Source organism: Spermophilus citellus (genome assembly GCF_964194105.1).
Source record: "Spermophilus citellus genome assembly, chromosome: 11".
Taxonomy (NCBI): domain Eukaryota; kingdom Metazoa; phylum Chordata; class Mammalia; order Rodentia; family Sciuridae; genus Spermophilus; species Spermophilus citellus.
This window is the reverse complement of record NC_138192.1, coordinates 86,909,975-87,054,153: the sequence shown is the minus strand read 5'-3', so window position 1 is coordinate 87,054,153 and position 144,179 is coordinate 86,909,975.

The following is a 144,179-nucleotide window of genomic DNA, read 5'->3' as shown; positions in this document are numbered from 1 at the left end:
TATTTTTAAGATCAGCTGCTGATCAACCTTAATATCAACTATAACTATAATTCTCCTTTTCCATATACCTAACATTATCACAAATTTCAGGCATTAGGAAACAGAAGTCTTTGGGGGACTTTATTGTGCCAATAATAATAGAATAATGCTTAAATCCCAAAGGACTCATTCAGATTAATTCAATGTATCCTTTGATCAACTATTTACTAGTTGGTCTAGTAGTTAAATGATAGATGTTAAAACATCTTATTCGTTTGATGACCTTTCTATTTAGTGTGTTTCACATGGTAGAAGAAGTTAAGAGAGTGCTGATCCTACATAATTTGTGGACAAAATAAATAATTTTTTTCAAAATGCTTATATAAAAAAATCCATAGCACATATATAAACAATTTTTATTTATTTTTTATTTGTTATACAGGACAGTAGAATGCATTTATGCACTTTGATATATCATACATAGATGGAATATAATTTCTCATTTTTTTGAGTGTACATGTTGTAGAATCATATTGGTCATGCAATCACACATATACATAAAGTAATAATGTCTGTTTCATTCTACCACCTTTCTTATCCCTATGTCCCCTCCACTCCCCTCTCTTCATTTCTCTCTTCTTAAACTAAGGTAATACTATTCTTCTCTAGTGCCCCCCTCCTTATTGTGAATTAGCATCTGCATATTAAACATAGGGCTTTTGGTCTTTGGTTATTGGCTTATTTTGCTTAACATGATATTCTCCAACTCCATTCATTTACTGGCAAATGCCATAATTTCTCTCTTTTTTAAAGCTAAATAATACTCCATTGAGTATATATATCACATTTTCTTTATCCATTCATCTAGGGAAGGATACCTAGGTTGGTTCCTAGTTAGTTTAGCTATTGTTATTGAGCTGCTATAAACATCGATGTGGCTGCATTACTGTAAGTCCTTTGGGTATAAACCAAGGAGTGGGATAGCTGGGTCAAATGGTGGTTCCATTCCCAATTTTCTGAGGAATCTCCATACTGCTTTCCATAGTGGTTGCACCAATTTGCATTCCCACCAGCAATGTATGAGTGTACCTTTTTCACCACATCCTCGCAAACATTTATTGTTGCCTGTATTCTTTTTTTTTCTGTTTCTTTTTTTTAATTGGTTGTTCACAACATTACAAAGCTCTTGACATATCATATTTCATACATTAGAATCAAGTGGGTTATGAACTCCCATTTTTACCCCAAATACAGATTGCAGAATCACATCGGTTACACATCACATTTTTACATACTGCCATATTAGTGACTGTTGTATTCTGCTACCTTTCCTATCAGCTACTATCCCCCCTCCCCTCCCCTCCCATCTTCTCTCTCTACCCCATCTACTGTAATTCATTTCCCTCCATGTTTGTTATCCCATTCCCCTCATAACCTCTTATATGTAATTTTGTATAACAATGAGGGTCTCCCTCCATTTCCATGTGATTTCCCTTTTTTTCTCCCTTTCCCTCCCACCTCATGTCTCTGTTTAATGTTAATCTTTTCTGCCTGCTCTTCCTCCCTGTTCTGTTCTTAGTTGCTCTCATTATATCAAAGAAGACATTTGGTATTTGTTTTTTAGGGATTGGCTAGCTTCACTAAGCATAATCTACTCTAGTGCCATCCATTTCCCTGCAAATTCCGTGATTTTGTCATTTTTTAGTGCTGCATAATACTCCATGGTGTATAAATGCCACATTTTTTTATCCATTCATCTATTGAAGCGCATCTGGGTTGATTCCACAGTCTAGCAATTGTGAATTGTGCTGCTATGAACATCGATGTGGCAGTATCCCTGTAGTGTGCTCTTTTAAGGTCTTCAGGAAATAGTCCGAGAAGGGCAATAGCTGGGTCAAATGGTGGTTCCATTCCCAGCTTTCCCAGGAATCTCCATACTGATTTGCAAATTGGCCGCACCTGTTTGCAGTCCCACCAGCAGTGTACAAGAGTACCCTTTTCCCCACATCCTCACCAGCACTCATTGTTGTTTGACTTCATCATGGCTGCCAGTCTTACTGGGGTGAGGTGGTATCTTAGGGTGGTTTTGATTTACATTTCCTTGATTGCTAGAGATGGTGAGCATTTTTCATGTACTTGTTGATTGATTGTATGTCCTCCTCTGTGAGGTGTTTGGTCATGTCCTTGGCCCATTTGTTGATTGGGTTATTTGTTTTCTTATTGTCTAATTTTTTGAGTTCTTTGTATACTCTGGATATTAGGGCTCTATCTGAAGTGTGAGGAGTAAAAATTTGTTCCCATGATGTAGGCTCCCTATTTACCTCTCTTATTGTTTCTCTTGCTGAGAAAAAACTTTTCAGTTTAAGAAAGTCCCATTTGTTGATTCTTGTTATTAACTCTTGTGCTATGGGTGCCCTATTAAGGAATTTTGAGCCCGACCCCACAATATGTAGATCGGAGCCAACTTTTTCTTCTATCAGACGGAGAGTCTCTGATTTGATATCTAGCTCCTTGATCCACTTTGAGTTGACTTTTGTGCATGGCGAGAGAAAGGGATTCAGTTTCATTTTGTTGCATATGGATTTCCAGTTTTCCCAACACCATTTGTTGAAGATGCTATCCTTTCTCCATTGCATGTTTTTAGCTCCTTTATCAAATATAAGATAGTTGTAGCTTTGTGGATTAGTCTCTGTGTCCTCTATTCTGTACCATTGGTCTACCCGCCTGTTCTGGTACCAGTACCATGCTGTTTTTATTACTATTGCTCTGTAATATAGTTTGAAATCTGGTATCGCTATACCACCTGATTCACACTTCCTGCTTAGAATTGTTTTTGCTATTCTGGGTCTTTTATTTTTCCATATGAATTTCACGATTGCTTTATCTATTTCTACAAGAAATGCCATTGGGATTTTGATTGGCATTGCATTAAACCTATAGGGAACTTTTGGTAATATCGCCATTTTGATGATGTTAGTTCTGCCTATCCATGAACAAGGTATATTTTTCCATCTTCTAAGATCCTCTTCTATTTCTCTCTTTAGGGTTCTGTAGTTTTCATTGTATAGGTCTTTCACCTCTTTTGTTAGGTTGATTCCCAAGTATTTTTTTTTTTGAGGATATTGTGAATGGAGTGTTTTTCCTCATTTCCGTTTCAGAAGTTTTGTCGCTGATATACAGAAATGCCTTTGATTTATGTGTGTTGATTTTATATCCTGCCACTTTGCTGAATTCATTTATTAGTTCTGGTAGTTTTTTTGTTGACCCTTTTGGGTCTTCTAGGTATAGAATCATGTCATCTGCAAATAGTGATAATTTAAGTTCTTCTTTTCCTATTTTTATGCCTTTAATTTCTTTCGTCTGTCTAATTGCTCTGGCCAGTGTTTCGAGAACTATATTGAATAGAAGTGGTGATAGGGGACATCCCTGTCTTGTGCCAGATTTTAGAGGGAATGCCTTCAATTTTTCTCCATTCAGAATGATGCTAGCCTGAGGCTTAGCATAGATAGCTTTTACAATGTCGAGGTAAGTTCCTGTTATCCCTAGTTTTTTTCTAATGTTTTGAACATAAAGGGATGCTGTACTTTGTCAAATGCTTTTTCTGCATCTATCAGGATGATCATATGGTTCTTATCTTTAAGTCTATTGATGTGGTGAATAACATTTATTGATTTCCGTATATTGAACCTTCCTTGCATCCCAGGGATGAATCCTACTTGATCATGGTGCACAATTTTTTTGATGTGCCTTTGTATCCGATTCGCCAGAATTTTATTGAGGATTTTTGCATCTAGGTTCATCAGAGATATTGGTCTGTAGTTTTCTTTCTTTGAGGTGTCTTTGTCTGGTTTCGGAATCAGGGTGATGTTGGCCTCATAGAATGAATTTGGAAGAGCTCCCTCTTTTTCTATTTCCTGAAATAACTTGAAAAGTATTGGTATTAATTCTTCTTTAAAGGTTTTGTAAAACTCTGCTGTATACCCATCCGGTCCTGGGCTTTTCTTGGTTGGAAGTCTTTTGATTGCTTTTTCTATTTCATCTATTGATATTGGTCTGTTTAAGTTGTGAGTATCCTCCTGACTTAGTCTGGGCAAATCATATGACTTAAGGAATTTATCGATGTCTTCACTATCTTCTATTTTATTGGAATATAGGTTTTCAAAATAATTTCTAATTGTCTTCTGTATTTCTGAAGCGTCTGTTGTAATATTGCCTTTTTCATCCCGTATGTTAGTAATTTGAGTTATCTCTCTTCTTCTCTTTGTTAGTATTGTTGCCTGTATTCTTGATGATTGCCATTCCAACAGGAGTGAGATGAAATCTTAGAGTAGTTTTGATTTGCATTTCTCTAATTGATGGAGCAGTTGTACACTTTTTAACATATTTGTGCATTAATTGTATTTCTTCTTCTCTGAAGTGTCTGTTCAGTTCATTAGCCAATTTTTTGATTGGATTCTTATTTTTTTAGTGTTAAGTTTTTGAGTTTTTTATATATTCTAGAGATTAATGCTTTATCAGAGATGCATGTGGTAAAGATTTTCTCCCAACCTGTAGGCTCTCTCCTCACATTATTGATTGTTTCCTTTGCTGATAAGAATCTTTTTAATTTTAATCCATTCCATTTATTGATTCTTGATTTTACTTCTTGCGTTTTAGGAGTCTTGTTAAGAAAGTCAGTTCTTAGGCATACATGGTGAAGATTTGGGTCTTGTTTTTCTTCTATTAGGTGAAGGGTCACTCTTCTAGTGCCTAAGTCTTTGCCACTTTGAGTTGATTCTTGTGCAGAGTGAGAGAGGTTTAATTTAATTTTGCTACATATGGATTTCCGGTTTTGCCAGCACAATTTGTTGAACAGGCTATCTTTTCTCCAGTGAATTATTTTGGCACCTTTATCATTTTTCTTTGAAAGATCTGTCCAGTAGCGAGAGAAGTGTGTTAAAGTCACCCAGTATTATTGTATTGTGATCTATTTGACTCTTGAAATTGAGAAGGATTTGTTTGATACACACAGATGTCCCATTGTTTTGGGCATAAATATTTATAACTGTTATGTCCTACTTATATATACTTCCTTTAAGAAGTACAAAATGTCCTTCTTTGTCTCTTCTGATTAACTGTGGTTTGAAGTCTATTTTATTTGAGATGAGAACTGAAACCCCTGCTTGGTTATGCAATTCATATGAGAGATATGGTTTTCCCCATCCTTTCACCTTTAGCCTGTGGTTGTCTTTGCCCATAAACTAATTCTCTTACAGAGAACATATTGTTGGGTCTTGATTTTTAATCCAATCTGCCAATCTATGTCTTTTGATTGAGCAGTTTAGGCCATTAACACTTAAAGTTATTATTGAGATATGATGTGTATTCCCTGTGATTTTGATTTGTTTCTGGATATTGATTTGTCTTAGTTTCCCACTTGGTTGAATGTTACTTTAGTGTAGATCCTCCCTTTGCTAATTTTCAGTTTTATTTTTCACTGCATCCTCATGAAATATTTTGTTAAGATTGCTATGTGGTGTAGACTTTCTAGTTGTGAATTCTTCTAATTTTTGTTATCATGGAAGGTTTTAATTTCATCTTAAAATATGAAACTTAGTTTTGCTGGATATAAAATTCTTTGTTGGCATTCATTTTCTTTTAGAGCTTGAAATATTATTCCAGGAACTCCTAGCTTTAAGGGTCGGGTTGAGAAATCAGTTGAGATCCAAATTGGTTTCTCCCTATATATAATTTGATTTTTTTCTCTCACAGCCTTTAAGATTTCATTGTATTCTCTGTTAGTAATTCTCATTATAATGTGTCTTGGTGTGAGTCTGCTGTAATTTTGTACATTTGGGTCCTGGAAGCCTCTTGTATTTGATTTTCCATTCCATTCTTTAGGTTTTGGAAATTTTCTGCTATTATATCATTGAAAAGATTGTGCATCCCAGGCTGGGGATGTGGCTTAAGCGGTAGCATGCTCGCCTGGCATGCGTGTGGCCTGGGTTCGATCCTCAGCACCACATACAAACAAAGATGTTGTGTCCGCCGATAACTAAAAATAAATATTGAAATTCTCTCTCTCTCTCTCTCTCTCTCTCTCTCTCTCTCTCTCTAAAAAAAAAAAAAAAAAAAAAAAAAAAAGATTGGTTTGTTTTGTATCTCTACTCCTTCATCTATCCTAGTTATTCTTAAGTTTGGTCTTTTTATGTTATCCCATAATTCTTGGATGTTCTGTTCATGATTTCTTTTCTTCTCTGCATGGTCAACTCTACTGTCAACATTATATATTTTGTTATCATTGTCTGAGGTTCTGTCTTCCAAGTGGTCTAGTTTGTTGGTGATGCTTTCTATTGAATTTATAATTTGGCTTACTGATTCCTTTATCTCAAGGATTTCTACTTGTTTTTTTTTCACAATTTCTAACTCTTTATTGAAGTGATCTTTCACTTCCTATAATTTTCTTTGATTTCACTCCTTATACTATCCTTTACTTTACATGTATCTGTGTACAACCTGAACTTCTTCTTGGACATTTCTTCTACTGTGTTATTAGTGGTTTCTGTTGTTGAAGCATCTTGGTTTGTCTTGGGCACCTTATTCCCTTGCTTTTTTTATGTAGTTAGTGTATTTTCCCATCTAGAAGTATGGATCTAAGGTAGCATAAATTCTACACTGTAGATCTATAGTGTCCCTGAAGGTTTCCAGCACCTCATCTTTGATGATGAGAACAATACCAGCAGTACCCAGGGTATACAATATATAGCCTTAAACCTAATAGTTCCCACTAAAGCATCTACTGTTTTCTTGTATTAAACCAAAATGATGAGTTGAATAACTATCTATAGTATAAACAGAAAATTTGTTAAAATGGCTTACAATTTCAGATGGTGAATTAGAGAAGAGAGGTAGGGTAGGATGCAATATTCTTGAGGGAGGAGGAGAGAAGCAAGAAGTAAAAAATTACAGAAACCGTGGAAGATGAGCTGACAGCGATTGCCTGTTGGTTGGGGAAAAGTTGAAAGAAAATCCAAGAAAATAGACAATAAAGAGGAAGAATATGAACAAAGAGAAAAAAATTAAAGACAGAAGAATATAACAAAAATGCAAAACACCCTTCATATTTCATTGCCCTCCACACACTGATGCATAAAACACATCTTGTTCCAAATATGGTAGAGAGATTAGCAAATGGAAAAATAAAAGAAAAGAAAAGAAATCTTGATGGAAAGTCAAAAATGTCTCTGTCAGTGTTCAACAGTTTCTCAGCCCTGTCTCTGATGTCTCTGGGGATCACCAAACGCAGATCAGCCCTTACAAATCCAGTCACTATCCCACCAATTCATCTGGGCTTCAGATACCTCAGGCTAGGCCTCGCTATAGACACAATATCTCAATGCTGCTCCTACTTGCAGAGAGACCACAAGGGATGCACTCATATAGAGGAGTAACTTTGAGATGCAGCAGCAAGACAAGGGCCACCAACACTCTTAAAAGGAAGACCCCAGGCACCTGCACACTGGACCTGTAGGTCCCAGCTAGAGTCCCCAGACAGAGTGTTTTATGTTGGTAAGCCTGCTGGCGCCTGGATCCCAGGCCCTGGCTGGTGTCCCAAAATGGGTTCACCTATGTGCAACCAAACCTGGAGTGTCCCCCACAGCAGTCCTCTAGGTCCTGGTAGCCCTGGTAGTAGCAGTAGTTGTTGGCCTCAGGCAGCTGGTCAACAGCAGTGGCAAATGTAGCTATAAGGGCAGCATCACCAGGTACCCTCCGGGGGTCAGTAGCAGCGTCAGCTTCAGTTGCATTTGGGGCAGCAGTATTTTCTGTGGCAGCAGCAGGCAGTTGCAGCTGCAAGGGCAGCAGCACCCAGAAAGAAGACCTTCAGTGGACCTCAGGCTGGCAGCAGCAGAATCAGAGGCAGCAGTGATGGTGGTAGTGGTAATAAACAATTTTGAAGATTTTTGAAAACACTTCAACATTCTTTGTTTCATTTAGTCTTTGTAAAATATGTAAAATGGACAAACAAAAGAAGTATTACTACTTTAATACTGTAGATAAAAAGCAAAAGTTCACAGAGTTTCAAAAACTGCAAGTATAATAAAAAATAATTAATCTTTCTAGACATTCCATGAAACTTATTCTATTAAAAGCTTGTCTTGGCTTGCTTTATAGTTAATTTAATCTCTTAGCAGCTAGAGAGAATGATGAGAGGGATTTTTATTTTGTACTAAATTCTAACCAACAAAAAGTAACTGACTGGCAGGGAAATTGAAATGACAAAATCTGGAAGAAATTCAGTTTGAACTCTTGGAGTTTATTATTGTCAAGGTTGTCTATTTGGGCCTAGACAAATATACACCTTTCATAAGGACAGGCTTTACTAATGATAACAGATAAACAAGAATAAAAATGTTTACGGAAATTTTGTGCATTTATCGGGTAGTTCAGGATTCCTTAATAGGAAGTTTTAGTAATAATAATAGGCTGCTTTCAGAAACAAATTTCTGAATATGCAACAACAAAAAAGTATATAAAAGATAGAAGAAAGCATAAAATTCAAGGTAATTTTAACAAATGGACCTGGAGCTATAAACAGAAATTTTCAAAGGAAAACGAGATGAAATGTTCCTTCTAAAAACGTTAAAATGTTGATGACACTTAAAATTATATTTGCTATAAGCCAAAATGCTTGTAACAAACCCCAGTTTACTTTAAACTAATGTTTTATTATAGCGCATATGCATGACATTCTGATGTGGTGAAAGTCTACCCATACCATAAAAACTAGATTCAAGATTGGTAAAGTGTATTGAAGCCAAGGATAGAGAAATTTTTTTTTAAATATATTTTTAGTTGTCAATGGATATTTTATTTGTTTGTTTATTTATTTATGGTGCTAAGGATTGAACCCGGGCCTCACACATGCCAGGCAAGGAATTTACCACTGAGCCACAACTCCAGGCCCCTAGAGAAAAATTGGGGGACAGATATTTTTAGAGAAAACTTTGTTGCTCTATAAAAATGTTAATCTCTTGGCCAAGATGACATCCATTCACGAATACTAAGAAAGAAGTTGAAAATGAAAATTCTGAATAGCTGTCAGTTTTCTTAGAAATATTAGAAAGAATAGAAAGGTGGAGAGATAGAATAAAATGATGTCATAATTTTATGTGAAAATAAGATACTATTTTCTAAATTTTAGAATGTGATTTATTAAAATAAAGCACTAAAATATTTATTATTCAGTTTTGATTTTATCACTTAGAATCACTTTTTGAAGGTCTAGTTGAGATAAAAAGTTGGACATATTTAATGTATGCAATCTATTGTCTTGGAAATTATGCATACACCTGTGAAACCATGAACCATGTCAAGATAATGGGAATCCATAACCTACAAAATCTCATTGTGGCTCCCCACTCTATTTGGGGTAAGACTATGTAATGTGAAACATATCCTTTTAAATTTTTAGTTGAACAATATGGTATTGCTAAATGTATGAACTACTTTGTGGAACAGATGTTTAGAAATTACTCATCTTGCATAAATGAAACATCATACCCATTGAATATAATTCATTTTCTCCTCTCCCTAACCAAGGGTAACTACCATTCCATTCTCTTTCTGTAAATTTGCTTGTTTTTGATACTTTATATAAGTGGAATCTAGCAATATTTGTCCTTCTGTGTCTATGAGTCTGGGAACCATTAAAAAAGACAAAATGTTAATAATTGTACCTTTTTTTTTTTGATACTAAGAATTTTACCTGGGGGTATTCAAGCACAGCACAGCTCCAGCACTTTTTTTTTTTTTTTTTTTTTTTTTTTGCTTTTTGCTTTGACAAAGGGCCTTTTAAACTTGTACAAGTCCTCACTAAATTGCTGACACTGACTTTGAACTTGAGATCCTCCTGCCTCAGCTTCCCAAGCAGCTGGGATTACAGGTTGTATACCACCCCACTAGGCTAACAATTGTAACATTCTAAGTAATATTAGTTTATTATAAAAAACAAAATGCTAACAATTGTTACTTTATAAGTGATATTAGTTTATGATAAAAATGTGTTGCTTACTGATAACACATAATGGGAGTGTTTAAAAGTTTAATGTAATGATTAATAGGAGATGTACATGCTAACCACTACCTTTTCTTTTACATAGAGCCAATACATGCAAAATCTTGCCTGGCTTAGTGAATATCAGAAGTGATAGACCTCACCGTACCCAAACTCAGGAAGCAATCTGATGAAATTACTCTCACAGTTGTTGGATACAGCATTGTATAATAAAAATGGAATTCCAAGTACAATCCAAGCAAATATATTTATGAATAACCAACATACAAGTGCAAAGACTTAGCATTAGAATAAGTAAATAATTTTAGTGTTTTTATAGGAAAACCAAAAAAAAAAAAAAGGAAGAATACAATGAAGTGTGGGGAAAAGTTATAATTAGGCATGTTGAAAGAGCCAGAATGACTTCAAATATGAGATGGTCTACTTTATTAGTAATCAGAGAAATATAAAGTAAAAGAGGACTATCTTATTATTTATATGTAAAAGAAAAAGGTTGGCAGTTTTTAAGGATAGGAAAGGATTTGGGGGAAAAAGAGGAATTTCATTAATAAATGGTGAGAGAAAATTATTGTAATCACTCTTGAGAGATATAAAACACCTAGTAAACTAATAAGTGTAAGTACTGTGCAATGATTCCATTACTGTGAACCTGCTCCAAAGAGTCTTTTATTCCAGTGAACATGAATGAATAATTTTACATTATGATATACTTATAATTTACTATATTATAATAACTATCAACATACAAATATTGAAAAATATAATGATAAGATATAAAAACAAGTTATACTTGACTCTATGGAAACACAAACACAAAAATATACAAAATTATGAATATAAAGTTATGTAGGACAAGTATAAACCCTTGAAAGGAATTAAGGATTATGTACTAATAGGTAAGGTTTTATTATGAAACAGAAAAAAGGAAAATAATTAATAAAAGTATAAATCCAAACAAAGTAAAATATTCAAAGATTTGATTGCATAAATAAAACCTAATGCTGGAATTGAAAAGACCAGTAACATTTGGTGAGTCCAGTTGTAAGCAGAAAAAATGTCAAAAAAAGATTGTTAATATTAGGAATAAGGAGACTGATGAAAAGTTTATTTAAGCTCACAGCTTCAGAGATCTCATTCCTGGCCATTTGGACCTGTAAAGTTGGCCTTTTGCAAGACAGAACATCATGGCATGGAGCAAGAGATGAAGCAGAATTGCTCACCTCATGGTGGTCAGGAAGCAAATAGACATGAGGAGCCAGCATTCCAATATCTCCTTCAAGTTTTTGCCCCCAGTGGCCTAACTTCCTTCCACAGGTCCTATCTCCTAAAGGTTCTATTACCTTCCAATAGCACCATCATCTGGGCACCAATCCTTCAATACATGAGTAATAGGAGGATATTTAAGACCCAAACCATAAAAATGATGTTCACTAATATATTTAGACTGTATAGACAGCCTGTGCATTCTTCATGTGAATAGAAATCTTCTGTGAAAACAGAAATAGTTATATATCTCAGGAGCAAATGAAAGATTAAAGAACCAAAGGATAATCTTGTATGATGGAAGAGAATTTACTTTTGAGTCAATATAATGGTATATGGAGGATTCTTTATGGATAAAGGTTATCTATACAATCTGAACATCTGAATAGAGGAGTCCTTTGATTGTATTTGATACCTAAGAGAAATTATTCCTATCAGGGTCTCATCTTCTTTCACATACCACCTCCCTGATCTCATGTTTGCATAAATAGGATTGTTTTTATAATTTGGAGTATGGATCTTATTCCTAAAGATTTGTTTGTATGAGACACAGGACTGTGATGTCAAATAGAAGGAGAATAAAGGGAACTTCTGGTTTTACAATCAAGAGGAAGTTTATATTCTAATGAGATCAGTATTCATATTACTGGTTAATCTTTACACCAGGTTATTTTATATACTGTTATATTGCCCATAAAAGACTCACTCTTTTTGAGAAGTTAAACTTATAAACATAAATAACTCTGTAATAAGTAAATTTAAAAATATAGACAAGGAACTGTAGAGCTTTTATACCAGAACATCAAATACTAATTTCTTGTTATTTAGGAAAATTTTAATCATGCTTGATTTTTCTTTTGTCTTTTGTCCCTCATCCACATGACCACCATTTACTTCCATTTTGGTAAGTACTAAGTGTACTTACTATTTGTCTTTTCATTTGCACACCAATCATACGATCACTTCTTACCTATAAATACAGTGCCTTCTTAAGTAGGATTATTGTACTTTCAATTTGGCTTCAACATAGTTGAATCATCCTGGGAGATTTCAAACTGATCTTTACAAAATAAGTCTGAATATATTGAATGCCTAATTAAAACCTTTCAGTAGTTTATCATATGATTCTGAGTAAGTATCCAAACACACAAAGTTCTTTATCACCCCATCTTGCTTCATATCATCATGGAAATACAAGCAGTATAACATTTTTAAATTATTTTAATTTCTGTAAATTTTTGTCTTTTCCAGCTTATCTAGTTGGCTGTGGTTTAGTGCTAGCTTATTGACTTATAGCAATGCCTAGCAGGTAACAGTGCATTATTATTGGAGAACTGAATATTTGAGTATTTAAAATACTGAAGGAATGTTTTTTTTTTCTACATGGCATAATAAATAATATAGATTGTTTAAATTATTTTTATGAAATAATAAACTTAATTTAATAAATATTTGAAAGTCAAATATTGTATAAATTTATCTTTTCATACAATATTTCACAGTCTGTATACCTTAATACAATTTTGTGTTACAAATATATGGTGGATGAGATGGCCATCATGAGATGGACATCATTACCCTAAGTACATGTATGATGACATAAACACTGTGAATATACTTTGTATACAACCAGAGATATGACACATTGTGCTCTATATGTGTAATATGATCTGTAATGCATTCTGCTATCATATATAAAAAATTAGAATAAAAAAATGTTAAATAAATACCTCATTACTCTTCATCTAATCTTTTAGGAGAAAAAAAATGGGGGTAACATCCCTTTTAAACAATCTTATTCCTTGAACATGGCTTTAAAAGTCACACATTTTTACCAGATTCTAGCCTGCAGATTAATTTACCTCATGGCTCCTGAAGGACTATAGCATAGGACTAAGTCCCTAGACAGAATTTTGGAATTGCAATAGAATTTTGATATAAGGAAAAGACACTTCCTAAGCTTCTTCTATCCACAGTAGTACAACTTCTATATAAGGGAAGAATAAAGCAGCTCTGAGCTATGTAGTCTCATGTTACATGCTCTCCATCTTCTAAAGTCACAGTGTTCTTTCAGAATTCTAAAATGATATTTTGAAAGGTGAAAGGTCACACTTAGTTCTGTATGCTTCTTCTACCTTCATTATGTAAATACCTAAATCCCCTTCACTTTGTTACATCCTGACCTAAATAAACTTAGAAAAATGAAAGATGTAAATGATTTTTACAGATTTTTCATGAAAATATGAGCATTTCTGTATCATAGCACATGCAAATTCTTTTAATTTCTATACATTTTTTGTCTTTCCTAACTTATCTAGTTAACTGTCTTTTAGTCCCATCTGCTTATAAAGTAATGCCTTGCAGGTAATTTTACTTAAACAACTTTATTGGTTCTCTTGACTTTTCCAGTATTCACAAGATGAATACCTCATGGTGGGACTTGGTATTTTTACAGGAATATGTGTGATTTCTGGGTACAACAATCCATAGTATTTATTGAATTTCTTCTGACTTTATTAAGGGTTTAAGGAATAAGATCATAATAGGGATAATTACAAGAAATTAACATTAATTTTAAAAATATAAGGTGGCCACCATTATGGGAAAATATTGTGGTTCTCCCCCCCCCAAAATTAAAAACGAACTTGTCTTCTGAATCAGGAATGCAATTTCTGAGCATATTTCTAAAATAATTGAAAGCATAATTTGAAGAGATATTTGCATACTTATGTTCATAGCAACATTACTTGTAATAGACAAGAAATGACTGCAAACTAAATGTTAAAATGCAACATATACATACAGTGGGAGAGTACTCATTTTCAAAATGTTAAAAATGTAGAAAAATTATATTGCTTCTTACCATATGGATACAACTTGAAAACGTTATGCTAAGTTAAATGAACCAATCATGAAAAGGAAAAATATGGTATGAGGTAATTATAATAAGCATCTGAATTAGTAGAATTCAAACAAAGAAAACAGATTGATGGTTGCCAGACACAGGCAAGAGGCAAAATGGGAAACTATTCATTAATGGGTATAGAGTTTCACTTCATTTATATTAAAATGCTTTGGAGGGAGATATGTTAGTCAATAATGTGATTATATTATACGACATGACATTTAAAAATGGCTAAGATTGTAAATTTGATGTTCTTTATTTTTCTATAGTTAAACATTAAAATATACATGATGTAAATATAAATGTATGGAACATATAGAAGTACTCCAAAATTGTAAAATGTAAGAGTTGAATAGGGCAAGTTTATTCTTCTATGTGACAAACTAACAAGGAGAAGGTGATATGCTTTGCAGAAGAGCATGTAGTTTTTTATCAGATAAATTAAATCCAAATGCAAATCTCTTCATTTGGTCCAAATATCTCTATACCTTACTAAGATGGCAATTCTTTCTTTTCAACACTTTTTAAAACATTTAACCTGAATAAGAAGCTTTATATTTTCAATAGGTTTTTCCCCTGATATATTGAATAAATTTAATTTCACTTAATTTTAATATTTTTAAGTGAAAAATATCTGTAAAATATCTTTATTTTTCCATCATTCTGGTAAAATATGAAAATAAATATTTTTGCTATTGCGATTTTGCAGAACTCCTCATCACAGTTTGGATGTGTTTTCTCTTCGTTAATTATTTCTATTCCTTTGGCATAATTCATATGAAAGTGAGTTTCACAATGTCAGGTGTTTGCCTACAGAAATTCATTTCTCTCACTCCTCCCTAACAGTAGCAGAGATTATTCAACATGAACAATTTCAAATTTGTACTGAAGGGAAAGAAAAAGGACATATCACCATTTTTGAAACAGATATCATAACAAATTTTAAAAAGAAAGAATGCTGAGTCCTACAGGATTTAGTTGGATTTAAGATTGTAATAAGTACTGTTGTTAACAATAGCAGCAACAAGAAATCTTTGATCTCAGGCTAATCAGGAGATCAAGTGAAATATATCCTAAAATTTTATAACAGATTTCTAATATATGATACACAAAACATGTATGTTATATATATATATATATTAACATATGTATTTCAGTATTATTATACACTTTTATTATTAACTTCATGCAATCTCTCCTTTGAATTTTTTAATTAATATTCTCTTTCACTCTATCACAATAAGCTAGAAAATTGTAAACTGAAAATTGTGGACTCCAGGAAGTAGGAGATATGTTAAATGGAGATCAAATGTAAATAATACTACAGATTGCCGTTTACTTTACCTTAAATTTTAAAGCTGTTTCAAACTACATTTCCCAATCACATATATATAAATTTATGTATATGTTATATGTGATATAATATTTGCATAACATATAAATTCATGTATATATTATGCATATATTACATCAGATATAAGATATAGATTTATGCATTCAATAAAAATACTCAATAACTATATATATAAATTTGTATACATATGTATATATGTACATATTTTTATGTATAGAAATGTTTATATATATTATATTAGTTTATATATATATATATATATATATATATATATATATATATATATTAGGCATTTTCTGTTCACAAGAATTGTATCTTTTCTTCCTTCCTTTCTTCCATCTTTGCTTCTTTCCCTTTATTAAGAGAATAATAGAAATTTAAAAAGGAAAGTGTATAAGTATGAAGACAGAAGATGTGTTCCTGAAAAACTTGGACAAGATTCCTGCAGATGGACTTGGATCAGACTTGGATGATGTAGTGAAATTGCATTTGGGCTGCTCTTAAGGAGCCGATTACAGTAGGACCCTTTATTAGAATTAAGCATGGCCTTTAACAAGTTAATATTAAAAGCAGAGTGTCTTTCTTAGGAAAGAGCTATACTTTTTATTGAATAAAATTGGAATTTAACTGGGATTTATGAAAAAACACTTGTAGATTGCAGTGTTGATTGCACGTTTTAATAAGAAACTTGATTTGTATTTTCATAAACCAGAGAAAATCTGCAAAAGATATAACTTTTTGAAACATCCACGCAGGGGCTAAAAAAGGGCAGGACTGTAGCGGATGAATCCAGATAGAAATAAGTTCTAGAGCAGAAAACGTAGAGAAAATTAGCACAAGGTAATACAAAAGTACATTTTTTTTCAGTGAGTGTCTCCAAATTATTTGTCACTCTTTAAAAAATTGTTACATAAAAATATCTCAAAATCTGTGTCCACTGCTTCCTCTTAAGACCATTGATATTTGCTGTATTTATTCCCAAAAGCTCAGCTCTCAAATTTATTATAATTTACAAATATGAGACTCTGTGGTTCTCAGTCTTTATTAGCAGTACCATTCACAGAAATTTCCTACTGCACGTCTTTCTTTAGAAATCAATCTTCCACCATGGTGTATGTGGTTTTTTTTTTTTTTTTTTTTTTTTTTTTTTTTTTTTTTTACATAGAAGCAAACATGTTTCTTTATCCTCTCTGAAGTTCAGAGTCCTATACCTTCATCCATCTTCCACTATTAATAGAATTACTATTTTCACAATATAATGATTTTTGTAGATTTAATGCTACCTTCAATAATGAAAATTTATTTCATTATTGAACACATTAACTCTAAGATTGGAAAACATCTAAGCATGTATATTTGGCTTATTTTGCAAATATGGAACCTATCAAAGATTAGTAATTAGTTCTCAGCCTACACTCATAAAAATAAGTTCATGGATATATATAATGGTCCCTTTTGTCAGGGTCAATTCAGGTTTTCACTAAATGTATAAAAATTTATACTTACACACAAAACTCTCCTTGGATGTAATTATACTTGCTGCAGTCTGGCTGGGCACAAAATCACGAGCCACCACACACCTTTTAGATTCAAACAGCAACTCTTTATTCCCGAACTCACACTGAACTCACACCGGCACTCTACACACGTTCTGGGGAAAACCACATTCTCCACCAGGCTCTGAATTCCAAAATACTCTCTGAATCCCAAGAGAACTCAACGGGAACTCAAGGCGCCTAAGGCAGCAGGATACGCCCTATTCCCAGCAGGGTACACCTTAAACCTGGAACCACCCTAAACCTAAAGGGATACTCCCTAATCCCATCAGGATACACCCTAAACCTGGATCCGCCCTGGTCCTTGAGCAAGGTCACTTTACATGCAATGTCACTGCAAATGACCTGAGTCTAAAACAAGCCCATTTCCACAATGGAGAGTCCTTCCTCTAAGCAACATGAGGTAGGCTGACAAGAAAATTTTGATGCATCATTCCTACTTGGCAATGGCTCTCAGCAATACTGTCCCTGAAAAATAGGGTGAATTATTTTACATAATATTCTGAAGAGGTAAGCATAGTTAAAGAAGAAGAGGAAAGAGAAGGAGAAGAAAAAAAATAGGAAGACAAAAGGCTGAAAGAAGAATAATATATGCTATAATCATTCATAAAACACAATCTGTAAATCTATAGGTACTGTGGTGAATCAGTTAATATCCACTGAAAACAAATGAAAAAAATTAATAAAAAAGCATCATAAAAATTTTAGACTTTGGGAAATATCACATATGTTCAAAATTTATGTGCTTATGTCTAGTTAAAAATTGGTAATATGACCTTAAGTTTTCTTTTTTTTCAGTTTCATTTGAAGAGATTCAATTTGCTTCTGTTTTGTTTCAAAACCTTTGTCAAATATTTTGCAAATGCAGGAGGGAGACAGTCTTGGGTGTACCGCACTCGATTTAGTCAATCTGGCAAGGATATCGTCCTTAGTCTCTCTCAGGAAAGTCTGGATAAGACCTGCAGCTTCCAGTTCTGAGATTAGGAGCAGGAGAAGTAAGGACAGAAACAGAGGTAGCAGGGCTCTGGATTTAGAACATCCCGGGAGATGTTCAGACACTCTCTGGTGCAGAGGTTCTTTCCTTTTAGTTCCATTTGCTTTGAATTTCACTGAACTCATTTCCCCTTGGTATAGCTCCTACTTTCTGGATGTCTCTTTCTACTGTCTATCTTCTTCCTGTTTAGTACCTTATTTTTGCTTGTCTTTCACACCAGATAAGGACATGTGTTACATGGTTATGTGTACTTTCACACCATGCAATTTGCAAGGTGTTTGAATCGCTGCAGTAATGTGTCTCCAATTCAAATGTAAACTCTTGGAGGTCTTATGCTTGCTTTATCTTCAATTATATCCTTCACATTTGCATATAAAATTCCCTAACATATAAGATATTTAGTCAATACTTGTTAAAAGCATAAATAAAATTGCTTGAGTAGTTTGGGCATTTAGAGTGAAATACTGAAGATTTGAGATTTAAAAGATAGTTGGAGAAACAGAAATCCACAAAGCACAAGAAATGGAATGATTTTCTATTATTTAATCTCTGGATTGAGAATGCATCTTAATTTCAAGAAAGTGACAACTTCAAGAGAATGGTATATAAATTCAGTTTCTATTTTATAAGAAAAGTGATCATAAAAGGCAATTTAAATGTGGTTATAAAAGATCCAAAGCTAATAGCTAATCATTCAAAAATTTGGTAATTTGGGGGAAAATAAATATTGAAATTGTAAGAAAATTTTCTCTATAAAGTCTTAATTTTACCTTAAATTTTGGCAAGATAAGAGGAACTAATACTAGTATTTCTTGAAGAAAAACATGTAAAACTAATTACTAACATAATTTTTTAAAGTAACAAACTCAGCAGTTTAATACTGTGATAGCATTTTTTAAATTTTTGACTTCCCATTTTCCTTCTTCAGATGATGAATATATGTATTTTAAAAATAAAATATTTTGACTCAGTGAAATCCAGGTGATCATAAAATTAGTGAATAGATGGGTTATATTCCAAGTATAAATTCAACTTAATTTATAAGTCAAAATAAGAAAATTAAAAAAGAATAATGACTTTAAGAAAAAGCATGGGTATTGTTGAGATTAAACAATGCAGAAAGTATTTTTTTAGTATGTTTATCCAATAAAACTAAATAGAAATATATGTAAATAATATCAGTTCTGTAATTCAAAACTGCTTTTGTTCAATGCAATTTTACAAAACTGAGGATAAAATTTAATTTTTTAAAGTTTTGTACCTGTTTTTACAAACATCCTCATGAAAGGCATACTCCATCAGGAAATGTGAACAGTTGGGGATTTTCCTCTTTTTCTTCGTAACCTTGTTCACACCAGAATTTTTTCCAAGGGCAGTGAGGTCAGTTATTATCACAAACTATTTCATGAAAAAGAAATCAATCAATATAGTTTTTCTCATTTGTTCCAAAGGTATTCACAGGTATGTACCCAGGACCCGAAACTGAGAATGCAGACACGAAAGAACAGGATCTAAAGACAAATGAGAATATAATGATATGAGTTAAAATAAAATGGTTGCAAACCCATACACTATAGAGTTGTGTGTGCATGTGTGTGCATATGTGTGTGTTTATGTATCTAGACTTGCATCTACCCAGATATCTATGACTCTCTGTATCTCTATGTCTGTAGCACTTACTTTAATGAAAGATGGGAAATGTGGAACTGTTTCTGGTCTACAATGGATCAAGTAAGAAGAACTCTACTTGAATAATAGGTGGAATAGTGAAATTGGAAATAGTCAAAGGAACCCCTGAATTAATCTATAAATTAATATACACATTTAAAAATTCCCTAAAGGAAGAATTCACTCTGAAAGGAGGTCATGATTGCTAAAATTTTTAACCACCTACTAGAAACACTGATACTACCGAATCTGTTCTTTGTCAAGAGCTACAACAAATAGCTGTGGGGAACTTCTGGAATTTATTGCTTAGGGAATGAGTATAGTAGAAGTGCACAACAGGAGGAGATAAATCACAAGATCATCTTGTACTCTACTTCTCTGGAGAACTTTGATTCATACAACATGAGTAAGAACCTTAGGCATGGATGCAAGGGCCTTTGGTGTCAGAAATCAGGCCATCTGCACCAACATCCTTGTTAGTGACCTAACTTCTGTGTTGGCCATGGCAGTTCTAAGAAGCATTTGCAGCAAGCAGAAAATAAGTGGAGAAGAATCACAGAGGATCAGAAACTATGAAGAGGTCTAACTGAGGGAATGAATGGAAGCCTTTTTTGTATACTCTAAACATGTCTTAGGAATTATTTAAGGTGGAGTATATCAGTTGTTCACACTCAGTGAGAAAGTGCTGAGCCACAGAAATAATGTTTTCAAAAATTTATGATTTGTATAATTTTTTCTCTGAGATAGTTTTGAACTGAGTGAGGCCAGAAATGTAGATGTATCTACAGGGAGAAGGAAATAAATCTCTAAGCAATGGAGGGTTCTGCCTTATAAATGGAGAAGAGAATAGAAGAGTGAAATAAAACACCAGTAATGGCATTTGGTAAGGAAACAGACTTGTTTTCAAAGAAGCATTTTTATTTTAAAAATGTATTCTGGTTTGGGTCAGCCAAGATAAAACATTTCAGGTTCACTAATGAGTATGATCCCACATTGGTTGTCAAATATTTGGAACATAAGAATACATGAAGTTCATATACATTTATGAAAATAATAAAGCTATAAATAAGGATAATCAATGAAAGTTAAAATAAGAAATTAAATAAATCAGAAAACATTAACTATTAGGAGAAAAATGCAGTTATAGCAGAAGTCAATATATATTCAAGAAAAGAGTGACAAAGTGATTAAAAAGCTTATGATGATAAAACTGGAAGTAATGAATAAGTTCTATGAGAAACTCATTCATGATCTTTGGAAAGGTAAAATAAAATAGTTCCTAATATATTAACTCTCAGAATTCATCTTAGACTATGTATTATTGTTCACTGATTCTATCAAACAAGATAAGCTTATAGAAGATTCTCTAAATAGTAGCCTGAAACCTGGAATCTTCACGCACATTCATTGGGTGTAAGAGATATATAACTTTAAATGTTCTCTCAACCAGTGTGTATTAAGCTTTTTTGTTACAGTAAGTTATTGTATCTATTCTCTGTTTTTATTGTATCTAATCTATTATTCAAATCTATTCTAAGAAAAAGCACCAAGTACAAAAGACCTAACCATATTAATAAGATATGTTGTAAGATATTTTTAAATGCATAGCTGATCTGGTAAATTAAATATATGAGTAAACTGAAGACTAAGTCAGCAACTTCCTTGTGATATCTATGGATGTCTAACAACCCAGTCCTTTGCTTCTTAGGAAACACATTATGACAGAAATCATGTCATGCCAGGCCAGAATTCAGACACAAAAATAAGATCCTATTAAGGAGTAAAGTACAAAAGATTTTTTAAAAAATGTTCCAAAAGAGACATTTGTTTTATCACTCTTACTTGGTGTTCTAGATATATGAAATAAAAACAAAATTTTAACTATATACATGTATGTCATATAGAAGCACTCAGTACTGGTAAGACATAAGCAAACTCAAATTGAAAAATAATTAAGTTAATCATGTTAGTTTCTTGTTGATATTACATTCATATACATGAAAAAAAAGAGATACAACTTCTCTCTGAGGAATACATGTTAAATCTAGGCTTGAAAAAGTTCCTGCAGTTAAATTTCCAATGACCACAAGTTTACAGTAAGGAATGAAAGCATAAAAGGAAAAACACTTCCAGAGGAAGAGTTTAAAAAAAAAGCATCATGCCACCAAATATCATAAATATTCTGCATCTCAGACACATAATATAAAATATTTATACTTAACTAATTTAATATATGTTATATATAATATCATATATAGTATATTTGAGAAAAAACTCTAACCATGCATATCTATAAAGAACCCAATAGAACTTCCATTACTGAAAACTATAACAATTGAAATTAGACATTCTGTGGATTGAGTAAAAAGCAAGTTAGAAATATCTAAAACTCCAGGATTGATGAAATTATCCAAAATGCAAAAGAGGGAGACAAAGAGATGGACCCTGTGGAAGAGAGGTTATGACATATGAATGACAGGGTGACATATGTAAAATAATTTTAAGTGAAATTCAGAAGAAATTAGAGACATTAGAGAAGGAATGAAATTTAAAATAATTGCTGAAACTTTTTTTCAGAATTAATGAAAGATACATTTGGAAACAGTATCTTTGGGAAATCACTTCTAAATTTAGGGAGTAAAATACAAAGCTGCATCTGGACTAACTGAATGAAACTAGGCAGTCCCAAACACAAATAAAGATCTAAAACAATTGTATGAAAATGATAAACTATTTAAAGGAATGTTCTATAATATTAAATATTAAAAAGATGGCTAACTTCTCTACATTAATAGCCTGAACCAGAAAAGAATGAGACAAATATATTAAATATGCTAAGACACAATAATTATCAACTTAGAAATTTTAATCCTGCTCCACATTAACATACAGTAGTGACTATGACATAAATATCTATTTCAATAAAAAGGTAACTTCTTACCCACAGTTGTAAAGAGTTACTTTGGAAAGAAAGAAGACATACTGCACAAGAAAAAAAAATGATGAACTATACAAATAATAAACAGTGTTGAACATATAAACATAAAGACTGCATAAGAAAGTATTTAATTTGTGTTTTTAAAAGATTTATTTAAGGTACCTGACAATAATGTAGCATAAATCAGAGAGGGCAATTGGATTTAGAGGATGTGGAAAATGTTCAGATCTTGTATTGTTAAATGTATGTATTCACATTCCCTGAGTAACCATCAAATAATGCAGACACAATGTATAACTTAAAAAAAAAAAAACAAGAAAGTAAAACTGAACACCACCAACACAATGAACATGAGGTCAGAGAACAAAAAAAAAAAAAAAAAAAAGAAAAGAAAAATAAAAAGAAAATAGTCTAGATAAATGCAAATACTCAAGTAATGTAATTTATTTTAATAAGTTAAATTTTTTAAAAGACAAAGAATGGAAACCATTCATGCATCTGCTATTCATAAGAGACATATTTAAAGTATTAATAAAAAAGTATCTAAAATTATAGATTACATATACAATGCTAATATAAATTTTTAAACACCTTATAACTATATCAATATTAGACAACTTAAACTTTGGGGAAAACTAAGTTTTATGGTAACATTACTAGAAATGGGTAAATATTTCATAGAAATTAAATGTAAAAGACCAATCAAAACATGAAAATATTTTAGTAATCAAAAAAAATACAAAGTTAAACTACAGTAAAATAAGTGTTCCATAAACCTTTCTCTTGCTAAAATTCCATCAACAACATAATGTGGTCTGAAGGATTATTTCTGAGAATTCAGAGCTTTGGTAATGAAACAGATTGATACCTCTACTTGGAAAACAACTGGGAATTGTCTAATGAAATGGGGAATGAATATACCTAATGGCTTATCAAGTCCAGTCTCTTCATTAAAAGAATTCCATTCACTTGTGTAGTTTGAGATATTTAAAGATCATACTCTTATGGTGTTCAAAATAGCAGCAACTGTTAGGCACCTAAATACACAAATGTGCACAGACAGGAAAATGGATAAACACACTGTGACTTTTTACCATGGGATATTTTGCAGCAATGACAGGTAAGGTATAGACATCACCTTGGCCAGAGGAAGAATTTAAATATTTTTAAGCGAACTGTGAAGAAATACCACATTATTCTAAACATATATGTTAAAATAATAAAAAGTGAGTAGTGTATGTGCGACAAAGTTTTGAATAAAGGAAAGGAATAATAAATACAATTATATTGGTTACTTCAGGAGAAGAGGGAGAAAAGGGAACAACATGGAGAATGGAACATGACAAATATGGTAAACTTACATGTAATATTCATAATTCTTATTTTCAAATGTGGGAAACTAAATATGTTAATTTTCTTAGAGGCTTCTTTGAATCAAATATAAATTTTTGATATGTTCAATATACAGATTGTCCCAGATTGCTTGACTTATTATTATTATTATTTTTTTTACTTTACGATGGTGTCAAAGACATTCAGTAGGAAACATATTTAGAAGTTTAATCTTTTCCTGAGCTAACAATATGTGGTGTGACACTTTTGAGATATTAGGCAGTGGTGATCAGCACCAGTTAGGATCCAGCCATGTGATAACAAGGATAAACAAATGATAATCCACAGTATACTCTAATGTTAAGCTATGTATTCAGGTTAGATGTATTAAGTGCATTTTCAACTTAAAATATTATCAACTTATCCATTTATCAGGAAAAATATCCCATGATAAATCAAGGAGAATCTGTGTTCTACATAAAAATATTTTTAAAGAATTAATGCATACATGTATAAATGCAGACACATTAAAGCAATACAAGATAGATGATTGATGTATTTCAAACTTTGTTCTCAAGAAAGTGAAAATTATGTCTCTTGTTCTCAAAAGAGAATTACTACTATGACACAGAAGTCTTCCTAGTGTTCATCTTCCTGGCCCTATACAATGAGTCTCCAGTACAGATTTCTGCTCTTAATACAACACTAGTAGATTTTGCTCCATCAGAAAGTTGAGGATGCTACTTTTCCTAGAGTCAACTACCGTCTCCATTTTGACTATCATGTTCCCAGTCCTGAAAAGTTTAGCTTAAATCTTATGGATGAAAAACAACATTAACACCAACTAAGTAAGAGAAAATCTAAAGTTAAAACTTTTAAGTGTCTATGACAGAAATAAACATGTTACTAATAGAGAGAAATGTACAACCTTCTTATAAAAACACTATTTTAGACAATTCAAGTAAGCAATTATCTTGCAAAATAAAAATTTTAAATAACATTTAAAGAAGTTCTCCTAATAGAATGTCTCTTCTCTTCTACAAGTGTTTACAGCTTTAGATGGATAGTTTGGCATTTAAAATTGAAGAATAGTTAGTTCATGAAACCAATTACACCAACAGCCATTGTTTTTAATGAACAACCTCACTCTAGTAAGTGATTCAGAGGACATAAAGTGTTTGGAAACAGCAAATACATAAAAAATTCTAATAAAGCAAGATTTCCTGTGGACTTCTATGAGTGTCATAATAGATTCTGATAAAAAAAATGCAGAGATGCAATGAGATGTTTTTCTCTCTTTTTTTCCACACTTAACATATACAGGGCTGATTTTCTAGTCTCTATTACAATTTTTGATTTAATTAATTATACAGATATTAAATAAGTTACTGGATTGACAAACTACATATATATATATATATATATATATATATATATATAAAAATATATTGACTGAGATTTTAAACATGCTTACATTGAAAATAATGCACATGTGTGTGTATTTGCATGTATACATGAATACATATTTGGAAGGTGTTTATTGGCATAATTCTGAACATAGTTGTAGGCAATATGGTAGAAGAGATCAGAAGTGAGACAGGGTGAGGATTTCAAAGTGTTCTCTTGTATTTTTAGGATCTTTGTTGTTGTTGTTGTTGTTGTTCTAATTCAGTGCAAGGGAAAAGAACTGGAGAATTTATAACAGGGTTTTTAATATATACTAAAATTGTAAGTAAAGGAAAAGTGTTTAAATAAATGTTTAAAAAAGATTCAGGACAACTGACATTTTTCCTGTCTTCTAAATTCTCAAGATTATTTTAATGGACATTTCTAAATGTACTACAAATATGTGTACTTACAATCATTTTAACCTAAAATTTTAATAAAACATATTCTTTCTAATGAAGAAAATAAGGTAAGTCCAGAGAGTTTAAAAAATTGGCAATGTTAGGGCTGGGGGTATAGCTCAGTGGTAGAGCACTTGCCTAGCATGTATGAAGCACTGGGTTCGAGCCTTAGCACCACTAAAAAGAAATAAATAAAATAAAGGTATCGTGTCCATTGACAACTAAAAAGATATATATTTTTTTAAAAAATGACAAAGTTGGATGTAAAAACAATTTTTAAAAAAACTGGGAATTGAATCCAGGGGTACTTTATCACTGAGCCATATCCCAGGGCCTTTAAAAAATTATTTATTTTTTTTATTTTGAGACCATGTCTCACTAAGTTGCTTAGGACCTAGCTAGATGGCTTAGACTAGCCTCCTACTTGTGGTCATCCTGCCTTAGCTACTGGAGTCACTGAGATTACAGGTATGATCCAAAGTAACCGTCAAAACCAGATTTCTTGATGGCTCATTTAGTGTGAACAAAGTGTTTTATCCACTTTCTATAGGAGGCATAGATGAATCCACTTATATTTATTGTAGTAAGTCATCACCATTGTCCAAAAAGAGTGCCACATTAAAGGCTTACATAACACAAATATATCTTGGAGTTCTGTAAGTTAGACTCTTAACGTATGCCTCAGTGGGTTTAAATTATGTAAGTGAGTCTGCATTCCTCACTGAAGAATAGGTGGAAGAACCTACTCTCAGGTTCATTCAGGGTTTTTGTAGAATTCAGCTTGGAATTGTTGGCTGGGGCGTGTTCTCAGTTTCTGTGTGTTTTCTATAATATTCTATTCTATAATATATATTATATTATATTGTATTATATTATATTACATTACTTGGCTTATGGTCCCCAAATCCAAACCCAGCAATAGTGGATCAAGTATGTTTCATACCTGGAATCTCTCTGATCTCCCTTTTTGTCTCAGTTCTCTTTTGCTTTCCTTTTCTACAGCATCTCTCTGACTGTGACATTGGTGTTAGTGCTAATTAACAAGAGCTATTAGATAAATGTCCATTATTATTATGACTATAATTTTTTCTTAGAATTATCTCAAAGTAGAAATCAATTCATAATTTAATTCACCCAAATATTTTTATTCTAATATTTTCTTTTAATTTGTTTGTCCTAAATCAAGTAAAGTTCACATCAATTGTTTCATTCCTGTTCAAATTGTAATCATCAAGAATACAAATAGAAAATGCCAGAGAGGATGTGGAGAAAATAGAACATTTATATGCTGTTGGTCAGATTATAATTAACATAATAATTATAATTAATACAACATCTATGGAAATCCTTCTGGAGGTCTCCCCAAAGACTAGCTATGGCACTCCTTAGTGTTCATACAAAAGAACTAAAGTCAGGCTGCTATAGCAATACGTGCATATCCATGTTTATAGCAGTGTAATTCATGATAGCCAAGTTGTGAAACCAGGTTAGGAGACTGTCAACAGATGAATAGACAAAAGAAAATTTGGTATGTCTACAATCTACACAAGAAAGCCTTACTTATAAAGAAGAATAAAATGATGACAGTTGCAGGAAAATAAATGAAACTGGAGAGCATCATGTCAAGTAAAATAAGCTATTCTCAGAAATTCAACATTCGCATGTTTTCATTGGAAGCAGAGAGAAAAATAGGGCTTGAAAGGGGATTTTCATAGCAAGCCTTGGTGGCTCTCCTCTGTAATCCCAGAGATTCAGGTGGCTGAGGCAGTAGGATCACAGGTTTGAGATCAGCCTCAGCAATTTAGGAAGACTATGTCTCAAAAAAAAAAAAAAAAGTCTGGGAATGAAGCTTGTAAAAGAGAGTGGGGGCCAAGGGTGTGAGATTCATGAAAATAAAAGGGAGACCATTAGTATAAAGAATGGTGATTATGTGGAGGGAGGAATACAGGGAAAGCAGAGCCAAAGAAATTAACCAAATTGTGGGCACATGTGAATATATCACAACAAATCCCATTATTTGGAATAATTATAATTCATCAATAAAAAAGGGAAACAAACCCTGTTCTTTAAGAAAGAAATAAAATAATTTTGAAGTGTATAGAAGTATTAAATGAAAAACAAGATCACCTCCTTCTTCATTGTATTTTCTCTACTATTAACAGTTTGTTGAGTGTTTTTGAAAAGGAAGGCAGGTGTACACACACACACACACACACACACACACACACAAATCAGGCATCATATTTATGAGAATGTAGGATTTCATTTTCCAAGTATAAGTAATCTTTATTTTGTTTAAAAAATGATTCCTTATATATTACTGATACTGGAGTATATTATGGTTTTGAAGCTTGGTGCTACTTCTAAAATATATGGGGAAAAGCTTTTATCTTGGCTTTCTATGAAGAGTTTGGAAAAAAATATAAAAGCAAAGATATTATGCTATTGATTTTTATGGAAGTGTCTTTTCACTCTACACAATGTACCTGGAAATCTCACTTGTATCCATGATTTCAACAATCATGTAGGGTCTTCAGAGTTTCACTGTCATGGATTTCTCTTCTGTGTTCAAAATGCAGCAATAAGCTTCCTAAAAACATTACCATTCAAGTGTTCCATGGGCACATGGGTATCTTCTTGCATCCCTGTTTTTATGTACAATGTATAATCTTCCTGATTGCTTAGTAATCCCAAAACTCAGAAGCTTTTGCCTCAAGCCTGCCATTTTCAGTCTGCACCTCTTCTTTTAGTTCATTAAGCCTCAATGTTCCAGATGCAGAACACCTGCAAAAACTTAAATTGAGCCACAACTTCTACACTTAGGGTAATTTTGAAATAAGTATTATGTTTTATTAAAATTATATTCTTTTGATAAAAGTAACAGATGAATAATTAGAGCATTTGAAAATGTGTGTATATAAAATGAACAAACATAAAGAATAAATAAGCTCTAGATTGTGATTTCAATCCTATTTTAATTGACATACATCAATTTCATTGTAATATTGGATGAATTGAAAATTCAAGAGTTAATGAGGTAAGGAACCACAATTCCATGCTCACTATAACTGTGGTAGGCCTGTAAATCGAGTGACCCCACATTGTCATTATGAGGAGAGATGTGATCTAGGGTTATTGAAGGCTATTTCAGATCTAGTGGTTAGTCCAGAATGGGAAAAATGTCCCCATTTCAGCGATATCATAGGATAAAGCATCATAATATTCATGCTAGAGTCACAGCAATAACCTCGTGTTATTACTTGAAAATAAAGCCCAGACTTTGAGAACAGAGCGGAGCATTCCAATAGAGTCATGGTAATGGGTTTCACCTCATCTGAAAGTCAAAGTCAGCCTTTGGAAATGCAAGTAAAATGCACTAGTAAAAGACTCTTATTTCTTGCACTGCCAGAAATTGGGTTTTTTGAACTTATCACTTAAACATCTTTAAAAATACATCCAATTAATCATAAATTCTAAATCTTAAATATCTTCAAATTCTGCACCATTTCTCTGATTGTTTAGCCTTCTTACTCCACTGTTGCTAACACCTTGCACAGCATCCTCTTCAGTGCATACAATACATTATCTGTAGGGTAACAGTGCGTGAGACTCACGAGCCCATAAAATCGAATGCCTATGGGTCAAGCCTTTTGCTTACAGCTCACTCTTGCCATCACTTAAATCATAGTGAAACTGTTAAACTCTTCCCTTTTGCTCTTCATTAATCTGTGCTTTTGCAGGAGTGGCTCATTCTGTTTATGAAGCCCCCATATTAACCTGTATATCCATCTGACGAATAGCTCCCCACCCAAAGAGCTCTGGAGAACACTCCCCTTTTCCCCAGGTACTTGTACATGTACTGCAGCTCTACAGGCTCCCAGTGCACTTTGCATATTCTTCTCATACAGTAATCATTTCTATAGCTGTGTGATGATTGCAAACATGGGTTGAGTTTATTTATCCTTTCTTCTAGCACTTAATGGATATTTAAAAATAAACTGAATAAATTAAACAACTGTATAAAGGCCTAACTGCCTAATAAAATAACTTGCACTGGATTCTAAATGAATCATGAAATTAAAATTGAATGCTTATTTGGATAAAGGGGATTTCTGTGAGATGAAGATAGAAGGCAGATTTGACCTTACAAAATTTAATAAAAAGCAGCTTGTGATAACAGGCAAAATCCCTGGATTCAAAAGAAGAGAAACTGGATTCAAGGTTAAGATTACCAACATTACTCCTCATCTGACCTTGGGCAATCTTTTAATCTTTCTAAGTATTAATTTCCTAAATGGTAAAAAGGAAAAGATTTCTGTCCTACTTACAATAGGATTATTGTGATAGAAAGACATAGATATAGTGAAGACACTGGGCAATCTAAAGAGAATTATACAAATGTAGGATATTAATAAATTATGAAGGTAGAAATTTAATATACTATAAATGTATCAAACAAAGAAATGGCCTGGTTTCTCAGGCTTCTTAGGGAAAAAAAGGTATAAAATATATCAAATGCATGAAGATGGGGAGAATCAATGTATTTTAACTGCATAATGATAAAACAGAAGTTTTCTAAGCATTAAATTTGGAGATACAATGAATGTTTAATATTTGTTTCGTGGAAAATTTACTTGTTGTGAATATTAGAAAAGCATTTCTGGGTATATGTAAAATTTGAATTACTATAAAGACCTATTACAATATTCAGCACTAATCAGTTGACTGGAAATATGGAGATTTTATATTACCATATTGCTTATTTTAAAAATCACTTGGATATTGTGAAATATAATTGTTGCTTCAATTGATAATAGTCTTGCTTAGGAACAAACAACTTTCTATAAATGTTTATTTTTAAACTTTAGTCACTACATACCATATATAAACATATAATAAGCACATTCACTGCAATATATTTGGAATAATTAAGGACCATAGGTAACTACAGAAAAGATAAAAAGGAATCAGGAATATAATAGAATATATTTATGCATTGTCAGTATGAAGTTACAATTTGGCTAGCATACATTACTTTTTACTTATTATTTAGTCTCCACAATCAATAATCATTTTTTGAAGTTAGAAGACATAAATTGATTCTTAAAAATATAATCTGGTTTTCATGATAATATGTGAATCAGTGATGTTTGTCATGGTAGCACAATTTGAATATGACAGTTAATGACAAGCAGAACTTACATGAAAATAATTTTACAATTTTTTTTTTATTTCCATGTTTCCATTTTGAAATCAAAGTGAAAAAGTTATTCTTTGGCAGAGTTAGGAGAAATTGAACAAATTACAATTTAAGCAACAAATAGTTATTAAAAATTCCATATGCCAATATACCATTAATAAATTATATAAACCAAAACACTGATGGACCCTGCTTCAATATCTATCCAGCACCAAAATCACATGTGGGCATCAGAAGCACCTGGGTTTGAGCTAATGCTGAATTAATAGTGTGATTTTGAATAAAATCCTTGGTGTTTCCAAAACTGAAATTCTTCATCCATAATGGAATTAAAACTTATACCTTAAAAGGTCACATTAGAAGAAGTAACACAAACATATGAATAACTGTAAAAGTATTATAGTAATAAATAAAAGATTGTTTCATTTTCATAAATTTTAAAACATTTTCATGTCTTGTTATTTACTTAGATTATAGTGCCATAGTTGGCTCCTTAAGAGATATTGTGCACATGATAGAAATCATCTGGAAAATGAATGGAATTGCCTTAGCAGTTATTTTCTTAACTCTTCTTCCTAATTATGCATCATCAGCTTTTATTTCTATATCCATGATCATCATCCTCCAACTAGGTTTCATTCAACTAGTCATTAATTAGGATATATTGTGTGCTGGGAAATACCCTAGGTCCCAGAGAAGAGCAAAGTGAAGGGGCAAAAAACAGAACACACACACACACACACATACACACACACGCACACACACACAAAAAAAATAATTTCCTGGAATTTATGGGGGCAGTGATGAGATAACCATTCATAAAAACAAACAAACAACAACAACAACAAAACCTCATTAATCATAAAATGCAGTGATAATTAATATATGAATGTAACTATTAAGTGACATCTTGTTTCAAATGAAATCTGACCTGGTTATGAAGATTAGAGAAGTCTTAAAAATAAAATAATTAAAACTGAGATTTTTAAAATATACAGTAACCACATAGGTGAAAAGGAAGGGTGGTAAAAGGAGGAGGAGTGTTCCGGGAACCAATAGCATGCACTATCCTTGAGCTGAGCTGTATTGTGATGAACTGAAGATAACTGTGGCTGGAACAGAAAGAGGAATGGTACAAAGGGAGAATGTTTTACTCTAGTCAATTAATAATAATTGACAAATTATTATTCAACAAAATTTTGAAGCATGCAAAATCCTTTATCCTAATTCTACACCACAATTTCTGCTAGTCACTCATTTTCCATCAGCCACTCAGCATCATTTCTTGGAAAAATAATGTTTCATCTAGGTAACATACGGTCACCCTATAGGACTAGATCCTTTGTGCCTTTCATAATGTTTGGGTCAAGATAAGAAGCAATGGCCTAATCACAGTCTCTTCTCCTCTTTCCTACTTCAATGCCAGTGTATGAAACTCCATTTATTTATTATTTGGCCCAACTCCTGCGAGTGAGAGTATCTTTATGCCTGGCAAAATTCATTTCTTAAATGCAATAAAGCTTTCTTTTTATGTTTTTTTTTTTCAAGGAAGATAGACCTGTCAATCAAAGAAAATAATGAACATTTTTGCCTGTATTTGCTACAGTTCACAAAATGTGTTTTCCTTTTGTGTAGACATAGTCAATACAACTATAGGAAACCTCCCTAAGTCTGATATATTGTTACTTATAGTAAAGTTGATTAGGCCCTTGAAACCAGTAGGTTTCAAGTGAAAACCAATAGGTCCCTGTTTTACTTAGAGGCAGTATTCTCTAAACCATGATGAGAATAAAGAGGGAGATGGATAGTCCTGTACTCTTATATTTATATATTTAGCATCACTTGGAGAAATGTGGAAATAATTCTGAATTCTAGTAGGGTTATGACATCATGCTAGTGGGAAAACAGTAAACTGCATCATCTTTGATGGTTTCTCATCAAAGTCCATTCTCTGGTATTCCTGGTTATGACAATCCATGCCTTACTTCTTACTTGACTTCAAATACACCAGGAATAGCGAGCCAAGTTACATCAATACCTAATTGATTAATAATAATTGAAAAAATATTATTCAACAAAATTTTGAAGCATTCAAAATTCTTCTTTAGTGTCCCTATAAACCAAGATATGCAAAATTTGCATTCTCTCATGAAACTCTCTCCTTTTCTCTGAAACCCCAGTATGGGTGTTGCTCTTTAATAAAACTCATTTCATATGCCTGCTTTTAGAACCCATCATTCTTTCTATACTTATTGATTGAATATCCTCCATTTTAAAAAGCCCTTCTTTTTTTTTTTTAATTGATTATTTATCGCATTACATAGTTCATGATATATCATCTTTCATACATTAGACTCAAATTGTGCTTTGAACTCCCATTTTCACCCCAAATACAGATTGCAGAATCACATCTGTTACATATTCGCATTTTTAATCTCAAAATGAATTAGAATCTCATTGATTCTTATTTTATTCAAGAATCTTATTGATTCTTATTCTATTCAATGAATTAGAATTATTTAATAGCACTATCTCAATGCCCAAATTGTCCCAAGTTTGCCCTATGAGAACCCCTTTAAGTGGTCTTTGCATTCTCTGATATATACTCATTAATCTAGGATACTCTTGTTTCCTTCTGGCACAATAAATATATTACAGGCATAGATTTACTTTTCTTGCCCCACTACTAGAATCACCTGATTCTCATAATAATATTGATACAGGAAACATTATTAATGAGTGCCAAAACTAGTGCTTAAATTTGGGAAAATAATGATATATTTATATAGGCTCTACAAACACCCTGACATAAAATGTTTATTAATTACAATAAGAAAAATTGTGTCCTTACAATGAAGAGAATGATACACTGCCTTAATGAAGTAATCACAACTAGTCAGTGACTATAAATGCATGAACCAACAGGAGGCATCATAAATGTGTGATACTTTTCAAAAACACTTATAGGCACAATCTGATCATTGGAAAAGATCAAATAAGTTATATCTAAAGAATACTTTATAAAATAACTGGCCCTCTTTGAAAATGACAATTTCATGACACTCATAAAAGAAACATGTTTGTTCATTAAGAAAACTGAAAAACACAGCAACTTAATATGAAATTCATAATCTGGAAGTTTCTTTTTTTCTAGTACAAACACTATGGGAGTAATTGTCAACTCTGTTAAGTGCTGAGGATTATAAATTATTCCATCTTTGTTAATTTTATGATTATGATAACTGGATGAGAATTAAGTTAAGTAGTGTCTTGATTTTAGAAAACAAAAAATAGAATATTTAAGATAAATAAGGACCCTGTCAATATTATTTTCAAATGCTTTTTCAAAATTATTCAAGAATATGTTATGTAAAAATATTGACATTTGGAAAACCTAGGTAAAGATCATATTCTTATAATGTTTTGTAACTCTGAAATTGAATATTGTATAACTATAATCATAAAAAATACAAAGAAAAATATTTAAAGTCAATATTTTCTAAATGTTTCATTTGCTACTCAAAATGCATAAACTATGAAGCTGAGCATAACAGACTGCTTTTTAAAAAATTTCCTTTATATAAGTAATAACCCCAAAGATAGCTAATCATGAGTTCATCCAATATTTAAAAAATTCTATCAGTGATGAGCAACTCATTTAAATTGCATGTGGCTTTAATTGCAACAACATTGCAATTTCAGGGGATTTTAAAAAAGATTTTCATAAACTTAAAAATTCAATAATTGGAGCAGGTGCTGAAGAAAAACATGAAGGAAACAGAAATGGTCACTGGCGACTGATTTCAGCATCTTACTGACATTAGCAGACAGAAAGACCTCAGAAGGAAGTTTGCTATTAATTATTTATAATTCAAGGTTTCAAAGTTAAAAAAATGAACCTAAGATCAACTTCAATCAGGTCATATTTCTCATTAGATTCTCTTCCTCCATTAATGATGGGTCATATTTTCTTCCTACTTACCTTCTATCTCTTTATGTGCTGAGTCCTAGTGGACATTGATGTCATTCTCCAGAATAACCTGGTCAAAAAAAAATGCTGAATTTTAACAAACAATTTGAATTTTTTTTAATATATGGAGGAAGATACCTTATTCATTTATGTTTTAAAAATACTTTCTCAATGCATTGCCAATCATGAAGTAAAGATTGTTAAGTCACACACTTTGGTAGTAGGTGCTTGGTTAATAGTTGGAGATATTTCAGCCTACTATTTGTAACAGTAAAATATATGAGAGGGTGTTTGAGTCTGAGGAAATTATGAAGAAAATTAAGAAGTTAGAAAAAAAGAAAATCAGATAATAAGGCAACAAAAGTAATGATTATTATCCTCAAAGTAATTATAATCGCACATTTATTATTGACAATGAATTATACATCTATATATAGATATAATATTTTACATGTATAATATAAACCTATAATGACTCAGAATATATTTTGAAACTTATTTCCTTTGGTGGTTATGAATATAATAAATATTAGTATATATTATGCTTACTATAACCAGTTATGGTTTTTGCCCAGTTTCACCCTGTTAAATATTAATTAACTATTTTAAGACCTTTAAAGGCAAGTAATAATTTTTCCTGAAAGCATATTAACATAAGATTTCTTAAGATTTACATAAATTGAAACAAGTTTCTAACATCTTGGCTCTAATTGTTTAGCTTAATGAGGTTTCTTTTAAGTTTTAAAAGTATACCAATTACTGAATAATTAAAGACACATGGCATCCTTACAGAATTTGGTATTAATATATATTTATCTGTATACATGTTGTATTCCACTCTATAATTTAAGTTGATTTTTTTTTGCATTTTGCTTAAGTTAGTGGTTCATTCCCTGCAAATTTGATTAGATAGAGCAAAACTTTTATCATAAATATAGTAAGGAAATACCCTGTTTTCCCTGTATTTTTTTACATTTTCATAATATTTGGCACATTTATGACTTCATAAGTGTGCCATCCTTCATCCTCATAATCATGTTCTGTTTAGGTGTTGTTTGCTGAGGAATCTTACAGTCATTTGGCATAAGACCTGTTTTCTAACATCAATCAGACAATGTTGGCTTATGATCCAGATCCATATGGTGATTTTTATTTTTATTTTTTTTAAATTCAGGGTAGGAGAAGTAGATGTGACTCTCTGGAAGTATCAGTGAAAGTGAAAAGGGAAAACTTTTCTCTCTTTTTTTTTTCTTTTTTGTTTCATTCGAGAAGAAAAAGGCTAGCTCTAGAAGGCTACTGAAGAATTTTTGCAGAGGATAATGAGAGTTAGTTTAGGTGAGACTACATGGAGATGCTCTGACAGGGTCAAGGATAAAAGTGCTGGTGCTGGAAAAGAGAAGTGGGTAAGTCCAAGAAGCCATGGTGCAGAGGTTTTAGAGAAAAAAGAGAATTGGCATAGAGAACACATGGATTTATAAGAAACTATGGAGTCTAGGTTTAAGTCATATAATATGCTAAATGATAAATAATGACTTTGATCTTGACTGTTGTGAGTTCCAGCAGAAATGGAATCACTTAAGTATCTTTAGAAAACATAGGGCCATGAAAGTATGATCTGGAATGTTTTATTGATAGTGTTTTCTTTGGGGTCTCTGTACTTTGTACTGCATACAGTAATTTGTCAGTGATACTGAGTTTCCTCTAATTTCTTGAGATGGCATTACAAAGATGAGAGGGGCTATGCCCTGAGATGGGACAAGGAGGTTGATGCTTCAGTTTTGTTACAGAAATCCTCACTTGCACTGACTTGTGTCTAACAGGTAGACTAAAGTTCATCTATTGCAATGCAGCATGCCTAAATGGAATTCAACATCATGCTAATAATGGATTCCCAGTGCTACACCCTATTCACTCCTTTTATTGAATCTACATTGTGTAATGCACAAGAGGTTGCTATGCAAAAGTAATTTCTCTCTCTGCCCCCAACCTTCTCTCTCTTTTTCTCTCTCTCCTTACTTACGTATCCAGCTAATGTTGAAAAATAAAACAACAGTCTGTATTACAATATGCTTCTTAACATTGTGAGTGTACATAGCTGAGATATCAAACAGTTTTTGATTTATGAGAGAAAATAAAAATGCCTTGGCCTTCACGCACATAAAATGACCTTTATATGTGTCTTGCTACCATTTATCTAAATGCCGTGAGGGCAACTGACTATTTTATGGTTGGCTCAGCTTCTAACAGTTTTAGAATTTTGTTTTGAAAATGAACACCAGGGAAATCATTTCTTTAAACTACTAAATATTTGAAGATATTACTTTTCATCATGCTGAAATAATAGGTAAAAACATTGCTTGTTGATTAAGCTGCTTCTGGAGCATTCTTATAAATTACTTCTCACATTATGTTGAATTAATACTTGAAATTGCCTTGAAATATACGTGCTATCTTCTTAGTAGGTGCTTTAAATGTGGTCAGATACCACATAATAATTTACTAACAAAATCAAGTAGATGTTTCCACAAGCTGAGGATAAGATTAAGGAGACAAGGAGGATAAGATTAAGGATTCAATAACAGGAAGAAATGCTTACTGTAGCCACCTCCTTTTGATTTTTACATTTCCAAAATGAACAAGTCCCTGGTAGGCACTGGATTGAGAGAAAACTTAATATAATTATGTACCTGTGAAGTTATTACCAGTTTTGACAGAAATGCCCCTGAGAAATTTAACAACTTAATTAATGTCAAGGGATCTTATTTGCCTTTTATAAAGAGAAAAATCCAGAAGAGAAAAATCTGTGCATGTTAATATTTTTGCATTTTAAAATCACTAACACATTGATTTTCCTCCTGAAACTATGATAGAATATGTATTATATAACATAAATATAGGAAGAGAACATGAATAGAGTACAGAGTTTTAAAAGAATTAGTAGAAATTTAAGGAAAATGACCAGTCAAGACACAATGAAATCAAAGCATAATTTCCAATCAAAGCAAAATTGAGACATCTATTTTCTGGGTAAATTTCGTGTAACCCCGAGTTTGTGTGTCAACAATAAAGTTTCAGAAGTGTCAGTTTTTCAGCTTTTTTTAAATGTATTTTCAAAGATGGGCTCAATCATTGCAAGAGGCTGATGTGGATTACTAAAACAATATTTTAAAAGCAACACAAAATACAGACAATAAGAGTTCTAACAGAAAGGGAAAACTATTTTTTGCTTAACTCAGTACAACTATTTAGGAAAGTAGATCAAAATACAAAGAAAAATCACGTAGTTAAATATATAAACATAACTGTATCGTACAATACAGGAAAAATTTCAAAGACCTAACATGTCCCCAGATCTCTTAAAGTAAAACTTAATACCTTTTTTGAACTAAATGTATGTGGAAAACTGGAAGTGTTCATTTAACAAAACTCACATCCTTAGAACACAATTACTACACCCTTACTATACCGTCTTCCTCCCTCTGTACATCTCTCCTTTGCCTTATTTTCTTCCTTCTTTCCTATGTTTCTTTTTCCTTTTCTTTTTATTTTGTTTTGTAAAATCAGACTGTCAAGTATGTTCTTACTTTATTGTAAGTGTTCTTTGCTTCTGCATACCCTTAAGCATATTGCACACCAACAATTAGCTTTTTCCATATATCTTCTTCACAAATAATACTGAGCTATAATTTTATATCTGCTAGGTCTTTATTTATTCTTTTCACATCTAATACCCCAATTCAATAATCTCAGTTAACTGTGTTTTGATCAAAAATTACTTTGGTAACTATTGGTAGTAAAACAAAATATATTTAGTAAATTTGAATCTTACCTTAGGCTCTGATGTAGGTGTGATTGGAAAGCCATTACAGGCTGCCTATCAAGAGAAACATCATCATGCAAATAGTTGCACAGAGGTTTTCTTGTTATTGTGCATAAGTTAAAATAAATTTTATAAGAGATGGTGATATGTAAGTGATAGTGGACCGAATAGTTACAGTTACCATTTTTTCTTCCCTTATTATACCCCTTGTCTCTGTCTCCACTTACTTTGGCCAGAGGAATGTGAAGTGTGTCAGTCCCAAACTGATGCCTTAAAGGGTAGGTCAGACATCTTTTCATTACTTTCTCCAGCTTCTTCCCTAGGAAGGAATTGTATTGGGAAGTGTCTTTGTCAAGTGGAACAAGAGATTCCATAAAGATGTCTTCTCTGACTTCAGTATTCTCACTGAATTAAACTTATCCCAAGATAGTCAAAGATTTGTAAACATAATAACAAATGTTTACTCATTTTAACAATGACAATTTGCCTATTTTTATATCAACTCCATGTTTTTATTGTACACATGGAGAAAATGTAATCTATCATTTGAGTGTTCCTCATGAAAAGATACTTGCATCAAAGTCAGGCATGGCATAGTGCACACCTTTAAGGAAAGAGGATTGTAAGTTCAAAGTCAACCTCAATAACTTAGCAAAACCTTGTCTCAAAATAAAAAATTAAAAGGACTGGGGACGTCACTCAGTGGTTAAATACTCCTGGGTTCAATCCTGGCTGCAGCTACTACTACTACTACTACCACTACTAGTAATTTAAAATTAAGAGTGAATGTGGTTTATATTAAGTATACAATAATTGTTTATAGTTTACCTTTTGACTATTTTAAATATTTTACTTTTTGACATTCTTTCTTTCATACTAGCTATATCAAAATGATAGGTGGTTGATTTAAACAACACTTTAAGCAGTTTTCTTCTGTTTCTTCAATCGGAGATTTGTGGATGTGAGGAATCATTCTATATTAGTTGTAAATACCACAATTGAAATAAGTTCTAAAGTGCTGTCTATATAAAGGCGGATATTAGAAAGAGATTGAATGATATGTGCTGTAGGCAGGGTAAGCAGCTGGGACATAATAAAAAATATAAATCAGAATATTTTTATGGTTCATGATCACTGATTCGAGTGGGTCCTCTATAGCATCCAGAAATTATACCACATTTTGCTAATGCATTCTTTCTACCACTGTTCCAGTGATCACTTTATATATATATTTTTTCTTCTAAACTGCAACACATCCTCATGCTCAGCATATTAGTTTCTTTCTGTCTCAATGAGAACAAAGGCACATTAAAAGTACACAATTTCTGACTTCCACACCAACCTCAGACCTGTGTCTGTGCCTACATTTTGCATAATTTCCAGAATTAGATATTACCTGTCCTTATTCTTAAGACCAAGCCACTGTCTTATTTCACCTTTTCTCCCCAAAACAGACCTTAAAACAGTAGACTTCTTGGCAGTCTGTTTGGAAATGTTCTTAGGAAAAAAAGTAAAGAAACGAGAAAGTAAAGAACAGGGAAAGAGGAATGTTAACAAAAACATTTAGAGGAGCTTGTTACTACTCTGGCCATACGGGGTCAATCCGCTGGCCATTCTTTCAAAAGTCTGTGTGAGGTGTCTCAGAACTGTTTCACAGTAACAATAGAAGATGGAGCATTGACCCATACTCGTCCATCCAAGGTTATCTCCTGATATGTCACTCTTGCACCTTGTTTCATTCCCACTATCTCGACACCTGCAGGTCATGCCTTGTTTTAGCAGAGAATCTTCTACAGCACCAGAAAAGTTTGAGGAAGAACATGTAGGGTTTACTATATCTGTGCACAAACTCAGTAGTTGGAAGATGAGCAGTCAATGCTCTGCTCCAGCATCTGTTTGTATCTTCCTCCTGTTCCTGGCTGGCTACTCAAAAACACTGCTATAGAAACTCCTTAATTTTCAATTTATTTATTCTTCATTGAATCACTTATCAATTTACAATAAGCTAGTAATTCTCCCTCAATTTTTTTTCCTTTCCCTGAGTTTCCTCTATAGTGACTGGACTCTATGCCTGCCCGCACTGTTAAGGAAGACTGCTTGAAGCACTTTCACATATGTGTTGTCTTCAGTTTCTTTCCTCCCAATTTTTTCTAAACAGGAAATCGCTTTACCAAAAATTTAGCAGATGCTTCTGACTTCTGTGTTGAAACTGGATTGCATGGGACCAGAGGCTAAAGCAGGGAAAAACATTGGAAGCTGCTCCAATATTCTCGAGGAGGTAGTCTGGATGGTGGAAAGTTGGTGGCAGTCCAGGTTTTGATAAGTAATCCTATCTTAATATATTATAAATTTAAATGTGACAGAGTCAGCTATAACATAAACAAAAACTAAATTCTGTCACCAGAAATGCTCTAAGTCATTTATCATTGGCCACTTTCAGTATTAGTTCCCTCTGTTCCCTTTATTTGACTCACCAGTGCTTAACATATACCAAGACTCTCATTGACAAAATAATTTCTGTTTCCTTAGATTCCACAATTTTCCAGTTCTTCCTTCTTTCCACGTTCCTTCATCCTTCTCCCCACCCAGATCACATTTTCTGCAAACAGAGTCTCTTTTCCTGAACTCCCTTTATTTTCATTTTTTGTAAATGTGTGTTCATTTTTTAAAATGTATGTAGTTATCTCATTTTAATTAAATAACATCAAATTATTTAATTAAATAACATCAAAATTAAAATGACTCCCAAATATAAATATTCAAACTTCTCCTGTGAACTCCAGACATGGATATTTAAAGCTTATTTGTGAGTGGGCAACATGGAGGATTAGGGTGTGGCAACATTTCTCCTAGTTCCACAACCCCAAATTCAGTAGCAGGAATACTGCATGTGCTCAAGGATTAGAGTGAAAACTCCTAAGTCTGGAGGGGCAATCTCCCCTAGATGAACCAGAGACTATTGGATTCATTAAATAAATCTTTAAAAAAAAAAAGTTCCCTGAGTTTATCAATCATCCCTGGAGAGCCAATGCAAGAACCATCTTGGAACTGCAACACGGTAAAACAAATGGAAACTAGAAACTCAGATCTGTGAATTTGTGGCTAGGTCTGGGTGGGCCTGTCTGAGCCTAGCAAACCCATGGAAAATCAGAAACTGGGAGTATTTCACTTTGAGAACACAGATTAGAGAAGCTGAAGAGAGCTGAGCTCTCCCAAGCCCTGTGAGTCTTGCAGCTGTGGGGGCTGACAGGGCTAGCTAAAGCAGTTTGAGTGGTTGGAAGGGTGGTTGTGAGAGCATTTGTCACTCAGCATGCCCATCCAGCCAGCGACAGTAATCCAGCATATGCCCAGGCCCCTAGACGCTGTTCCCCAAATCCCTAGCTCCTGACCAGGCCTATTGCTCTGCCTACTAGGTCCATAGCCTAGCTTGCCAGGTTGACACTTAACCACCAAGCCTGACTGGCTCAGCACACAGCTTTGCCACCCAACTGCAGGACCCATCACTCAGGCCTGATACACCTGGCTCAGGCCAGCTAGAACCACCAGACATAGCCAGCTGCTTCTCCACTCAGCTTCAGCCCAGCCTGACTGGTCCACAACTCTGGGGCTAGCCCACCACATCCAGCTCACTGATTTGCTGCTTGGCCAGCTGGCCTGGGGCAGCTGGGTACACCTAATAGGCTGCTGCACTCTCTGCTCAACCAGCTGCTTCAAAATAGGAACTATGTACTTAGTCTATTGCTATATATTATTTGCTTAGATTGTTGCAATCATTGGGCTCCCCCCATCTGTGAGGTACTAGTAACATAGAGGGACACTATGAATCATAAGGCAGAAACTATAGTTTCAGATCCATCCAGTTAGATGGGTAGACACACAAACAATGTGAAAAAATCAAGAAACAAGCCATCCCAAACAACACAAAAATAGACAATAATATATCCCATTGACACCACAGTGGAGGAAATATCAGAGATGAAATTCAGAAAGTTCATAGGTAAACTGATATATAAGGTAAAAGATAATATAAGAAAATGAAATCAGAGAGAAAATACAAAAAGTGGAGATCCTGAAGAAGTATCTGCCAGAAATCCTCAAAATAAAGGAATCAATAAACCAAATTAAAAACTCATTGGAAAGCATCACCAGAAGATTAGAGCACTTGGAAGACAGAGTTTCAGGCAATGAATACAAAATATATAATCTTGAAAATAAAGTTAACCACAGAGAAAAGATGTCAAAAGATCATGAATAGAACTTCCATCAAATATGGGTTAACATGAAAAGACCAAATTTAAAGTTTACTGGGATAGATGTTAGCTCAGAGATACAAAACAAAGGAATGCAAATACTTTCATTATCTTTTCAATGAAATAATAACTGAAAATGTCTAAACCTTCAGAATGAAATGGAAAATCAAATACAATAGAGGCTTACAGTACCCCAAACATAAAAAATTACAACAGACCCACATCAAGGCACATTATTACAAAAATGCCTAACTCACAGAATAAGGATAGAAGTTCAAATGCTACCAGAGAAAAATGAAAAGTCACATTAGAGGAAGCCAATCTGGATTTCAGGTGATTTCTTAACCCAGATCCTCAAAGCTAGGAGATCCTGGAATTATATATGCCAAGCTCTGAAATAACATGGAGGCCAATCAAGAATACTATATCCAGAAAAAATTAAGCTTAAGAATTGACAATGAAGTAAAAAATTCCCATGATAAACAAAAGTTAAAAGAATTCACAACTGGAAAGCCTACACTACAAAAGAAGAACTTACATCAATACTCTTCATGATATTTTATGAAGAAAAAATTAAAAATAAAAGTAAAAATCAGCAAAAGGAGAAACTACACTAGAAAAAAATAGTGAATCAAAGGAGAAACTAACTCTAATTAAAAAAAGAAATAAATCAAAATGTCAAGGAATAAAAATCATATCTTAATAATAACATTGAATGTAAATTGCCTAAACTCATCCATCAAAAGGCATAGATTGGCAGATTGGATTAAAAAACAAGACCTAACAATATGCTGTCTCAAGAAAAATCATCTCTTAGGCAAAGACATCAATAGACTGAGGGTGAGAGAATGGGAAAAAACATATCATTCATATGGAACAAATAGACAAGAAAATAGACAAGCAATGTTTTTTATCCTCTTATCTGATAAAGTAGACTTCAAGCTAAAGTTAATCAGAAAGGATCAAAAAGGTCATTTAAATACTGCTTAATGGAATTATATATCAATTAGACATAATAATCATAAATATTTATGCCCCAAACAATGAAGTTATCTATATACATCAAACGAACTCCTCTAAATGTTAATAAAGTAGACCAAAACACAATAATACTGGGTAACATTAATATGCATTTCTCATCACTGGTTAAATCCTCCAAACAAAAACTAAATAAAGAAGCTATAGGGGGAGGGAGCATGGCCGCCGAGGAGTAAGCAGCGACTCTAATGTCTCCGCACTAACGAGATCAAAAAGACCCTTTGGAACAGCGGCAGTCTTCACACTGAGGAACCTCTAGCAGAATTCCATGAAGAGGGGTCCTGCAGGGATCTGGGAGGTCTACTAGAAGTGTCGGTTTGTGGCCGCCGGGACTCGGGGCCTGGGGACTGCGGTACTTGCCGGAGTCAGGCCGTCGCCTCCCCGGCCCCGGGCGCCGCTGGAGCCGAGAGCCATAAAGACACGGACCGGGCCGCGGTGCGGCTAGAAGCCGGGAACGCCGGGGGCGGAGAGAGCGAACAGGGCAGCGCATGCTGTAGGAACCGCGGCGGAGAGAGGCGTGGGAGCTCTAGGCAGAGACGCACCGGACAGAGCGAGCCAGCACCCCGCCATCATCCCGAAATAGCGAGAGGAGAAAGATGGCGGCGGGAAGTGAGTAAGCCCCTCCATGGTCCGTGCCCCGCACCACCGCGTCTGAAAAGCTGAGACAGACAGCTGCGACTCAGCATTAAGCTATCCGGCTGAGGCGGCTGGTCAGCACTTCTCATTCCCCGGAGGTGGATGCCTGCCGGGCCTTCGTGGGTAGTGGCCGCAGGGTCCAGGCGGGGATTGGGTGACAGTGGGGACCCGCCCGTGGCGTTGGTCGCCCGGCAGGGGGAGGCGAACTGTAGCCGTTTGCGGAGAACACCACTGAGGCGGAGGGCTGGCGTGGCAGGACTGCGGCGGAGGAGATAACTTCATTGAAGCCTGCTGCAGCAGGTGTGTGGTCTCCTGGTTCTCCCTCTCCACGCATCAGGGAAACCTTAAGAGCCCCTCCCAGCTCTCCCGAGAATGCTATAGCCAGCCCGAGGGAGTCAGAGGTGATGTGGGACTGCCGCTCCCGCCAGGGCTGGCTGCTGAGGTCTCTTGCACCAGCTACGGGGGTGTGGCTACCGGAGGGCAAGCAAAATTTGCTGAGGATTCTCAGCACCAAGCTCTACAAGCTTAGGGTCTGAGGGAATGGCAATCTGGAGGAGTGAGCCCAGTCGTTCATGAAAACAGGGCTCCCGGGAGCAGCAGACCTGGCCTGTAGTCAGTATTGTAGTGAGAGGGGCCTGGCTAGAGGAAAAGTGGAAGTGTTTGGACACAAGAGGAGGCCCTAGGCACTCAGGATTGGAGACTCGCCCAGTCTGGGAGGAGCTGCTGCACAGTGATTGGTTCCAGCGTACTGACAGGAAAGACTTGACCTGGGGGGCACAGCGCCACATAGTGGAAGAGAAGTTAATCAAACTCTAAGACGGCATTTATTAGTCTTTTTTATTGTTGTTTTTTTTTTTTTTTCTGATTGGGGGTTTTTCTTTCATCTTCATTTTTCTATCTTGTTTTTTCTTTCTTTTCTCTTTTTTTCTTCTTTCTCTTCTAATCTCAATTTTAATTTTTTTAATTATTATTAATATTTTTTTTTAATTTTTGTTCTTTTTTAGTTCCTATTTCTTTCTTCTTTTGTCTTTTCATTTTTCTTATCCCCCCTTCCTTGAATTCTACCTGCCTACTCTCATTCTCCTTAGTGACTTCTTCCCTTCCCTTCTAATACCTTTCCTCCCTAGCATCAAATAAATTTATAGGAATAAACAGTAACCCAGCAGTCAACCAGAACAAGAAGCAACATGAGCAGCTTCAAGAAGCAAGGAAGAAGAGGAGTACAAGCAATGCAGGACAGCCTAAATATTCAGGAGGACCTAGAGTCATCAGAAAAATGGTCATATAAAGACCTCAAGGAACACCTTAGACAGATGGAATGGAACCTCAAAGAGGATACAAGACAGCAAATTCAAGCAGCGAAAGAACACATTGAGAATGAGTTACATAAACAGCTAAAAGAAGAAGTTAAGCATCTTTATAAGGAGATAGAGATTATAAAAAATAATCAAACAATAATTCTAGAAATGAAGGAAACGATAAACCAAATTAAAAACTCAATTGAGAGTATCACTAACAGAGTGGAACAAGTAGAAACCAGAACGTCAGATAATGAAGACAAAATATACCATCTTGAAAAGAGTCTAGCCAACTCAGAAAGGCTGGTAAAAAATCACGAGAAAATCATCCAAGAGTTATGCGATAACATAAAGAAACCAAACTTACGAGTCATCGGGATAGAGGAAGGTACAGAGATTCACACCAAGGGAATGAGAAACCTGCTGAATGAAATAATTACAGAAAACTTTCCAGAAATAAAAAAGGAAACAGATATACAAATTGAAGATGCATACAGGACACCGAGCACACAAAATCACAGTAGACCAACGCCAAGACACATTGTTATGAAGATATCCAATATACAGAACAAAGAGAAAATATTAAAAGCTACAAGAGAAAGGAGACAGATTACATTTAGGGGTAAACCAATACGGTTAACAACGGACTTTTCATCACAGACACTGAAAGCAAGAAGGTCATGGAACAATGTATTTCAAACACTGAAAGACAATGGATGCCAACCAAGAATTCTGTATCCAGCAAAATTAAGCTTCAGGTATGACAACGAAATAAAGATCTTTCATGATAAACAAAAGTTAAAAGAATTTGCAGCCAGAAAACCTGCATTGCAAAGCATTTTGAGCAAAACACTACACGAGGAAGAAATGAAAAACAATAACCAAAACCATCAGTGGGAAGTGCCTCAGTAAAGACAGAGGGCGAGGGGAAAGATAATCACGGAGAAACAAACTAAATATTTAAAAAAAAAAAAAAGGATAAGCATTCAAACATGGATGGAAGTTCAAACCATATATCAATAGTAACTCTGAATGTTAACAGCCTAAACTCTCCAATAAAGCGACATAGGCTGGTATCATGGATTAAAAAGACAAATCCAACAATATGCTGCCTCCAGGAGACACATCTGATTGGAAAAGACATACACAGGCTGAAGGTGAAAGGATGGGAAAAAATATACCACGCACACAATTCTCGTAAGCAAGCAGGAGTGGCCATCCTCATATCGAATAAAATCGACTTCAAGACTAAGTTAATCAAAAGGGATAAAGAAGGTCATTATATACTGTTAAAAGGATCCATTCACCAACAAGACATAACAATTATCAATATTTATGCACCAAACAATGGTGCTGCGACATTCATAAAACAAACTCTCCTCAAGTTCAAGAATCAAATAGACCACAACACAATAATTATGGGTGACTTCAACACTCCTCTTTCACCGTTGGACAGATCCTCCAAACAAAAATTGAATAAAGAAACTATAGAACTCAATATCACAATCAACAACCTAGACTTAACTGACATATATAGAATATATCAACCATCATCAAATGGATATACCTTTTTCTCAGCAGCACATGGATCCTTCTCAAAAATAGACCATATATTATGCCATAGGGCAACCCTCAGTAAATATAAAGGGGTGGAGATAATACCATGCATTTTATCTGATCATAATGGAATGAAACTGGAAATCAATGATAAAAGAAGGAAGGAAAAATCCTACATCACATGGAAAATGAACAATATGTTACTGAATGATCAATGGGTTACAGAAGACATAAAGGAGGAAATTAAAAAATTCTTAGAGATAAATGAAAATACAGACACAACATATCGGAATCTATGGGACACAATGAAAGCAGTTTTAAGAGGAAAATTCATCGCCTGGTGGTCATCCCTCAAAAAAAGAAAAAACCAACAAATAAATGAGCTCACACTTCATCTCAAAGCCCTAGAAAAGGAAGAGCAAAAAAACAGCAAATGTAGCAGAAGACTAGAAATAATTAAAATTAGAGCAGAAATCAATGAAATTGAAACAAAAGAAACTATTGAAAAAATTAACAAAACTAAAAGTTGGTTCTTCGAAAAAATAAATAAGATCGACAGACCTTTAGCCATGCTAACGAAGAGAAGAAGAGAGAGAACTCAAATTACTAACATACGGGATGAAAAAGGCAATATTACAACAGATCCTACAGAAATACAGAAGACAATTAGAAATTATTTTGAAAACCTATATTCCAACAAAATAGAAGATAGTGAAGACATCGATAAATTTCTTAAGTCATATGATTTGCCCAGACTGAGTCAGGAGGATACACACAATTTGAATAGACCAATATCAATGGATGAAATTGAAGAAGCCATCAAAAGACTACCAACCAAGAAAAGCCCAGGACCGGATGGATATACAGCGGAGTTTTACAAAACCTTTAAAGAAGAATTAAAACCAATACTTTTCAAGTTATTTCAGGAAATAGAAAAAGAGGGAGCTCTTCCAAATTCATTCTATGAGGCCAACATCACCCTGATTCCGAAACCAGACAAAGACGCCTCAAAGAAAGAAAACTACAGACCAATATCTCTAATGAACCTAGATGCAAAAATCCTCAATAAAATTCTGGCAAATCGAATACAAAAACACATCAAAAAAATTGTGCACCATGACCAAGTAGGATTCATCCCTGGGATGCAAGGATGGTTCAACATACGGAAATCAATAAATGTAATTCACCACATCAATAGACTTAAAGATAAGAACCATATGATCATCTTGATAGATGCAGAGAGAGCATTTGACAAAGTACAGCATCCCTTTATGTTCAAAACGTTAGAAAAATTAGGGATAACAGGAACCTACCTTGACATTGTAAAAGCTATATATGCTAAGCCTCAGGCTAGCATCATTCTGAATGGACAAAAGTTGAAGGCATTCCCTCTAAAATCCGGAACAAGACAGGGATGCCCTCTATCTCCACGTCTATTCAATATAGTTCTCGAAACACTGGCCAGAGCAATTAGACAGACGAAAGAAATTAAAGGCATAAAAATTGGAAAAGAAGGACTTAAATTATCACTATTTGCAGATGACATGATTCTATACCTAGAAGACCCAAAAGGGTCTACAAAGAAACTACTAGAACTAATAAATGAATTCAGCAAAGTGGCAGGATATAAAATCAACACGCATAAATCAAAGGCATTTCTGTATATCAGCGACAAAACTTCGGAAACGGAAATGAGGAAAAACACTCCATTCACGATATCCTCAAAAAAAATAAAATACTTGGGAATTAACCTAACAAAAGAGGTGAAAGATTTATATAATGAAAACTACAGAACCCTAAAGAGAGAAGTTGATGAAGATCTTAGAAGATGGAAAAACATACCCTGTTCATGGATAGGCAGAACTAACATCATCAAAATGGCGATATTACCAAAAGTTCTCTATAGGTTTAATGCAATGCCAATCAAAATCCCAACGGCATATCTTGTAGAAATTGACAAAGCAATCATGAAATTCATATGGAAAAATAAAAGACCCAGAATAGCAAAAGCAATTCTAAACAGGAAGTGTGAATCAGGCGGTATAGCGATACCAGATTTCAAACTATATTACAAAGCAATAGTGACAAAAACAGCATGGTACTGGTACCAAAACAGGTGGGTGGACCAATGGTATAGAATAGAGGACACAGAGACTAATCCACAAAGTTACAACTATCTTATATTTGATAAAGGGGCTAAAAGCATGCAATGGAGGAAGGATAGCATCTTCAACAAATGGTGTTGGGAAAACTGGAAATCCATATGCAACAAAATGAAACTGAACCCCTTTCTCTCGCCATGCACAAAAGTTAACTCAAAATGGATCAAGGAACTTGATATCAAACCAGAGACTCTGCGTCTGATAGAAGACAAAGTTGGATCCGATCTACAAATTGTGGGGTCGGGCTCCAAATTCCACAATAGGACACCCATAGCACAAGAGTTAACAACAAGAATCAACAAATGGGACTTAATTAAACTTAAAAGTTTTTTCTCAGCAAGAGAAACAATAAGAGAGGTAAACAGGGAGCCTACATCCTGGGAACAAATCTTTACTCCTCACACTTCAGATAGAGCCCAAATATCCAGAGTATACAAAGAACTCAAAAAATTAGACAATAAGATAACAAATAACCCAATCAACAAATGGGCCAAGGACCTGAACAGACACTTCTCAGAGGAGGATATACAATCAATCAATAAGTACATGAAAAAATGCTCACCATCTCTAGCAGTCAGAGAAATGCAAATCAAAACCACCCTAAGATACCATTTCACTCCAGTAAGATTGGCAGCCACTATGAAGTCAAACAACAACAAGTGCTGGAGAGGTTGTGGAGAAAAGGGTACACTTGTACATTGCTGGTGGGACTGCAAATTGGTGCGGCCAATTTGGAAAGCAGTTTGGAGATTCCTGGGAAAGATGGGAATGGAATCACCATTTGACCCTGCTATTGCCCTTCTTGGACTATTCCCTGAAGACCTTAAAAGAGCATGCTACAAGGATACTGCCACATCGATGTTCATAGCAGCACAATTCACAATTGCTAGACTGTGGAACCAACCCAGATGCCCCTCAGTAGATGAATGGATAAAAAAAATGTGGCATCTATACACAATGGAGTACTATGCAGCAATAAAAAATGACAAAATCATAGAATTTGCAGGGAAATGGATGGCACTAGAGCAGATTATGCTTAGTGAAGCTAGCCAATCCCTAAAAAACAAATACCAAATGTCTTCTTTGATATAATGAGAGCAACTATGAACAGAGCAGGGAGGAAGAGTAGGAAGAAAAGATTAACATTAAACAGAGACATGAGATGGGAGGGAAAGGGTGAGAAAAGGGAAATTGCATGGAAATGAAGGGAGACCCTCATTGCTATACAAAATTACATACAAGAGGTTGTGAGGGAATGGGAAAATAAACAAGGAGAGAAATGAATTACAGTAGATGGGGTAGAGAGAGAAGTTGGGAGGGGAGGGGAGGGGGGATAGTAGGGGATAGGAAAGGTAGCAGAATACAACAATGACCAATAGGACATTATGTAAAATTGTGGAAGTGTAACCGATGTGACTCTGCAATCTGCATTTGGGGTAAAATTGGGGGTTCATAACCCACTTCAGTCCAATGTATGAAGTATGTTATGTCAAGAGCTTTGTAATGTTGTGAACAACCAATAAAAAAAATAAATAAATTAAAAAAAAAGAAGCTATAGAAACTAAAAGATACAATTAATAATTTAGAACTAACAGACATATAAAGAATATTTAATCCATCAATGACTGAATACACTTTATTCTCAGCATACATGGATCCTTATCTAAAATAGACCATATCTTAGTTGCTTTGTTTCCTTAGCTTATTCATTAAACTTATTCAATAAAAAATAGAAATTTGGCAAATAAATAACCTAACATCTCAAAGCCCTATAAAAAAGAAAAATAAATCAATACCACAAACAGTAGAATGCAGGAACTAATTAACATAAATGGAAAGGTATCAAACTAAAATCAGGACCAAAATAAAAGAAACTGGAACAAACCAATAAGAAAAAAAAAGTAATTAAAAATAGTCAATCAAATAAAACTTGGTTCTTTGAAAAAATAGATAAAGTTGATAAGCCCTTCTCCAAGCCAATGAAGAGAAAGAGAAAAAGTCAAATCACTAAAATTCATGATGAAAAGAAAATATTACCACAGACACTACAGATTACAAACAATAATCAGAAAATATTTTGAAAACCTATATTCCAATAAAAAAGAAAATCATGAAGATACTGAAAAATTTCTAGAGATATATGACCTACCCAAATTGAATCATAGAAAATTTAAACAAATCAATTTCAAGCAATAAAATTGAAGATACCATCAAAAGCCCACCAACAAAGAAAAGCCCGGGACCAGACAGATTCTCAGCAAAGTTTAACCAGACCTTCAAAGAAGAACTTACATCAATACTCTTCAAATTATTTCATGAAATAGAAGAGGAAGGAGGCTGATTCATAGTGGGATAGAAAACAGGAGCATGGGAGGAATAGAAGAACTCTAGATAAGGCAGAGGGGTTAGAGGGAAGGGAGGGGGCATGGAGTTATTAATGATGGCAGAATGCGATGATCATTATTACCCAAAGTACACGTATGAAGACATGAATTGGTGTGAATATACTGTGTATACAACCAGAGAAATGAAAAATTATGCTCTATATGTGTAATAAAAATCATAATGCATTCTGCTGTTATATATAAATTAAAAATGAAAAATAAATAAATAAAATAAAAGGAAGGAATCATCGGCTGGGAGCAATAGTGCATGCCTGTAATTCTAAGAAGCTCTGGAAGCTGAGACAGAAGGATTGTCAATTCAATGCCATCCTCAGCAACAGCGAGGTGCTAAGCAACTTAGGGAGATCCTGTCTCTAAATAGAAAAGGAGGGAATCCTTCCAAACTCATTCTGTGAAATGAGTATCACCAAAACCAGACAAAGACACATCAGGAAAAGAAAACTTCAGACGAATATCCCTGATGAACATAGATACAAAAGTTCTTAATAAAATACTGACAAATCTCTCTCTCTCTCTCTCTCTCTCTCTCTCTCTCTCTCTCTCTCTCACACACACACACACACACACACACACACATTAAAAAGAGTTAACAGGGCTGGGGATGTGGCTCAAGTGGTAGCGCGCTCGCCTGGCATGCGTGCGGCCCGGGTTCGATCCTCAGCACCACATACCAACAAAGATGTTGTGTCTGCCGAGAACTAAAAAATAAATATTAAAAATTCTCTCTCTCTCCCCTCTCTCACTCTCTCTCTAAAAAAAAAAGAAAAAAGAGTTAACAATGATCAAGTAGGGGAATACAAAGGTGGTTCAACGTAAGGAAATCAATCACTGTAATTCAGCATATCAATAGGCTTAAAGAAAAGAATCACATAATATCTCAATAGATTCTGAAAAAGTATTTGAAAACTTCAGCATTTGAAAAGCTAGAAATAGTAAGAACATACCTCAACATTGGAAGAACTATCTATGTTAAATTCAAGGCCAACAACATTTTAAGAATTCCCTCTAAAAACTGGAAAAAGACAAAGCTGCCCTCTTTCATCCCTTCCATTCAACATAATTTTTAAAACCCTAGCCAGAGGAATTAGACAAAAGAAAAAAATAAGAGAATATGAATAGGAAAAGCAGAGCTCAAAATATTTCTATTTGCTGATGATATATTTCTATATCTAGAAGACTCAAAAAGCTCCACAACAAAGTTTCTAGATCTAATAAATGAATTCAGCAAAGTAGCAGGATATTAAAGTAGCACCCATAAACAATTGCAGTCCTATACACTAATTATGAATCATCTTAAAAATAATTGGGGCAAATTATTCCATTCACAATAGCCTTTTAAAAAAATAAATCTTGGGAATCAATCTACCAAAAGAGAATTAATGTTCCCCAAATGTCCATAATACCAAAGTCTATAGAGATTTAATGCAGTTCCAATTAAAATCCCAAGTATGTTCTTCATAGAACTAGAAAAAGCAGTCATGAAACTCATTTGGAAAAATAAGAGAACCAAAACAGCCAAAAAATACTTAGCAAGAAAATTGAGGCAAAGGAAACACAATACCTAACTTTAAATTATACTATATAGCTATAATAACAGAAATGGTATTGGCACAAAAAATAGAGAAGAAAGCCAATGGAACAGAATAGAAGACACATAGACCAACACACACAAATAGAGTTATTTCATATAGACATAAGCACTATAAACATACATTGGAGAAAATATATTCTCTTCAACAAATGGTGCTAGGTACACTGGAAATCCATACAGAGTAGAATGAAATTTGACACCTATGTCTCACCCTGCACAAAACTCAATTCAAAGTGCATGAAGGAACTATTTTTTCAACCAAAGACCCTGTGCCTACTAGAAGAAAATGTTAACCCAATTCCCCATCATGTCAGCCTAGGAACTGACTTGCTCAGGAAAACTCCTAAAGCACAATAAGTAAAATCATGAATCAATAAATGGAAGTTTATCAAACTAAAAAAAGCTTCTTTACAGCAAAGGTAACAATCAATAATGTAAAGAATAAACATACAGAGTGAGAGAAAACCTTTGCCATCTACACCCAAAATAGTACATTAATATCCAGGATATATAAAGAACTCAAAAACTTAACACCCAAAAACCCTCCAAAACAAATAACCCAATCAATGAATGGGAAAAGGAACTGAACAGGCACAACACAGAAGAAGAAATACAAGAGGTTTTAAAAGTATATGAAAAAAAAAAACATTCAACATCTCTAGAAATTAGATAAATGCAAAATTAAAACTACACTGAGATTCCACTTAATTGCAGTCAGAATAGTAATTATCAAGAATATATGTAAGGGGCTGGGGATGTGGCTCAAGCAGTAGCGCGCTCGCCTGACATGAGTGCAGCCCGGGTTTGATCCTCAGCACCACATACAAAGATATTGTGTCCGCCGAAAAATAAAAATAAATATTAAAAAAGAATTCTCTCTCTCTCTCTCTCTTTAAAAAAAAAAGAATATGTGTGACAATAAATGTTGGTGAGAATGTGGAGAAAAGGTACATTCATACATTGCTAGTGGGACTGCAAATTGATGCATCCTCTCTGGAAAGCAGTATGGAGATTCCTCAGAAAATTGGAAATGGAACCACCATTTGACCCAGTTATCCAATCCTTGGACTCCAAAGGACTTAAAATCAGCATACCACAGTGATGCAACCACATCAGTGTTTATAGCAGCTCAATTCTCAATAGCAAAGCTATGGAACCATCCTATGTGCCCTTCAACAGATGAATGGATAAATAAATGTGGTATATATTTGCAATGGAATATTATTCAGCTATAAAGAAGAATGAAAATATGGCCCTTACCAATAAATAGATGGAACTGTAAACTATCATGCTAAGTAAAATAAGCCAGTTCTAAAAACCAAAGGCCTACTGTTCTCTTTGATATATGGAGGCTAACACACAAGATGGGGTGGCTGGGATAGAAGTTCTTTGGATTAGACAAAGGGTAATGAAGGGAAAAGGAGGGAAAGAAAAGGTAGCAGAATAAATTGGACATAAATTTCCTGTGTTCAAATATGAATACAGGTATTGTGAAACTCCACATCATGTACTACCACAAGATTGGGATCATAATTAGGATAAATCATACACCATGTATGTACAATATCTCAAAATAAACTACTCACATGTATAACTAAAAGGAAGAAAAAAATTTAAAAAAGAAGTAGTCTTACTTGTCCAATTCAGCTGAATGTCTACAAAAAAGGATCTCAAATTTCACCTGCCAAATTTAAATTTGTAAAGCCCCTTTCCCACCCATTCTTTCTCTCTTTCACACACTCTCTCCTTTTTCACATCAATGAATAAAATATCTAGTGTTTAATTGCTCAGATGGAAAAAAAGGCAAATTTGATTATGTTTTCTCAAAAGTCACATCTAAGATGTTGGCAGACTGCATCAAATTTGAATTTACAATATATTAAGATAGGATAACTTAAATTAATATATTTACAGGGCCCTTCCCCCCCCCCGCCCTTTCTTTTTGAGGTCAATACTTAAATATCACTTTTTCAATGAGTCCTTCCTAGTTATTTCAGCTGAAATTCCAGAGTCTCCACCCATTCACCAATACAACCATCATTTTGTACTGTTTTACTCCTTCACACTTACCGCTGTTTACCATGTGTTTTAGTCTGCCTATTCACCACTGTGACCAAAAGACCCGACAAGAACAATTAGAGGAGGAAAAATTTATTAGGCTTACAGATTCAGAGGTCTCAATCCTTAGGGTTGACTCTAGGCTCCAAGTGAAGCAGGATATCATGATATAAGACTGTGGCAGAGAAAAGAAGCTCCAGAGAGAGTCGGGTAGCAGAGAGCACTGCCCATCACAAACAAAATATAAACCCCGGAGGTTCACACCCAGTGACCTATCTCTTCCACCCACACTCTATCTTCCTAAAGTTACTGCCCAGTTAATCCCTATCAACGGATAAATGCACTGTTTAGGTTAAGGCTATAATAACCCAATCATTTCATTTTTGAACCTTCTTGTATTATCTCACACATTAATTTTTTGGTGACACCTCATATGTAAACAATAATATTGTGCAAAAAACAATTTATAAATTTATATATATATATATATATATATATATATATTCATTGTGTTCATTTTCTGTTTCCCATATTCATTTTCTGTTTCCCACTCAGATACATGCACACACACATATATATATACACACACAAACACTCAAAATAAATGAATAAATGCATAAACAAATGGAAATATAATATTAACAATTGAATGAATACATGGATTTTCAAATTCATTATAAAATTGTTCCTGAACTTATTTTTAATCCCCTTGGTGTCTGTAATTATTTTTTTCTGTAACATAGATTGTCAGTAATCTTTTTCTTTTTTCCCCTAGGCTAAACTTAGCAAATATTTTTATTTTATTGACCTTTAATGTTTTTTTTTGTTTATTGCTTTATATATTGGAAACTTCTGAATATTTGTGTTAGTTTGGATACACAGAGAAGTAGACTTGAAAACAAGAGGAGCTCTACAAAAGATTTATTAGGACAGAGTCCATGAGAGGAAATGGAAGGGAGTGAAAGAGTAGTCCAGGAAAGCCATCATACCACCATGGAGATTCAATTGCAAAGGAAGAACAAAATGTAAGGAGGAAGCTTGGGTTCAAGTGTTTTGGATAGATTGCATGGAATTCTAAGGAAGATTCCACAAGGCTGTCACAGAGGAAAGTCAATAAAAAGATTTTAAGTTCTTGGAACCAAAGCCACCCCTCAGGGAAGACCATCTCCCACAGGAACAGACTTAGTATCCAAGTCATACTAGGCCATTAAGAGCAGCCCCTGCAAAGCATGATTTCTGCAGGAATGTGTGGATTTCAAAGAGAAGCAATGGGGCCACTGAACGTTCAACTTCTGGCAAGGCAGCCACAGATCACTGAGGTACATTTCCATGATCACAGCATACTGGTTTCCTATTACATTATATTTTGCTTTCAAAGAAATCAATAAATTTCTCAAAATTCTCTTAAGTTAATTTTGTTGTTGTTTTCATATATACTTGAGTAACATCTTAGAATCAAACATGAAAAGTTGTCACACCACATAAATTTAGGTCCCTGAAAGATTTCCGTTTTGAATAAAAATAAGGGTGGTCAGGTTGTCCTATCACCTACCCTGAACAATTCTCTACCATTTCCCTGCCCTCTGCCCTCCTTCATAGTCTGTCCAGTCTCAAGTAACATTAATAACTGCCTTGTCTACCTTGTGCAGTTGTGGTGATAGTCCTGGCAGTGCAATTCTACAGGCTAACACAGGACCTTACTGCCCAGATAGATGACTCAGCTCCTGTGTTCACTCTTTGACTAGGGAAAATAGGTTATGATGAAAAAGCCATTTCCCATTCAAGTCGTCCTTCTTGGAAAACAGGCATGATGCCTGGATTCAGGAACAGCCATCTCATACCCATGAGGTGAAAAGCATGAAGACAAAGTCTAAACTGCAAGGGAGATGGAAGAGAAAGAATTGATCTACACTGACAACTGTGAATAAGAATTGCAAGCTTCAACCAACAAACTCAGGACTTTTTTTGCTTTCCATTTATAAAGTTGAATGCATTCTTAATTCATACACTAGTGTGCTTCAGTCTGGCTGGGCACAAATCACGAGCCACTGAAGCAGGAACAAACTTTATTTCTGAACTCCACCAGCACACTCCACACACACTTCCCGGGAACTCTCCCAAATGCCACAGGGCTCCTCCAGGAACCAACAACTGGAAATCCCTCTTCCGGAAATCCCTCCTCCCGCACTTCCCCAAACAATGGGAACTCTCCGGGAATCCCCATGAGAACTCCAAAGTAGCAGGCCAAGGTAGACAGTAAAGATCTATTATACAACTGAATCAATCCACCATCATCTTAATGGCTTGCCTCTCAACCAATACTATTGGCAAAATGCCAGGGGCCATTCCGACTCCACTGTGGCTCTCAGCACTAGTGAAGTAATAGATCATATTATTTAGGTCATAATAAAATGAAATTAACATTTACGTGTTTGAGGATTTATATTATGATGTCATTGTATTACATATATACACATGTATATACTCAAATATACATACATATTAGAATTACAATTCTAAATTTTTAAACTCAAATACATATAAAATGATATTATATGTTATGGTAAAATGTGTGGATATATACATAGATAAATAGATAGATCCTTAATTATTATACAGTAGCATATTGTAAAAACATTACATCAGAAAAAACAATCACAGGAAACTATCATGGATTTCCATTCTGAGTGATTCAGTTGAGTCTAGTGTCTGGGCCTGTATTCGCCTTATTATCTTTATGAAAAGTTGTATTTATTGTAGAGTTATACACAGAAAGATTAATCTTCTTTAAATGCAGAGTTTGGTGAGTTTTCACAAATGTACAGAAATTAGTTATGTAACAAAGATCATCACATATGATGTAGACTATATCATCAACCCCAAAGCTTCTGTGTTTCCATTTGCAATCAAAACCACTGTCTTATTTGGGGGTTTCTGAAACGTCATATAAATGGAATTATTTAGTATGTGGTCTTTTTTATCTGATTTATTTCACTAGCATAATTGTTCTGAGATGTTCCTGATCCTTTATGCTCTGATATTTCTTTCATTATCATTGCTGTGTAGCATTCCACTGTAGTCCAAGTTACTTTATGCACTTATGCAGGCATTCCTGTTTTATACTTTTAAAAGTTAATGATGTCTGATTGTTTCTACTTTAGGGCTACTATGAGTGGAACTGCAGTTGAATATTTGCATACAAATTTAACAACAATAAAAATCAAAACCTAAAAGCAAAATTCAGGATCCAGCCATTGGCGCCACCCAGGCAATTGCTAATTATGACATTATGTAATTTAATATGTACTCTTAGTCAGTATCAAATGATGGGGAGAAAAAAATAGGGTAATATTAAGCAACTTTCCTGAATAGTGGCTAAAAAAAAGTATGCAAATTGAATGGTGTTTCTAAAAATCTGAATTTTAAAAAAAATATAGTAAGACATAGTTGAGATACATGCAAATATTTGGTTAGCTTATTTATTATAAATATTGTGTATTTATAGCACAAATTCAGGGCACTGTGCTCTGAATTTTTTGTCACTACCAATCACACAATATGGTATGAATAGGGAAGCTGTTTATATTTTGGCACTTAAACTTAAATCTGGACTTTGAGTGTAATATTAAATATTATTACTCTTTCTAAAAATCTATAAGGATTTAGAGACATGAGTTTTGTCTTAAAGAGGAAATAGTATACATGAAGATAGATTATGCATAAGAGAAGCAAAAATAAAGATGAGGAGAAAATATATACATCCTTTCTGCAAACAGAGAACAGTCCTAGCAGAAAAAGTATGTACATGAGTTTGTAATTTTTTTTAAAGTAACATCTGGCTCCAGGTTTGACAGTTGCATTTCTAACTCACAATATACAAAAGCCATATGATATTTTAGGTAAACTGATAACTTTACTGTGCTTAAAGTATTCACTTAGCTTCATTAACAATGAAATATTAGCTAAACTTGTGTGAAAACACACAAGTGAGCATATATAAAAAATGATGAAGTGCAGGTGTGTCTGAGACACGATCGATCATACCCATTGGAGATGCTCGGACGTCAAGTTCCCATGCTATATGTCTATATTCTAGAAAATGCTTCAAAGTCTATATTTTTTTCTGTTTACTATTTGAAGCTGACTCTTAAACTCTTAGATTTGTGTTCTACTTAGTTTTACCTTTCCAACACATTTTAATATTTCCTTTGCTATTTCCTTTATAACAAAAATCATTACTTAGACATATACATAACAATTTCCAAATGATAATATTTTAAGCAACGAAGCATGCTCTGAATATTTTTGCTTCCAATTTTTATTTTTACTGCACTCTTGTCAGATTATATGGATACTATGATTCCTGTTTTTCAAAAAGTAATACATTATTATGGCATTTATATAGGAAATCTATGTGAACACCATATACAATTTAAAGGAAATGATTGTCTCCAGTGTTGTCCCTTGGACACAATTCAAAATACATGCATGTAGTGAATATGAATCTCAGGCTACAAAATCAAGTGTACAAGAAATGCCACATTATTTAAATTCTTTTTCTGTTGGAATACAGAAAACATATTACTATTTTTGTGACTTTTCTCCCCCACTTGGAAACATAGTCGGGGTGGTATAGAGCTATGGTAGGAAATCCTTTGTTCATTGGTTGTTTATGTCCATAGTGGAGACACCAATGACTTCATTTTAAGACCGAATTCCCTCCTGTTTCATGCCACACAGAGTAGATTATGACACTGAGAACATAAAGTGTACAGAATAACATTTTAGAACATGATGCTGTATTAACCCTACTAGAATCTTCACATTCCTGCAAACAAAGTTGGCCTATTTTCCAAGTGTTTCTAACCTCTAAAATACCTTGCAGATATCTCTGGCATTCTCATACTTCCCATAGATGAGTAAGGCATAAATTAGCATGTTATTCATTTTTATGACCCTCATCATAATCTCCAATGGTCTGGAATTATTTTCTATTGCCTGGAGACTCCCTTATAGCACTGTCCCTTAATCCTAGAAACTTAGTCATGAGTATATCAGAAATTTAATTAAGACAGAATAATCCTAAAATGAGTTATTCTTATATTAGTAAAGAACAGATGTCTGACTTACAGGAAGCTAGATGCAGTGAATTATTGTAGAAAACACAGGGTGATTGTCAATGAATGCCTACGGAGCATCATGGATCTAGAAAATCTTCACTCCTCATTGCTCATTAATTCCAAAGAATCTTCAAACATACCACAATTTGTGCTCTACGATTTGCAGAACATTTCCCAGTGTATTCAGTTCATTATGATATTTTTATTTTTCATAGAGACATGTGCTTTCCAAAATTCCTGGTGGGGAAGAAATGTTTCAATCTGATATTGGGCAATTCAGTTTCCAGTGTTGTTAAGAGATTTTCCATGGGATTCTAATTGAACAAGTTATACTTATTCTATGTATGTATAATATGTTAAAATACACTCTAGTGTCTTTTATATCTAGAAAGAACAAATATAAAAAATGTCTAATAGACAACAAACAAACAGACGATTAACACTTAGTAGAAAACAATTGCTGAAATTGTTGAGCATGTTAGGCCCAATGTCATTAGTCAATTATGGTAAATTGAATGAATTTCCCTGTTTGTTGATTAGTCAATAAATATTACCAATATTGCTAAAAAAAGATTTTTCCAGAGTCAATTTCTTTATATGAACTCAAGAATGGCATATGTTTATTGGTTAGCATATTAATAGAGTTGCTTCATTTTCCCAGCTGGTTTCTAAAGTTCTCAAGAGGTGGGGTGCTCTTTGCCTTTTCCAATGACTACAAGAATTGGTCAGGACATTTAATTCCTGAAACAAATCTCTGTCTTACAACTGGTACTGTTAATAATAACAGATGTAGATCGATTGAATGCCTAGCTCCTCTTATTAATTAACCTAAGAAATCAACCCAATACTATTCCTTTGTTTCCTCCCTTACTGATAAAGGCTGCATATGTTGTACTTGCTTTAGTCAAATTTTAAGTGGAGCTCATAAATGCCAGCTCTGAATAGTTCACATATGTTCATTCTGAGGTTAAAGCTCCTTTGACTGGTGTTGTTACCCTACAGAAAATAATTTATCTCTTTTGGAAGTCATAATAATAGAAAAGAACCTTACAATTCACTTTCTATACCAAAATCTTCATACATATTCTGCCTGAAATGAGAAAAAAAGCATACTATAACAAGTCTGCAGTATTCTTTTTTTTTTCTCATTCTGCAAACTCACACTTCATCATCCAGAAGTTTTAAAATACTTATCAGTACTCATGTACAATTATTCTTATACTAATCCTCAAGCTGCATCAATAGCAGCAGGAACTCCTAGACCCAACCTCATAGAGGATCTTATTACTTTTTTAATATTTTCTCAAGGTAAAAACTAAAATATAATATAAAAGGAGAATTCTGTCTATTCACATTTGATGCAAAATTAACAAATTTAATTTTATTATTATTTTCTTTTTGAAAACTCACCTGTTTTATTTCCTTCTATTTAGCTTATTTGGTCAATGGTAAGTTGATTTCATTTTGCCTTCTCTTCAGATTTTTTTAAATTTGGGATTGATATTCTTTTTCATTCCTACAATGATACATATGTAAAAATGAATACTTGTATTTTTACTGCTCTGTTTGTATTACATACTAGTGAATAGCAGATGAAAATTATTTTAATATCTCTTCAAGGGTCATTTTTACCTCTTCAATTATACATTTTCATTTATACTAACATAATCAAATTCAAAATTATGCATATGTAGCAATAAACTTTAGTTCTCTTCATCTTTATCAGTTTAGTAAAATTTCTTTAAGTCTCTTTCTCAGGGAGACTACATAACAAACTTACTCTTAGAATCTTCATATTTACCCAAATAACTTCATCATCTAGATGGATGAATGATGCTTTAGATGGGCATGAGGTTCTTGCATATATATTTTTTTCCTTTCTAATCTATAGATTTTCTTCCTCATCATCTTATTTTCAATTTTTAGATAAAGAATCAGCAAATCTAAATTCAAGTCAGTTTCAGATGATGCCAAGCTGACTCTTATTTAAGTAACTTGTTATGAACTTCTAAATGGTTATAAATAAGCCTACTCTTTTTTGTTCCAGGAATTAATGAATACATACATCATATTCAGGCATGAGCATGTGTATCTTGCCTGAAAATGTGCTTTCCACAGCATATTTTCTGAATGCAGAAACTTTTTTCTAATATGAACTTATAATATATTTTATTCTTTACTTAACTTTAAAAAATAAGTATTATTTACTCCAATTTACTTTAAAGCTACAATTATCACAATGTTAGTTGTCAGAATTGTTTTAAATGCAGAGATTTTTTCCTTTACACTGTAGTTTGAGTAAATTAATTTTGTCTTCCAAGTTGCTAATTCAAATCCACTGTAACCTACTTCCATATCAACTAAAATACTGATTACAAAAATTTTAAGATTATAAATCATTAGGTTAAAATTCAGAAAATCTTTTTTTTTTTTTTAAAGAGAGAGTGAGAGAGGGGAGAGAGAGAGAGAGAGAATTTTTAATATTTACTTTTCGGTTCTCAGCAGACACAACATCTTTGTTGGTATGTGGTGCTGAGGATCGAACCCGGGCCGCACGCATGCCAGGCGAGCGCGCTACCGCTTGAGCCACATCCCCAGCCCAAATTCAGAAAATCTTGAGCTTGCATGAATGGCTGTGTGTGTGTGTGTGTGTGTGTGTGTGTGTGTGTCTGTGTGTGTGTGTGTGCATGTATCTATGCTTTGTTTCTATCTCTTAAATTCCTATGTTATATACAATCAAGGATTCATTGTTTTGTTTTGTTTTGTTTTCCTAGCAGTTCATGTCATATTAACAACAATTCTCTGTGTGGTCCATTAGATCTTTCCACAGTAGTTACTGAGTACCATAGATGATTTTTACTTTCCTAAATGTTTGCTCACTGGTGATCAGAGTATCTTCTATCTGGGCAGTTTGGTCAACAGTCTCTCTGCCTATGTAGGTCAATAGTGATGCAGAGTGTGAGCTGTGTCCTCACACTATATGTAGGGAGAGGGCTTTGTCTCCAACTTCTTCACTGCAAATGTTTCAAAGGCTATGCATTAGTAAGAAACTGTTTAGTATAGTAACAATCACATGACTTATTTCAAAATAAGTTATTTAAAACAATTTATTCACTGGTGAGAGGAGGCTGAAAGATCCAAAAGACAGTGAAATAATTCAGAGTAACAACTTTGGGTCTGCCATGGGTGGGTTGGCTGAGTCGATAGTTTCTTGCAGCTAATATGGCAGAATTAATGGGTACTGAATCCTTACATGTCTAATGTACTACTAACGTGGAAAGAATCAGAAATGGGGACAGTGTCACTCTCACCTTCTTCAAACATAGTAGTGGATCAGAACTAAAAAGAAGATGGTAAGGGAGTCTACTCTACTGTTTGCCAGTCTCTAGCCTCAACATGTGAAGCACTTTTGAAAGTTAGGTCTGGGACTAAGAAACAATACACTGAAATAAAATGACCATCAAAAACTACAAAGACTGCAGGGATTTTTGTTTGTTTGTTTGTTTGTTTGCTCTAGCTTCCACATATCAGAGAAAACATTTGACCCTTGATTTTCTGAGTATGGCTTATTTCAATGGCTAAAAGGTAAACACTCTTCTACTGTCAGAAGAAAGTGGATACCACAAAACATTTACTTCTTGTAAGTTTCTCAAGAGCAGAAAGACTTGCTAGTTCATCACATTCATTTTAGGCTCTTTTGGAGAACTAGAGAAAGTGGAAGTTCATCTACTACATCAAGATCAATACCCATTTATTCTTTTCCTGCAGAGTCTAATAGCAGGTATCCTATATAAAAATATTTGCATGTTGAAAATACAAGAGATAGAAATATATAAATGTATTGAAATAAATAAGAAATTATGTTTCTATGATCTTTTGATGGAAAATGTCTTATTAATCATCTCAGTTTGAAAGATATATCATTACATATATGCAAATGAATTCAACTATATACAATTTGACAAAATCATACATGCAAGGAATTTGATTTCAATCTCTATCTCCCCTTTTTTTTTCTCTTCCTTGTTGGTTGGTCTTATTATCCCTCTTTTACTCTACTAATCTTCCTTTAACTCCTTTATTTTTTTTTAACTTTTGATTGATACTTATCATACATAAAGATGAAAATATCTTTGGTACCTTTATATGTGTATTTAACATGGTTTTGTCAAATTTATTCCATATATATCCCCCTTTTCCTTCCCTCTTCCTTCACTCTGTTCTCCTTCTTCTACTCCATTGATCTTCCCTATGGTAACCTGTTCCTGCCCCCACTACCTTCTTTCCCTTATTTTGCTCTACCTTCCACATAACAGAGAAAACATTTGACCCTTGATTTTCTGAGTATGGCTTATTTCACTTAGCATGATTTTCTACGTTTTCATCTATTGACTTGCAAATGCCATTATTTCATTCTATCTACTGGGTGAGTAAAACTTCATTCAGTATATATACAACATTTTCTTGATCCATTCATCTATTGACTGGCATTTGGTTGGTTTCCATAATTTCGCTATAGTAAATTGTGTTGCTATAAACATTAAAATAGCTGTATCCCCATAGTATGCTGATATTAGATCTGATGGGTAAATACAATGGAATGGGATAGCTGAATTATATGATTATTTCATTCCTAGTTTACTTAATAGACCAAAATATGCTTTAAAATATATCCTAAACACTAAACTGAAAATGGTTTTATATAATTATTGAACTAAATATTCAAAGAAATACTTTTGAAATAGTGTTGGCTTTTCATCACAGTGGCTTCATACATTTAATTGACAGCTTTTGTGTTAATTTGTATACTTAAAGATATCAGTCCTCAGATGCTGCTCACATTCCCCACTTTGTCCTATGAAAAACTGAGGAAATAAATAGGTTGTTTTTGATGTCTTAGGAAATATGAAGAACGGTGATAAATCTTTTTCAAATATGCATATTTGCAACTCCTTTGTAAAAAAAATGCTATACCTGAGTTTATAAAAAAAAATATTAACGTGGTGACCATTTGGGCCTATGTCAATTTACTGATCACTTGTACATCATTTTATTTCTTCTATAGTTCAGCAATAGTTTCAGTGTTATATATTTTAATCAATTTTTGCCCAAATTGTCAGTAAAAACCTTTATCTAATATTCCTCAGGGTAAATGGATGAATGAGTAGAAAGGGAAAAAAAGATATAAAAACACATGATGAAATAAATTAAGTGCATTTTGAAGAAACTAAAATTTCATTCTTGGGTTACTTAATTAGTAAAGATTTTCTTTGGATTTTCCAACTACTTTAACAATACTCTGTTAAACATAATTTTACTATAATTCTGTTAAAATATTATAAAAATTAAGTAGAAGCTATTGATTAAAAATAATCATATTAATTATTTTTATTATTTAAATATGACATGATAATTGATGTTGTCTATTTCATATATTTATACTATGTGCTTATTTATGATGAATAAACTCATGACATACACATTAGTTAAAGGTTCTTTTTGATTATTCCTTAATTTACTAGGGTTCTCTTTGTGTGCTTGATAAGGGATACACATTCTTTCCTCATTTTTGTGGTGCTAGGGATTGTACCCAGGGCCTTATGAATGCTAGGTATGCACTCTACAACAGAATGACTCTATCACTGAGCTATACTCTAATGTTACACAGAACACCATTGTGTGCATTAAATAAGTATTCCCATATTTAGATAATTAGCTTATACGTTTTAGCAGTATTGTATTCAACATTGTGATGAAAAATGTACACATACAATATTCAGTTCTTATTCAATTAAAAAATTAGAATAATTTCTTTAAATGGAATTAGCAAATCAAAATGTGTACATTTAAAGCATATGTATATTTAGTGATAGTATGTTATTTAACTGTATTACCAAAGAAATTTATGAGTTCAGTCCTCAAAAAGGGTGTATAGTGTGCCAATTTTACTCTACCCTCATCGATATTCTTTTTAGCTAATTCTTAAGACCAGTATTTCTTAATTTTAATACTACCAATGTTTGGACCAGAAATTTTTTTTTGTAATTTTGAAATAAAAAAATATAATACAAACATTTTAAACTTTTGTGTGGTAACTTTTATCATTTTTTTCCTTTTTCTCATTTTATTTTGAACATACACATAATAAGTTCAAAATTATAAAATTAGAACCTATATTTAATGTTTTTATTTATTTCATAACATTGATTTTTTTTTCTTTTTTGTAAGAACACAATTAGTGTCTTGGTATTTTATAAGTAACAACAAGTAACTACTCAGTTTTATCATCACCAATGATTAAAAGGTATTATTCTCACACATGATTAGAAATGGCAACATAATCATACTCTATATATTTCAGGCTATTTTTTAACTATATACTCTATTCATTAAATTGTCTACTTATTCTGAAGAAACTCTGTAACATTTTAACTACTAAAAACTCATTTTTGTAATTTGATTACTATGAGATATTGCTTACTGAAAACTGATATGTTCTAATAAGATTGTATTGGCTTTATCCTCATTGCTATAAAGGAAAGAGAATTAGTTGTGTTTCCATGACTGTGGGTATGCAAGTTTTATCATGTTGTATTTTGATGTTGGAAAAAACTTCTTTTTTCTTAAGGAAAAAATATCTGTCACATTTCAAGAATAACATTTTAAATTTAGAAGTGAGGTAATCCCATCTGTATGTTAATTTCCATGAATAATAAAAATATATATTTGAAGTTAAAATTTGAAAGAAGTATGGTATGTTATTCATAAATAATAAATGAATTTTTTCAACCAGAGAGGCATATAATTCAGTATTCCCACATTTCAAAAGCACTTATTTTCCAGGCCTATTTCTTCTTCAGGTAAATGTATACACCTTAAACTATAATTTCAAAATTTACTTGTTCTTGGGGCTATGTTGGTGGCTTAATGGTGGAGCCCATGCCTAGTATGTGTGAGGCACTGGTTTTGATTCTCAGCCCTACATATAAATAAATAAAGGTCCATTGACAACTAAAAAATATATACAAAAAAATTTTACTTCTTCTTGATGAAGCTCTTCATGCAAGTGAATTATCATGCATTTTATATTCAAAGAAATTTGGAAATATATGTGTCTGTATCCACAGTGTTTACACATAAATTGACACATACATATTTAGATAATGCGAAAAATGTTTCTCAATATTGGATTTAGGTCTGTGTATCTCTTTTCAAGAGTTTCTATTTATCTTTGGTTTTCTGCAGTTTAAATATTATATGCCTTGGATTGTTTATGTGATGGTGAATTTTAATTTTTAAACTGCTTCATGTTCTCTGATGTTCTGAAATCTGTTAATATTTGTGACTAATTATGGAAACCTTGAGACATTATTATGTTTTTTTCTTCTGCCCCATTTAATCTTTCCTGTCCTGTTGGTTTTCTAATTACACTTGTTAGACATTTGGAGGCCGTCTCACATTTCTTGGATATCATGTACTGCTTTCAATTTTTCAGTCTCCACATTTCAATTACTATCTATAATACAAACAATAGGTTTGCAAAAGGGTCTACAGTTTCTGATAGTGGACAAAGAGAGAACTGAGAGTGGGGTATATGATGAAATGTTGAAGAGGTAAGAGGTGAGAGTATAGCATTATTAGATCTTAGGAAGATGAAAGAGGAATCAAAAGATGTTGGCTGGTAGCCACAGGAAAGAGAAAAAGAGACTTTGCGGAGACAGGTAAGTGAGAAGAAAATTAATAGAGAGAGAGAGAGCACAAAAATATATATATAAATTATTAAGAAAAATAAAATAATGTAAAAATAAAAGATACAAGAATATGCAACACAACTGTAATATACTATTCAGACATCCCAGACCTCAGTAGCCTAATGCACAAAACATACTTGGTTTTACAAATGTTGGGGATGTAAGGGCAAAAAAGAGAGAGAGAGGAAAGAATTTTTAAAAGAGAGAGAGAAAAAAATCTCAAAGGAAAATTAAAAGATTGTTTCTTCGCAGTTCAGTATTTTTCCTGCTTCCCTTCTCATCATGTAGATGAGGTTGTCTGTTTGTTGTTATCTCCACCCTCAGTATGGTGAAGGTTATTAGGGTGGGAGGGTTTGTCCTAGAGGTGGAACTCCTGGAGGTGAGGTATAGCACTTGCTGGTCCCACTTGGTAGATGGCACACCAAGGATCTTATTTAGGGCCCGCTCATGTGATGTGGGTACCTGGTCTTATTCCCTTATTATGCCTGTAGGTCCCATAATTCCTGGTTTCTAATTTAGTCTCTAAACTGTATCTCACTTACTCCCTCCTTTTCTACTTCCCAATCAAAAACCCCTCTCTATGGAAGTCCTGTGCACTGTACCCTGGGGCCTCTGCACCTGTTGCAGAGAGCTGTTTTGTATTGGGTAGATCAGGACCTGGCTATGCAAGCTAAGGGATGGCTACATAGCTGCAAGTGCTGTGGTGGGTTAGTGACTGTGTGTGTGTGTGTATGTTAGGAGGTTGGAGTTGGGGGACTTAGATACCCTGATTTTGCTTGTAGGCCCCAGCTGGTGTCTCAGGAGGAGAGAGTTGTCCCAGTTGATAGGAGTGACAAGGAATGCAGTGTTCCTCTAGTCCACCATCTTGGATCGCCCTTCTACTTTATTTAGTGTTCTATTTTTCTTTCGACTTTTGACTTTGGACTATGGACTACCCTGAAAGAGATTTTGTACCTTCCAGCTCTATTATCTGTATTCTACTGCTATTATATCACAGCACTGTTGTACTCATTACTTCTCAAACTTTTAGTGAGCATGTATGAGAGGGCTGCTATCTTCACAAGTGTTTTTCCCTTTAATTTCCATTCTCCTTTTCCTGACAACAGAATTACTAATACAATTCTTTAAAAGTTGGCACCTGCTGATGGTACTCTATCTACTATGTAAAACAGAAAGGAGACTGATGGCCTGGGAGGAATTCTTATAAGGGGCCATTATTTAGTTATGACAAAGTCATATTCTCCAGAATGTATGCTTTCTTTATGTAGAAAGTTTTGGGGCATGTATCACTTTAATTACTCTTTCTCTCTCTCTGTCACAGCTGAAAGAGAATTATTCTCAGTTCCTAACAACAAGAATTTGGTGAAATTGAAAAGAGAAAAACTAATGAAAGAATGTCAGGGTCCCACTATGATTTTAGCCTCTTGGAGATTTTCTCTCACCCACAAAACACTATTCAGCCCCCCCAAATTCATCAAAATTATTCTTTAATAAATGCTCCTACCAATTTATATCCCCAGTGGCATTTGTTCCAGGTAAGCAGATCTTAGCCGTAGCTGGATTTTCTTCTCTCTCTCTAGATTTCAAGTTGTAGGCAATTTGACCTACGCCTTATTTCTCTGATGAGTCTAAGATAAATAATTGATTCATAACTTTTTCCTGTTATTAAAATGGACGTCATAAAACCCAAGCTCTTTATGTATCAGAGTGAAACTAATGACCTTTTTTTGGAAACTTTTGACATTTTTGATAATTTGATAAACGGAAGGAATCTTTGCTCATGGGAAAAATATATGTACACAATATTTTAAACAAAGTTTTGAGATGTATAAGAAATTTTTATACATGAAATTTTTATAATGACTTGGTCAGAGGAATGTAAAATATTCAATAGACTACTACTAAAAATAATCGCTGGTATATAGTCAGAAATTAAAATGTAAGGAAGAATCATAGTAATGTAGTAGAAGTAGAACCAGAGACAGATCAAAGAATAAAAAAGGTGAATCAGGATGCTTAAAAGAGAAAAACATGTTGAGTTACTGTGTAACTTTTTACTATAGACACTCTAAGTCATACTTATTTCTATAAACAAAAAAGTTTTCATTTTCTGTTAAAAATGTTTTTCCTAACACTGAAAGATAAGTATTGTTTGCCTTCATACATTTAATTATATTTCAAGGAACTTATCTCTGTAGTTGAGATGAAAACACATTTGAATCTTACATCTTGAATACAAATATACACCCATGAAGTGAAACATTTGTTATTCTAATATAAACTGTTTAAATATATTTTGGGTATTTGCATGTAAATGTTTGAGTGATGAGTCAGCATGGTTACACTGTCTACAAATATTATTTAATGATGTCATGTGAAATAAATTACATCTTAGAAAGATACAGAAAGACATTTGGTATGCTTTCTCCCATATGGAGTAATAAAATGGGTTATGTATTTGTAAAACACAGTTTCATTTGTTTAAAAATAAACTTAATGTTTGTAGAAAGTCAAACATAGCTGCTTATAATGGTTCTAAATATCTTTAATTGTATGTATAATAAATCTGAACATTTTTAGCATGACTAAGTATAACATTAGTGATTTTTAATGATTTAAAACAGAAGCTCAAAAACTAAGAGCATGCACTGTACATATTTATGTCATATTTGTCTTAAAGCAAGTACATCAACATCTAAATAAAATACATGTAAAGTATAAAAAAGCTTATAAAAGATACCAAAATGTAATACTATAGATTTCTACAAGGAGGAATGATGAAATCGAAAAGATTGGTATGATAAAATAATTTTTATAGGATATGGAATTATGATATTTATTGAAGTGCATCTTAATACAATCTTCAGATTATCAATTTCAGAATTTTTATTGAAAAGTCAAGATTTTATATTTTGTGATTTTTAGTACTTATATCTTCTCAAAATTTTCCTGAGGAGGTAAGTTCATATCTTTCAAAATTACTTGACTAAAATTCAATTTGGATTAAAATGTATAATAAATAAAATTTAAAACAACTTACTTAAATATTTATTAAATAAAGTATAGTCAAGTGTATTTTCAGAAAAATACTCTTTGAATATTAAAAAAAGATTATCTAGAATTAAATTCACTCAGTAAAATAAGTCTGTCAACACTGTTACATGACAGGAAAACAATTTCTAAAAACTCTAAATAGCATAAGATATTTGTGTCAATTAAGACACACACTCGTGGAGATATTTTGTCTTGTATAGGTTATTAACAATTTTTCTCTTGCTGGTGAATTTCAGGTGATTTTTTCTTATCTTTATATCTGAAAGCATTATTAATATACAGCTCACAGAATATAAAATTTACTCATGTAAAGTGTATAACAGTGATTTTTAATCTAGTTGTAGAGTTATAAAACTATTTCTTATATTTTCATCATTTCAAAATTAAAAAAAAAACTTATACACCTTAGAAATCATTCCTCACTCCTCTGTATCCAAATGCTTGGCAACCATTAATCTACTGTTCATCTATATGAGAATTCTCTACTTTCTGATAAATGTTTCTGTAAATCTAAAACTGCTCTAAAAATAAAATCTATTATTCTGAATAAATGAAATTGCTCATAGGCACATTACTTCCATATAAACAAAGTACAGTTCATTGGCAAATGAAATATTATATACAATGTATAGATTAATATAAATATAAGACACTTTTAAATATTGTATGAAGGCAAAAAAGAAATGAACATTAAAATTTAGAATAATTATTCTCCATTGTATAAACATTCTCATTGTATAAACTCATATTCTTAACTCCAGCAATTGACCCCTAATTTTAATTTATTTACTTTTCTTTAATTGGCTTCAAGTCATTCACTGCTTATTCCCTAATTTTGAGCAAAGCAGTACCTATTAAATAGCTAATGAATGCTACTTAAGTACCTGATTGTTAGTATGACAATATAATTAAATGGGGTGGGGGAGACAAAATCTTTATGATTACACATCTTCAGGGACTCTATCACCTATGTGATTGTTCAGCAATACATTAGTTAACAGTAAACTAATAAGCTGTACAAGAGGTTTAAAATTCAGCATACTTGTAAAATCAAATAAAAACAACCTGTATCTTGGAGTGTTTTTATTGTGAATATATGACTAATATTGCATTATTAGAAAAAGATACAAGCTTAATTAAGATATGGAGAATTCAGGCTTACTAACTTTATCTAATATTAATAAATTAGATGATATTGACCAATTCAGTGAGGACTTTCTTTTGTGTTGGATACTAGCAGAAGAAGTTATTTTTTCCAATAAATACTAACTTTTAGTTGAATCTGAAATAAAGCAGAGGCTAAATTTAGTTGAAAAACTAAATTTTCTCAAGGAAAAATAAGAGATTATATATAAATTCAATTATAAGTACTGAATTGATACTGGAAATAATAAAAAAGCCTCATAACTAGAATAAAAGGCTATGTTTCATAAACCATTATATCATTAAGTGAATATATATGTACATTATATGCATATGTATATACAAACATATATGTATATGTATGTGTATATATATATACATATATATATATATATGTGTATATATATATATATATATATATTTTTTTTTAGGAAATATCCCCTCAAATCACCATATCATTTATTATTTTTTTCAAATATGAACAAAATTAAACATGTACCTCTTTTTTACATCAAAGAGCCTATATATTGTATAGTTGTGTCTTCAAGCATATGAATTAATGAGATAGGTGGTATTATACTGGACAATTTAAATAGTCAACCATGTGCAAACAAAGATTAACTATTAGCTTTCAAACAAAAATTTTGAATAGTTAAGAAGTTACATGTTTTACAGAATGAATTTGTAATAAAGGTGTGTTCAGAAAAGGCAGTGAAAGGATCATAAAGAAGTTCATGATAGAGCTGGCAAAAGAATCCTTGAAGAGAAAAGGAAACATTATCAAGTTTTGAGATCATGCTTATAGAATTAAGATGGATGTAACAACATAAAATTACATATAAAAAGAAAGATTAGTATATTATATAAATAAAAAGAGAAAATTTAAGACCTAATTTTATCTACTAGTTTTGAACAGAAAGGAACAAGAGATATTTAGGATATAGAAAAGACTGTAGGTGGAAATGAATATGGCTATGCAAGAGAAATTATCATTGAGTTTGACTTTCAAGTTTCTAATTTGAGAAACAAGGATTGTGGAGTCACTCACCACGATGGGATATGTAGAAGAATAAGCAAGTAGAATTGATAGTGACTGAGACTGAGGTGGGCAATAGGAAATAGATGACAGGACATGAAGAAGGATACAAGACAGATACAATTTTTAATTTTCAGTCTTGTTAGGTTTTGAAGCACTCTGGTTATTTTTGAGAAGCTGTGTCCAATAAACCATTGTATGTAAGACACCTGAAGCTACAGATTTGAGAATCATTAGCATATCGATTGTAGTTTAAGACAGCAAAATATTTACATGTGAAGAAAGGATAAATGAGAACAAAAAATCATAGAAACCGCATTGGTGAACATTGAAAGAAAAATGTACAGTGATAGCTCTAGTCTCTCAGAGAAATAGGGGAATCAAGGTGGAAATGTTTTACCAATTCTGAGAAATAAGAAAGCTTCAAAAAAGTAGTCAAGAACATCCAAATACCTTATAGTCTAGTGAGATAAAAACAATATGAGGAATAAAAGAAGGTTTTTTCTTGTTAACACAAAAGTCATGAAGGTCTTTATTTGTCTATCATCATAGGCCAGTAAGACTGTCATGGCACTGACCCAGCCTTTTTCAACTCTCAAAAATGTGTACATACATTTGTGCACACAGACAAGCCACAATTATGGAAAAAGTATTACAACTACCAGAGTTTTGTTGGTGTAGTGAGGAAACCATACTACAATTCTGATGAAATGATAAAAGGTGAATTTTATTAAATGATAAAATTATATCAAAATGATAATTTTGATGTAATTATAAACATTGAATTTTCAACAAATTTGAAAGTTATTATAAAGACTATGTGGAGTTTAAGAGAGAGAATCAAAATATAAAGGATATCAATTATTCAATTATATTTGCATAACTTGGTTAGTTTATGAAAGAAATAGTATGCATACTTCAATATTCATATTATATATGAAAATGTATACTTAGTGATTTAAATAATGCTATTTTTAAACCTCTTACAGAGAAATTATGTAAAAAATATGAGTGAATTCTCTTAAAATTTCTAGATGCAAAGGACTTTTCCATAAATATATATGGGCACACAAGAAGTTATGAAAATTCATTATAATACTTCATACATTCCCAATATTAACATTATTAATTACATTTTTGTTCATCCACTGAGTTAAGCTCATAAAACACTAAACTTTTAAAGTAAGAAACTAATTAATTTGAACCCGGTACAGTAAGACATGCCTATAACCCCAGCAGTTAAGGAGGTTGAGGAAGGAGGATTTAAGTTTGAGACCAGCCATAGCATCTTGGCAAGGTCCTAAGCAACTTAGCAAAACTCTGTCGCCAACTAAAAAATTAAAAGTACTGGGGATGTAACTCAGTGGTAAAGCACACCTGGGTTCAATTCCCAGTACCACAAAAAGAAAAAATAATAATCAACTAGTTAAGTAGTCAAAGAAAATATTAAATGAATAAACATGCTACATATACAATTTTATAAAGTGATTTAAAATTTATCATTTCATCCAATTGATATGATTCATGGAAATGACAAGGAAAGTCTGAAATTCATAAGGTTCAGTGTAGCATCAAGAATACCTTACTTCAGCTTATTAACAAAATGGGTATGTATTGAAGATCTAAAAGAGAATAAAAACTGGAATGAGTGCATACACAATATGTACAAATATATCTGCTGCAAAAATTACACAAGTCTCAAAATGTCATACTATAAAGGAAAAAACAAATACATTTAATAACATGAAAAATAAAAAAGTCTGCTTTATATTAAAGCATACAAAGTGAAAAGAAAAGCCAGAGAGAGAAAAGGGGGGATATTCAATCCTTAAAAAGATGAAGTAAGTATTTGGCTATTAAATGACTTCTATGAAGCAAAAGAGAAAAATCAAATAATTTATAAGATCTAGGCAAGGGGCTAGGGTTGTGGTTCAGTGATAAAGCGCTCACCTTGCACGTGCAAGGTGCTGGATTGGATACTCAGCCCCACATAAAAATGAATAAATAAAATAAAGGTATAAAAAGTAAAAAAAGAACCAGGCAAATGATATGAACAATCAATTTATGGAAAATATATTTAAAACTAGTAAACATGAAAATGTACTCAATGTCACTAGAAATTAGAGAAATATATTTAAAATAAAAAAGATCTGTCTTCTCACCAATTACCTTAGCAAAATTAAAATTTACACAATAGTATCGTATCAGTGGTTGAAGGTTTGGAAAATAATTATTTATATATGTTTTGGAGAATGTAATTTGATATACAAATTTGTAGAAAGTTTGGCCACAACTAGTAAATTTGAAGCTGTTTATACTCTATGACACATAAAATAACTCTTTTGGAATTATTTTTAATTGAAAATAAAATAAATAAATTCTTGATTATTATTTCCTATGAACAACTAAACTATGGTTTATTCACATCTTTGAGAACTATTACCAATCATTTAAAATCACTGAAATCGTGGCGAATGTGAAGCCATAAATAAATATCAAAATATTTGGGTGAAAAATGAACTGAAAAATGACACATTTACTGTTATGGTATCTATGAAATTGTAAAGCCTAAAGTGATATTTTCATATGTCTATACATGCATATACATATAAGAATGTTTTATAAATATATGGAAGAAATTTATATTTACCTCAAGTAAGAACTTAGATACAGAAAAGAAAGTTTTTTGGGGGGCTTGGAGAAGTACCAGGGATTGAACTCAGGGACTCAACCACTGAGCCACACAACCAGCTCTATTTTGTATTTGTTTAGAGACAGGGTCTCACTGAGTTGCTTAGAGTCTCACTCTTTTTTTTTTTTTTTTTTTTTAAAGAGAGAGGAAAGGGGGGGGAGAGAGAGAGAGAGAGAGAGAGAGAGAGAGAGAGAGAGAGAGAGAGAGAGAGAATTTATTTATTTATTTATTTTAGTTCTCGGCGGACACAACATCTTTGTTGGTATGTGGTGCTGAGGATCGCACCAGGGCTGCACGCATGCCAGGCGAGGGCGCTACCGCTTGAGCCACATCCCCAGAACAGAATCTCACTCTTGCTGAGGCTGGCTTTAAATGCATGACCCTCCTGTCTCAGCCTCCCAAGCTGCTGGGATTATAGGCATGCCCCACCAAGCCAAGCCAGAAAGAATTGAGAAATTATAGTTACATTTGTATTCTTCAGTACCAAAAAAAAAAAAAAAAATTGAAACATATGTAGTAAAATATACAGGACATTTAATTTCCATACTTCTTTATGTGATCTATTCCTATATGGTGTGTTATAATTACATAATATTTGCTAATGGTATCTCTTATTTCCATTTGATATAAAGCTATATCATAATTATTAGTACATGCATGATATAAACAATGATTCATATTCCAAGTTCTTTTTATCCTTGCACTTACAGACTACTGAACACATTTTACTCTTTTATAATAAGCAGACACAGTAATAATAATAAAGTGTGATACATAAACCCCATGACAGCTGGCCTGAATTCCCAGTATTTTCTATTGCACTCAGAACAGTGTATGGTATACAATGAGAGTAAAAAAATAAATTAATTAATATTTCCTGTGTTCTCAGAGGTGGTATAAATCATGTAGTTTGTCAGAAATATTCCTTACCTAAAAGTAGTTGCTTTATAAAGAAAAATTTCAGAACTCAATAAAATAGTTAACATGACATATTACAGAGTAAAAAGGGGCAACTGTAGATTGTGATGGAGAGGAACCATGTGGGGAGTAATCGAACTTATTGTCTGCTTTATCACGTCTGATGATATAAAAATGGCATAAAATAAGGAGAGATGACTGTATAAATAGATAATAGAAGTACTTAGGGATGACAAGTATATTTCATGTTTTGAAATGTTAAATTTCATAAGATGTTCCATTTCATGGGGAAAAAGATGGAGTGGACATACTTTCCAAACTGAGGTGTGGGCACATCACCTCCCTGTAATATGCTTGACTGTACATGGATGCCATCGTACCCTGATCTGTGTGCAGCACTTGATACCTACATGACTCACGGTACAAATGGTTTTAACCTTTCCTTATTATAAGAAATGGTTATTTTGGGTTGCATATATTACCTCTTCATCTTTTTTGGGACACAGTAACATAGAAAAGGAGACAGTGACTTATGTGCTTTAAAAATAAGAGCACAAAAGAATGGATAGAGAGACTGAATCAGAACATTCTGAGATTTAACAGAGCGAATTGCAGGTGCATATTTTTAAACTGGAACATCACCTCAGATTAACTTGCCTGACCATTTCCTAGCATTCATGTCTCTTAAAGAAAGAGTATATTGATGAATTCTCTTTGTCTGTTTATATTTTATTTTAAATTTGGTTAATGATGATTTGTCAAAAAAAAAAAAAAAAACCAGAGCAAAGCTCATGATGTTTGAATCATGCCTGGAAATAAAGATAGCTCTTGGAACATTGGACTTTAAAGCTATTCAGGACAAAATTGATGACTTGGCCTTTGACCTAACCTTCTATATTATTAGTAACTTTCATTAACACTGTTCTTCAAATGTATATTTGTGTGCAACTGGAGTCTGTGAGTGTCTCTCTGTGTTTGGGTACAGCAGGGAAGGGGAGAATTTCACTTTGACAAGAAAGAAACAGCAGCTACATCTGCTAAGTTTCTGTTTCTATAAAAAGAATACCTGCTAGCCTGCTGACATGAGGCAGACTAAACTGCAATGTTGGAAGATTAAGGCCAGCTGGTGTTTTTCCAGTTGATTTGCATTTTTGGGAGCTCAAGGTGATCCCCTTTTAATTTTGATGGCTCTCCATGATTCAGAAAGTTGGCATCTTAGGAAGTTAGTAAAGTTATGTCTGTTTTTTAAAGATATAAGAAATCAAGTCTGAAATAACACAAATAGAAATGATTAACATCAAAGTAGTTAATTTGCAGTAATTGCTACATAAATGTTTACCTTGTTGATTAAGTCTAACTATTTATAAATGGCCTAAATATAGTCCATATCCTAAATATGTGTGGGAATGATATAAGAATATACATGAAGACATTATATCCCTACTTAGAAGGAAGGAAACTTTCCAAATCAATGAAAAAGAAATTTGCAATAAAAATTGGACTGGATTCAAGAAAAACAAGTTCCATAAGCCCATTAGGCAAAATATCACTTTCTTAATTTCTCATACAAATGATTACAGCCCATTTCCTTCATATTTGTCCTCCCTCCTTCTGAAAATACCTACCATCACCACTATCACCACCAGTTTTAGGCCTTAACTCTCCCCTTATGTTACTTGTATTCTGAGAAAAAGGTATGATTTCTCAACATTTCAAATGTTTATAGAGGCTATTTGTTGTGTGGTTGACCTGTGCTCATCACATTTTTTTACTATATATTTATCTGTAATTGCTGACATACATAAATAATTTATTTAAGTAAACATTATGGAAACTTATTTGTGTTTAGTTTTCTCAAGATTAGTCTTATATGCACATCACATAAACTTATAAGACATCAAAATAATTTTCATTATAAAGTATGAATTATAAAACCTAACAATTATATTGATAAAGACTATCAATATACACATAAAAATATATACTATTGTTTAAAAGTATTTTAAAAGAATAGTCATTCCTACCAATGGCTCAAACAATCCTATACTAAATGTCAAAAGTTAGACTTGGAGGTCTTATTTTATAAATTTATTTGTATTAATTTTATTGAAGTAATTTATATTTTTAAAGGACATGGTAGTATGGTTTGGAAGTGAGGTGCACCCTCAAAGCCCGCATGTGAGACAGTGCAAGAAAAAGTTCAGAAAAGAAATGATTGGTTTACAAGAGCTTTAAGAAAATTAAAGAATCAGTCACCTCATGGGATTAATTGTTGGGTGACTGAAGGCTGGTGGGGAGTGGCTGGAGGAGATGGGGCATTGGGGTGTGGCTTTGGGATATACATTTGTATCTGGCAAGTGGGGTATCTCTGCTTTCTGATCATCATGTGAGACACTTCCCTCTGCCACACTATTCTGCCATGATGTTCTGCCTCACCTTGAGGGCCCAGGAATGGAGCCAGCCTTCTATGGATTAAGACCTCTCAAACCGTGAGCTCTAACTTTTCCTTCTCTACAGTTGTTCTGATCAGGTGTTTTAGTCAGGGCAGCGAAAAAGCTGACTAAAATACATGGCTAAATTTGCTTCCCTGCTGTTCTGGTATCACTACTTAGGAAGTCACAGAATATACTTTCCATTTACTATGAACATTTTTAATTACTAAAATATGGGACAATACTTTAGAGGTTGTATTCCTGTAGAAACCAGGTAAACCAAGAAGTGAAACAGATTTTATTTCTTCTTACTGTACTTTCAGTAATTGATCTTATCAAGTAAAGCTCTTTGTTTAGTATTATAAGTATTTAGTTACAAAGTAGTTTGCTCATCTGAGACTTGGTCTTTAGTCGCCATATTTTAAACTATCATATACTACTTGCACAGAAAAATATGAATTACTTTGGCTTGCATTTCGGGAATTTAACCCTTATTTTAGGCAGTTGTCATAACTATATACGGAGTGATTTGACTCCATGAAAAGTCTTCTGAAGTCAATCAAAGCTATATTTATGAGATCCTTCTTATTTAATCATGTCTTGAAATAAGAATAGTTCTTTGCATACAATTCAGTTAATTCTTGTACTGTGGAACAAAGTTTATATGTTGATAGGTAATATCTATATACTTGTTCCAAGAAATGAAAGAAAAATATGAAAAAACAAGCTTATTGATTCTAGTAATTATTTCATTATAAAGAATGTTCATTTCATACTAATATGTGTTAAATAGTTACTTAGAAAAAATAAGTTGGAATTAATTTAATATAATTTAATTTATAATAGAACTGAAGATAACAGATAAATTTAGTCAAGACCTATTGTAGGTTTTAGACTTTGATGTCAATAATCAAGATTTTTGTAGGTTAAGATTAATTATATATGAAATATTAATAAGATACTTGAGGTCTTTTTAAAGTGGTCTTGTGATAACCTCTAAATAGAATTATTTGAAAATCTGGGACTATTTACTTTGAAGGAAAGCAATTTAAACTGCAACATTGAGTCTAGTGTTCCTAAGTTGTAACTTGAAAGTCATTATACACTCAATAAAACTATGACTTCCTGCAATACAAAATCTCACCAAATAATTATATAAGTATTTTATGTACTAATGAACTCTTTAAAATTGAATACATGTAAATGTGTATTAAGGGATACATAAAAGTGAAGAAGAGTGCTGAGAAAATAGACTTTAATGGTTATTAAGGAACCATTTTTGTTTATTAGGTAAATAGAGATATTAAAAATACCATTAATATATACTGCTGAAAAGATGAAAAGGGGAATATTTTGTAGCACTCTAGTGTAATGGAAACATGGACAAGGTTGTCTCACTAAATTAGCTTTCAACAGCAGTTCCTCAAATTACCTACCTCATAAGCTGAGCAAAGTTAAAACAGTCTGAGTCATAATTCTGTCATTTATAAAATAGCACCTTATCATAAAATTTTGAGAATAAAGTTAGATAAAGTTAAAAGTGTTACAATAGTGTTAGTAAAATAGTCAAAGCTTAATAAATATTTATTTCTTAACAATTTAATGTTAGATAGCAACTTAGTTTTAATGTTGAATGTTTATTAGAGTAAACTAGGTGTTATACTAAACTAGGTGAATTTTTATGATTGCTAAACTAAGAACTAGAGAGGAAGATAGGCAGTCAAAACAATGAAAACACAAAATTCAAGATATTAATACTTTAGGTTAAGAGGCAGATATGTAGCATTAGTAATGTTCCACTTTATATCATATTATTTTGTAAATTATATGTTGTTATAATATTCCATCATAACTCTTTAAAAAATTAAAAACAATATTTTTAAATTAATGAATTTTAAGATCTTACAAAATCTATGGGACACTACTAAAGCACAGCTTAGAGGGAAATTTGTAGCTTTAAATATTTGTAGGATAAGAAGAAAGATCTCTATATTAAAATTAAAGTTCCTATGTTGAAAGAAAAAAATGAGTGAAAAAAAACAAAGACATGAAGCACACAGAAGAAATTATTGAAGCAATTATCAATGAAATTTATAATAAAAAATAAAAAATCCATCAAATTAAAAGGTAATTTATTGAAAAAAGAAAAAGCTTAAGTTAAGACAAAAATAACCAATGCTAGGAATGAAAGTGAAAATATCACAACTGAGCACAGAAAATTGTGAGTGTAAGCAGAAACTACTGTAAAAAGCTCTTGACCACCAAGTTTACAATTCAATATAAGTGAACCAAAAATTTCTTGAAAGGCAGTATCAAAATTCACTATATTGAATATATTCAGTCTGATATTTACTAAAGAAATTAGATTTCTAATAAAATATTTTTCAAAAAAGAAGAATACTCATATTCACATATTTTCACTGAAAAAATCTATAAAATGTTATGAAATCCCTAGGAAATTCTATTAAATATCAATGACAGCACATAATGAGCAAATGGAGTTCATTTCAAGAATGAAAGAGTTTGCTCAGCATTAAGAAATTGATCAATATCTTTTTTTGTTGTTTTTTTTTAATTTTCTCACTCTTTTTACATCATTCCTACTTTTTTCATTTATTAATTTTTAAAAATTATTTATAACTTTTTTATATCACTCTATATTTTCCCTTTCTCTTTGCTTGATGACGATATTGTTGTGGTTGTTGTTTTTATTTGGTTTCTGCCTTTATTATTATTATTTTTCTCTCATGTTTCTTTACGTATGAAAAGGAGAGAGCCTTTCTCTCTGAGAAGGGTCACTAAATTCTCTGCTACTAAACTACAATCTTGGCTGAGAGGAATTGAATCTTGCTCTAGTTATGACCTAGTCCCACTCAAACCCTTGCAAATATATCAATTTGAAAAAATTGAGAGGATAAAAACTCCCAGCCAATGACATGACCCATCACAGACATGGAAAAAGGGGATTCTGAAATTCTGCCCTTGGATACTCACCTCCCTAGCAACAGCACAGAGAAATAAAACAATTGTTGGAGGTCCCACACCCAGGAGGGCCTTCAGCATTAGGTGTTCCCATACCTATCAGATCGTAATCTGATGGCAAGAGTGCAAGTGAGAGTCAGAGAATGAAAGCTGTCAACCTGATTCCTGCCTCTTTCTGTGAATCTGGGACTGTACCAGTGTCTAAATAGAGGATAAAAGAAGATAAAAACAGAACCAACATCACAATTAGAAAATCCCGTAGAAAATCCTGTATATGCCCCAATCCCAATGTAGGAGTAAGCACAGAGGGTGCACACTCCTACATGCACTGTTGTCTACATCACATCAGCCTTAACTGCCAGAGGGACTCCACTCTTTTGAAACCTGCAGAGAAAATGAGTCCCTCATGCTGCAACACAGTATGCTCTATGTAAAAAGTCACTAATCACAGCCAGAGCCACAGGGATGCTGTACTATGAAATCCACCTAGTATTACAGGATACAATGTCAAGAGAAAGCTATTTAGTAGCAAGACCCTATGTAATCGTGGAAGAGATATCCATCCCAACAAATGTGAAAACTTCAATTTAGAGACAAGGGAAATATCAAAGAGTAAGGCAACACAACTGCCAAAGCTGGTAACAGTGCAGGAGGATGTCAAAGGTAAGGAGGGATGGAAAATTTCCATAGAATCCAGAGAATGCCAACAATAGCTAAATAAATAAAGGAAGACAAAACAAGATATAAATGAACACTTCTGTAAGAGAGAGAGATTTCAAATAAGAAACAAATTGAAATCCTAGAAACAAAAAAAAATGAGTAATTCAGATGAAAATCTCAATTGAAAGCCTCAAAAACAGATACAATGAAGCAGAAGAAAGAGTATTGAAGCTAGGATACAATTCAGCCAAAATAGTACCTTCCCACAGGAATAAAGGAAAAACAATGAAAGGAAATTTAAAAAGAGAAAGAGAGAGAATGAAGAGAATATGCAGATCTCTGGGACATATTTAAGAGTTCAAACACTCAAATAATCAGCATATCAGAGGGAAAATAGCTATATGCTGAGGGCATAGAAAACCTACTCAGTGAAATAATAGCATAACATGTCACATATCTTCAGGTGTGACAATTCAGGTGCAGGAGGCATTTAGAAAGCCAACAGACAGACCCTGAAAAGAACCTCTCCAGGACACAAAGCTAAAGTGCCAAAATACAGAACAAACAAAGAATGTTAAAAGGGTCTAGAGAGAAGTGCCAAGTTGTATTTAAAGGTAAAAGCATTCAAAATAATATCATGCTTCTCAACAGGAAAATCTAACAGCCAAGAGGCTGTAGAATGATGTATTTCAAGTGTGGAAAGAAAATAACTGCCTATCCATATTACTATACTCCAACAAAAGTTTTTCAGAATCAAAAGGTGAATAAAGGCTTTCCAGATATTCATGAACTAAGGGAATTTATGTCTACCAAAGAAGTACAGAAGATGCTAAAGAAAATTCTACACTCAGAGTAGGAATAAAAATTAACCTAATCACAAGAACTTGGAAAAGAATAAACCCCACTGGAAGAATAGGAACACACATGAGAAAGAGAAAAGAACTTTATCAATAAGGTAAACCATCAAATATCACAGATAAATAGGAAAGGAAGAAATGAGCACAGAATATTAAACAACCTGAAGAAAATTAACAAAACAACAGGAAGAAATGGATAATTACAATAATGACTCTAAATGTAAGCAGTTGAATCTTCAATTTATAGATGCAGACTAGGTGGCTGTATTGAAAGAAACAAGATTCAAGAATATGCTGTCTGCAAGAAACTTGCCTCACTGGCAAAGACATAAACAGATGGAAAGTGAAAGGATGCAATATTTCAAGCAAAGGGAATCTGAAATCAAGCAGGAATACTGGTGCTTATAAACCCCCCTGCAAAAAAAAAAAAAAAATATATATATATATAAGCAAATATTAGAAGAGACACAAAGAGGGTAATAATATAAAGATCAAGAAAAAGTTCTGCAAGAAGATAGACTGATTACGTGTGTGTATGTGTGTGTGTGTGTGTGTGTGTGTATGAAATATGTTTAACAGTTAATAAACACTACCAGATATATTACAAGAGATAGATGCCAAACAATAACATTGGGTGACAAAATATCACTCTCAACAATATGTGTATCATCCAGACCAAAAATCCTATAATGAAACATCAGATTTAAATTTCATTATATATCAAATGGACTTAACAGACATCTAGAGAATATTCCATATGACAGCTTTAGAATATACAAATAGATCATATGTGAGGACATAACGCATGCTGAAAAATCTTGAAATAATTTCTTGCAGAGTAATTCTAGAAATCAAAGGATAATTAGGCACTATTTAGGTAAAAAATAAAAAGTATATGTCAATAAATTTGGAGACCTTGAAAAAATGGAAAAATTTCTGAATTCATGGCATTTCCAAATTGAATCAAGAATATATAAAAAGTCTAAATAGATAAGTAACCACTCAAGATACTGAGGCAGCCATACAATTAATCCAAACAAGTAAAATGAAATAGATTCACTGCTCAATTTTACCAGACTTTTAAAGAACTAATACAAGACTTCCTCAAAATGCCCCATAAAATGAAAAGTGAAAAAACCTTCTGAACTCATTCTGTAAATCCAGTATTGCCCTGCTTACAAAACCTAATAAGAACAATCTATGGATGAGTATCCCTACTGAACATGTATAAAAATTGTATAAAAATTGCAAATTGAATTCAACAGCCCATTTAAAAGATTATACACCATGATTAAGTAGGTTTCATTCCAGGAATGCAAGGTTGATTCTATGCATACAAATAAATAAATTTAATACAGCCAATAAATATAATTTAGGATAAAATCAAATAAATATTTCAATAGATTCAGAAAAGTCTTTGAAAAAATTCAACATCCTTTTTTGATAAAAACCATTCACAAATTAGGCATGGAAGAATCATAATAAAGCTCCATATATTAAAACCTATAGCTAACATTACATTGAATGAGCTAAATGGGATGACTGAAAGCGTATCCTCTTAGAACAGGTATAAGACTAGGCTGTCCACTCTCACTATTCTTTGTCCATATAGTACTAGAAAATTTAGGCACAAAAATTTGGCAACAAAAAGAAGTAAAAGAGACTCTAATTGTAAAGAAGGAAGTCAAATTAACCTTGTTTTCTGATGACATATTATACTTATAAAACCCTAAAGCTCCACCTAAAGACTTTTAAGAAGAGATAAAAAAAAATTTCAGCAAAGCAGCCTCCCCTCAACCCAATGTCCAGCCACCCCACTTCCTGGCTGCCATTAGGAGGCGGCTTCCCTCCTCCAGGCCCCTCCCTATGATGTTCTGTCTGATCTTGATCCCAGAGCAATGGAGTTGGCCATCTATGGACTGAGACCTCTAAAACTGTAAGCCCCATGCAGAATTGCCTACATGAATTGCCTATTCTACATTGCTTTTGCCAGATATTTTCATCACAGAGATGCAAAGCTGCCTAAAACAAGGACTTAGAAATAAACTCATGCATTTATAGTCAATGGATTTTCAACAAAGCTGCCAGAATTATATTGGAGCAAAACAGCCTTTGCAACATATGGTTCTGGGAAAACCAGGTATCAAAATGAAGAAGATTGAAATTAGACCCACATCTCTCACCCTGGGCAATATTCTACCCAAACCACCTCAAAAACCTTGATCTAAGACCTGAAACACAGAAACTACTATAAGAAAATGTAGGGGATACACCCCTAATACTATTGGCAGGGATGATGATTTCCTGAACAGGATTGCAATAGTTCAGGGAATAAAAAACAGAACTGACAAATGTAATTTCATCAAATTAAAAAGGTTCTGTGCAGTAAAGGAAGCAGAGTGAAGAGATAACCTGCAGAATGGGGTGAAATCTGCCAGTTACTCTTTGTACAGAAGAACACTGTCCACAATGTATAAAGAACCCCAAAATCTCAACAATATAAGAACAAGAAATCCAATCAAAATGGGCAAGTGATCTGCAAGTACACTTTTCAAAAAAGCAGCACACTCAGCAGCTCAGGAGGCTGATGCAGGAGTATTGTGAGTTTGAAGCCAGCCTCAGAAACTTAGAGAGGCCCTATGCAACTTACTGAGACCCTGTCTCAAAATTAAAAAAAAAAAGTCAAAAAGAAAAAGCATAAATGGTCAATAAATATATGAAAAATACTCAACATTTTTAACTATCAGGAAAATGCAAATCAAAACTACATTGAGATTCCATCTCACCCAGTCAGATTAGCTATACTGTAAAACAATAAAACAAAAAAATAACAAACGCTGGTGAGCAAGTACAGAGAAAGTGACCATTATACACTGCTGGTGGTAAGGTACATTAGTACATTCACTATGGAAAACAATGGAGGTTTTTTAAAAACTAAAACTAGACCTACTTTAGGATCCCACTATCACATTCCTGTGTGTACATCTGAAGCAAATGGGTTCAAAAGAGATACTGTGTACAAATGATTCCTGTCCACAACACCTAAGATATGGAATCCAACTAAGTACCTGTCAACAGATGAATGGATAAAGAAAATATGGTTTATACACAATGAAGTAATATTCAGATATAAAGAAAAATGAAATAATATCATTTTCAGGAAAAATGGATTGAACTGAAGGACTTCATTTTAAATGAACTAAGCCAGACTGAGATAAACAGGTAGCTCATGTTTTTTCTCATGAGTGGCATGTGAAAAAATAAAATAAAAGACAACTCAAAAGTGGAAGAGAGGCTTCTTTAAGAGAAGGGGAAAGAAAAGAAGGGTAAAAGGTAGGAAGGGTATTGTAGGAAGGAGGAGAGGGTAGTGCAAGAGCCAACAGAAGCTGGGGTATACATGACCAAGACATGATGTATGTGAAACCCATTAATTTCTACTATTAATATGTGTTAAAATTTATAATTAAAAATATGCATTATGAAAATTCCCCCCAAAATGTACTATATTAACACACAAGAGACAAATGCTCTGAGGTTATTTCAATACATTGTATAAAACCTTTGTCAAAATTAACAACACTTCATGATTTAAAATTGAAAATATAAGAATAGAAATGAAGGAAAAATAATCTGTCAGCTAACTAGAAGTGTCTTAACAAAGAACAAAATGAAATTAAAAATAACAACTACAGCTTTCATTGTGTTTAATGCTGACTTTCTTTTATATTTTTTATGAACCTAAATTTTATGAAAGACATAAAAAAGATGAACAGAATAAGTTATAGACTAAAAATAATTTGTAAATTGTGAGATTTAAAATTATATGTAGAATTATTGTGTTTTATGCTCAAATCAAAGACATTAATGCTGGATTTCTGAATGCTTTTCTTCTTAATTGGGAATAATGAAGTGAAATGATATCGACTCTTACCACCCATATTCAACATTGTACTAGAAATTTAGCTGGTTTGATAACATTTTAAAAAAAAGACATACAGTTGGAACAGGAAAAATACAACTGTTTTTCTGTGTATGTGACAGAATTCTCTACTGATAAAATTCTTAAGAAATCTACATAAAAGTTAAGTGATCTGATAAGTGAGTCTAGCATATAAGGTAAATATACACAGCAATCATATGCCTACACACTAGCAATAAACAACCTAGATTTGAAATTCTAAAAATAATATCATCCATAACAGTACTAAAAAATAAAAGATTCCTAGAAAGAAACCTACTTTGGTAAACTACAAAATGCTATAAAACAAAGAATTACTAAACATCTGGAATCATACATTTTGATCAATTTAGAACATTCAATATTTCTATAATGTCAATTCTCCATAGTCTTATATTTAAATTCAGTTTAATCCTAATGAAAATTCTTTAGATATCAACAGGAAGATTTTTAAAATCTATAAGATATAGCAAAGAAACAAAAATACCCCAAAAATTCTGATGAAAAAGAACACATGAAAGATTCTGAATACCCCATTTTAAATATTAGAAGAAACTATAGCAATCAAAACAGTGTTGCTTCAACCTAAATATGGCCACATAAGTCAATATACCAGAGAAGAGAGTTCAGAAATAGAAACTCACTTATAAAAACAAAATTGATTTTAACAAGATGAAAAGGCAGTTCAGTAAAGATAAGGTGATGCTTTAAGTATTGATGAAATAATTGGGCATCGATATAAAAAGGTGATGTCAGTGATGATTAATATTTATTGAAGAACTTCCCCAAATGAATGATATACCTAAATGTACAAAGTGCTGGCAAGCATATGAAGCATCTGGATTACCCTTGCACCACTGGGGGAATGTAAACTATTACAATCACTTTAGAAAACAGTTTGGCTGTGTTAAGCATACATATATCATTTAAAGAAACAATTCACTTCTAAGAATTCACCCAAGAGAAATAATTTTCCATAAAAATACTTGTTCATTAATTTTCATAGAAATTTTACATTTAAAAGTCAATAACTAGAAATTATATTGAAAAAAATGTGCCAATATGTGAACACACTGCAACACAGCTACACCATGGAATACTACTTACCAATAAAAAGGAATGAGTTATCAGTATGTGCCACAATATTTATGAATTTCAACACACTTTTGTTGACAAAAAGCAAAACAAAACAAAATACATACATTTCCCTTTATATAAAATTTAGAACATACAAACTCTTTTATAAGGATAGAGAGTATATCAATGATTGCCAGTGATGTGCAGAAATGTACAATGTGTGTGGCAGGGGGAGGGGGGAACATAAAGGCCCCCAGGAAACATTTGAGAGTGGTGAATATACAGTAACTAGTATCTAATTGTTTAAATGGGTGTACACATAGGGCTTATCATATTTTCGAATTAAACTTACAGCATCATATATATTATATTTCAATGAACTTTAAAAATATAAACATCACAAACTATTAGATGACAAGGTAGCAATAACAAAATATTTGACAAGAAAATTGGCATACAGTTCTCAAGAAATGAACTAAATGAAATGGCTCTGAAGCATGCAAAAAGAATTTTGTCTTACTAAGTTAATGGAATTCATTATGTCGTGTGATTTGCATGTTAATAAAAAAATTTGAAGTACAGAATACATGAAAAAGTAAATAATTTTTAACTGTGATTTTCATGGAAACAACCCTACGTAACTTTACTCAATTGAGACAGAACATTATCAGCCTCCTAAAAGGCCCCAAATTAACCCCTTCAGTTTTCTCTCCTCTGACAGTGTAATACATTTTTTTTCTTGTTTTGAATATTATAGGAATTAAATGGAATGAGAGAAGCATTCTTCCACGTTTGGTTTATTTAACTCATAACTATATTTATAAGACAATGTTGATAAAAAGAGTATGATGAGACTTATAAAATTTCAAAATGCATAAAATCTCCAGATCAACAATTGTGCTATAATAAATCTGCCTTACAGATGTTCATGCACATGGGTTAAGTGACATTTGTTAAAATAAATATTAAACAAAGCCTGAAAAAAATAACAACAAAAATAACACATCAAGAAATAACCAATGCAAAGTTTAATGGTATTGACATAGAATGGACTCTTAAGGAGTTTTTGAAAGAGTAAACCAGTAACTTTAAATGGCACATTTAAAATTCACACGTGTTAATATAGGTATAAATTATTTCTGAAATAATTACAAAACTTGTTTGTAGGTTAAAAGGCAGAATTTCTTCTTATCAATTTATCTTTGGTTAGTTTTGTCTTAAGTGAAGCAAAAAAGCTAAAAATTACTTTTAAAACATCAAGTTATTAAACATAGATATCCTAAAGTATATTGTTTAAAATAAAAGATCATTAAATTATTTGCAATCTAGAAAATACTTATAAATATATATTAGGATAATTATTTATAACATCTAATAAAATATAGTTTATTTCACAATAATATATATTGCTTAAGCTATATTATTCTTCTTAATACCTGTTATTAACCTTTTCCCTCGTTAACCTATGCCAAAATATAATAATGAGTAAAATTAAAAATGACAATATTTTTAAGTTACTCATCAAACACTGATTGACGCTTTACCAACTAGGATAAATTAAACACTACATGTCTGAATCTGGAAATTCAGGTAATGTTGAACTCCATATTCGATTCACTTTCTTCAGTCTGTTTTGAGTATGCAGTACATTCTAGAACCAATTTTTAGAGTTTCTAACCTTTCATGCTCCACAGAATTTTAAGAAATATCAAGGAAATACTGTGACAGAAAATGTTACAGAAGCAAACTGAGGGCTATTTTTTCCCAATTACTTCACTGAATTATTATTTATTTGAATCTTATTTCTAATAGGTTACATTAAATAAGAGGCAAAATTTTACAGCCCTTAGAATCTTAAGTAGAGGAGAGAAGTTGGAATCAAAGTATTTTCTTCTTGAGAAACCGATGTCCACTGAAGTACATATGTCTGGCCATATGGACAGTTCTTTAATGGCATCAATAATCTCCCTTTCTGAATCATAGTTAATACTTATGAAGTGCTAAATGAAAATATCTGATGGTGTACACTTTGCCTGTCAAGACCTGTCTCTATCAGAAGAGCCCTTCCTACTTTTTCTTTGTAGTGAGTTTTACTTTTACAGAGTACCACAGCTGTACCATTCTTTGATATGTTTAAATTTTATCCTCCCAGAAGGAAACAACTCAGTGCATTATTACCATTAATGATCTAATAACTTATATACAAACACATTATCCCTTTTATTTTCACTTTTCTTTGTAACCATGGATGACAATTTGCAATTCCATAAGTTGTTGTCAACAGTGGAATCTGAGCAGAGCTGCTATGACATGCACTGTGTTAGTTCCGCATCCTCTTTACTTGTCTACTGTTGAAAAGAGATAATAAAGAGAACCCAAGGACTGGTAAAACCACAAGCTGAGACGTCCTTGTCTATATTAACAACCACAGGGCTTCCCACCAACCATAACAAGTATATTGGTCCATTTCTCTAATGAGAAAATGCATCTAATGTTTCAAGCCACTGAAATGGTGGCAGCAGCTGTATCCTCACTGTATCATTAGTCAATCAATGTATAGATGTATTAAAATAGACATGATCACTCGGCTGATAGCAGCATTAGGAGGAACTTTTATTGAATGTGAAAAGGAAGTCTAAATCACTTTCACAATTTAAGGAAGTTTGATTAAATCAAAATAAAACTATTTACTTCTGGTGTGTGACCTGAATAGAGTTGTTAATTCATATGCAATCAAATTATGAAAAGAGCAAGCAGGTTATAAACAACTTAATGCAGATGTTCAACTGAGAATATACCAAGTATTTAAGCATCAATGTCTCAAAATATAACTCATATTTAAAATTTTAGATAACAGCCTAATTTTGTGATGATAACTTAGACTTCCAAATTATATGATAAAATATGTATAGTGTTTGTCTCAGTATCTTCCTTTAGATTTTTATTGAAATAGCCAAGGGAAAATAGAAATTCTAGAAAATTGTATAAGTCTTAGAAAATAGAGAATTGTACCAGAAAAATCAATAATGCTCAACATAATTATAGAATATGTATTGTCATTAATCCAGAAGAAGTTAGGGAAGTCTGACTCATAACTTTTACTTCTCTGTGAAACCTGTGATCAGTAAAAAGGTTAGCGAATCTGAGCTGACCCTTCAGCCCTGAAGATGGAGGTGGAAGAAGCCATTAAGGACACAACTTTTGTTTCTTTGTTTGTTTGTTTGCATCTTCTACAAGTATAGTTTTAAAGCAGTGGTATGTGTATATGAAGGGGATATTATAGTAGCTAAACAAGCATATGTATGCTAAGTGTAAAAGGTTTGTCTTTTTAAAAAATATTTCTTAGTTGTAGTTGGACACAATATCTTCATTTATTTTTATGTGGTGCTGAGGATCAAACCCAGTACCTCACATGTGCGAGGCGGGTGCTCTACCATTGAGCTACAGGCCCAGCCCTAAAAGGTTTGTCTTTGATAGGAAGTAAGTGTAAAATATTTGCAGAAATTAACCTGGTCCTTTCAAAAGAAAGGATAGGTTTGAAACATTGACAATAATCGATGTCAATAGAACAGCCCAAGAGAAAAATTTTGGATAAAACAACAAAATACAAAAAAAGACAACTTATTTATTGTTATGGTTTAGATGTGTGGTGTCCCTCACAAGCTCCTTGGTGAGACAATGCAAGACAATGCAAGACATTTAGAAGAAAAATGATTTGATTTAAGAGAGCCTTAACCTAATCAATGTATTAATACACTGATAGGGATTAATTTGGTGATAACTATAGGCAGGTAGGGTGTGGCTGGAGGAAGTGGATCCCTAGGGGTGTGGCATGTCTTTGGGGTATACATTTTTTCCATGTTGATCAGAGTTCTCTCTCTGCTTTCTGGTGCCTCTCCCCAGCTTCTTTCCTTTGCCACACATTTCCACCAGAATGTTCTGCCTCATCTCAGGCCCTGAGGAATGGAGCCAGCCATCTATGGACTGAGACCTCTGATCCATGAAGTCATGAGTCCCAAATAAACATTTCCTCCCCTATTTGTTATTGTTAGGTCTTTTAGTTACAACAGTGAAAAAGCTAACTAAATTATTATAGGAAAATACAGTCAAGAAACCCTAGATAATACTCATTACCCTCACAACATATTTTACCACGGCTGGTGAACAGCATTTATACATATTAGGATTTATGATGCTCCAGGATGAAGTCAGTGGCTAAAATAATAATAATAAAAAAAACAATTGAAGAGGACAGCAGCATCAAAAAAGACCAGTACCTGCTGTAATATTTACGTGGAAACTGACCAAAAGTAAATCAAATTAGAAAGTTGGCCACTGACAGGCCAACTATACCAATGATCCACAAGGAACAGCACAGTAAGAACATTCATAAGCAAGGATTGCCACAGATATGGAATTCTTCATAATTGCTGGACTAGAAGTAGACATTTTTCATAAAATGAGCTCTAGCTTAAGTTATCTGAATAGAAACAGAAAAATAAAACGTTGGTTAGTGAGGAAAAGAAGCAAGGAGAATTTATACAGTTTTGAGAAAGCAATCAGTTCTCCATCAAATATGAATAAGTAAACATGTACACACATAAGGACAAACACACATCTATGTGTATGTGTGTGTGCTTATATATATATGTGTGTGTGTGTGTGTGTTTGTGTACATATATATATGATGTACCTGTACAAAATTGCAGCAGAAGGGAAAGATCATACATAATACAGGAGAAAATGTGTATGTATTAATAAAAGCAGAATAGCATTACAGAAATGGTCTCTTTTCTATTTTATAAAAATTCAATAAAACCAATGGAAAGCACTTTGAAAAAGAGAGAAAAACTTAGATTAAAATAGAAAATTGAAATAAAACAGAATGCTGAATACAACATAGGCTACAAGGCCAAAGTGATTTTGCTTTTAAATAAATAAAAGGCTAAATAACCACTCCTAAAAATATTAATAGTAATGGAGAAGGAAAAGGTGTAATTTCATTTATAATGAAGTGAAAAGAGTCAGAAATTAGATGTTACACTACTAAACAAATCAATAGCTAGTGAATAAAATATTTTATGTTTTCAAATAAAAAACAAAAGAATATAATGATGGTATAATTGTTTCATTTTCATTTTCGTTTGTAATATGATATAGATCATTTGCCTATTATTAGCAAATTTCTTCTAAACTACAAAAATATTTCATATTAATTTCAATGACCAATACTAGGATGAAATACAAAATGCTGCTTTCACATTTTTATCATGATTTCACCCATAAAACCCTATATGTCACATGTGTGATGAAATAGATATGTAGAGATGACATTTCTTTTTCTACAATTTATAAAAATTAATCAAACTATACACATAGTTAATTTGCAACATGCTTTTTGATTAACATACTAAAGACATTTTCCAGGTCAAAACTTTTTCCATAGGTTCTGTTCACAAAAACTTGGTAGCAAGTTGGATATACATGAGAGATTTTCCAAATTTATATGTCCTAATAGACCCAGGTAAATTAAGTTGGAATCTTGATGGTAATACAGAAGTTACCACTGAAAGTATTTTTCCAAGTGAGTCTTGTACATAGACAATGTTAAAAAAAAAACAACTTGATATAGAGCAAATACATTTAATTTTAAAAGTAGTAAAGTATACATGCACTCACTATGATTTAGTCATTAATGAATAGATTACCTCTCAATTAGTCAGCAACTTGACAGACCTTACTCTTTTTACCAGTTTCAGTTCAGGGTTAGTAATAATTTAGTTTTTAAAATAATGTTCCCATATTCCCAGCTATATGAATATGTGCTACTTGAATGATTATATTTTAGGTGTGTGCCATCTGTTTCCTGTAGGGACCTTGAAGCAGATGTTATGGATGATTTTTGCCTTATTTCCTATATAAAGCTGATCTGCTTGTGCATCGCTTCCCGCTTCCCCTCCCTTCTTTCCTTCTTAAGAATGTTGATCCAATAATTGTCCCCACTATCCCTTGGGTCATATTTTTTTGTCTTTCATTTTATATTTATTGCAGCTATGGGAACATTTATATATAAATTGACAATAATCAGTCCTTTCTTAAGAAAATATTTCCTTTCATACCCAATTATCTTTAACTATCCCTTTATTCCTTTACTTCTTTCACAACAGGGGCTCTTCTCCCCTCCTAACCTGACCCCCATCTCCCTCCCCAGCCAAAAACAAGAGAACAGCAATCTCTAGTGCTCTTGCTCTTGTACACTTCCACATCTCCTCCCCCAATAAGGCTCTTATTCTCACATTACTTTCACATAGCTCTTAGGAAAGGAACTAACAACTTCCAAATTATCAAATTTCGTATTCCTTTTGCAGACTTTATTCTGTAATTTTTTTTTTTTTTTTTTTTGTGGGGGTGGGAAGTACCTGGGATTCAACTCAGAGGCACTCAACTGCTGGGCCACATCCCCAGCCCTAGTTTGTAGACACAGGGTCTCACTGAGTTGCTTCCAGCCTCACTTTTGCAGAGGCTGGCTTTGAACTAGAGATTCTTCTGCCTCAGGCTCCAGAGCAGCTGGGATTACAGGCGTGGGCCACAGTGCTGGTCCAGGACCTTATTCTATTAAGTCATCAAAGTAATTGGAAACATTTCAACTGTTTCCTCCCTGAAGCACTTTTCTTGCTTGGTATCTTGGGATGGCTGTGTCTTTTGACATTTATCTCACATTATTCTCACTGTATCTACCTTAGTCTCTTTTGATAGTGTCTTCACTGACTTCTAAAAGTTGTAGTGTCCCAGATCTCAGTGTTCTTTTCCATAGTCACAATTTCTGGGTCTTAAAATAATTCCAAACAGGATTCAGGTGGACCATGCATGTAATCCTGGCGGCTCTGGAGGCTGAGGTAGAAGGATTGCCAGTCCAAAGGTACCTCATCAATTTAACGAGATCCTGTCTCAAAATAAAATATAAATAAAGGGCTGGGGATGCGGCTCAGTGGTTGAGCATGACTAGGTTTAATCCCTGGTACCCTTTACCACCACCACCCCCAACAATTTTATGTCCTTAAATGATAACTGTATGTTGCCTCTGTTCAGAAACTCTCCAATCTTTTTGTGTCAGTAAAACTGAGGGCCAGAGGTTTAAAATGGCTTACAATGATTTCCATTCCCCATGTTCATTCTCTTCCTGCTACAATGTACAATTATGATCACACCTTGAGGCTTTTGCACACTGTTAGTCAGATTTTATCATAGTGACAAAACACATGAGATAATAAACTTATCAGCAGGAGAGACTTCTGTTAGCTCAGTTTGAGATATTTCAGTCCACAGTTGGTTGCTTTGTTACCTTTGGGCCTTTGGCAAGGCAGCACTACATGGAATTAGGGAGCTTCTGATAGATCAATATGCTCACTTCATTGCATGTGGGAAACAAAGGGAGAAAATAAGGGCCTGAAGTCCAAATATCCCTCTTAAGAGCATGACCCCAATGACCTAACTCTATCCCACTAGACTCCACCTCTTAAAAGTTCTACTACCCTCCAATAGTGCTACATAATAGACTATTAAGTATTTACCTGACTTTTTGTTGAATTTTTTTCTTATTAGTTTTACATGACAGTAGAAAGTGCTTCAAATCATTGTATACAAATGGAGCAGAATTTTTCACTTCTCTGGTTATATATGAAGTAGAGTTGTACCATTTGTACATTCATACGTGTGATTTTTAATAATAAAGTTTACCATAAATTTATGGGGAAGAAAAAATGTATTAGTTTTTATTATATGTTATGTATAATATATGTGTATATATGTGTGTGTGTGTGTGTGTGTGTATCTTAATTTGAACTTTTCATTTAGGTTTGTAGGTTTCCAAAATATTGAAATTTCAGAGAACATGTTCATGTGCATATTTACTGATTAGCATATAAGGCTAACATTTAATAACAATATTAACTTTAATATATAATGTAATTTAAATATTTTATTTCTCATTTAAAAAAATTCTAAGAGATTAAATGATTTTTCAGGGCATTTTGAATGTCATACAGTCTAGTTCTCTCCTAGATTTTATTCATAACTTCCTTACAAAATTGTATACACTGAAAATTATTCTGGTGTCTTCTTCCAAATTCTTGTATGATTGCTACCAAAACATGCAATTTAACAGGTTCTAGAAGATATTTTTGTTTGTTTCATAACTGCAGTTCCTGACATATTTTTGTTAACACTCAAATAAAGGTTTACTCTCTTTCATGATCTGGTGTTTTTCCCTACTAGGCAATAAGGATCAAAGGTTGGATCATTATTATTTTTTATTCTATTTGTCTAAAAGAAGCTCAAATACAAATTTGCAGAGCTGGGGTTGGAATTGTGATAGTAATCCTATTTATGAATGCTTAGGTTTAATAATTACAATCATTCAAATATATATATATATATATTTAAATGTATCATTTTGAAGTTGCAGTCCTATTTATAATAGTTAGGTATTAATTTTGCTAACACATGAGATGATAAAGCATGGCTTTCTAATAACATACAATTAGATATTATGTTTTTCTTTTCATTTAAATTGACAAATCATAATTATTATTTCATAAACTATATCCTGTGTGTATTATATGTGTGTGTTTTTAAGCCTTTGTTAGTGTCACACATCTGCTATTAGAATTTTCATAATTCTGCCATGGTATATCAATATTTGTATAGTTTATTAGTTTTTCCAAGAAATATTTCTAATTTTTAAATATTCAGCTTTCACTTAGAAAAACTATTAAATATTGGACTATTTATATCTGATAGATATATTAAGTTTTTTAGAATAAAGGTAAATACCATTAGCACAAATAAAATATGCATAAAGAAAAAAGATATCAAAGTTGAAAGCATATTGAGGAAAATGGTAGGTCACTAGCAGAAACTTCTTGTGATGATTCACTTAAGACTTAATGGTTAGAAATAAAAACTCTTTGCCTGAAGACACTTCTCATTAAGGAAAAAACCTACTGAATTTTAATTTCCTGCAACAATCTTCTCAGAGCACTAATTAAAATAAAATCTCCAATTAATTTAATTTTAAATAATTCCTCTTGAAGCCTTGAATTTCCCAGCTACAATTGACGTGCCAAACTTACAAGAATATATTTTCCCAAAATACAAATTTTCTATATTACTGGAAAGATTTTGATAGCATAATCTCATAAGTCTAAGTCTGGTAAATTGGAAAGTTATATCACCTATGCTTATATTAAAGTTAAAATACATAGAAATGAATTTAGTTATGCTAGGAAGAACGGACATTATCTGTGGCTAATTAATTGCTTGTGGCCATGCCAGCAAGATTGAATAACAAGGTCAGTATTCTGAACTTTGTAAATTTTAAAACAATGGAAACTGATAGATTTATTGATTTATTCAGGTCAAAAATTTCTATGCAAATTAAAATGTGCAATCCAAAAATGAAAATGTTTCACACATGTTTTCTAAAATCTTCTTTCTAAAATCTGTTTGGTTTGCTTCATTATACTGTGGCCTATTTGCTTATGACATACTAGAATTTATCTGTTGAGTTATTGACAAAGTATTTAAATAAATTACCTCCAATGTGCATCCTATTTACAATAGCACAACCATACCAGGTTTAACTTTTGTGGGCTCTGCCCAGGGTTCAGACTGTTACTTTCATAGTAATTGACAAATATATGATTCATGATTCAACAAAACCATATTGGGAAAATGTTATTTTAACTAATTTGTGTTAAACAGACTCTACAGTCACATTTACAGATTGGAAAATTCAAGCAATAACACTTCCAACTTTGTGACCTTAGGAAATGATCCTAACATCTTCAAGCTTATGTGTCCTTACAAGCAAATAATAGCTGGGGTTGAGGCTCAGTGGTAGAGAACTTACCTAGTATATGTGAGAAAAATAAGTTGTGGAAAAAATAAGTGTAAATACAAAAATGAATGGTAATAACATGGTTATATGATGCTCTCATGAGACTCAAGGGACAATTGGTGTAATAGTCTAGATTGCATTTCTATGGAGGGGGTGATAAGGCTATCTGGGAATTCTTGATTCAAGATGCCCATGAGAGGAGACCTCAATGTCCCAGGAACAGATTTGTCTCAGTACCGTGCCACACTCAGTCATTTGCTAGGAATATATTGTAGGAAGTATAGGAAGAAAATCAATGGATTTTAGAGCACATCTGTGGAAACTCTTGATCAATTACATTCCTTGGAGTGAGAGACTTGAGGAGCTCATTCAATGATCACTAAAATTTATTCTTTGAATCACACAGATCTATTTCCCCATCCAAGTTTAGAAAGCCAGTCCTGTACGGTTCTGCTAGATCTCTCTTTTTTTTTTTAAGAAAAACAGAAATACATCAATAAATAACTAACTTGCTGCAGCTGATTTCAGACCCTGGTACTCATCTTTTTCTCTCCAATAGATACTCTGTGGCTTTCAGGGAAATCACAAATATACAACTATTATTGCTTTTCAGCTTGACCATACATACCAAATAGATCAATTTGTAAATCAAATGCAGAATGATTTCTGCTATTTCAGATGGTCATACTAAACAAAAGGAATGGTAAAATGCTTAGGTAAATTATGAACAAAATAATCAGCATCAATCTGTAGTAGGTTTTGTATCTACATTTAAATGACCTGTTCATGATATTTTGGAGTTCAAATTATAATATAATTATCCTGTAACTTCTTAGGTACTTAGTTCTACATTTAAGCTCCACCCCACCCCACCTCACCCCACCCCCACCCCCGTGGTTACTAGTAGTAATCAATGCATTCTAGAACTACCCTTTAATAGGACAAAAATAACCCCATTGAACTTAGAGAAAACAAAATATATTCAAAGATGATGGATCGTATTTTATCCAGTGGTGACTAAAAGGCATATATTTGACATTTTCTGAGAGCATGTTTGCACTTTGAAGCTTATATGATTATCTTTCAACAATGAACTTAAAATCTCATAATCTGGAAAAAGGATCCAAACACTAAACTATTTTTCTTAACATATGAACTAGTTGAAATTGAAAAAAATAAATAACATCCGTGTTAATCTTAGGAATATTATGGAAACTAAATGATTGATGTTTTATATAGATCTCTAAAATTTGTTATAAAGCTTATATGTTACTCTTTATAATGTGATATGGGATCTTTAATTTCATTATCTATAATTATTTAGAAAAGCAGTTTTAACAAACATACTATTACAATGATTCTGCCTCATTCTATCATTAAATCATTTGCTATCATTTAAAATAATTTAAATTATTAGCATTAAAATTTATTCGTAGACTAGATGCTTCTAATATTTAACTTACATATTGTAATACGTGCTAGACTTTAGAAGTAGAATCATTAAATGATCTGAAAATTTTGAGTAAGTGACTAAAGTCCAAAACTACCTAGGACTAGAATACCTATAGTATAGGGATTAGTGACCGTAATATATCTGAAGAAGTTATTTTCAAGGACATTCCCAGAATAAGACATAAATAACAGCAAGGGATCCTGGGGAGATTAGAGTATCTTTGGAACAAATGTTTTGTTTTGTTTTGTTTTGTTTTGTTTTCCTGAGGTGTTAATCTTGGTAAGATCTTGAATATAGCTGTCATAAATATCCATTAAGTCTAACTAGCCTGTGACAGAGGTACAGTTATTTTTTCCAGAATTAGTTTTGCTATAGTCTTATTTTGAAAGAGGTGTTGCAAGACAAAAACCTTACTTATAAGATTAGTACAATCAAATTAATTCTCTCAAAACAGAAGGAAGAATTCAATAGTCTGATACTCTTTGACACTGATATTAATAAAGAAATATATCCACCTTTTTTGGTCCTATATTTTAATTAATATTTTAATTGTATAATTCAATGTATGCTAACTTCCAGTAAAATATTTCATTCTCCTTGACAGAGTTAGTCTATCCAAGGGCACTGTTGTTGTGAAATAACAAAGTAAGACAATTTCAATATTATTCTGGTAATATTGAAAAATTTAAATACTGGTATGTAGGCAAACTGTTGCAAAATAGGACCAAGGATAAGATTGTAATATGTAAATCCTTGCTATAAATTAACTAAGGATATTATAAGAAAGATTGCAATAGTTAAAATTGATGTTGGCATAAGCCAGGCCCACTAGGGTTCACACACCAACTCAAAAGGTGTAGAGAATCATGGGAATCATATCCTGATTCAAAAAGGAAGATTTGAAGATGACATTGACTCTTCAAAATTATAGTATTGGTAATCTTCTAAGCAGTAAGAATGACTGAGATGACCTATATACTTATATTAAATGTATATAGTTTTCTGACTTGTAGAAATTACAAGGAGTAACAAAGTTTATTGGATGAATTGACCAAAAAGAAATGCAGATTTACCAAACTGCCTTTTGCTTACACACTAGAAAAGTACTATTTCGTTTTGGAAAAAACTGATCATCTCAATGAAAATTTCCTAATAATACATAAATCAATTAAACCTACTGATGCTATGTTAACTCTTTCCAAGGTTTTTGTGCTTTGCTCCAGTGTTAAGATGGTGCCAGAATATGTAAAGCTTCTTTAATATAATTCTAGAGAAACTGGAAGCACTTTGGGTGGGGACATTGTTACAGGAGGTTTTGGGAGCCTTGGATATCATATGTCACCTGCACTTTGCATTTGTAGAAATTACAAGGAAAAAAATTAAGAAACTAGGAGAGAAGATACAAAGCATGTTACATGCATGTATGGAAATTTCACAATGAAATACATCATTTTGTACAATTCAAATATGCTAATAATTATAAAATCATAAAAAACAAAGTTAAGACTTATTTTTAATCTAACTAATGTTTCTGCAGAACTACTGGGTTAATAATAAAAACAAATCTGTTTATTCCAAAGATTTAGTGTTGAGATGAACACAGAGGGCATAGGTCCTCTGAGCTTTCTGAACCAAGACATTACCTAAGATGCAGACATTGCTCAATCTCCCCTGGGTTACACTGTCAGAGTAACAGCATGACACCCTGACATAATGGTACTCTAGGGGATGAACATCTTAGTTTTATAGAATTGCTTTATCCACATGACATGTTGCCTTGTCAAATTCTGACCTCTAGTTATCTCTCAAATATGCTTTTTATGCTTGCCTTTGGGGGTCTGAAATGAATGTAAGAAGAGGAAGGAGATTCATTTTTGTTTTGGTATGATCTTGTTGAGACAATACCTCTAATATAAAGTCTGAACAATTGTATGACTTTTTAATGTTTAAGGGATTTTAAACTATATTTTATTAATTTCTTGCTGGAGATTTAATAATGGAATAATTTTTATAGTGTCTCAATATTTGGCATAGTATTTTGACATATCATTAAGAATAATTTTGTAAGGTTTTTATTAATTACTATGTAATGTCCAGTGAATTATAATTGACGCTGTTTTGAGTAAAATAGCCAAGATGTGAATGGAAAAATTGATGATTTTGAAATAGGAAATAACATGTTGGATTCCTATTACTAATACCTACTACTAATATATCTGCCTAAGCCATTTCAAGTATTTCTGGGGCAAAAAAAAAAATAAATATATTGTTCCTAAAAGAATACATATTAAATCAGTCAACAAGAATTACACAATAGTAATAAATTTATACTCACCTTCCCTAAAGACCATGCATGCACTGGAGTCATTGACCTTTTATGCCCAGTGGTTAAGAATACAAAGTAAGAGGCAGCTGTATAGATTGATCAGTTGCCTCTTGTTCCATAGGTTCCTGACAATAAAATCCTCTTCTAACAAAGCTATACATCTGAAATAATTAATAAGTAGTCTCTTTATTTGTTGTATCCCCATGGGAGGAGTGAGGATTTATCCAAATAGTACAGATGTTTTGTTATCACTACATTGAAACAGAATAGACCTATCATTCAAAATTTTGTTTGGATGTCAAGACTGATGATTCCACACACACATCTCAAGAGTTTATGGAATAGTTTATTACTCACAAAATGAGAATTTCTTGAAGTGCAGGACAAGCAGGAAACAGGTCCAAAAATAGCTTCAGAGCATTCAGAAAATTGATTGGTTTGGCTTTTATTAGAGAGTAGCCTGTGGCCCCAATTCCTACACACAAGCCTGGCAGGACTTGTTTGGCTTAAATTTCTGGCACCCAAAGTGACAAGTACCTGGACTTTCTTATAAACATGACCAAAGGAGCACAAAGGGAAGAGAGAAGTATAATTGAAGTTTGTTGCAGTTAAATATAAAAAATTCAACAAACATCCTTATTATAAAGTGGAAGTAAATTCTCTTGGGAATAAATATTTTTTAGAGCTTAAAGGCTCTGTGTCAAAGAAAAAAATCATGTGTCTAAGAGATTTGAAGTAAAATTCATCATCTATATAAGCAAAAGTTTTGAAAGATAAAATGGAAATTCTGTTTTTAAATGATTGAGTGAGATTGAACTTTAGTGTATAAGCTATTTCAGGGAAGAGAAATTTAAACTTCTTTAAATAGTCATATAAGAAAGTTAAGCTGGGAAGAAAAGTCTTATGAAATATTGTATTTTCGGTTTGTCCCTGTTTTCTTTCCTTCCAATCTTCCACCCTTTCAATGAAATTTCCTCAATACTTTGGATAGTTTTAGTTCTTCTTTCAGTATTTATCTTTTTGCATTTGTCATGTTGATACTTGAACCCAAACAACATTTTAAAGTATATGGTTTCACTGTCTGCTGTTTTTAAAGTCCTATTTCTTTTCCACTGAAGTTTCCATAGTTTTTATTTTAACAATATTAAATCATTATCTTTATTTGCTTTTTAATCTTCTATCTTGGGTTTGTTCAAACAACTGTAACTCTTCTTTGATACCGCATTTAGTGAAATAGCACCACCATCCCAGTTATCCCTGGAGAAATCTCAACTAGAACCATCAATTCGATTTTATGTTCATGAGATTTGGTATGGAAAAATAATTATTCTTGAATTATTGTTACTTCTTCAAATAAAACAATCTTATAAAGATGTAACTGAAAATTAAAAGCTTGATTTTATTACAATCCAAGGAGGAAATATGATAATAGATACTTCTTAAAATATAATTAGTAGTGCTTTTTTTATGGGCTTGGAGATTTATATTTCAAATCATAAGATTGTATTAGGAAACGAAATAAATGTATTAGCTTGGTAAATTTCCTTTTAACTTGCTTAATAGATGCATGTAAAAACACCATGTGTTACTTAAACTGAAAATATTCTCGGAAAGCCTACAGTCCAACTGTCTTATAAGCTTAAATGTTTGTGAAGATCAAGTCTTGACAATGGTAACTAGTCTGATAGGAGCAGGCCTTTCTAAATGTGGAGTACCAGTGACTGAAAAGATGAGGAGACAACTTTACACTTATACAAATAGAATTTGGATGACTACATAATATTGATGTTAATAAGATATAAATGTGGTTAAGTTGTTAAAAAATAACTATTTAGACTGTTCTTATGCAAATATGGGAAGCAAAACTAAGAGATGGCCTCATGATTCCATGTGGAGAAGTCCATGGGGGCAATAATCAGTTGATTGTGGGAACAATTTTCTTAGGTTAAGTTCAAAAAATTAAAAAAAAAAAATAATTATTTCTGGGTGGAAAAAGAATTTAAATGTTAGAAGAGAGGAGAGTGGAGGATGTAGCAGGAGATCAAACACATAACAGGTGGCTTGAATCAGGGTATAAGATTTGAAAACTGGAAATTCTCACATGAGAAAGTGAAGATTGTCAAATTACTTTTTAAAAAATGAAGGTCAATATATCTAAATTTATTTTTGTCTTATATGCTGGGCTGTAATAGGTCTAGTAGTCACTATTTCTGTTTTTAAACCAGGGATCATTTTGTAAGTGATGCCTAGAGGAACTGAAGACAATTGATAATTTTTCTCTCACATTTGAGTTGCAAATAAAAAAATAAGTTTAGGTAGCAAGATGTGAGAAAGATCTAGAAGGTGGGACAAGCCAAAAATCCACTCAAAAATGACTAGATAAAATGAAATTCCCCTAATATCTCTGGCAGGCATTGATAGGATACAGGATTTCCAACTATAAAAGAAATAAGGTTAGAACCAACTGTCCTACAAAATCAAAAGAGTAAAATAAACTGTCATCAGTTACCTACTATCATTATAATGAACTCTTTATTGTAAATGTAGTTCCCAAATCGTTGTTTGCAGGCTAATAATTACATTTTATAGACAAACTGATAAATTTTATAAATTATAAAAAAACATTAGTTTTGGATAACAGATTTTTTTATACAAACCTTTGATTGTATTAATAATGTTAATTCTTTTGGAAGAAAAATATATAATACAATTCGAATGTAACAGAAAATAAGCTACATAAAATTTTGCCATATAATGGATGTCACCACATAATTTTAGTTATATAACATACTCTAATTAACATTTTTAAATATACTACATATTCTTTTTAATGTATTGAAACTTCTGTACATTTTAGTAAATAATCTTAAAATATCTTCTTTACATAAATTGTATCATAATTTACATATTCTTGCTCTTTCACTTAATACTAGATCATAAGGAGGTTTCATGTCACTTTGTGTAGCTGAGATATATATTATATATATAGATATAGATATAGATATATAGATAGATATAGATATAGATATAGATATATACACACACACACAAATATGTAATTCGTAGATTTGGTTTACAATATGTAATGGTAGCAAAATATATAATAAAAAAAAACGTAGTTTAGGTCTCTTGCACTATTTTTATTCCATCATTTCCAAGTCAGATAAATTACTATGTGACACTGAACAAATGAATTGACCTCTTTAAGTCTAAGGGGGTTTTGTGGTTTGTTTGTTTGTCTGTTTTTGGTGTGTAGAAAGAAAGAACTATAATACTAAACAAAGGGTTCAACTGATTGTTTTTAAAAATTAAGAGAGACAATATACCAAGAGCTCTGTGTGTGGTTCAGCATATATTTGTTGTTCAGAATGTTTAGGTCTTACTAAATGCCTTCATCAAGTCTAAATAACAATTGTTACACAATTCACATTTTAGCATCTGCAAAAATAATCCAATGTTTTTTCTTCTTTGACATATTGATTTGAATTATGTTAATTTCTTTCCTAGTAATACTAAAACCTAAGAGGTACTTATTAACTTATGAAATTACCTAGTCAGATAAAACTTTCTAAATTAGCTAATTCTGTATTTGATCTTATACCTTTTCATTTTGATTGCTTTTTTGTTCAAGAGGGGAGGAGGAAATGTCATTGATAGTATTATTATTAAAAATTAGTTACTTATAATTCTCTAATAAAGTTGTTTTGAAATAGATAATTTTATTTAGAACAAATCACTAACATTGACTATTAGAGAAGACAGAAACTTAAATTGATTTTAAAAAGTTCCCAAATGGTAATTTCTAAGAGATATAGTAAACCAAAATATTTATACAAGATTATCCAAAACATGTATACTATAGTATATTGTTTGTTAAGATAATTTCACTTATTAAAAATATAGCCTTGGGCTGGGGATGTGGCTCAAGCGGTAGCGCGCTCGCCTGGCATGCGTGCGGCCCGGGTTCGATCCTCAGCACCACATACAAACAAAGATGTTGTGTCCGCCGAAAACTAAAAAATAAATATTAAAAAATATATATATAGCCTTAATTCATGCAGTCAGGTAGCCAGCAAGTAGCTACAAAGTCTAAAGGATTTTCAGTTTTGTTTACACAAAAGTTAGAGTTATCATATATCCTAGTTTTAGTAAATAGCTATTCAGTTACTGCCAAATAGTTACATTGAGTTACTCTCATATTCTATTTTTTAAAGCAGGTTTACCGTCATGTTTTGGTCTTCAAAAATATTTATAAGTACCTCAATTGTTCCTAATTATTACTTACTTCAAGATGTCTCAAAAAAGCTAGATCAAATTTGATTTCTCACTGTATGAATTTACACACACACATACTATATATATATATATATATATATATATATATATATATATATCTTTAATATATACATGAACCAATGTATGTAAATAAGATTATTAAATAATACTACATATTATTTTAATATATTAAAACTTCTTTTCATTTTATAAATAATCTTAAAATATTTTCTTTAGATACATTGTATTATACTTTATATTTTCCTTACTCTTTCACTTAATATTAGGTCATAAGAAGTTATATAGATAGATAACTCTAGTACAAGATATAGAATAAGCATTTTTTATGTATTCAAAGAAGCAACTCTTGGGCTTCAAAATAAATAATAAATAATTCTACATTTTTAATTAATGCATTACTATTTTCTTATTTTTTTTCTAAATCCTTTTTTATTTTTACTTTTTAATTAAACAAATTCGCCTCATGTTATGGATTTGATTTTAATTTCTACTTTGACTTCCTTTTGTAATAGTCTCAATATCATTATTTTCTAGGCACTATGTCACAGCAATACTACTTGTTCTCTGACTCAAAAAATTAATTAGTAGATTTTTTCAGTTTATGTTAATTGACTAATTAGTTGACTAACCATCTAATAACTTCTTATTGGCTTATGGATTTATGAATATCTGTAATATTTACATCTTAGTGATGCATTCTCCTTTTCCTTCAATTTTTTTTTTGTTTTTTTGTACCAGGGATTGAACTTAAGGGCACCTGACCACTGAGCCACATCCCCAGCCCTATTTTGGATTTTCTTTATAGACAGGGTCCAACTGAGTTGCTTAGCACCTTGATATTGCTGAGGCTAGCTTCAAACTCGCATTTCTCCTGTCTCAGCCTCCTAAGATGCTGGGATTACAGGGGTGCACCACCCTGCCCAGCTCCTTCCCTTGTTTTTTAGACTTATTTATATTTATTTGGAGGCCTACAGTATACTAATTTTTGTACATGATTTCCAGATATTTAAAGGAAAGTAGACACATCACTTAAGATGTCAAAATGAAGAGTTTTTACCAGTTTCATTAAAGGATTTACAGTTGCCTAAATAGACTTGTAAAGAGGCCAAAAACATGAAAATAACCCAGCAGGGAGATACGGATTTTTCTCCTGTTGAGAAAGTGGTTTTGGCAAAATATTGTGCCAGACTTGGCTTGGTTGGCTGCCATTTCTGACACTGAAATGGCTTTCCCTTTTCCATCCAACTTCACCAGACTGCCAACCACAGTGTAAGAACAAATATGCTCTACATGCCTTGTGGCAATTGGTGGCCCATTCTTTAACAAATTTGGCCTAATTGAGCTTGGCAGAAATTTGCCTCTTTTTTCTCAAGCATAGGTGGCAAATTGATGTTTTAAGAGAAGAGTGATCATAAAATTCGTTTACTGCCTAAACTGGCATACATTCAAGAGGGAAAGAGATTCTATTAGTGATTACTCCAGGGCACATGTCTCAGGAAAGTTGTGAATTATGATCTGTGATCTAAATGTAGCCTGCAGCTATGTCGATGGAAAGAGTATTTAAATTTGCTGGCAACAGTTAAAAATAAGCAGAGCTCACATAAGAATTCACATTGCTGGTTTCTCTTGAAAAATCATCATGTGATATAACACTGAATGTCATAGGTTTAGCTCTCAGGGAAGCAGACTTTTTGACTTTAGTGGGCGGAGTGTTAACTAGAAAGCACAGCACACTTAGGATAAACACCTGTTGATGGGGGAGGCCAGCAAGGAGGTCAAAGGAAGGCGATCCCAATGACAGCCTGGGCTGACATCAGGAGGGACTCTAGAGTTCAAACAGCTCATTCATACTAACACTTTCCCTCAACCTGGCATTGGTTATGCGATGCCTAGGAAGAGATCACACTGGGGAAGGCAGCAGTGTGCAATGGAAGCTGCTCTTGAAGGGGCTGATTGTTGAAGATACCAGAGCTGAATACTAATTTCTTGATATGGCATCTTGGTGGTATCAATGTGCTCATGACGATGAACTTTTTATCTTTCAGAACAACACCAAATGGAGAGGGAAAGAGCTTCATCCATGTTATCAGACAGCGTTTCCAATATTTTCTATTAGCTCAGGTCATCCCTGCCTACTAACTGCTTAATTTCTATATGCATTTGGACCATGGATCTCTGATCTAGAGCTTTACTATGCCAGCATTTCCAAATAGATACTTTTTCCTTAGCCTCTTTTGTGATAACAGTTTTGCCAATACAGCAATGCTTATAAATTCTTCAAAATATCTAAAAATCCAGTAATTTAAACACAGAACAATTTACCATTTTTAAACTTATATATTATGATTTCCCTTAACTATCCTAAAAAAATTCTGAATCAAAAAGAATAATATATTGCCCTATGTGTATTGTAAAAGTGAAATAAAAGATAATTTATACTAAAATAATGCATTTTTATACCTAAGAACTTGAAGACAGTCTTTCCCAATGGAAATACTGAAGGAGACAGATACTTACATGTGAATGTAGAAAACCATAATGAATGTAATTATGTGGGAGAGCCATTATGTGGGAGAACCCATTGAAATATCACACACACATACACAAAAATCTCTAAAATGAAGAATGACTCATTCTGACCTGGAAAAGCTCTGGTCTTTTCTTGATCTATCCAAACATTACATTAAATTTATTAAGATTTATAATGGTTCAAAAATACTTTTTATTTATATGAAAAATGGAGTTAAAATTCTGCTTTCAGTTACTGTCAAACTGATTTTTACACACATGAATCAATTAATCATTCAACTTATGGAGGATGCAGGATATGAGAGAAATATTTTTTATGCAGGTTTGTTGAGAACACTGTGAAATTTCTATGATCTCTGGTAAAATTTGGTAGTTATCGATATCATTTTTTAATCAATAATGCCCTCAAACTAGAACACCCATGTTAAAAAAAATATATTGGACCAAAAAAGCGTTAATGAAATTTACCCATCATGTCAGTCCTTTCCCCAATTTACCTCATCCCCAAGTGGCCTTCCCATTAAGCCACACTCTTTCAGGAAGATGATTTAGCCATCTGTCCAGAGCCTCAACTAACCTGTATTTATCAAACATTCTTCAGTGTCCAGTATTTAGAAAGTGATTTATCCTACCTCCCAGGAATGATACAGCTTAAATCCCATTTCACATTTCCCCATTCTTAGACTATTTCTTATAAACTGGAAAGGAAATATTCAAACATGTGAACTCATGCCAACACATTTCTGGGAAGCTCTAAATATTTAATTCAGCAAATGGAACCATTCATTTTCTAAAGATCTTGTTATCCTAATCTGATATTGAGTATTTCCTTCAGGAGAAAGTATTCTCTGGGCATATATGAAAGGCAATTTTGACAGCCATTGTTCCAATACGATTAGAGAAACTTTGTTAAAAATGATTGGGGACTCTGGTATTATATTTAGAGTGCAGTCTTAATGTCTGCAATACGTACACAGGATTTTAAAAATTGACTAGGGTGAGAGTGGCAACATGGTAATAAAATACTGGTGAAAGGCTTACATTTCAGGCCCACTTTTGTCAGTAACTAGCAATGTGAGCTTAGGTGAAATATTTAACTTCTTTTGGCTCCATTTTCCATCTGTGAAATTACTGAGTTGGAAAACATGATCTCTACGGGCCCTTTCAGTCAAAAATTCACTGACTCTATTTTCATGATTACCTTTTCTACATTTTTCAGATGTTAAATTGGCAAGAAATTAAAGTTTGAGAATTTTTTTGGAAAGCTTTCAGCTCTATTTTGCAAATGCAGATGTTTGGTTACATATAGAATTTCCCTGATGCCTAATGATATATGACCTCCACTGCCTTCAAGCAGATTATCCATCTGCTATCTTATGTTGACTATGAAAAGATAATTTAAAAATGTCTTCAAGAGTGTAGTTCCATGAAATATGACATATCTTGAGACACACTGAGGCATGACCCATTTCACCATTGATGGAAGGGGTCTGGAACCTAATCTACCTAATGATGTGGGGCAAATACCAAGTGGCTGACCCATCTACAGATTTTTTTCCCCCTTGGGGGAAATCTGCACGAGCAGGCAGAACATAATATCCACAGAGTACACTACAGATGATAGGTAGCAATTGCAGCAGACATGTCATTGTTTTCTGAAAGTAGTATAAAACAATAGATCAAATAAATCAATGTTGACTAAATTAAATAACATTATTTTTCATTGACCAATTTACCATTTACCTGTCATGTTGCTCTGAATAACAAAGTAAAAGTTTATATGTGCACATACTGTATTATATAAGTTAGTCAATGTAGTATAGAGTTTTAGAAACCAAACTAAACTTGAGCAGAGAAAAATAAGGAAAAAAGAGGACAACCTTTAGGAAACTGTAATATTACTCAGATCAGAGGTGAGGGATCATAAAGATTCAGAGAAATGAAAATTCTATGTATGAATTTTATATCAGGAATAATGTAAATGTGTATTTTACTTTAAGGCATTGATTAAAGGTAAGCCTTAGTGTCCAGAGTGCATAACTTATGTCTGAATATTTTCTTTAAATTTTGGTTTCTGAAAGTCTTCTGTATTCTCAGGAAAGATTATACTTCTATAGTTAAGACTTTAAGACATCCATAGTCATTCTGATTTTCAAAGACAACAACCCATAGCACAGATATATTAAATAACTGCATATTCCACATTAAACTTAAAAAATTATTTGAAAAGATGAAATGATATTTTAATTTTCTGTTTTATAACTTATGACACTCCAACTTTTATGTAATTATATTTCATACACATTGTTTTGCTTTTCATAATTCGAAGAATATTTAGGTTTTGTGCCTCAATGTAACTTTAAGATGTCCAGTGGAAGAAATAATTCCTCTACTTCTGGAAGATTGGTTTGATCATTCTAAGATGATAGAATTTCTACAGTAATTTTATTTCAAGAAAACAACTTCATTTATCAAATTAGAACATTTACTCCTATGTAATAATCAAAACTATGAATGTGTTTTGAATTTGTAAGTGAACCCATCCTCTCCTAATACTAGGTTTGCTACAGAAAAAAGAGAGAAATGAAATGATAATTTCTTCCAATTCATCTAATTTCATCTTCTTCATGACCACTCCAAGATACAGAAGGATGAAGAAGAAATGAATTATTATAAATAATAGAGCACAAAAATAATCTCTTAAGTGGTATTGATACAAGTTCATGTTTATATCATGATACTTCTATGTTTAACCTTTAGAGGAACTACTAGCTGTTTTTCCAGAGTGAATGTTTCTTTTTATATTCTCATTGGCATTATATGCATATTCTTATTTCTTTGTATCCTCACCAACTGTTGTTATGAACTGAATTTTCAATGACTACTACTTAAGGGTTATGTTGTGGTATCACATAATTGTCTGGATTTCCATTTTTCTGTGGTTAATGAGGTTGAGTATATTTTCATGAGCTTATTAATCACTTATATGAGTAGACAAGTTTTGAAAAATTAAGGGAGGTATTTAGGAGGTGCTAAAATTGTCTATACATATTAATAAATCAAAACATTTAATTTACCTAATTTCCATTTATTTTTTCAAAACTTCTTTATACAATAGCTATGGGATCTACAATAATTATCTTAAAGATGATAAAGAAAAGAGGGAGAGAAGCAGTTTATCTGAACTCATATGAATGTCATGAGAGAAGTCAGTATTTCCAGTATAGAATTCATACATTTTACATTGAGAAGTCATTCATAATCTGCCATGGTTTAAATATATCTCTAAAAGTTCACTTGTTGAAATATAATCTCCAAACTCATATGTTGCCGATATTGGAGATGAATCCTTCAAGAGATAATTAGGATTAAATTAATGACAGTAGGGGCCCCCTTTTTGGAATTGAAGACTTTAAAAGAAGAGGAAGACCTGAGTTAGAAGCATGTCTGTCTCACTCTGTGATATGTATAATCCTCTGCCATGTTGCAATGCATCAAAAAGACTTTCCTCAGAAAAGTAGAGAGGACATCAACATCATACTTTCAGATTTGCCAGTCTTCAGAATCTTGAGCAAATGAAATTCTATTCTTTAAATTATATACTCACAAGTACTTTGTTGTAAGAAAGGAAAACAAACTAAGAAAGGACCTGATAAATATTTTAGGAGAATGTCTGAGAGAAGGCTGATTTGAATTAAAAGGATAATAGTAATATAGGGTTGAATAGTTTGAGAAGTTTGGTTATTAAATGAATATTTTTACAGATGAAAGTGGTAAGTAATGTTTATATTGTTAAAGAATTAAGTGAATAAGAAGAAAATAATAAAATTAATGAAGCTGTACTACACCTCGTACATGCATCAGTCAAGACAAAGGATCAAAGCCAGGAAGTGGAAGCATCAACCTTCACTAGTAGTGGTGGAAGGAGAGTTTAATTCTTCTCCTGAGCTTGGGAAAAGGAAATAAAGATTTAAATAATAAGCTTTGTTATATAAAAAAGTTAATCATTTCTAAAACTTTGTTTTGGAGATTTTTTTTCCCTTTTTTGCTTTGTTTCTAAATCTAAAATTTGCCTTTTTTCTCTTACTGAAGATAATTTGTTCCCCAAATTACTGTTAACTGAAGTCCCTGATAAGGTGGCTTTAAGCTAATCAGGCTTTTATCTATGTTGTTTTCTCACTGACAGATTAATTGCTTAAATTGCCTTTTTATTTTTAAGCCATCCTGAGAAGGAAATTTAGCAATTAAAATGATTTAGACTTTGTCGCTTATGTAGCAGTTCAAATGACATTTGAAAGATAGTGGAAGAAATTAATAAATGATTGTACAAAATAATGTAGCAGAAATATGCTTGTTGCTGTAATTAAAAGTGTATAACTTAGTGATCCAGTTCAATTTTTATAAAGAATCAACCAGTAGTGCTTTTCAAATAGCTTTAAAAATGGATTGCTTCTAATCAGTCATATTTTAACTTCAGACATGGATTTGAATATTTAATTAACTGATTTTTGAAGTAATATGTTATGCACTTCATTTTTATGTAGTTGATAAGTACCTTCTTGTAAAAATATAGTGAGTATTCATAAAAGTTTAATTAACTAGAAACTTCAAATCAAATTAAGAACACATTTTCACCTTTTTAATTTTTAAAGAAAATGTACCAATACTGATTTTTATTTTTCCTCTTTATTTCAAGTATGGCTCTACATATTCAATATAGAAAAATAAATAGTAAGAATACAAAATCTGTGAAACATTTAATTATCAGAAATTATCCCTACAAGTAATACTGATAAAATGCTGAAGCATATATTTTAGACTTGCTCCTATGAAAGGTATGAGTATCATATGCAAATATGTACATGTTATTTCACAAAATGGATTCATTGTACTATGTAAGTTTTCTATTTTAAAATATATTGAATATATTTTCGTGAAAATAAATACCTATTTTATAAACATATAATTGACTGTATAGCATTTCATGATATGGTGATAACAAAATCTATTTTATCACTTCTAAATTTGGGGTATTAAAAATGGCATGTGAGTATACAGAGTGCCGGGGATCCCAAAAGCCAACTGTGTGACCCCGGAGACCCAGGCTGTCTGATTCGCGCGGCCTGCCTGGTGGCTACAGAAGGCGCGGCGCCGCAGAGAAGGGACTAACTAGTAAGCAGGGAGATAAGCGGCTGCCACAACATGGTGGAATCCCACCAGCCAAGCCCGCACTGACCCCCGGGCTGAGTTCGGGATTCCAGACGGGGAAGGTACAGTTCTATCCCCCACAAGGGAAACAAAACAATAGAGTGCCGGGGTTCCCAATAGCCACCCTCCACACCCAACAAACGGTAGGCCCAGAGTACAGTTTGAACTGCCGAGAAACATCACTCAGGGGGAATCTGGCCTAGCTGGAGAAACCCAGACTAGCAGGAGAAACCAGGGTACTAGAGGCAAGGCCCTCGCGACTGGGCGGCTGTAAACTGCAGGCCCGCCGGCGACAGTTCACCCACTGCTCGCGTAACTGGGCGGTAGGAGAACGCCCGCCCGCTGGCGACTGATCACCTGCCCGCAGCCTGTGATACTGGGCGGCTGGAGACTGCCCACCTGCTGCGACCGGGAGCTGAAACCAAACAGAGACAGTCCAGTCACCCCCCCCCCCATTAGGACACCCCGGCAAGGAGACTGAGGCACGTCATAACAGAGTAGTGTCGTCACTGGAGCTCAGACGTCGGAATCCCTTCCCAGCAGAATCCATGTTAGCAGGCATAGTTTAACAACACAAAGGAGAGACATCAGAGTAATACAGAAACAAAACAAATCTATTTAAGAGAGCAGAAACACGACAACCAAATAGAGCTGGAAAGTAACATGGACAACATGAGAAAACAAGGGAAAAAGGATTACAAACAATGCAAGACAACTCAATTCTACAGGAGGACATAGAAACACCAGAAACAGGGGTAGGGAAAGAACTCAAGGCATACCTAACTCGAATGGAAAGGAATATTAGAGAAGACATGAGACAGCGAGTCCAAGAAATAAAAGTATATTTTGAAAATGAATTAAACAAACAAATTCAAATTGCAAAGAACGAGCTCTACCAGGAGATAGAGATCTTAAAAAAAATCAAACAATAATCCTAGAATTGCAGGAAACTATAAACCAAATTAAAAATTCAAATGACAATATTACAAATAGACTTGATCAAGTAGAAGTCAGAACATCAGATAATGAAGACAAGGTTTATCAACTTGAAAAGAATATAGTCAACACAGAAAAGATGCTTAAATCCCATGAGCAATCTATTCAAGAGATATGGGATGTCATAAAAAAACCAAATTTGAGAGTCATAGGGATAGAAGAAGGCACAGAGATTCAAACCAAAGGAATGGACAGCATATTAAATGAAATAATTCTAGAAAACTTCCCAGAGATGAAAGATGGAATGGATTGCCAAATCCTGGAAGCCTACAGGACCCCAAACATTCAAAACTATAATAGACCAACTCCAAGACATATAATTATGAAGATAGCCAACATACAGAACAAGGAGAGAATATTAAAAGCTACGAGAGAAAAGAGGCAGATTACATTCAGGGGTAAACCAATTAGGTTAACGACCGATTTCTCATCACAGACTTTGAAAGCGAGAAGATCCTGGAACAATGTATTTCAAATGCTGAAAAATAATGGATTCCAACCAAGAATACTGTATCCAGCAAAATTGAGCTTCAAATTTGACAATGAAATTAAAATCTTTCACGATAAACAAAAGCTAAAAGATTTCGCAGCAAGAAAACCAGCTTTGCAAAGCATTTTGAGCAAAACACTACAAGAAGAGGAATTAAAAAATAGTGCCCAAAACTAACAGCAGGAGGTATCTCAGTAAAGGGGGAGGAAAGTAACAAAAAGTAAAACTAGCCAAACTAAAATAAATAAATAAATGAGCATGACTGGAAGTACAAATCATATCTCAATTGTAACCTTAAATGTTAATGGCCTAAACTCACCAATCAAGAGACATAGGCTAGTAACCTGGATCAAAAAAACAAATCCAACAATATGCTGCCTTCAGGAGACTCATATGATAGGAAAAGACATACACAGGCTGAAGGTAAAAGGTTGGGAAAAATCGTACCACTCACATGGCCCTCGGAAGCAAGCAGGAGTGGCCATACTCATATCGAATAAAATCAACTTCAAACCTAAGTTAATCAAGAAGGATAAAGAAGGACACTATATACTGTTAAAAGGAACCATCCACCAACAAGACATAACAATCATCAATTTGTATGCACCAAACAATGGAGCTGCAACGTTCATAAAACAAACTCTCCTCAAGTTCAAGAGTCAAATAGACCACAACACAATAATTATGGGTGACTTCAACACACCGCTCTCGCCATTAGACAGATCCTCTAGACAAAAACTGAATAAAGAAACTATAGAACTCAACAGCACAATCAATAACCTAGACTTAACTGACATATATAGAATATATCAACCATCATCAAGTGGATACACGTTCTTCTCAGCAGCACATGGATCCTACTCAAAGATAGACCATATATTATGCCATAAGGCAACTCTTAGTAAATATAAAGGCGTGGAGATAATACCATGCACCATATCTGATCATAATGGAATGAAATTGGAAATCAATGATAAAAGAAGGAAGGAAAAATCCTACATCACATGGAAAATGAACAATATGTTATTGAATGATCAATGGGTTATAGAAGACATAAAGGAGGAGATGAAAAAATTCTTAGAATCAAATGATAATACAGACACAACATACCGGAATCTATGGGACACAATGAAAGCAGTTTTAAGAGGGAAATTCATTTCTTGGAGTACTTACCTCAAAAAAAGAAAAAACCAACAAATAAATGAACTCACACAACACCTCAAAAACCTAGAAAAGGAAGAGCAAAACAACAGCAAACGTAGTAGAAGACAAGAAATAATTAAAATTAGAGCAGAAATCAACGAAATTGAAACAAAAGAAACCATTGAAAAAATTGATAAAACTAAAAGTTGGTTCTTTGAAAAAATGAATAATATAGACAAGCCCTTAGCCATGCTAATGAAAAGAAGAAGAGAGAGAACTCAAATTACTAACATACGGGATGAAAAAGGCAATATCACAACAGACACTACAGAAATACAGAAGATGGTTAGAAAGTATTTTGAAACCCTATATTCCAATAAAATAGAAGATAGTGAAGATATCGATAAATTTCTTAAGGCATATGATTTGCCCAGATTGAGACAGGAAGACACACACAATTTAAACAGACCAATAACAAAGGAAGAAATAGAAGAAGCAATCAAAAGACTACCAACCAAGAAAAGTCCTGGACCGGATGGGTATACAGCGGAGTTCTACAAAACCTTCAAAGAAGAATTAATACCAATACTTTTCAAGCTATTTCAAGAAATAGAAAAAGAAGGAGCTCCTCCAAATTCATTCTATGAGGCCAACATCACTTTGATCCCAAAACCAGACAAAGATACTTCAAAGAAAGAAAACTACAGACCAATATCTCTAATGAACTTGAATGCAAAAATTCTCAATAAAATTCTGGCGAATCGAATACAAAAACATATCAGAAAACTTGTGCACCATGATCAAGTAGGATTCATTCCTGGGATGCAAGGCTGGTTCAATATACGGAAATCAATAAATGCTATTCACCACATCAACAGACTTAAAGACAAGAACCATATGATCATCTCGATGGATGCAGAAAAAGCATTTGACAAAGTACATCATCCCTTTATGTTCAAAACACTAGAAAAACTAGGGATAACAGGAACTTACCTCAACATTGTAAAAGCTATATATGCTAAACCTCAGGCTAGCATCATTCTAAACAGAGAAAAACTGAAGGCATTCCCTCTAAAATCTGGAACAAGACAGGGATGCCCTCTATCATCACTTCTATTCAATTTAGTTCTCGAAGTACTAGCCAGAGCAATTAGACAGACAAAAGAAATTAAAGGCATAAAAATAGGAAAAGAAGAAATTAAATTATCGCTATTTGCGGATGACATGATAATGTACTTAACAGACCCAAAAGAGTCTACAAAGAAGCTGCTAGAGTTAATAAATGAATTCAGCAAAGTGGCAGGATATAAAATCAACACGCATAAATCAAAGGCATTCCTGTATATCAGCAACAAAACCTCTGAAATGGAAATAAGGAAAACCACTCCATTCACAATATCCTCAAAGAAAATAAGATACTTGGGAATCAACCCAACAAAAGAGGTGAAAGATTTATACAATGAAAACTACAGAACCCTAAAGAGAGAGATAGAAGAAGATCTCAGAAGATGGAAAAATGTACCCTGTTCATGGATAGGCAGAACAAACATCATCAAAATGGCGATATTACCCAAAGTTCTCTACAGGTTTAATGCGATGCCAATCAAAATCCCAACGGCATTTCTTGTAGAAATAGACAAAGCAATCATGAAATTCATATGGAAAAACAAAAGACCCAGAATAGCAAAAGCAATTCTAAGCAGGAAGTGTGAATCTGGAGGTATAGCGATACCAGAGGTCAAACTGTACTACAAAGCAATGTAACAAAAACAGCATGGTACTGGTACCAAAACAGGCAGGTGGACCAATGGTACAGAATAGAGGACACAGAGACTAATCCACAAAGTTACAACTATCTTATATTTGATAAAGGGGCTAAAAACATGCAATGGAGGAAGGATAGAATCTTCAACAAATGGTGCTGGGAAAACTGGAAATCCATATGCAACAAAATGAAATTGAATCCCTTTCTCTCGCCATCCACAAAAATTAACTCAAAATGGATCAGGGAGCTAGATATCAAATCAGAGACACTGCGTCTGATAGAAGAAAAAGTTGGCTCTGATCTACATATTGTGGGGTCGGGCTCCAAATTCCTTAATAGGACACCCATAGCCCAAGAGTTAATAACAAGAATAAACAAATGGGACTTACTTAAACTAAAAAGTTTTTTCTCAGCAAGAGAAACAATAAAAGAGGTAAATAGAGAGCCTACATCCTGGGAACAAATTTTTACCCCCCACACCTCAGATAGAGCCCTAACATCCAGAATGTACAAAGAACTTAAAAAATTAAACAATAAGATAACAAATAACCCAATCAACAAATGGGCCAAGGACCTGAACAGACACTTCTCAGAGGAGGACATACAATCAATCAACAAGTACATGAAAAAATGTTCACCATCTCTAGCAATCAGAGAAATGCAAATCAAAACCACCCTAAGATACCATCTCACTCCAGTAAGATTGGCAGCCATTATGAAGTCAAACAACAATAAGTGTTGGCGGGGATGTGGGGAAAAGGGTACACTTGTACACTGCTGGTGGGGCTGCAAAATGGTGAGGCCAATTTGGAAAGCAGTATGGAGATTCCTGGGAAAGCTGGGAATGGATCCACCATTTGACGCAGCTATCGCACTTCTCGGACTATTCCCTGAGGACCTTAAAAGAGCGCACTATAGGGATACGGCTGCATCAATGATTATAGCAGCACAATTCACAATAGCTAGACTGTGGAACCAACCTAGGTGCCCCTCAATAGATGAATGGATAAAAAAAATGTGGCATCTATACACAATGGAGTATTATGCAGCACTAAGAAATGACAAAATCATAGAATTTGCAGGGAAATGGATGGCATTAGAGCAGATTATGCTAAGGGAAGCTAGCCAAGCCCTAAAAAACAAATGCCAAATGTCTGCTTTGTTATAAAGAGAGCAACTAAGAACAGAACAGGAAGGAAGAGCATGAGGAAAAGACTACAGTAAACAAAGACGAATGGAGGGAGAGAAACGGAGAGAGAAGGGAAAGCATATGGAAATGGTAGGAGACCTTCAATGATACATAAAATCATAAGAGGTCATGAGGGGCAAGGGGGAGGGAAAAAAGGGAGAGAATTGAACAACAGCAGGGGAGGTAGAGAGGGAAGATGGGAGGGGAGGGGAGGGGAAGGGAGATAGTAGGGGATAGGAAAGGTAGCAGAATACAACAGTCACTAATATGGCATTATGGAAAAAAGTGAATATGCAACAGATGTGATTCTGCAATCCGTATTTGGGGTGAAAATGGGAGTTCAAAACACAATTTGAGTCAAATGTATGAAAGATGATATATCATGAGCTATGTAATGCTTTAAACAATCAATAAAATAGTTTGACAAAAAAAAATGGCATGTGAATATATATAATACTGATACATATAATAAATCTGTTATATATACACATATGGTATATATGATGTTGAAGATATTTTTTTAAAAAAATTTATTGATATATAATTTACATAAAATTATTTTTTTAAAAGGTATGATCTACATTTTAACAAATTTGTAGTTGTACTGCCATTATTACAATACACTTTTAGAATGTCGGCATCTTTCAACAAGATGCCTAAAAGTCATTTGCAGCTAATCTGTTTGTAATCATAGTCTTGTATAACCACTATTTTCAATATAATTTCTTTCACTGTAATAATTGTCCTTTGGGGATCTTTTCTGTAAACACAATCATAAAATATGTACTCTATACTGAAATATTTGCATGTTTTTATGCAAAAATGGATGGGCCTTTGAAATGATTCCACTTTAGAGCTTTTTAAATAAATTCTGCTCTAGACATTTGTGTACAAATCTTTGTGTAGATACACATTTATAGCACTTTGGGTAAATGCCTAGAATTAGAGTTGTTGGATTATACTGTACATTTATGTGTAACTTATTAAAAAGTTGCCAAATTGTATGTGAAGTGGTCAACAGTATTGAACATTAGTACTGAAAATGTTTGAATGTTCCAGTGTCTATGCATAACCCTGTTGTGGTTTTTTAAAAGACAGACATTCTAGTAGGTCTGAAGTAATAGTTCATTGTGATTTTAATCTGAATTTCTTTAATAAACAACAATACAGAACACCTTTCCATGTGTTCCCTGTCTGTCTTTAAACTTTGGAGAAATTTCTATTCAAAACTACTTGAAAACTGAAAATTGAAACTACTATTCAATTTTCTACTTGACCTACATTTATTCTTCATTAAATTCTGTATACAAATTCTTTACCATACATATTTCTCCTCTTTTTTCATATTTTCTTCTGTTGTGAATTATCTTTTCACTCTTAAATTTTTAAAAAAAAAATTTTAAGAATAAAAGTTTTTAATTTTTAACACTTTTGTTTTTGATGTCATATTTTAAAACTTACTTCCAAACTCATTACCATGAAAATTTGTACCTATGTTTTCTATGAATTTTGTAACTTTTGCTCATTTAATTAGGTCTCTGATCCATTTGGAATTACTTTTTTGTATATAATTGGATATCTAACAAAACAAAATAAGAAAATCAGAAGCTACGAAGAGATAAATTGAAATCCACTGAATATGCTCTGCCTGTACTTCTTGATTTTTACACCTTAGGATTTAATTGCTGTTTCAAAGAATAAAAATCTTTATAAAAGAACTGCATACATTTATGTGAAAATAGCATAATGTCATTATAGATAGATAGACAGACAGACACATAGATAAAAATGATGGTACTGCTTCACATTTTTGCATGAAAGCGCATTCTAGTTCTGTCATCATTGAAAATAGTAAGAATCTTTTCCATGGTTACTTGAAATCTCTAGAAAACGTGGAATGGAACTATTATTTGACAGCTATTAAAAGCAAGGAACTGAATTATGAAAGGTGCTAAAACTAAAGTATAATCCTGGGTCCAACTCTTCCACAGTATCTAAGGAATCCAGATAATATCTATATTAGTTAATGCCAAGAAGCATTTCTGTAAGATTGTGTTCTGGAGGGAATTTACTTTTTTATCCTTGGCTGTTTAGTTTGGCATTGCATTTAAAGGAAAATATTTAATATGCTTAACTGCCAAGCAGGTTAACATTTGGGGTGTTACCGTGTTATATCTTGTCCCATGAACGACTTTTCTGTGGTATGACACTTTTTTTATACACATCAAGAAAACAAAGATAAAAATATCCTGTTTCTTAAGGAATTCCAAAAAACATAACACAAAGAAAGCAAGGATGGAGGAAAAATACCCTGGCACAGCTACATTTTGCAAGAATTTCACCAACAACTTTGAAATTAAAGAAATTAAGTACAAATTGTACCAATTTGTACTTAATTGTACTTAATGCTTTTTAAAAATTTTATTATAAATATGAATCTTAGATGCAGTTAGTTATGAAGCATTTGTTAAGCATGTTCTTTACTTCACCCAGGCATTTGAGAACCTTTCATTATTGATAGGTGTGGATGAAAAACTTTACATAGATGTTGACACATTTAGGAATATATTAAGATAACTATCAATAAATGTTGATGTCTGTATTATCATTAGAAGTATGCTGAACTTTTCTGTCTTATGCATTAAAAATTAAATCTTTGAATCAATTGTATAACTGGAACAGAGTGATAGTAAGAAAATATTTTATAATAATTATGACACAAAACTGGGAAAAGACACAGGATTTAAGGAACAAGGATGGTTGAACCCATGAGATAAATATGAACTCAGGAACATATTGTGAACATACTGAACACACATAAGGGGAATCTTACATAAATGTTGCATAATATACAAACCTAAGATTACTATAAAGCTAGTGCATGAATTATCACATTTAGAATTCTCCAGAATAAATTATTGTTAATCTATTAATAATTGATCCAAATAGACCTTTCCAATATCTTGAGATTAATGATAATAAATATGTAGTTATTTAGTTATACTTAAAGAAACAACTGGAATGTTAAATGCTGTGGAATGCCTAAAATCTGTTAATAAGAAATAGCAATAAAAATAGCAGTAAAAAATGTCTAAGCTTGCCATGAATTTGGATATATTATATACTTATAAGAAAATTAACCCAATTTAATAAAAAGCGGAATTTATAGAAAAAATATGTTCAGATACAGTTATTTTCTCCATGATACTCTATCTTGGCCCAATTAAATGTTAAATGTATCAATTTGTTCTCCTTGAAATCATTTTAAAGTTAACATTTATAAGCTGTAATATGTGAAACATGATTGGCCTTAAGATAAAAGGGTCTTGAAACTGTATGATATGAAGAAATAGTAAAAAAAAAAAAAGTTAAAATATTCCAATTATATAAGGCAAGACTTAAAAAAGAAATACAGATGTACCTTCAGATAGTTGATATAATATGATGAGAACTAGGGAATAGTGTCCAGTGGATTGTTGTATGTGACAAAAACGATTTCAGAGGAATTTTTTAGTTCAATTCACAGTGGTATGCCCCCTTAACAATTAGAGCTAGACAAGGGAATGGACTGTCTCTCAAAGTGATCAGCTTCTGTCACTGGAAGTGTTCTAGGTGAACTTGAACGAACACAGGTTGTGGATATCATAGGTTGTTTTCCCTTTCAGAATGAAGGTAATAAGCTGAACTTTGAGCCTGCTTCTTCTTTCCATAGTCTCATTTTATGATCAGTCTGACACATTTCAATGTTAGTAATTGTCATTTCAATCCTTAACATGAGGCCGATACCATGCGAAACAGTAAGCCAGTTGACGATATTTCATAACCGATATCTCCTCGGATTCTGAAAGACAATGTATTTTTCTACACACAAATCATTTCACTTTTGCTTCGCCAAGGTTGGTAACTTGTTCTATCCCACCGTCTTCAGGATCTCACTCTCCATAATAATGTATATTATATCAAGAAAATGTGTGAATGTTTGTATACATGTATAGGTAATTATCAATATATATTACAGAATTTTAAAAATTGTGGCTTTAATTTTCTTTTTTTTCAATTATGTATTCCACTTTAAAGATTAAATTCTTTGCTGTTTTAAACTCTTAAAACAGCTTATTTTCTGGAACCAGTGGATGATTTCTCTTCCTCCCTTTTCTCCTCCTCTTTGTGCTGGTCTTCCTCTTCTCCCTACTCCATCTCCTTCTTTAATGGAGAACCCAAACTTCCAAAATGCTAGCTTTATGCAGAATTCTGTTTCATCAGTATATATTATGCAAACAAAAGATCATGTTTGGTGTGTTCTGGTGAGATTTAACTTTATACATCTTAATCCACAGAGGCAATAAGTAGGATACTTTTACCTTCTCACACCTATGACAATTCATAATGGATTGAATTATTTTGGTGGTTTTCATTTCAATGTTTCACTTTTTGCATGGGGTGAACTAATTTATTTCTGTTGAGCTCACCTATGCATTTTATTAATGCATTATATTTTAATACTTCAGAAAAGAAAAGCTCTCAAGTGAATCTTTAATGCTTCTAGTAAACTGGAGAATTTTATCTCATTTATTTAGGAATTTGAAAAGCAATCTCATTATTCTTTTATTTTCAGTTGGTGTATGCTAATGTTGTGCCATTTCTTTTTCTTTCCAAACACACAGGAAAAGGCACAAGTTAAATGAGTACTGAGCCCACCATAATCTCTCCTATTAACCAAGTATTATTTTAAAATTTCACCGACCAATTTAATTCCATAGATTCTTTACTGACTTTAATAATATTAAAGCAATCATTGTGTGCTACTGTTTAATTAAAAAATAACTTGTATTAAAGAATATGCCAATAAGTTTCTGAAATTCCACCAAAAGTTCACTGTTTAAAACTGTTAATATTTTTCTACCAAATCTTAAAAAGCCTGTTAATTCAGGAATTTAAATATGTACAACTATATACATAAATGTATGAATATGTTGTAGACATATGTAGACAGTTATTTATACATGTACTAGATAATTTTCAATCATGTAAAGTATGTGTATTTGTGTTTATACCTGTAAGGTTTCATGAGCAGTAGATAATTTATTATAACATTAAAAAATTCATCTTCTAAATCTTAAATTTCTCATATAATCAAAACATAAAAATTCATTATATTTTAGCTTGTATAATATGTTGTTTTTGAAAATATCATTCAGTTAGCAATTATTAATAATGTGTGCAAAAATTACAAATAAATTTTCCAAAGACTGTGATATTTTCATTCAAAGACATGAGAAAATTAAAAGAAAATATGTGTGTGTGTGTGTGTGTGTGTGTGTGTGTGTGTGTGTGTGTGTATATATATATATATATATATATATATATATATATCACACTAAATGGTAGAATTTTTTTTAATCTGGTACTTAACTCCTAGCAGTCTCTGGATAATCCAGGAAGACATCAGAAAAATGTTTGTAGATTTATGCTATTTTTAATTTTATTTAAGTTGAACCAAAGCCCACAAATGATTCAGATTGCAAAACTGAATCATGCATCCCTTGGAGGATGTTCTTGTAAATATTGTTTTACTTCACACTATGATACTCTAGTCCTTTAAAAAAAAAGTAGTAGTAGAAGGAAGAAGGAAGACATATAGACTCTTAAATCTCTAGACTTTACAGATGACTAGACTATAAACTACAGAAAACTACAGATGACAAGATCTATATCTTCCATCTACACACAGAATGTTACACACTGTATTTATCACAGCATCTGATAGTAGTGGGTGACACTAAATATTTTCTTAATATTTTGGAAAAATATATAACCCTAGACAAATATAGCTATTTTAGAAATTAAATCATAATCAAAAACCTTTGCAAAATAGACCTACTAGTAAACCAAATCTAACAGTATAGTAAAAGAATTTATATTCAATACCAAATGAAATACATCTGGGGAATACAAGTACGGTTAAATCAAAGAAAACCAATCAGTATAGTACACTGCATTAATAGAATAAAGAAAACACTACATAATCATTGATATTGGTGCAGAAAAGGTATTGGGGGAAAAAACTCATCATCTTATGATTTCAGTATCCTCAAAGGGATCTAATGGAAGAAAAGGAAAGATGGAGACATGGGGGAGGAAGAATGGAAATAGTCAGAGGAGAGGGGGAGAATGAGGGACAGAGGAGCAAAGAGAGAAAGGATATTAAATTTAGAGTTGAAATGCTAAATTTAACAATGTCTTCATAAAATATGATAAATAGAGAAAATGATAACCCACATCAGGAACTAACACTTAGAGGCTAAGTGTCTCATTTTGTCACAATATATAAATAGCTTTTTACAACAAGCATTTAAAAAAAGAAAATTTCTCGGGGCATCTGGCAATTTCAGATGTTTCTCATCGGTTTCTCAGAGGTTGAAAATGGCCAAGGACATTTTAATGTTTGAGATTTCCAATACATTATAAATGATAAAATTGAAAAGCAAGTTTGTTAAAATCAGGATAGATTTTAAATGATAAATTATCACAGTCAGCCATTTGCTACTTTTAACTCATAAAAATACACTGATTTTATGAATAATCTTAGATTTTAGCATTAGAAGTCTCATTGCTGTGTCTTGCATGACTGAGAGACTCAGGGCCTCCATGAGGCTGGTAGGACTATTTCATATAATTTCCACATATTGGACATAACCTGTGAATGACAGAACTACTTTTTCTTTAATTTTAGTCATTGTGGTGGAAACTTTTATGAAAATAAATATGACACATTTCTTTCCTCTTGAAAACACAATTTAATTTACTTAATGTTACAATGCATGAAAAAATAAAACCATCTAGCACTACTATTTACAGTTTTTAATAACACCATAAAAAATTCTGTCCCTTTAGAATATGATCCTGCCTAGGATAATTTAGATGTCCCCTACTTATTCAGTGTAAAATACCAAGCACTATTATAAGCTGTAAAGATACATCAAAAAAGAAATACACATGCATAAACACAGAGACTTTATTATTAGGTAGAATTCAAGGCAGAGGACTCAGTCCCACATAGCTTTGAATATGGAGGAAGGGTACCATGAATCAAGAAATGTGGAAGCCATTAGAAGCTGGGAATGGCCTTCAGCTGTCAGCAAGAAACAAAAATGGGGACCTTGGTTCCTATAAATATGTGTTTCAGAATTGCAGGAATCATCCTATCCTACCTTAATCTTTAAAGCAATAAAGAAATAAAAGGAGATAAATAATGAGCCTTAGATATGTGTTTTGTACCAAAGTCTAAACACTTTTTATATATGCTTATTCATGATTGTATCATATTCATTCACTAGTTAAAGGTATTTTTTGATTAACAAGAGACTTTGACTATATACAAATCTCACAACTGTATTATTGAAAATATGTACCATAGGGCAATATTGGAACCACACTCCATCTCTAAAAGCATTTAATTGTATAATCACTATTTCTCTCAATAAATAAAATAGGCCTACATAATTTTCAAGTATATAAAATTGGTATGCACGAATCATATTGTTATTAATTCAGTTACTTTATCCAATTTATCACATTATTCTTCATAATATGTTCCTTTTCAACACTCAAGATTTGAGTTCTAACATGATATACAAAAAAGATGTGTCAAGCTGAAAATCAATATTGTTGGATTCTTGGACCAATACCACCTTTGGTAGTCACAACTTGTTGACTAGCTTCCTAACTTCTCTAGATTTCATTTTTTTTTTTAATTTGGCAAATGATAAAAATGTAAAAAATGGTCACTTATTTGATCATGTCACAAACATTAATTAAAAGGGATTGCTCAGATCTTGAATGCTTGAAACTTAGAGCTGTTCAGTTGTGATCTCCTGTTATGATACAAATGCCCTATTTAAGTAAGGTTTGGAGGAAGAGATAATATCCTTACTTTTTATCACACTTAATATTCTTTGAGCTTGCTGCACTATGGTTTGATTGCAGTCTTTAAGTAAGCCTGCTGCCTGTTCCCTGTGCTTCAGAAGGGTTTTCACCCTATGTAAGACAGAACATGTACTAGGAGCTGGAATTGGATGTTTTTATTCCCCAGTATCAGGCTCTAGTAAAACTCAAGAATGTTAGGTTCTGGTCAAACAGTTTGCTTTGAGGAAAGAGGTTTTGAAGAATAGAATGGTCTGCTATTTCAAAGTGGTTACTTTTTCTCTTCCAGAAACACAAGGGGGAATTTTTTCAGATCTTTATCCTGAGAACTTGATGAAGCTCCTGAAGGTCAAACACATGGAAAGGATGATTACCTACAAGGCTGAACTGCCTCCTCCCTGATAGTTTTTAATTCTTTAGCTTTTTCACAGCGTGCTTCCAGCAATGCTTACAGTTTAAGTTTTCCTACTCTTATACCATCTCCAGCAGCAGACCCCTGCTGCTTGGCTTACTAATAGTAACCTGTAATTCTACGTATTTGCATATATCCCCAGTTAGGAAGATAGCAATTTGTGTTTGGAGAATCTAACAAAAGTTATTGATATTCAAGTTTTTCTGTTTTCTTGAGAGAAAGGGAGAGATGACTAGTAAGCTTCTTAAATGTCTGACCCCAAATTCTTAATATTATGAGATTTGCATATTTTGTGTTGATTCCATGGATTTATTTATTTACTTATGGGCTACATTTCCAAAATAATGTGGATTTATATGCATTCCTCATCATCCTCAGTGAACTTTTTTTTCATACACTGTAACAAGATTAAATTCTGTCACATTCCTGTGATCCCTTGACCTCCTAAAATATTTTGTATTTATTTGTATACATTAAATTTTCTTCTTTGTCCTATAAATACTGTTGGATTACAATAACCATATTTATGTGTCCACTATTGTAGCATTAAACAGACTAGGTTCACTACCCTTTAGATTTCCTCTGCTTTACTTATTCAACCCTTCTCCATCTAAATGCCTTTCAATTACTAACCTGTTCATAATTTGTCTGTAATTTTGCCTTTTCAAGAATGCCATATAGTTCTGGGGTTGTAGCTCAGTGATAGGATGCTTGTTAGCACCTGTGAGGCCCTGGGTTCGATCCTCAGCACCACATTAAAATAAATAAAAATAAAGGTATTTTGTCCAACTACAACTGAAAAATATTTTTTAAAAAAAGAATGCAATATAATTAAAATTATACTGTATGTAGCCTTTTCAAGCAGGCTTCTTTTATTTATAAATATGTAGTTAAAATTTATCCATGTCTTTTGATGACAATTGATCAGTAACTTTTGGCACTAAATAATATTTTATTGTTTGGTGACAGCATAGTTTATCAGTTCATTTATCAAAGAATTTCATTATTGCTTCTAGTTTGTGGTTTTATGACTGAAGTATATGTTATGTAAGGAAGTTTTTGTTTGAAGATAAGTTTTACTATCGGTTGAGTAACTATCTAGGAATGTGAACAATAACTCATATATTTGCATTGCCCTATCAGCATGTGATGCTAACCATCCTTTCATAGTCTTAGTTTTACCTGTGCATCTTCTTTAATAAGGTGTTTGGTTGGATCCTATGTCCAGTTTTTCACTGCATTTTTTATTGAGTTTTGGCATTCTTTGTCTATTTGATAAGACATGAGTTTTGCAAATATTTTCTCTTATATAGTTTATAGTTCCTTTTATCTTAAAACAAATAAGATGCCTTGTTTAAAATTTTGTAATATGCCTGAGCACTTGCTGAAATCCTTTGGGGTTACCTTATATCTTTTTGAAAACATAAACGGTCATTTAAAGGCAGAAGCAATATGTATTTTAGAAGAATAAAAAATTTCTAGAGAGTGCTATTTGCTGTTCATTCTACCATTTGCTTTTTTACTTATCTTAGGTTATTTTTCCTTTCTCTTTAAAATTAGAATATTTTCTGCTCATTAAAAATTAGTTCACAGATAAAATAAAAATTCTCCAATTATCACTTGGGAATGAGTTTTTATACTATGTGCACATCAGTTCTTCTCAAGAGGAGGCATACCTATTTCAAGACTTCTTTTAAATTACAATTTAGGCAGTTCTTATTGTTTAGTCTGAATTTCCCTAAGAAAAAAAATATGCTAAGGAGGCTTTTTAAAAGGAAAGCTTGTTGTTATTCAACTCATATGTTCCTCCTGAGATTTTTTTTAAACACATCTATTTTAAGAACCTGTGCGAAAATTTACATTTTATCCAGCGGTATTGTAAACAACAAATATAAAAGAGATTCAAATAGAGTTGCTGAAGCAGGAGTGTTTTGACTTACTCGAGTAATCCTTTGGTGTCTATTTATATATGTTTCTAATATTTCCCTCTGAAACATTTACAGAGGAAAGAAATAGAATGTTAGAAGCAAGAAACCTGTGGTCTACATACATGTTTCAGCAGACAAACTACAGTAACACAATGCAAATAGAAATATAGCTAAGTGCTCTTGACCTGCACTGTGTTAATAATAAATAAATAACTTCACTTATCAGATTACTTTCATAGCAAGTAGATATATAACTATAGGTCCTCACCTATAGTAGTTATTAATACATATTTTTAATTAAAGGAATGAAGGTAGAATGTGTGTAGTTGTTATGAAAATGGAAAAGGACCTAAGTACATTATAAATGTGTTATGCGCATGTGTAAATGTCATATATGTATGATAAATATGTATATGTATACATACATGCACATGTGTATATGCATTTGTACATATTTTTAATCTCAAGAATTTATATGTGTGTGTATATATATATATATACATTATGTATATATTTACACACATATATAATGACTTGTGATTTATATTCTGATATATTTGATATAAACACTATATGCACTTATTACTTTCAGTAACAAAGCATGGACATTCTTTTCCAGTTTATAGTTTGATAGTAAAACATATTGCCTATCTTGACAAAGTTGGACATCAGGTCTGAGATCGTGTGATGACATTCAAGATGAAAAATGCTTGTCTCTCTAAGTATCTAGATATAGAAGAACCCTAACCAACCCATATTGGTAGACTCATACCCCCATGCCTAGGAGGTATCTATCATACCACTCAGTGCTTTACTAATATACTTGATGATATTGTTCTTTAGATGACTTATTCAGTTTAACCTATTAAATTCAATTGAATATTTGAGCATATGCCTGTGATTGGAAAGAAACATCATATTTTGAATAATAGGTCTTCATGTAGACACAGCTTAATATTGATTTTCATTATTGGCACTGAATGTATGTTGTGAGCTAGAATTAGATTAATATTTCATTTAATTTTAGGTATAAGCACTCTGAGAATATAATACTAGATAATCATATTGTACTATGCATTTGCCTATATGAGCTAGTTGTCATACTACAGGGAGAAAAGACATCATTTCCAATGTACTATAATGAATTCTGATCATGAAATTTCCTTATTGGGAAGCATCTTTTAGATATCAAATATCCTCAGAAAACATAGTATTTTAGCTCTGAGTACTTGAAGATCAGTAAGCAATGTTTGTGTATACCATCCAATGTAATCCATATTCTATCTGATTTTCCTCAGAGTGCTAAAGTCAAATATGGCTAAAAGTATTGTACCTTAGAGTTCAAAAGAAATATAAAAATTCTTTTTTATCAAAACATCAAGCGAAATAATAAGTGATCTTAGAACTAATATTCTAATCATAACTGCCGCAGTCTGGCTGGGCACAAATCAGGAGCCACTTGAAGATTCAAGCAGGAATGAACTTTATTTTTAGAACCCACGATGCATGCCTCCCACGCGAACTCTCCAGGAGCTCCACCAGAACTTCAGGTGGGAACTTTTGAGAGAGAGAGAGAGAGAGAGAGAGAGAGAGAGAGAGAGAATTTTTTTTTTTAATATTTATTTTTTAGTTCTCCACGGACACAACATCTTTGTTGGTATGTGGTGCTGAGGATCGAACCCAGGCCGCAGGCATGTCAGGCGAGCAAGCTACCGCTTGAGCCACATCCCCAGTCCTCAGGCGGGAACTTTGCGACCACTCAACCAGAACTCAACCCTGGAACTCTACCCACACGAACTCTCTAGGAACTCCACGAGAGCTCAAAAATAGCGGGCACTGGAGGCAGCAGGAACCGCTCCTTCTGGCAAAATGCCAGGCACCATCTTGACCTGGCCGTGGCTCTCAACACATAACTATCCAGAGCTACTCATATCATTCATTGCAAACATAAGGCTCCACCATATTTTCCCTCAAAGTTGTCTTTACTGTCTCCTTATTTACCTTAACTTGGAAGTGTTAATTTTTTCAGAGAAGATTCAAAATGTCATAGAAAAATTACGCAAAGAAAAATATTGAATGTTCTTCTTTAGAATACAAGTAACATTTAAAAATCATAACCATGAAAACAGTTTAAAGACCAAAGTCTTGGTTGGTAAGAAGAGTTGGGCATTTTGAGGTGGAAATTAAAAGCGCTAAAACTGAGAATGAAATAAGATAGAATTTGAGGGGTCAGATAATTCCAACCCAACAATCTCCATTGGGATGGCTAGTTCTACCAGTGAGAAAGGGTTGATCTCAGGAGGGCTGAGTACTATCCTGTAGATAATGGTGTGCAGAGTTGGTATCCAGTGGATGCCAGAGCAAGAAGTAAATATTTAATGAACTAAGAAGAAATCATGAGAAGTTTTCAACATCTATAGAGACATATGTCTTGGAGAGACAAAGGAGAGACATATGTAGGAGAGACATATGTCTTGGAGAGACAAAGGCAGTCCCTCTGTTTGTCATATTTAGAGGATTTCTCAAAGAGAGCCTTATGCTCCCTGATGCTTTTTTTAATAATCAGTGCACTAAGCTCAGCTCTACCTAACTTCACTAAATGGAAAAACCCTTCACATGTAGAAGAGTAAGTTAGTATGTGTGCCATTGAGTTCTCCTCAGAGTCTGGTAGGCAAATTTACTCCCTGGAAAGATTGTAAAAATTCAAATTCAGATTCTCCATAGTGCAGACTTGGATTCTGTCTAAGGCCACCTGTTGATTGCAGTACTCAGTGTGAGATCTAAACTTTGCCCTAGAAGGTCACATAAGTCTCAACTCTGAATGCACTTCAGGCACAAATGGTAATAAACTAAAAACAACAGACCTCAATTCTCTCTTGTTAGATTTTGTTGTAATGGATCTGGTATAATGTGTTTTAACATTAGTATACTTTAAAGCTTAATTATGATTATTCACATGCAGAAGGGTAAGAAAGATTTCTGGAGTAGGGGTTGAATAAGGGAAAACTCCAGCACCTGTTTTTGGGTAAAATTGAAAACGTGTCAGTGGAGATAATAACCTTTTGACATTCTAAAAGTTGTGACTGTAAAACGTAGCCCAATTAATGTATATAAACAAACACATAACACATACTTTCTAAATTTTGATTCATAGGGAATGATTTCAGCTTTGCTAGTTTTATCATTAATTTTACTTGCTCAAAAAATGTCCATAATCATAATTTGACCTTATAAAGTTTTAGTAAAATCCAGTCTTTTAAAAAATAAATTGTCCTGGGATTAACATGTGGAGTTTCCTACATCACTTATAAACAAAAACAAATCAAAGATGGCAAAATGTCTAGCAATGCTTTAGTAAGCAGTAATATATTTGTGGTTGTGTTATATTGTATTGTTTTGTTTCACTCTATGGAATTGGTAATATAATTCTAAAGTAATATTTTTAGTTGAAATGTCAATTATGACTTATCCTAATACTATGAACCAATAAGAAAATATTTGATATAAGGTAACATTTTAAAGAATATAGACTACAAATAACAATCTAGGGATTCTTATATTCACTTGTATTAAAGAAATTTAAGTGAAACTTCAAATTATCTTATTATTAATTATTTCAGAATGGACTAAAATGTACACTGCTAATTGATTGTACTTGTTTTGGGGATTCTTTAAGTACAGAACATCAAGACTTTTAAATGGATGTCTATTCTACCTACCTGCACTACATAAAACTACTCCTGCCAAATAAGGATTTAGTCTGCCTTAAATTACTATCAGAGAAATCAATGTGCAACTCTCTCACATCATAATCAATTGCATTTATTAATTCTCTAGGACTGTGCTGTTCTGTGTATTTTAAATATGTTGCATGTAGTTCAGTCTAGCCTTAACCAAAAAGAAAAAAAAAGACTCTTCTTTGTGTTAAAACTAATAATCATAAATACTAATAATGCCCTAAATTCATCTTTTAAGAAATAGTTGCTCTAAAGAATGATTTTAGCTCCCCAATGAAATATATGTATTTTTATTTCTCTCTTATTGCCCAATTCTGCATCAAATTCTGAATATCATAACAATTTTCTTTTAGGATATTATATATCCCATCCTAAGTATGGTCTAGGTGAAACTCAATAGGCTGCACTTTCCTCCTTTATCCTGGGAATTTTGTTTATAGTTGCACAGTACATGTGATCTTTTTTTAAAGGGTTAATCACTATAGTGGATATTCTCTGTTATTGTCAACCTCTTACTTTACAATGCTAGAACAATGGGACCTTTCTCTATCTTTACTAAAAAGATCATCACAAGGCAGATCATGCTCCTGAGTATTGGACTTTGAAACTTGATCTACCACTTTGCCCCTCACTTGAGAGAGAAACACTAGTTCAATGAGACATATACTTACTGGACAAAGTCCCCTGATAACATTGAACCTCAACTTTCTTGTACAAAACAGGAATGTATAAATTCTGGTTTACTGAATAGTGATGCTGATTTCCTTGCAAATGCTTTAATATTTAAGAAGAAAATACTTTTATCATAGTGATTTCCCACATCTGTATTGTTCTAATGGAAAATTTGGAAAATTCAATAACATTAGGTGAACTTATGAAATAATCATATTATGAATATTTATGGATATAAAGAAGCAAATTAAAGACCTTAGAGCCTAAGATATTAAGTATCTATTCAGTGCTTTTGAGATACAATTAGAAAATGACATGAGAAAAACATTTTAAAAGAATAATAAAAGGTGCAAGTAAAATAGACTCTTTTAAAATTTATCTAACAAGCACAAAAACCTAACATCAACAATGTTTTTATGTCATTTTTTATCATTAATACAAACATGAAGGTGTAACTGGATACAAAGACTTCTAATTTATGCAAAAATTCTCATTTTAACTGAGAGTCATGTTTAAACAAACAAGCATGAGGCTATAAATGTATATAGGGGATTATTTCTAACATTTTATTATGAGAATTTTTAAATGTATAGCACAGTTGAAAGAGTTTTATAGTGATTACTTATATATTCACAATCATTATTACTTTGCTTTATTTTAATATTTGTTTAAACATATATTGATCAAATATTTGATCTTGTCCTTATTGATACATGATTTTTTCTATCAAGTTATATTTATCAAGAAATCAACCAATTAAATATCTACATGGAAATCATTAAAATGGAAATGGTAAAATTTTAAGGTATTTTTCCTTTGTATGTAAAACTTGCATATAAGCAAATGCATAAATTCACTGAATTTTGACAGGTACATTCATGTTTGTAACCACAAATCTTTACTGAGCTATAAAATATTATCCTCAGTGAGGCATCTCCAGCTCCTTCAGTCTTTCCCCTATCTTTTAGATCACAACTTCTGATCTTTCACCTTTGGCTAGATTTGCTGATTTTAGAAAATCATATTATTTGAATTATATAGGATACAGTCATTATGTATTCTTTCAAAAAACACGTTCAGAGATCTTGTATATATCAGCATTTTCTTCCTCCTGTCAGCAGAATTCATTTTTATCAATAAAAAATGTTGTGTAGCCATTTCTTTTGATGGTCACCTGGACTCCTTTTAGTTTTGGCTATTTACCATAAAAACAGCTACAGACATTTTTGTATAAGGCTTTTTCTGTATATTTTCAGTTCCCTTTGGTAAGTAAACTAATAAGGATAATTTCTGGGTCACAGAATACATGCATGACTAGTTTTATAAGAAACTGTCAAATTTCTGTTACAAAAAAGTGCATGATGTTACTTACAGCCCCATAGAATGTGGATAAGAGTTCATATTCTCCAATCCTTGGCAACATTGGGTGCTTCAGGACTTTTAAAATTATACTTGTTTTAGGGGTTAGGTAGTTTTATCTTACCAAGGTTTTGAATTATAATTCCCTGAGGATTGTTAATGTTGGAAATTTTTTTCAAGTGCTTGTTTTTATTTATTTCACTTTGAGAGAGAGAGAGAGATAAATAGAGAGAGAGAGAGAGAGAGAGAGAGAGAGAGATAAATAGAGAGAGAGAGAGAGAGAGAGAGAGAGAGAGAGAGTGTTTTGTTGGGGACTGAACCCAGGGCATGTGCCTGCTAGGTAAGTGCTCTACCACTGAGCTCCACCCAATCAAGGGTTGCTTTTTCTTTTTAAATTTATTTCTTAAGTGTTTTTTCACACATTTTCCATTTTTAAAATTAATTTATAGAAATTCTTTATATATCCTGGATTCCAATACTTGCTCAGATATGTATTTTGGAAATATTTTATTTCAGACTGTGCTTTGCAAATTCATTTTTTCATGATGCATTTTAATGGACAGAAGTATACGATATTTAAGAAGTCTTTATCAGTTTTGTATGATTATTTTTTTCTGTGACCTATCTTTGCTTTTTAAAAGTTTTGCATACATCAAGTCATGGCAATAGTCTTCAATATTTACTTTTAAGGGCTTTGTCATTTATGGCTCATTGTGAATGATTTTTCGTATACAGTAAAAGGTAGGGTTCTCAATTCCCAGCCCTCTTCTAAAGGGTTAGTCCACTAGGCATGAGGCAGTCTTGGACCATGAGCAGAACCAATGGGTGACACTATTAAGCAGATGTGCTTCTACACCATCTCCACCATCTCTTTGCCTAACTGCCATCTGGGTGCAGATCAATATTATGATATTAGAAGACACATTATGGAAAATCACAATATATAACAAAATTAATTATCCCTTAGGAAAAAACAACTACCAATATGGAATATTCATGATTGAGAAATAATCTATACAATGTTCTATCCATTAGGTTTATTCATTACAATATGCCCTAACTCTACTTTTAATTTCTTATCCTAATAGTGGGAATTGATGACTCACATAGGAGTTTTGATGCAGCTTTCACATATTAGTTAGTAGCTTAGAAGTAAAATCATGTGTTTTTAATGGTGAAATTGTTATGTCCTTTATAAAAATACTTATGGCAAAAGAGGCATACAATTATTACTAGCATAAGAGATAAGTTAAGATAGTATCATTTGAAAGGCCTTATTACAACTTTGTATAACTTCACAAGGCAACTTTTCTTCATATCTGTTGAACAGTTGAGGTCAGAGACAAATTTAGTTTGGCCATTGCAAAGGTGACACAGGGTATTCAATTTCCCTGTTAAAGAAAATATTATAGCCTGGCAAAAAAAAAAAAAATATGCTTCATGCTCTTTTCTCAATAGTTATTCCCAGGTGCTTGAGTGAGCATATTGTGCAAGGAGTAACCTACTGTTAAACCTACTGTTAAGAATTCTAAACATAATGTGTAATTAAACATTCTATATTAGTAATCTCTGAATGTCCAACACTTTATACACACTGTTACAAGTGTTCTGAAACAGTATGTGTTCTCAAGTTATCAGTTCCATAAGACACGAATAGTTCTATTAAAAATAAATTAAATTAAAATTATATTACAGTTTTTCAACTTGAATATAGGAAAGGTTTATTCAGGAAAGTATATTTACTCTTCCCAATTATACTTCATCTGAATATGCTTAAAATTATTCCCCTGGGCAGGGAACATACAGCAACTGGCAGGGAATGTGATCAAGGAAACATATGGCCAAGGTCAGTTCCCTCTCGCCCAGTCTGTTGCTAGCTTAAATGTCACATCTTCATTGATGCTTTCTCGCATTTCAAAATGCTAATTTCCTTCATTTTCATTCCACTGTTTTTTTAATAACACAATAATTTAGAAGTATTTAATCAATTATTGGTGTCCTTTTTCCTCAAATAGAAAAAAAAGTTGCATTTGAAAAGGAAACTTACGTTTCTTATACATAATTCCACATCTATATTTTGCTCTCATCAATGTCCCTCTTCTCATGATTTCCTTAACTCATACCAAGGAGGCTCCATCTTTCTACTCTCCTAAAATATGTCTTATTTATGATTTACATCTTGTGGAACACACTGTAGTCTCTCCTTAGGTGAGCTCCCTCAGTCACATTTCTTGGCATATCTTTGTTTGCTGACTATACAGCTATGTTTCTACTGTCCGCTCTGGTATTTCATACTCATATCCAGCCACTTGTTTTACATTTCCCTATACATGTCAAAAAAATAGAAAAAAAAAGAATAGAGGTGATTTTTTTCTTCCACCCATACTGCTCAGTTTTTCAAATCATGATTGTGCTTTTTCCAAAATACAGCATCAATCGAATTGTTAAAAATAACCATACCTAATACACAAGTCAAAGGCACTATCACTCCCTCCTGTTGTGCTTTGACACTTTCCTCTTCAGCCTTCTGCTCCTAGTCTTGCTCCTGAGTGCTCTAATTGATTGTTTTTCACAGAGCAGTCATTAACTGCCAAAGGAAACACCAGATACTTGCTTCCCTCGTTATATCTACATTGAATTGAAATCCAATGGAAACATTTTATACAAATCAAAACAAATGCTTATTAGTATTTTAATAAGAATTATTTCAAATGAGTAAGCATGAGCATGTTGAAATAAAGAGGGAATGAGTATTAACAAAATATGAACTATATGAAGAGCCTGATTGGTAGAAACAGCGAAAGTTTGAAAGGAAGGTTAGCAAGAATTAATATTTCACATTTTCATTAAGAGCAGTTAAAGAGGAAGGAAAAAGTCAGAGGCCGAAGATGAAAGGGAAGGAGAGGGTGAGTGATTGTGAAGGTTGCAGGTAGGACACGAGGTGGGGCTTCCACTATGCTGGCTTCTGTTATTGATATATGCAATTTATAAATGACCCCCAGGAAGAAAACTAAAGATTTGAGTAAACTGTATCATTGAGAAGTACAGGTACAGACCTGGAATAAAATTTCCTATCACTTGTCTCTTCAATTAAAGTGAATTTTTAACTCTTCAAGTGGATGTCTATTGTAAATGTTACCTTGGCCTATGAAATAAGCATATTCTAAGATATTAAGTATATTCTGCTGGGGAAAAGATGGTGTAGACTAAAATAGGACACAAAAACAATTAAATTAAAAAAAAAGCATCCCAAATAACAAAGAATCAACAACAGTGAAAGCTTTGGCCAGGAAAAAAAAATACTGAGCACAGATTCTGTTAGAAATACCAACAAAATAAACATTTCTATCCAAAAATTGAAGATACATATAATAAGCATAAAACACTATATACTGAAAATGTTTTACTATTAACAAAAAGATTATGCAGCACTGGTTAATAAAAATATGCTTTTGGTTTTTATCCTCTCTTCTGAAACCACAGTGCTTTGCATGGTTAATGGAAGAGAGTTTACTGTAGTTTCTTGGACATAACTGGCATTTTTCACATCTAAATATAGTTTGAAAGGAAATCTTGGAGAGATTTATCCTGTGGATCTGAACATACTGAAATAATATTTGTTTCAAAAGAGGAAGCTGTGACTCTACAGTTTTATCCTATTCTTTGAATATTGACAAATATTTTTGTCAAGTTAAATAACTTTTTCTTATTGACTTCAGAATGAACAGGAATGTCACTTTAGTGATTCTAGTATACTCTGAAATCCACACCTGCAGCATAATGAATGCATTCAAATGTAACTACATTTTTCATCATTACTCCATTAGTCATTTGATGTTTTTAAATCTTATTTTAAATGTATGTATTATGGCTCCCCAAATAAAAAGTCTTTCTAATGAAAATTTTTACATTAAAATTTTCTCACATTATTACATTTGCCAATGAATTGTTATTGATTTAGTGACTCCAATCTAATTATATTTGCCTCATTCTCCACTTGGCCTTTATAAAAGTTTAATAGAAAAGATATTTAATACAAGGAATATTTTTCCATCCTTGATGTCAGTTTTGAATTGTATTTCCAGGTGTTTTATTTACTCTATCAATCTGAGAACAAAGAGTCATGCTGTCTTAGAATCATGGAACATAATCTGAAAATTCTGTGTATATGATAAAAATAAAACATGGTACAATATATATTTTATTTAATATGAAAATAAATCCTGGAAATTACCTCATTCAATTAGGGATATTGTTAGCAATGACTATCATTTATACTTTTTATACGTCTTGAAATCACTGGTCCTAGGAACTATTTTTCATGTTCCAAAGTAAATGCCCTGTATTAAATTTTTTTATATTTTGGAGGGGATAACTTCAAAAATATTCTATGTGCAGAAATGGGACATTGCAAATATTTTCTTTTTACAGGTGTTTTGTGTGTGTGTTTGTGTGTTGGATTTTTTTTTCAATGAATCCAACCCAGGGCCCCATGCATGCTAGGCAAGCCCTCTACCACTGAGCTATATCCCCAGCCCTACAAGTATAATTTTTAGTTTGATAAAGTATTATTTTTTTTAAAAAAAATTTTATTTGTTTTAATTAGTTATACATGCAGTAGAATGCACTTATATACTTTGATATATCATACATAGATGGGATATAATTGCATCACTATACAAAGTACATGTATGAAGACTTGAATTGGGTGTCAACATACTTTATATACAAACATAGATACAAAAATTGTGGTATATATGTGTATTAAGAATTGTAATGCAAATAAAAAAAAAGAATATCATTACCTTAGATTAGGTAGAGGAGGTGAAAGGAGGGGAAGGCAGGGTATGTGGGGATAAGAAAGATATTAGAATGAAACATATATTATTACTTTATGTATGTATGTGACTGTATGACCAATGTGATTCTACAAAATATATAATCAGATAAAGTGTTCTCTAAACCATTACATGTTTAAGATATGATTCTTTTTCAAAATGAAAAATTCAAACTAATTTAAGCTTAAAAGTATGAGTATTAATGACATGCAAATACGACTAAGATCAGTTAGCTATCCTCATCCTGTTTTATAATCTTAAGCCCCAGCATTTAACACAACTATCTTGCTTTTCTACGCACATTTATCTTAACTCCTCTGTTCATTTTAGCCATTGACATCTCTCACCTGAATTAATGCAAGTGTATTCAAACAAGTCCTTCACCACTCTGTTCACAGCATCTCCACTCCTGGTACCAAGAGAGCAGGGAGAATAATCCCTTTAAACCTAAAATGATCTTGCCACCCCTCTACTCACAGTGCTGTAGTGACTCCCCATTTATTTCAAAGCTAAAAGCATTTGTCCTCAACATGCTTTATAAGACCTTATATAATAAAGTTTTCCGTTAATCACCTATTGCATTTATATTAGGCCCTGTTCTCAGCTCTTGGCATACCACCCTCCTTGTTGTATTTCAAATAAACCAGGAAACTCCCACTTTCAGGCTTGCTATATCTGTTTCTTCTTCTAGAATGTTCTTCCCTTACACATCTGCTTGGCTAATTTGCCCATTTCCATATGTCTTGCTTGAATGTACCCTTTCAATGAGGTTGAATCTGACCACAATATTAAATACTGCAACCTGGGCTTCCCCTACATGGATTGCTTCTTTGTTTCTTTATTTTGGGGTACTGGGGATTGAACTCTAGGGCACTTAACTACTGAGCCACATCTCCAGCCCTTTTTTGTGTGTTATTTTCAGGCAGGGTGTCACTAAGTTGCTTAGGGACTAGCTCAAGTAATGAGGCTGTTTTTGAAATTCCAATCCTCCTGCCTCAGCCTCCACAGAACCTGGGATTACAGGCATGTATCACTGCCTCCAGCATCCTCCACATCATTACGTTCTCTTAAGTTGCTCTAATTTTACTTTTCTCCTTGTAAATTAGTACCTACTAATATACTTTTGAATTTTATTATTTGTTCCATCTACCCTGCCCCACAGAAATGTGACCTCCATGAAGACAGAAAATTTTGGTCTTGTTTGTTTACATGTTGCAAAGACCTATAAAATAAGGGTGCTAGGAAAAATAGAAAATATGAGTCAAAATGATTAAACAAACAAATGCTTTCATTTAATTAATGCATCAACTTGCCTAGGTGTAAAATTGGCAATTTCCCCATCATATAAACTTTAAAATTTAAATATAACATATAGGGTGAATAGCATAGTTTAGTATAATTAATCAACTTACCTCTTTAGTAAGAGGTAAACTTTAACCTTCACTTTATTAAAAAAAATATATGATTATGGAAAAACTCTGTAAGGAAAAAAGATGATGTAGTATCACCATTCACTGGAAAACAATGACGCAAAATTAACAAGTTGACTTAAAAGGACTTACTTGTCCTCTAGGTGAAAGAGATAAAGGTGTTTCTCTCTGCATACACATGTAACCATGAATTGCCTTTTTTTAAACCTGTGATATTCTGCACTTAGAGTTCAGTTTTCTATTTTTAAATTTTGTTTTGTAACATAGCAGTGTACAGTGAATTAAAACCTAATATTTGACTTCAGCTACTTATTGTAGCCTAAATATTAAAAATGGAATATTTCCTTTTTTACATCAATGATTACCCATTTATTAAAAAGAACTATAAGAATACATGCCCTAGGAAATATAAGGAGAATAAAATAAGTTAATGCAAGTTAAACATTTAGCAGTGATCCTGACATTTAATAAATGTTAAATTTTTTGACTTTTATTTTTATTATAATACTAATATAATTTTAAAAAAAATAAAGTTCATGGGTGTATTTCATTCTCTATTCTTTGATTTTTCAAACATAGTACATTTGACCACTATTACGATTAGAAAGATAGTAAAATTTAACATATTAATCATCTTACTAGAGGGGAAAGATGCATTTTTATAACTGAATGCATAATTATCACACTTCAATAAAGTTCATTATCTTACGAGGTATATTTGGAATTTATAAAGTTCCATGGTATATTTTAAAATATTCATATTTTATCACTGATTGTATTTTATCACCAATAATATTTTGAAAACCTGAAATAGAGTGAGGGATATGTTTGAACATAGTCTTACACATATAGAGCTTCCACATTCTGAATTAGTTTAAATATATATAAATATATATAAATTATATATTAAATGTATATATTAGTCTATATAAACTAATATACTTGCCCTGCACATGTGAGGCACTGGGTTTCATCCTCAGCACCACATAAAAAAAATAAATAAAATACAGATATTGTGTCCATCTATAACTA